Source organism: Haliotis rufescens, unplaced genomic scaffold (genome assembly GCF_023055435.1).
Source record: "Haliotis rufescens isolate VD_foot unplaced genomic scaffold, xgHalRufe1.0.p SCAF_10, whole genome shotgun sequence".
NCBI lineage: Eukaryota > Metazoa > Mollusca > Gastropoda > Lepetellida > Haliotidae > Haliotis > Haliotis rufescens.
Genome location: NW_025963780.1, coordinates 34572583 through 34716761, shown reverse-complemented (window position 1 = coordinate 34716761; position 144179 = coordinate 34572583). Strand labels below are relative to the sequence as shown.

At 40.8% G+C, this 144179-nt stretch overlaps 7 protein-coding genes across 8 annotated transcripts in view; 1 reads left to right on the top strand and 6 right to left on the bottom strand.

Annotated features, from left to right (window-relative positions):
* LOC124131127 (circumsporozoite protein-like) overlaps positions 1–601 on the top strand; it is a 4545-nt gene extending 3944 nt beyond the window's left edge. The window contains exon 3 of the mRNA XM_046494219.2: positions 1–601. This exon is cut by the window's left edge and continues 9 nt beyond it. Coding sequence (XP_046350175.2) covers positions 1–425 — 425 coding nt within the window. The 3' untranslated portion in view covers positions 426–601.
* A 4109-nt stretch (positions 602–4710) lies between these two features.
* Positions 4711–25549, bottom strand: LOC124131013 (histone-lysine N-methyltransferase 2D-like). Its single transcript, XM_046494076.2, has 8 exons — positions 25477–25549; positions 24123–24196; positions 21959–22066; positions 20561–20671; positions 19488–19595; positions 7637–7747; positions 6437–6568; positions 4711–5971 (listed from the first exon to the last, which is right to left on the bottom strand). The coding sequence occupies exons 2-8, from the start codon at positions 24175–24177 to the stop codon at positions 5052–5054; spliced, it is 1545 nt and encodes a 514-aa protein (XP_046350032.2). The 5' UTR covers positions 24178–24196; positions 25477–25549; the 3' UTR covers positions 4711–5051.
* An 11827-nt stretch (positions 25550–37376) lies between these two features.
* LOC124131126 (sushi, nidogen and EGF-like domain-containing protein 1) lies at positions 37377–58039 on the bottom strand. Of its 2 annotated transcripts, XM_046494217.2 has the most exons (5): positions 57987–58039; positions 44141–44195; positions 40718–40834; positions 39222–39338; positions 37377–37996 (listed from the first exon to the last, which is right to left on the bottom strand). In XM_046494217.2, the coding sequence occupies exons 1-5, from the start codon at positions 57993–57995 to the stop codon at positions 37425–37427; spliced, it is 870 nt and encodes a 289-aa protein (XP_046350173.2). In that variant the 5' UTR covers positions 57996–58039; the 3' UTR covers positions 37377–37424. The 2 variants fall into 2 exon arrangements, with proteins under 2 accessions (XP_046350173.2, XP_046350174.2); XM_046494218.2 differs by lacking the exon at positions 40718–40834.
* Positions 58040–78462: 20423 nt separating this feature from the next.
* LOC124131124 (von Willebrand factor A domain-containing protein 2-like) lies at positions 78463–95073 on the bottom strand. The gene is made up of 6 exons (XM_046494216.2): positions 94979–95073; positions 90788–90842; positions 89545–89742; positions 84469–84612; positions 83235–83351; positions 78463–79088 (listed from the first exon to the last, which is right to left on the bottom strand). The coding sequence occupies exons 1-6, from the start codon at positions 94985–94987 to the stop codon at positions 78508–78510; spliced, it is 1104 nt and encodes a 367-aa protein (XP_046350172.2). The 5' UTR covers positions 94988–95073; the 3' UTR covers positions 78463–78507.
* A 299-nt stretch (positions 95074–95372) lies between these two features.
* Positions 95373–96647, bottom strand: LOC125374676 (glutamic acid-rich protein-like). Its single transcript, XM_048385889.1, has 4 exons — positions 96404–96647; positions 96251–96361; positions 95930–96017; positions 95373–95601 (listed from the first exon to the last, which is right to left on the bottom strand). Exons 1-4 carry the CDS (start codon positions 96645–96647, stop codon positions 95373–95375), a joined length of 672 nt encoding a protein of 223 aa, XP_048241846.1.
* Positions 96648–113449: 16802 nt separating this feature from the next.
* On the bottom strand, positions 113450–121079 carry LOC124131011. The gene is made up of 3 exons (XM_046494075.2): positions 120722–121079; positions 119006–119182; positions 113450–115060 (listed from the first exon to the last, which is right to left on the bottom strand). Exons 1-3 carry the CDS (start codon positions 120852–120854, stop codon positions 114924–114926), a joined length of 447 nt encoding a protein of 148 aa, XP_046350031.2. The 5' UTR covers positions 120855–121079; the 3' UTR covers positions 113450–114923.
* A 6524-nt stretch (positions 121080–127603) lies between these two features.
* LOC124131009 (fibrillin-3-like) lies at positions 127604–141658 on the bottom strand. Its single transcript, XM_046494072.2, has 8 exons — positions 141321–141658; positions 136905–137036; positions 134573–134689; positions 133406–133534; positions 132382–132522; positions 131607–131765; positions 129331–129456; positions 127604–128027 (listed from the first exon to the last, which is right to left on the bottom strand). Exons 1-8 carry the CDS (start codon positions 141370–141372, stop codon positions 127951–127953), a joined length of 933 nt encoding a protein of 310 aa, XP_046350028.2. The 5' UTR covers positions 141373–141658; the 3' UTR covers positions 127604–127950.
* Between the last annotated feature and the right edge of the window lie 2521 nt (positions 141659–144179).

The following is a 144179-nucleotide window of genomic DNA, read 5'->3' as shown; positions in this document are numbered from 1 at the left end:
AGGTTCCTTCAGAAGCAAATCAAGCTGTTCCACCAATCTACGCAAGCGTACCAACACAAAACAATCCAAGCGTAACAACACAAAACAATCCAAGCGTACTACCACAAACCAATCCAAGCGTACTACCACAAACCAATCCAAGCATCCTACCACAAACTTATCCAAGCATCCTACCACAAACCAATCCAAATCTACCACCACCAGCTTCGAGCAGGATAAGAACAGTCCCTCTTCAAGTCAATCCATATTTCATTCCGTACCTCCAAGGTTCTGCAAACAGGATTAGTTTGCCTCCCCAAGCTTCTAGGTTCTGGAACTTTGGCAGACCTACACCACATTTGAACTACAGGAACCAAAACAGGAGGCTGTTTTCAAATCCAGCTTTGAGTTTCTTCGCCATGAACGAATTGTTTGATTTCTTGTAATATATTGAAGAATATGCTTAATTTGTAAACTTATTTTAGTGACGACAACATGTTTAATCTTATCGAATATACCTCATAATCTCATGTATGGTTACCTAAAATATTTCGATCAATACAACCTATGCATGTAGAATAATGTCTATATTGGTTGAAATAAAATGTAATTGAAAAACGTCTAATAGCGTTGTGTAACTTTTTGTTTATGTTGTCGTTGGCAACAGTCAATGAAGTCGTCATTCAGAAACGCCAACAAAAGATGAAGTTTTTATTTCTTCGAACACGATCGGGTTCGAATCCTTGATTTGCCTTGATATTATGTCTAAGTTTGTCATCGGTGTTGGAATAGTTTAATCTGTGAGGTGAGATGGACTTAACGTCAGGTTGCACTTATATAGTGACGTGCATGCTCGTGTGTGTGGCTCCATGTACTTGTCCGGACTAATGCCGAGTTTAAAGGTCAAGCCTACTGAGATACCATGCCACAGTTTAACATAAACACCCCACTCAGACACGGTATACCGACTTCGAGCCGACCTGTCCTTGTTTTAGACCCTTAATGCCGAGCGCCAGGCAGTTTAACAACAAGTACCATCTTTTAATGTCTTTTGTTATGACGTGGCCGGGGAATTATAACATGCATCAACCATTCTAATTTAACGATGACCTTGACCTTTGAAAGGCCTATAACTGAGATTTGACTTACAGTTGTATACCTTCAGATTTCCTTAGAATCTGACATGATATAAAACGGGTTTGCAAAAAACCTAAAGGGTGACTTTTGCTTCAGGTAAGAAACACATTTTATTTCTGCAATTTGTTTTTCTTTTGTGTCCGGTGGAGTCTGTTTCGGACTGTTTGTTCTCTGACGTTGGCATTTTCTATATGTTTGACCTGCTCAGAACAGGGACAGATCAAAGTAGTTGAGTGAATGTTGTGTTACGCGGCGGTCAGCAATGTCTGCCATATTTCATCTTCATCATGGCGGCCTACACATAATCAAGCCTTATGTTTGTTTGTTTTTTTATTAACGCCGCACTCAGCAATATTCCAGCTACATATAACGACAGTCTGTAAATAATCGAGTCTTGACCAGACAATCCAGTGACTGACAACATGAGCATCGATCCACGCAATTGGGATACGATGACATGCATCAACCAAGTTAGCGAGCCTGACCACCCGATCCCGTTAGTCGCCTCTTACGACAAGCATAATCGTCATTTACAGCAAGAATGGGATTCTGAAGACCTATTCCAACCCGGATCTTCGCGGATACTGATAAAATGGTAAATTCATTTGAAAATGTCTGTCGACACCCACTTGACACATGTTTTGCAAATCCTGCAGTCGACAAAAATCTACGTTGTTTTCGAACCGGATGCCTAGTTCTCGATTTTGATTGGACTATGCTTAGACTCCTAAGTCAAGCCAAAATGTAACTCTGGAATTCCAGCCAAGGTCGGCAAGGGTGAGAACTGGACTTTAAGAGTCAGTTAACGCCCTTGACTCGGTAAGATGTTATTACCTGACACCGCACAGCAGTACGTTATATGTTTCATATGACTATAGTTAATCTGTCATGGCCATGCCAGATTCACAAAGGTCATCTGAGAAAATGGGTGTTCTTCAACTTCTTTTGAGTAGTTTATATACAAGGAAATTGTCCGAGTGCGTGACCTGGCTATCAACAGTTATGTCATGGAAGAAATGTACACTTTTGCTCAATTGTAAATTCTTACTTGGCTAAACAATTGTTGTAATAGCGACGTTGAAAATGCAAAAGCAATTGTTGTATGACATTTACACGCATTCACATACATTTACATACACTTATGTCTAAAGATCACACATTTACATAAATCTGCGCATAAACTGACAATCCTGCAAATCATTTTTTTTTTTCAGTGTAAATGGAGAGAAAGCACAAGTAACCCACGTCACAGACATTTCCCAGTTTGGTTAAATATATATTATTATGTACTGTGCTAAGTGGAGCGATTCTGGATTCGAACCCACTCAGATAATCCTGGCACGTGTAAGGGACATAACTCCTCACATCATGATGAGGCACTTAGACCACAAGGTCAAACGTGCCTGGAGGTTGCCAGCCATTATTTCCTTTGTGTAGGTCATATTACGTAAATATTGAGTGAGTGAGCGAGGTTTTACGCCACTTTCAGCAATATTCCATCAATATCACGATGGAGAACACCAGAAATTAGCTTTACACATTGTACCCATGTGGGCCATAGAACCCAGGTCTTTGGCGTCGCGAGTGAACGTTGGCTTCCCCACCGCCTATATTTCCATGGACCGTTTTCAGTTGTCCCAGAGGTTTTGAGCAATATCTCTTTCACATTTAATGTAGATCAAGATGTTATACATATTTATCATATAATGGGTAGGTTTCTCGGCAGGATAAAGCCAACGGATAAAAACGATATCCGTTGGGGTCATATGCGGATAGAGATGCAAATATCAAAGGTCAAGTAGGACTACTTTCACTGTTTATAAACAAACATAGCCAAGCGGGATCAGTAGCCATATCTGTGCTTGTAGACCTCTGCGGCTTAAAACCTTCTCCACATATTAAAATAGTTGGATTGGGCCGAAATAATTATGTTTGAATTGTTACCTTGTTTCGTTTTGTCGCTGTGTGTACATCTGACTACACTACTTAAGGTAATGACAGGACAGACCGACTGTCAACAACGTCTGACCGTGGCCGTGACGTCTCATAGACTAGGGTTAGAGTAGCCGAGTAGCTTCCCTTTGACAAAGGGCAGTTACTCTAGCGGACAGACCGATGGATTGCTGCGAAAGGCAATTAAAAACAACTGTTGTTTTGCGTATATGTTGCTTCGCCACTGTATAAGAAACAGATTTCAGTTAGAACTATATTGGCTACTGTCACTGTCCGACTGACACATCACTTACCCTGTGACGGAATAAATATTAATGCGCGCATTCCAGGAAAACTCGCAATGTTTCGGTAATGTTTGTGAGAGAGGGAAAGCGATTTTGAAGCACAGAATTAAAGAATGACATTATATGATAAAGAGGTTATCACGCTTGTGTGTTTGGGGATGGTAAATATCCTGTATTAAGAATAAACACTATGTATTTAGCTCGCCAAGGCTCGCTAAATACAATGTTTATTCCTAATGCAGGATATCTACCATCCCCAAACACACTCGCGTGATAACCTCTATGTATTATACACATAGCCGTTCTTGTCAGTGATAAACGTACGTGTCGACTTACAAATCCTTGAAATGTGGAGATCACAGAAGCCGCATACCGATGTGACACCTGTCTTGTCTCCGCAACCCAGGACAACAACAACAAAGAGAACGCCCTGGCCTCGGGCTCTGCTGACAGTGATGGAGAACAATGTACACCCAGGCTGCAGTGTTGCCTAACGCAGTGTCGCATTAATTCCCCGTGCTTGTAGGTAACAATATTACTGCATGATCAAACAAGTCATGAATGTGGAGAGATACCTACTTTGTTTTTTTTCTTTTAATGATAATATTAAATAATAATTAAATATGAATAATAATGATGCTCAGAGCGCTTACATTATTACCCCGGTCAGTGGATCAGTGTGCACTCGATTTTCATTCTCGGCTCCCTGGGGAGTATACAACCCATGCTAAATTTAATTACCTTTATTCCTAACACTTTTTAATAGTCGATTTCGACTGGTTAATCATACAATGAGGACAACAACGTCGGTCATGGCAGGTGAACGTTTATAATGTGTATCGTCTTCTCTTGTATTTATCTCCATGACGCCGAATACTCTTACCCCAGCTAAATTACTTTCTTTCTTTGTCAAATTTAATTTCTATTTAATTTCACCTATCATGTAATTGATATTGTATGTATGTAAGGGAGAAGCCTTTCCGTTAGTCTGCCATCTCGAACCAATCTGATCAAACAAACAAAAAGGTAAATTCACCTGCGAAAATCTCGCAGTCGGAAACATTTTCAAAATTCCCTATGATGGCATTCCCCAAGCATAAATATATAACGTGACTACATTTGGGGGTTGAGGGCAAATTTCAGGATTTTTGTAATGGCCATTTCCACACTGATGGCAGCAATTTTACAGAGAGTGTGACGAAGGTGTCACGCGCTGGGAAGGATCGTGGCACTCCAAGGGACACAACTCTGCATAGCGGGGAGAGGCGTTGGTATTCCGACATTATGTTCCACCAAGTTTAAGCTGTATACATATACATGTAGACATCCGCTATAGTGTATGGTTCGTTCAGATAAATTCAGTAAAACAAGAAACTTTATTCAGAATGTCCAGGTTACATATCGTTCCAGGCCAGAGTATACCAGTCGAAGTTTGTAAACATCACACAAAGAACTATTCCATCTGCATTAAAGTTACCTGTAAATAATCTAGTCTTGGCCAAACAAACCCCAAACAATCCACGCCATCAGGCATAATGAACCGCAAACAGTGAAAGTCAATGAGCCTGACCGGTCATCCTTATGCCTTATGACACCGACATGATATCATGGGTACCAATGTTTCCCTACAATCCACACATTGCCATTGGAAATGGTAAAAATGTTCAAACTGTCGAATCTTTTTCAAGAACTGTTCTGTTACGCCATTGCCTCCATAAACTGGTTCATTGATAACATCCCCATCAGCATTGACGTTGATCTGGAATCCAAAGGAATGGGCCTGAATGGTAATAGCGCCTCCATGTTAATCCCCCTGCTGGCGGGGTTAGCACCTACGTTTCCACTTAAAGCCCGAAGGAAATCTAGCAGTCTCCTGGTAGATGCAGGGAACGGATATTGTAGTCCGTTCAGGGATAAAGCTCCATTGATATTTTCAGGTGGTGCCAATGAAAGTCGGGGAAACATAGACTGTATCGGGTTTGGAGATAAGGGTATTCGTGGTCCGTTCACATTTTCAGGTGGTGCCAATGAAAGTTGAGAAAACGGAGACTGTATCGGGTTGGGAGATAAGGGTATTCGTGGTGCTTTCACATTCGAAGGTGGTGCCAATGAAAGTTGAGAAAACGGAGATTGTATCGGGTTGGGAGATAAGGGTATTCGTGGTCCGTTCACATTTGCTGGTGGTGCCAATGAAAGTTGAGAAAACGGAGATTGTATCGGGTTGGGAGATAAGGGTATTCGTGGTCCGTTCACATTTGCTGGTGGTGCCAATGAAAGTTGAGAAAACGGAGATCGTATCGGGTTGGGAGATAAGGGTATTTGTCGTCTGAAGGGTCTTTCAGATGGTGTCACGGAAAGCGAGTGTTGCCTGTTGAGGACAAGATGAAATGGTGGCTTATTGGAGACTTCAGACGGTGTTTTATGTGGTGCCGAATCCTGGCGACTAGGTTCAGGCGACATAAGCATTGGTGGAAGTGGCTTTGTCTGGAAGGTTTCTTGCTGAGCCGTGTGCATGTATTGTGGGTATGGCGAGGTGTTCTGTCTGTCGCCGTCGCTGTTCAGTGGGGGTCTTGCGGATGTTGATGCAGATGGAGACGTCGGGCGAGGAGTTTTATGTCCTGCAAAGTATTTTGAAGAGAGATGACGGTGGAAATTTAATTGTCACAATTGGGGTGAGGTGTGGTGAGGATGGCACAATATCGCAGTTTAACATGGATAGGCCACTCAGACACAGTACACTGACTCCTAGCAGACCAGTCCTTGTTTTAGCCCCTTTACGCCGAGCGCCAGGCAGCGTAACAACAAGTGCCATCTTTTAACGTCTTTTGGTATGACGCGGCCGGGGATCCAACCCTGAACCTTCCGCTCTCCTGGCGGAAGCTTCACATGTACAATTGAAGAATATAAAGCTCGGACTTCAGACTGCCGGCAATCCTTATATAAAGTTGCATGCTGATCTTTTTGTTTCAATGCATATGAAAACATTTATTCATTCATCTTGGATTTTATATATGAGGAAGGAAATGGATAGAAAAGCTTAGATATCAATGTTAAGAAAATAATTTACAAAACGTCATACTTACCTTGGCCTGCAACTGAAACACAGTTAGTGGTGTTCTCGGGATGGTTCGTGTACCCAACGTGACAGTAGCACACTTCTTGTTGACTACGCAGTTTTGCACACTGTCCATTCTCGCAAGTCAGCGTGCACTCGGCTACGGTTAACAAAACCCAAAGCATTAACCATACACAATCTGCGTGAAGCTACATACTCGTAATACGAGGACCTTGTAACAAACAGTTCAGATCAGGTCTTTGGGGGACCGACCATTTGATATTCTGGGGTTGGGGCATGGGATTTTGTATCAAGATAAGATATGTTTTAGCTACAGCTACAAAACGAGAAAGGTTTTCTAATTGAAACTTTGAGTTATTGTTTTAAAGAAAAACACCTTGCAACAATGTATTTTTGTGGCTGTCAATTTCTTCTCTTTTTAACAGCCATAAGCATCATTATATATTTCAAGAATTTTCAGGGACAAAATCGAAAATCCCAGCTCTTTCTTTCCCGTTATATGAGAACATTAGGCCCCTTACCTTACAACCACAGCCTTGTAGGGTTCATTTCATGGTCAGACTAAGATGACCAGACCCTGATTTGCCTGAACTGATTAGTTTGTTGTTTAGGCTATCAATCATCAATCAGTTGTCATGAAAAACTGTTGTAAGAGAGAGAGAGGGTGAGGAAGAGAGGCGGGGGGAGAGGAGGTTGAGCCCTGTCGAACCACCACCAGCATCACAAAAGAACACGTTGATGCCCTCCGCGACCTTGAACTGAACAATGGGAGCATTCCAGAGGAGACCACAGGATTCTCATGTGGGTCGATAAAAACAATCCTTCATGGACTCTACATACGTCAAGAGTGTGTCCCCGATGGTTTCCTAGAATGCTACCGGGTGAATGGTAGGCCATGCCGGTCTCCACTTCAAATGCCCTGTCAACCAGGTATAATCGCAACAAGATTTTCACATGAGGCTAGATCAATTTATCATAAATGGGTCCATTCGACAGTACGAGAGGGGAATAGCTGGAGTTACCCAGAGACTACTACGACTATAGTGAGGATGATTGGGTATTTCAACTCACGAACTAATGATACGGCAGCTGAGTGACACATATGTACAGAGTTGTGTGCCCTTGATACAGGGTCCGCAGCGCCGTGGTATTTATGTTGTAGTTGGGTAACAGGCAACGCTACTAAAGCACTAATTGTCGTACTTACTTGAGGCAGCACATCTACCGTTCACGTTCTTCTCGAAGCCAGGTTTACACTCGCACGCCTGGGTGATCGGGTCACACTGACCATTTCCACACGTATCCGGGTCACAGGGAGCTGCGCGCACAGAACAGTCACGGTCAAGATAAAAGTGAGTGGGCGAGTGAGTTGGGTTTGACGCCGCTCTGAACAGTATTCCACTTATATTACGGCGTGTTAGCTTAATATGGGAAGAAAGCCCGAAGTGATGCAGGTCTCAGACGTATACCACTTTGGTGACACCCACGAGCACGGGTATGGTGCTGACAAACCTAGAAACATAATCGGGGCGAACCGGGACTCGAACCCACAATCATAGGTTTCTGGCGTGCTCAATGAACTTAACTCTGCACAGCGAATAGCGGTGCCGTAGACGTCTGGGCCACCCGTGCCCCACATACAAGATTGAAACTACAATATATCAATTATATTAGCAACGCCTATTGCATTGCCAACAGAAAACTGGTTAACTTTGTGAAATTAAACCTAATGTTTTGCTGAATGTTTTACTCTCCACACCCAGATGATACATATTATTTCAGTGATGGGGGGATGGAGTTCAAGCTGATTTTAATAGTATTCAAGTTATATCGCGGCGTGTCAGCTTGATGTGGGAGGAAAGCCCGAAGTGATACAGGTCTCTGATGTTTGCCACGAACACAGTAATGGTGGTTACAAACCTAGAAACAGAATCAGACCAAACCGAAATTTTAACCATCTATCTTAGGTTATTCAATTCTTTATTTCAGTATAAAGGCCATAGGCCCACGTACAAATACTCATTGAAAAATACAGTATGAGGCAGATGACAGAGGGTATTAAGTGACAGTATTTCGGATTGCAAGTGCTTCCAGTATATACTTAACACAATTAGTTACAATACTAGTGCGGTTACAAGATAATAGAGTATTATATTTAAATAAGGTAGGATTGGAAGAGTAATAAATAGGTAAATACTTATTTCTTAAATATCTGTAACATGGGCAGACAAGCATAAAATGAAACTCATCTTCAATTTCCTGTAAATTACAATATCTGCACTGCCTATTACAGTACTCTATACCGCATCTTCTACCTAAATTTACCATCAATGGCAACTCGCCAATTCTTAACAAACAAAACATACGTCTATAATGACGGCTTGTGATTTCACAGAGATACTTTTCAACTGTTAGCAATGACTTATATTCCTTATACATTGATAATTTACGTATTTCACAAACTTTACAATACCAGTCCTGTTGGTTACAGTCTTTTAACCTTTAAATAAATGCATTAATAAAGAGGTTCTCATTACCAACTTCCTGCGAAATCCACACGTGGCCAAATCCATAACTGAATAATAGTCTTTTGACTCAAGTTACCCATGTAGTGCGATTAACTTCATCTAAAGATTTCAGCATTAAATAACATTGCTTAGGGTATCTATAACTGGGTAAAGATAACAGTTTCAACCAATATTTAATACATCTCTTGTGATAATCAATAAATAAGCCATATCTACCACATTCGCCAAGGGCAGCAACATTTGTAACATGACTTCCAATTCCAATAGTAAATTTACAGAATTTAATCTGAAATTTTTCAATATCTGCAATTTTTGAATAGCCCCATATTTCTGAAGTGTATAATAATACAGGCTTAATTTGAATGTCAAATATTTTAAAAAGTATATGTACGGGTATGTTCTTCAAACAATGCTGTAATTTCTTAACGACGAACAGAGCCTTATTTGCCTTCTGAACAAGAGAGTTGATACCAGTCGTCCAACACAGCCGATTTGAAAATAACAAACCTAGATAATTATAATAGGTAGATACTTTAACATTAACATCTCCAAACCTCCATTTCTCAGTACTCCTAAGTTTTCCACCATTTCTGAAAACTAAAATTTCAGTCTTACTATGGTTAACTTCTAAACCCCATTTAGTACAGAAAGATTTAAGGATATTAAGTTTTCGTTGGAGACCAACTACAGTATCATCAATTATGCACAAATCATCGGCATATAGTAACAACAAAATGTCTAGAGATTCTTGACTCACAAATATTCCCCTCTCGCCGGAGGAGTGCAACATTGATTCTAATTCAACAATAAGCAAAGAGAACAATATAGGGCTAAGGGTGCAGCCTTGGCGTACACCACTTAGCGTTTCAAAGTAGCAAGTTGCTGTGCTATTTGATAACTTTACAGCCGATTTCACTTTTAAATACATATCTTTAATGACATAAAATAACTTTCCATGTATACCCTTATTTAACATGACATACCACAACAATTTTCTATTTACACAATCAAAGGCTTTTCTAAAATCAACAAATAAACAGTAAAATCTGCCATTAGCTTTAGATAAGTATTTCTGTATTAGACTTTGCAACACAAATATATTATCAACGGTGCTGTATCCAGCCCTAAAACCTGCCTGAGACTCTGGTATCTTATCGTAAATGTCACAAAACATAGTAAGCCGTTTATTAAGAATAAAAGTAAATATTTTACCCAATACATCACTAAGTGTAATACCCCTATAATTGTTAACATCAAATTTGCTGCCTTTCTTATGAAGGGGAGTAAGTAAACCTCGAGCCCAATCCTCAGGAAAATTACCACTATGCAAAATAGCGTTATATAATATAACTAGATAAGGAAGAAGATCACCCTTGCAACACTTTATCATTTCTGGTAGAACTCCATCGGGACCAGCCGCCTTACCATCTTTCAAATGATTAATAGCATGTAAAATTTCTGGTTCAGTGATTTCACAATTCAAAATATCATTTAATTCTTCATCATTACAGACAAAACAGTTAGATTCCTCGTGTTCATAAACAAAACTCTCAGCGGAAGCAAGATTATCATGATCAACATCATAATCAGTTATATTCAAAATATTTTTAAAGTAGGTTACTGGTACGTCTAAGGGATGCATCTCTGCACATCGAATTGCCCTGCCGTAGACGAGAGGACAACATGTTTCCCCCAGAAAATACTGGTCATTTTGATGACGCATATAGTGACTGTAATAATATATCGGGTTTTTTTAATTCCCTAGCACAAATACATACAGAAGCGTTCTTTCTGATCATTGAGGCCCTTTAATCGTTTTAGTATACATTGTGAAACATCAGAGAGTTTGACTGCATGGTCGTTCGCTAATATCCACGCTACGACCCATCTTAGTGAACAAAACGAAGAAATGCACATCCAGACTATCGCAGTATCGACTCAATCCGTGTATAGGCTGACAGTGACAGTCTACTGCAATCTATGAATTTACCTTTGTGTCTATTTTACACATCTTTCATCACCTTTCAATAATCGGTCAATTGGTCAATGATGACTAAAACATGTACACTACTGCCTAGAAGTTCATTCCCCTTACACGCATGGGCAACGCGTTACGCAACCAGTGCGCATCGGGTTGGTCACGCGTGTGAGACCCGTGTGCAACGCGTTGCACACGGGTGTGCACCCCGTCCGCCACTCGTGTGCAACGCGTGACACACTCATTAGAGGGGGAACAAACTTTTGACCAAAGGAGGACCCGTCTTAAGCTGAACCTGGAGGTGGTAACAAGGAGAGAAAATTTTGTTATCCTGACGAAAAATGATAATACACATGTATTTCCTCATGTCTCCTTTCTTTATGTGATTTTGTGGGAATAACATGAATACTGTTGCGATTAAATAGATCTGTTTTGTTTTATACGACCATTGCTTCTAAATCCGATGGTGTTAAGAGAATACATGGTCCTGGAACATGTTATTGCAATTGAAATGCTTTTATTGTGATTTGACATTAACCGTCTGTAGTACGACTTTCAGTGATAATATGTATGAGGTTTGGCGGCGCATTGTTTTTATTGGACCCTAATTACTTTATGATGACTTGGACTCTTTATCACAGCTCCATAGCCATGAGGCTGGAAAAGAGCAGCATGTAATTAATGAGGGTGGGTTATATCATTGAGGATACACTTGAGGGAGAGAATACTAATTACCGTACTACAGGAAGAGACCTGTAGACGTAAGCGCGGGGTTGTGTTTTAGCTGGCCGTTTGATAATGGCCGCCAGGAGAAGTGAGCTTTGCCTGCATCATCTAAAATAAATAATAAGATACAGCAGTGTTATTTTCACGGTCTGTTGAATAAACTCCCAGCGCAACGGTCAATGTATCTTCTACTTGATCCTTGATACATCATTTTGTCTTTCACAATATATAGTATTTCAACGTACAAAGGACACTGATCTAAAGCAATTCCGCGGGAGTAGTTGTTACCTGTGCATTACTGTATTTTCCCAGTGAGTACCCGGATGATATAGCAGAAATCTAGACTTGTTCGCGACCTGTGCTCGCCATTCGTAAGCGCATTTTAATTGAAAGTAGAAGGACGTATGGTCACACTGATCAACAAAAATGAAATACAGTTTTTGAAATGTAGGTATATTTGTGGGGAGCATCGGTAATGGTGATGCAGTTTTGATAAGTCACTTGCTTGGTAATTGTGCGATCTTCGTGTACACTATTTTGACTTGCAACACAGAGTAAATATTTCACTGAACATTGCTTATTTTACCGTGTGTATATGTTTACATTCAAAATGTAAACAGATTTCACTAAGGAAATGTATTAAAACGCCTAAATATTCAGTTTATTTTACAAATTAACTGAAAAATATGTCCATCTTTATTAATATGATAATGAATTCCAAATATTTGTTTATGTTTAATACCATCACCAAGTACAGTTCTGTATTGTTTGGCTTCTTTTCTTAGCATAATTAATATATTGTGATGTGTTTAAGCTCTCTTGGTCGTCTTTATCATTTTTAGTCAGTCGGTTAAATAAATAAATGGATTATTCAGTCAATTTGTAAAATGAGTGAAATATTTAGATATTTAATAAATTGCCTGAGTGAATCATATTTTACACATTGACTGTAACATATACACGCTTACAAAAGAAAATACTTGTGAAAACACCGTCTATCGCGCATCGAAAAACTTCCCAACCAAACGGAAGGGAACAAGAATGATTCTGTTCAAAGCTGCAGCTAATGAATGAAAACAAAATGCAAATATCATTATAACAACCTACCAAAGTTATAATGTATCCGGGAATATCAACATACAGGAACAATATCCATTGCGTCTGCAGCTGTACAAAAATACTTATTCGATGTAAAATGTCTATGTGAGAATCAAATACTTTAATAATAATTATTTGGAAACAATATTTGGAATATATATGAAATATATTAAAACATTTAAATATATCGTTTTTAAACGTTATTTAAATGTATCGAATAGTATAACCCGTGTTTGTTTCTTAACTGATCACTTATTTTGTTTCAGTTGTTTCACATAGGTGCCAAGTTAGCTGAGAAAGCCCACGTGACAACTATTTTTATAATGTCCACGGTTCTTAAAAACATACATTGAGTTAGATAACAATGAACAACCAGTCAGTGTGTTATCGGTTACCCTTTGAACAAAGTACATTCGATGGTCCTTCAGCATCAACATTGTCGAGGTGTAATTTCATTTGTTTCTTATAATAAAGCTTGAAATTCTTTATGATCCTGGCATCTAGTGTTAATTGTTAAAGTTAATCTCTGCAGCCGGTGCGTGTCAAGACACGGGGTTGTGTACTCGGAGTACGCTGACCACTGTGTCGGATTAACGAGACTGATTAATGAGTGATTTCACTAATTCGTTGCAAATTAGGTGTGTCGGAGTCGGAGTGCGAGAATGTCGGATTAACGGGACTAAATAGCGCTGAATCAATCGGTTCCCATCATTTGTGTCGGATAAAGCCGAGTGTCGGATTAACGAGTGTCGGATTAACGAGTGTCGGATTAACGAGACTTGACTGTATGTTGTTTTTACATCTGTACTTCACGCCATGATATGAGTATTCCCTAGGTTTAGTAACCCTACCTTCACATGTAAACACTTACTTTTGACATATCCACTGTGCAAGATAACAGTAATTAATCAATCAACGTATTTCCTGTTGATCCTTTGATGTCTGGGAATGATCAGTTGATTTACAAAAAAAGTAAAGCAACTGATCATACATCACTTGCTGGGCTGCGACGTGCATAACTCACATTCCACCTCACTTCAAACCTGGATTTAGATTAAATAATTACCCCAGGTACAAGAAAGACCAAATTTGAACCTTTATCGGGTAATCTGAGTGGTGCTACAACTAAGTATACATGTTATAAATTCATTAACTGAGCAGCAAGTGAATTACGACAAATACAGAAGTGTAGGGTTATACCAGAAAATGTGGATGACAACAAGGGAGTAGTAATTGTATCATCCACGCAATCCGAAATCCGCAAATGCTTTCACTCAGGGATACTTTTTTATTATCAAACTGTAACAATCAGGGGTATTTCCAAATGACGACATCCGATGAGCTTTCGCCGTTATTTGTCTGTTTGTTTAGGCTGAAGAAATTAATTACCATGCGCCCTTTGTTGAAATCTTCATAGATCACGGGTAACCAATCAGTTTTCAAAAATGCGTAAGTTTATTTAGCTGTCCTTGCAGACTGGTAGCCCAGTCTCTTGTCACGCTCGGTTGCGTTAACGAGCAAATTGACTCACGGCAGCTAGTAAGCCCAAGCGGAAATCCAAAGGTCGTGTTACCTGAAGAATCAACCTTAATTTGCGAAATATCTACTGCTCTCAAAATCAATATTTCTCCCAATACTAAAAGTCAGAACTTTCTAACCAAGGAGTACCAGTTGAAACTGGTCGATGGCTGAACATTCCCAGGGAAGACAACCAGTGTCCACTCTGTGATTCTATCGCCGTGGGAGATGAATTGCATTATATTCCGATGTGAAGCTTTTCACCAACGGCGAACTATGAACTCTTAAATGAGCAATATCTTAAGTTTCCAAACATTTAAGAAAATTATGACCACTAACAGTGTAAGAAATCTTAAAGGCCTATCTAAATTCCTTAACAATGTATACAATACAATTGGTAAATTGTATTAGTATCCACGTATCCTATTTTTATTAAATTGTACATAATAAAAATTGTAGATAATTGTATGTCATGTTATTCTAAGAATAAATGAGTTTGAGTCCGACACCCGAGAAGAAGCCAGAGATTAGTGCCCCTTTTTGAATAGTTTACAATCATGTGTTTTACGGTTAGCTGTGTTGGCTTAAACGTATTTTTATTTCAAAAGAAATCTGGATCGGTAAACAAGCAAAACATGCTTATGTAATACCTCTCCAGGTAACAACTTAACAACAGCTGGATATATATAAGAGAGTGATGAACAAAATGCACAAATGAAAGCAAGCAAGTGGTGTCTTTGAAATAAGGTAATGCAGTTTTCCTTTACTACATGCATAAAATTAAGCTACTCAAACCTTTTGCTTTTGACAATGATGTCATGAACTGATTTAAGAAGAGTCATGTTTGTAGAACTGCTTAACTACTGCCATGTAATATAATTTTAGACCATACCCATGTGTGTAGAAATACACAGTGTTTCTGATATTATCGTATTTTTTAACAGTTATAGAAAAAGTGAATTGCATCTTCAAGGTGATATCCACAAGTGCAGTCTGGTATGTCTGATACATGTCGTCTAAACTTATCAGCGTTTAAGTCACTGCAGCCGAGCCTAAGGCGACAGTGGACAATTTGGCATGATCTATGAAAATATTTGAAGTCAAAATTATTAATAATTGCATCAGAACGATTAATTAAGGATTTGATTTCTTTTAATGAGCGAGCATTAGTTACTTCATCGGATAGAGGGTTCCGCAGGTTGATCATATCCAGAAGAAATGATAATAAGCATAGGACTGTGTTCTACATTTGATTGTTTGTATGTTGAATCTTTTTCTAAGGTTATATTTCCTGTTATCAGAGAATTGAATATACACTTTTCAAATAATTTGGCTAAGCAACGTGTGAGTGCTACAAGTCTATAATTTGAGCATTCATGTTCATCGCTGACACTGACACCGCATCAGCCCGGCAGTGGACTTGACACAATTATTTGCGCACCGATTATATAACTCCTACAGACAGGTGGGGTGGTTGTTCAAAGCAAAACGGACGACCCCTTCTGTTATCTAATAAATGCTGTGCGGCGCCTTTGATCTTGCCTCCAACCATACACCTTATAGTAGTAAACGACGATCAGGATGGCCTGGAAATAAACACAATTCTGTCTGCCCAATGCATCCACAATTAACTAGAATGCTTCATATCTACAAATATATATAGAAAATAGATATTTGCCCACAGCAAATATTCATTTGCTTAATTGCATCAGTGTGGTTAATCAGAACATGTACAATGCTTTCTTACGCTTGGTGAGGCAGACTGAAATTGAACATTAGGATAACGTCAGCAGGGATAAAAGAGGTCATACCAAAGAACTTTATTTACTAGTGGAAAAATCAGACATTCCGATCAACCACTACAGGCCCCGGCCGGATCTCAAGGTTGACCAGATCAACACCCCAAAGGAATATCTCTACGCCAAACAAGGAGTCCCTTTCGTCATGGTGCACAAGAAGGGTGGACAGGACATCGAGTACGACATCACAAACTACACAGACTTGTACCACTTCTTCCATAATAGTGGCGTACCGACCTCAAACCACTTCGTCGCCAATACCGCCGCCCTCCTTGCCATGAGTCTCTACCAGAATCCCGACCCCCAGGATGAGAAGACTACTACAAGGACTAGACTTTTTTTTTCTTTTTTTTTTTGGGTGGGGGTGGGGTGGTGGGGATGGTGGTGGGGGTGGGGGGGTGGGGGTGGGGGGTGGGGGGGTTTGCACTTCTTTATTTAATCATTACCCTTTTTACCCTAATAGTACAAGTGCTTCCCCGTGTGCGAGATAGGCTTAAGTCGGCCATACATAAATATATGTAAGTTACGTACATGGGGAGGCTAGATTATTTACAGCTTACAGCAATATAGTGCAAATATTATGTTCAATAAAAGAAAACGTTGATAGATCTATAACACACTTTTTGTACTATTAAACCAACTGTGGACTTTTAAGACATTTTCATTATTGTAATAACATCTAGCTAACCAATCATGTCTATCTCTGAAATCCACAAGCATAGTTGCTGTCAAACCTAAAAAACATATTCAGGGAGGTCAGTTTTGACTTGCCAAGCACCTTAAGGTGAGTTTATTTTTAAACTGTCAAAAGCGATTGTCCCTTCAATACTAGTATATGTCTGGAAGCTGTCTCTCGGACTGTTATGAGTTATGATGTATTTTATGATATAACTGGGGAATGTTCAAATTAGTTACTGTCGTTTAATCCAACGTTCTAACTGTCAACTGTCTCAACAGGATCATAGGTTTGGTTATATATCTCCTCCCTGTCTCTATGTCTTAAGTTGTTAATCGGTAACTGCGGTCCAAATGTATCAACTTATTCATCTATTGTTGCAAACTTGACTGATTTAAACATATCTTATTGATCATGAACTACACAGTCAGTCAAGCACCTGTATCAGAAATGTAAAACCAGCCATGTTTCATGTAGTCCCAATATCACTGAAAAATGCCGATGTAACGTGACAAATAAATTTACTCACAGACAATATATTTTTCGTGAGAGTGAAGCACAATTTTATTAAAGTTTTATTAACAATTTCATAAACTATAACAATATTAATATTAAAATTCATCATCACTTGCCAAGTTTATGAAAATGTCCCCATTTGGGAGATGTCACATATAAACAAGGATTCGAACTAAGTTTGATCGTCTTTGACACTGAGGTTTATCCCCACTTTGCCAGCAAACTGCAGAAGATTAACAGTGAGTGAGTGAGCATCGTTTCTATGTTTATACAAGAAAAGATGTCATGCCAAAACGCTCACAGTAGTTAGTAAGTAAACTCACGACCTGTCATGACCTGGTTGAGTGACTTCCTCAAATGAACGTGAAAGGATTACCCACAGAGAAAGAAAGGATTAAAGTCACCCATAAATCTTATCCTAACGTAGTACTCCAACTTCTAAATGCCTCTCAAAGAAGGATTAAAATCCTAAAGATATCCTATCTACGTGGTATAGGTACTCACAACCTCTAATAATAAACTGTTACGTTTGGTATCCCCAGCAATACTCACTATGGTAATTGGGCAAATGTAAAAATCACAAACCCTAACGAGATTCTGTCTACATGGTCACACCCGGTGATTGTGAAGATCTCAAATTTTATCAACTGTCAGACAGCATGGCTGTTCATATTCATTTACAACATCCTCTTATAATTAGTATAAAAGTGTCCCATACAAAACCTTCTTTTATTTATTTTTCAAAATACAACACAGAAAGTTGGGTGTGGGGAAATGGGACATATTCCTACGTGAAATAATGAGACATTAGTAGTGGTGACGGCTATGTCATAATTGAACTGTCTAAAGCATAAATTTGGCGAACGAAAAACGTTATATTTGCAATCAAATGGAATGACTCGTGTGGGCAAATGAATATGTTCGCAATCCACAAACAATTATTTTATTAATGGCGAACATTTACCAACCCGCGACAATCGTGTCAACACGGGGGTTTCTTAGCAATAAACTCGCATCTAAATTCACTACTGTTCTACTGTCGGCTAGCCACAATGGCTAGACTGGACCCTAGTGGAATGGTTCATGCCATAAAAGTCTAGCAACCGAACACTAATTAAGATGGGCCGACCTTGTATTTACGGTCTGGTGAACACAGCTCAATGGCCGCTCATTAACTCAAATTTCACATCTCACTGTTTTGTTTTATTTCACTATTCATTTGATAAATTTGTCAACTTCAACTGGAACCCGGTCCCGTGTTACACGGGTGTGGACACGGGTGTGAATCGCGTGTGCAACCCGTTGAGCACCCGTGTCACATGCGTGTTACACGCGTTCTCAACGCGTGTTAGGGGAATGAACTTTTAGGCAGTAGTGTAACCACAGGTTCATTTACAACCGAAATCTCTCCCGTCACGTTTATCGTATCGGCCATTTTAACGTCTTGCACTTGCTTTAAATGTATTACGATGCGCTGTCATTGTGACTAACTTACTGAGGTAGTTCGTTAAAAGACCTTTCACATTTAATGGTGATGTTATTTGAATACATGTGTTGTGTCAAATGTTTCTGAAGAGCAAGTTGTGTATACATTCGTTCTTTCAGGAACACCTCTCTCTTTGAGGAACTATTTTGTTCCCCGATACAGCTGGATGTTGTGTGGCTGTCAGTGTAAACGTGAAATCACACGTACTTAAAATATAATTGTGTCTAGGCCTGCTTCCTTGAGGTAAGAAATTGTTTTAAAAATATAAGAATTGACGTTCACTTTGTGTGAGTTCATTGGAGTTTGAACTCACAAAGGAATAAAGTCAACTCCTAAATGCCTTCGAAGCACTGATCGTGTTCATAAGAGATTTATCTGGAGAAAGAAAGAATTCGTCATTTGGGTTATTTATATTGCAAATATTTCCATCATATCATGGTCAATATTGGTAGTTCCACACGTTTCAAAGAGATCATGTATTCAAACTATCATATACAGTAAACTACGGTTATAACGAACTCAAAGGGACCACTAATTTTGGTTCGTTATAACCGTAGTTCGTTATAAGCATATATACAGCATAAATACAACAAATGGCCGGGACTAAAAAATAAGTTCGTTATATCGGTCAGTTCGCTATAAGCGTGTTCGTTATAGCCGTAGTTTACTGTAGATATCTGCGAAGGAATTTAATAATTACGACACTTAAGGGAAAAGTTATATGAGATCTCACCAACTGCCAGACAGACGCCGTTCGGTCCTTTGAAGTACCCAGACTTGCAGAAACACTGCCCTGAACTGGAACAGAATCCATTCGGACAAGAATCCACTGCACACCGTTCTGTGGAGGAACGCTTTACCATGCTTAAAACTAAACCATGTACCGTATCTCTTACTATAGACGACTCGGAGTTTACCCTTGGACATTACTCATACTGACCCATGGTTTATTGAATATCAGACACCTATGTCCTTCACCGGAAGTGAGGGACCATTCGTTGTTTAATTTCTAGATTGGGGCCATTAATTTAGGGGTTTTACTTGACTGGGTTTGTATTAGAGAACCGTCTTCGATTCATCTAGGTTAGATGCGAGGTCAAATAGAGAAACAGGTTCTATTGGATACCACCTTCTAGTAGCGGAAATACGGTATTCATCATCTAAAACACCCATCTTTATTAATACCTTTGAAACATTAGGAAATACAAAATTATAATTATCTACACAAACCATCTTGAATTTTTTTTATTAATATTTTATTATTAATCATCACCATCTCAGAAAATGTTTGCAGAGACTAAATGTGCCGTCATGCACACTCTGAAGTGTTGCACTAAGTGTTTTATATTACATAAACATGATCGTGAAAGCAACAAAACCATATCAATATTGATAAGATATCACTGCTTAATGAATGAATGAATGAATGAATGAATATTGTTTTACGCCGCATCAGCAATTTTCAAGCTATTCACGGACACTGCTTAACGCAGAGTCGATTATGCAATTCCGACTACAGTAGGAGCATGTGTTCACGAATCATTATCAAATAGTGACGATAACAGGTGAACGTATCCTGCCCACCGGTGGCATCCATCACAAACACACGCAAAGGCAAGTTAATTGCATACCTGAAGAAAACACGAAAAAATTGCATCAGACATCATTGTAATCATTGATGTGTCAAGTTTGGAAATGTCCTCGACATATATACCTAAATTCTCTTTTGAAAGCTTTGCTGAGTCATGAATGCTGTAAATCTTCGTTGTAAATAGCGTGGGACTCAACAAGGAAAGATACACGTACCGATGGGCACACAGTTGCCATTGGGGTCCTTGGTATAGCCGCCTTGACAGGTGCAAACAAACGTTATGTGGGAGCAAACACCATATCGACATTGGTCTTGAGTACAGCGGTCTGGTGGATGAGAACAAAGTAAACCATTCAAGAGTTATCGGCCATGGTTAAAGATCTAGAATCAAGCAACTCATTTTATATACGAAAACCCTGTTCAATGGGACGATTAACAAGTCCACGAATGATTTCCATCACTATGTGTTTTGTTTTTAGGTGAAATATTTCTCCGAACTTCTTTTTTTCCAGACTACAGTCCGTTTGCTGCAAAATCGTACAGATGAAATGCAAATGGATATAAATCCGAAAGCAACAATTCGTCTTAAAATGACATGAATGTTATCTATTTGTCCATACCACCTCGTCACAATCATTTCAGTCACTGTTATGAAGTGCAGAAAAGGTTTGAGATTCTCATTGTATATCCCTTTAATAACTTCTACAGAAAGATACGCTTCTGATTTAGACTTTTCATTTGACAGTATTATATAAGTTACAGAAAAAACACGTGCGAATATAGGGCTGTTCATTGTACAGTGCAGATCCCCTTGTAACAACAGGCATAAATAAACACCAACAATGACGTGATAGTTTGTTAAACCACTTTTTATACCCGTCACGACAATGTCTGAAATTATGGTCACGAGTTGTGGACAAATGAATAACTTTCATGTCATTTAAGACGAATTGTTGCTTTTGTGTATATATTTGTTTTTCTTTCATCTATACAATTTTGCAGCAAATGGACAATAAAGGGGGTTCCCCTACACACTGTGTGGAGAAAATCGCAGTATCAACCATATGCATTTTAACCAAATGATTTGTGTTTACACATTGTCAATACACCGTGTTTTGCCATTTCTTATACAATGTGTGTATATATAGTTAATCCTATGCAGATTAGGAAGCATAACATATTGTTAGTACAATGTATAGTAGGTGGAGGTTTTCTGTTAATACCGTGTATTAGATGAAGTTCTATATTGTTTATACAATATAAATTGCGTTATATATCATACAGTGTGTTATATATACTCTACCTAATGCATATTGTATTAACTATATATATATATTAGATAAGTGGAGTAAGATTGAACACGGTTTTGATTGGCTAGCGCTTTCAACTCGTACCACGTACGAGTCTCATCAGGCCATAACTGAATAACGGACATATCGTACGTGGTACGAGTTGAAAGTGCTAGCAAATTAAAATCTTACTCCAATTTTTTAATTATTGCTATATTATACCTGAGAGTTAGAACTTTGCTGTGCTTTATATATATAAATATAATTTATTATATTAGATAGAGGTGTATATTATTATTGCAATGTGTATTGAGCAACGTTTACCAAATGGAACGCAGACGCCGTTAGGATCCATCGTGAATCCGTGATAGCACCTGCATCCAGTGTTGTCGTTGCAGTAGCCGTTAACACATGACTGGTCCGTGCAGGAGGCTGCAGACAGAGAGCGGCGCTGTATCAAGGCTTGGTGAGAGAAACTGTTCTGTCATTGTGGTTGGTTTCATCATCATCTAAGCTGCTTATTGGACATACATACATACATACATACATACATACATACATACGCACGCACGCACGCACGCACGCACGCACGCACGCACGCACACACACACACACACATACACAACCATGAGGTGGTACCTAAGGTCATCAACAAACTCTTCCCGCTATGACTCGCTATCTCGAATATCTATATATTTCTCAAAGTTACTAAGCTACATTATGTGTCAACACTGACCTCTCATCACTAATTCGCCGTTTACGCCAAATGACATCACTTTCGGCATATCATCGAGACTGGTTATTGACATGTCTGGGGTTGACATTTTATATTTACATAAATAATTTACATGTGGGCCGATTCAGTGTATAGCAAATTGTGGAGAAGAAAATGTTTACAAATAGTAATTGTCAATGCAAGAGAATAACCAAACTAGATTATAATTATCCACCGAAACAGATTCCATTTGGCGTAATAGTGGTGAAAATTATATGAATGGGTCACTGAAAATCAGTGATGACACCAGGTGTTCGCGAAAAGAGTTAGCATGTGCTGCCCGACCGGTAGCACCCAGCATTCACACAATTTGCATTCAAAAAAGTAAATTTAGTATTTATTGCCTGACGCCGCACAGGAGTGCTCCTGCATCGTATAAAACATTCCTTATAACCCCCCGGTGACGTCATCCTATTGTTCTCCAGTCGGGTTAAATCTCATAAACAGTGACGTTATAATGTCCCTGGGATTTTATAGGACATTCAAGTCATATTTGCTATATAATGTGTTATAATGTCCGAGGGATTTTATATAATGCCTGGGTATTTCATTAATATAACTTCAGTTCAGATTGTGACATGTAATGAAATGTAATGTCAAATGACAAACGTTTTCTTTATATTCCCGAGGATAGAACTCTCAACCTTCATATCTGTAGCCGAGTGAGTGTACAACAAGGCTACAGAGGTGTTGATAAGCCGCACTGCTTTTTAGAATGTCTTTTTTCAAGATCCGTACGCCAGCAACAGATATTTTACGCCCGTTTCCTAAGGTTCATGGACAGTATATTCGAAACATAAAAAAGTTGATAAATGTTGTTTTAAGGTTCAAAATCGGTTTATAAGGAAGATAAAACACTTCCCCTCGGGTTGTTATGATATTTAAAACCCTTTCTCCCGGAAAATCCCGAGGGGCGGGCATTAAATATCATAACAACCCTCGGACGTGTTTCATCCTATACATAAACATCGTCGTGTTTTGTCCTGTAGATATTTTAACATAAGAAGTTAGCCTGCTAACCGATCCAGTTTACTGCAAATTCTGAAATACAATGTTTAAAACCAAAACTTTACACAGCACACAACATAAAGAGATTAATGGTGTTTCTAAACAATACGTGTCAGTGAGTTTCGCTGTCGGGGTCCAGTTTACTGCAAATTCTGAAATATAATGTTTAAAAGCAAAACTTAATTACACAGCACACAACATAAAGAGATTAATGGTGTTTCTAAACAATACGTGTCAGTGAGTTTCGCTGTCGAGGTCTCCTTTACTACAAATTCTGAAATCTGATTTGTTTAAAACCAAAAATTTACACATTTAGTACAGTAATATATTGCAGCTATATGACTGCGTCTGTAATTAATCAAGTCTGGACCAGACAATCCGGTGATTCGGAGTCCTGCATCGGAGTCCGATCCGCGCTAGCAACCAAATCAACGAGCCTGACCATCCGATCCATTTGGTCGCCTCTCATGATCACAACCGTCATCGGTTGCTGGGGACCTATTCTAACCAGACATTCCCACGGAGCAGGCGAGTGATATATGATCATGTTAGTTCACGGGCGTTTTCATGACAGATTTTAATTTGCTCAAAAGAGCAGTATCCACGCATCAAATTAAGTTGTAAGAGACGACATGTGGTAAGGAGATATGTCATAATTGTTGAAAGAATTACACCAGTAACAGAGTAGGAAATCAAAACACATACCATTTGCAGCCACAACCATGGACAGTGTCAATCCCAGCAACATTTTCCATCCCATTCTTTAGTCCCTCTGAGGCCTGAAATATCACATATGAACATTATTTACATATCCAAAACACAACCCGTCACGTTTTAACACTTCCGCACCAGACACACCAGTTGTTCATATCTGTATAATAATTGTGAATTCAGAACACTGTGCATAAAATAATATGTCTTCGAGGGGGGTGTTGAGGACATTGTTTTTTTAAATCGCTTGTTGTCACATTTTTTAGAATCTAAAATACTAAAGGAGGAAAATAAGGGAACATGTTACAATGTTGCAGATATGTTTCACTTATAAATGTTTTATTTGATGAAGATAAGATTCAGAGTTAAAGGGAACGTATTACAATGTGGAAGATTTGTTTTACTTATAAATGTTTTATTTGATGGAGACATTATTCAGAGTGAAAGGGAACGTATTAAAATGTAGCAGGTCTGTGGTGGTCTAGTGGTAGAGCGCCCGCCCGGAGAGCGGAAGGCCCGGGGTTCGATCCCCGGCCGCGTCATACCAAAAAACGTTAAACGATGGTGCTTGTTGTCCATGTCTGGCGCTCGGCATTAAAGGGCTAAAACAAGGACTGGTCGGCTCGGAGTCAGTATACTGTGTCTGAGTGGGGTATTCATGTTAAACTGCGGTATGGTATCTCAGCGGGCTAGTACTATAAATCGGCATCAGTCCGGACTAGTACAAGCAGCCACACACACACACACGTGCATGCACGTCGCCATATAAGGGCAATAATCTTGGACGCGACGTTGAACCCAATTTCACCTCACCTGCTATCTTCACAGCCATCAAAAGCGTATGAAACGTCAATACGTGTTACTTTAATTCCTTCACGCCTTGCACGGGGACATTGGCAGCCTTGTAGTCTAAGGCATCGCAAGGTTTCTAGGTTTGTCAGCACCATATCCGTGCTAGTTGGTTTCACCGAAGCGGTAAACGTCTGAGACCTGCATCACTTCGGGCTCACCCACTCACCCACTCACGCCTTGCACGGGGACATAGGCAGCCTTGTAGTCAAAGGGATCGCAATTCGCTGCGCCTGCTTGCAAAAATCCTTTGGGTTTGAATCCCGACTTGGACTGATGTTTTAAGGTTCGTCAACACCACACCCGGCTCGTGGTGCCATCAGAGTGGTCAACGTGAAAGACCTGCGTCAATGAGGAGTTTTCCCTACATACACCTGGCTCGCCAGAAAGTAACGGAAATACTCTTCACAAACGGCGTTAAATCAAAGCCACTCCCTAACTGTAATAACACTAAACTAATCCAGTCAAGAGATTTTGATACAAGGAGGTAAATACTCACCTCCAAAGGCTAAGAATATCAAATTATCAGTGTGTGTTTCAGATCAGATCTTTTATGGTTATGCTTCATGGCCTTCCTAAGATTAAGCCTTTGTTAAAAAAAGATGCATATCATAAAACAGCAAAACGTCAACACAACTTAAAAACAACACCTAAACATGAGACGTTTCCGTCTCCGAACTTCGAAACCCCGTCGTAGGTCAGGGAAACTTTAGCCTCGTTTTCAATTAAGGAACTATGTTGCCATGGAAACAGAAGAGGTGGGTAGTAAGCGTGTCAAATGAAACACGTGTTTATACCTGTAATGTACATTAACAGTTCGTGCTCTGCCTGCGGAATGTGTCACCGTCGTGAATTTCTCACAAAATAAGTAAATTAAATGCTTTAATGTTTCATTCTTTGCCTGTGTCATACAGGGTTAGATTAGCTTCTGCATGCGTTGACATAGGTTATGAATGTAGGTTATGCTAAGTAACATATACAGTGGATACTGAATATAATAAATTATTTATTTTATTGCTAACAATTTTTAGTCAACAACAATTATAAAATATATATTGACATAGACACCTTGGGACCTTTGTCAATGCTACGATAAATTGCAACCAATTATCAAATATTGGATGATCAGTCAGGTAACGCAAAACATACACATTGCGTACGTGCATACGTGCGTACGTGCGTGTGTGAGTATGGTTTTACGCTGTTTTTAGCAATATTCCAGCAATATCACGACGGAGAGCACCAGAACTGGGTTTCACGCATTGTACCCATGTGGGAAATCGAACTTGGGCTTTCAGGGTAACGAGCAAACGCCTAACCACAAAGCTACCCCAGAGCCCTAAATATCTAATGAAGGCATTACCAACTAAAATTATCACAAGGACACATATATTTAAATTAAACACCCCTTCTTCTGAAAGGAAGTGTATGTTCAAAGTTTGAAGGTTCTAATGTCCCGAGCACATCCTAACAGAATGTTGTGGAAGCTGCCATCTTGTTTCCTACCAAACCTTGAACCTATGAAAATTGGGAATGGACAGAATGTTGTGGAAGCTGCCATCTTGTTTCCTACCAAACCTTGAACCTATGAAAATTGGGAATGGAATGCGGAAAGTGAAAACTAAAAGCGGAATAAAATTAATCTTGAGGACATAACACCTTCAAATTCGTATCTTTGTCACGGCAAAGGAAATTCAAAACGACAATGTATGAGCAAAACATGACTGCCATATGCGGTAACGCGTTTGAAATGTCCATAGTGCAGTATTGTTTACATAAAATTCAAAACGCCAGAGAATATAAAGTTTCTGATATTTGCCGAAACAAAACCCACAGGGTGTAAACGGAAAAATAGCTATGAAGAGTATATGCATGGATCACTGAAAACAAGTGATGACACCAGGTGTTCGCGAAAAGGAACAGCACGTCCTGCCCTATCTGTAGCTCCCGCCAATCACACAATCTGCATAAAATATTCATGCCAAGCGACGTAATCACGATAAGGAAGGGATCTACATTGCCTCGTAAGTGTGTCACTTGTGCCTAATCCATTTGGTTTTCCGCAATAAAATATGTCTAAATCAAATCTGACTTGGATCAAGACTTTGACTGTTGGCATATTCAATTTATTCGCTTATGACACAAGACAAGAAAGGTAGCGTCCAGATAGACTTACATCGCTAAACCACTGGAACGAGACATTGCTAAATAAGTTCACTGCTTCCTCTACACAGTTTATTTTAGGCACAAACACCGTCGCCCAAACAACTGAGCGTAACCCTCTCTCAAGACACTAAATGGTCCATACACGGTTACACTACCACCTCAAAACGTTCTTAAAGTGTATCTAGAATGAGAAATGTATCTAGAATGACAAAATAATCTCCGAGAATATTCATAACGTTTATTGGACTAATATTAGAAAATGCCTCTGACGATTGGGATAATTGTAAGGAATATGAAGTAAACAGGCTAATGCCACTGTGCTTGAAGTGTAAGATTAGTAACCATACTACAATATATATAGAATACTAAACTCGTTCCCGTGTAATACCAATTTTATGAAACGAGTGAACAGTTCTGGTACTTGAAGAGCGAAAGCGAGTCAGATAGCAGAACTATTCACGAGTTTTCAAATACAACTTCAATCCTTATCTTGACAGATACATAAATCATAACAAAACAATACATAAAACATTAAAATTTAATTATTTAAAGCGAACTATATCAACGCGCAGGGTCGTGACGTCGTGACGTCATCCGTCCCAAGCATTCCATTTGGAGTGACATCCCTTGGTTTTACAAACGGCAGAAAATGGCGGCTACCGCAATGTCATTCGCTTGAAATACAAGTTGCACCCAGTAAAGTTAGCGTTGGAATTGGAAAGAAATCCAGACCCGGCTCATGCTGAAAATGGATACATATTAACCTTCTGTGAACTTTTGGGGTGTGTTTGAGTCATACTACGGCTGCTGATGACGGGTTTACCGCTCGAGGCGGTGCGGTTGGTTTTACTGAGGCACGACAGTGGGGAGCTCGGTGATTTCTTTTAGTAAGTCGAGCATTCTCTGTTATAACTTCGAATGGACGCTTTATTTCGGTGACCCGACACATACATGATCTGCCTGACTTCAAAGCCTGTATCATTCATAGCCTAAATCGATGTCGCTCTCAGTTTTCCCGAATGATTTTTATGTTATTTTTTAGATTTTGAGGAATTCTCCTAAAGTAGTTCTGTATGTCTCCGCGCGATTGACAACGTAATCACGTGACATACTGACGTTTATCGGGCGGTGTTCCCTTCACGGGAAGTAATAAAAGTCCTCCATTTACTGTCGGAATTGCTACCAGCAAATACATCTATCTATTCTAGTCCGTATGAAATCACATATCACTGTTCCGTTTGCTAGATCTGACACCTTTCAGAAAAAAATAAATACACATATCCTAATATTTAGAACAAGATAGAACTAACTTCAATGACGCAGACAGCCAACCAATGTTCAAAGCAAATATCAATACCCTATTATATCCGCATAGTGATATAACTATATGAGTGAGTGAGTGAGTGAGTGAGTGAGTGAGTCTCAAAGGCCAGATGTTTTCAAATCAATATTTTCTGCTACTCTAGGGACAATGTCTGCACCAGGTGTTTTGTCTACAGGAGAAAGTCTAGCTGGACATGGAGCAGGATCACACACGACACAGACTTCCGTATCAATCACAGACACAACCCAGCCTCAGACGCTCGGAACAGACACGACACAGACTAGCGTATCTGTAACAGATACAACCAGCCTCAGACGCTCGGAACAGACACGACACAGACTAGCGTATAGGTAACAGATACAACCAGCCTCAGACGCCAGGAACAGACACGACACAGACTACCGTATCGGAAACAGATACAACCCAGCCTCAGTCGCTCGAAACAGACACGACACAGACTACCGTATTGATAACAGATACAACCCAGCCTCAGACGCCCGGAACAAACACGATACAGACTAGCGTATCATTAACAGACACAACCCAGCCTCAGACGCTCGGAACAGATACGACAAAGATTGGCGTATCAGTGACAGATATAACCAGCCTCAGACGCTCGGAACAGACACGACACAGACTAGCGTATCAATCACAGACACAACCCAGCCTCAGACGCTCGGAACAGACACGACACAGACTACCGTATCGGCAACAGATACAACCCAGCCTCAGACGCTCAGAACAGACACGACACAGACTAGCGTATCAGTAACAGATACAACCAGTCTCAGATGCTCGGAACGGACACGACACAGACTAGCGTATCAATCGAAAAAACAACCCAGCCTGAGACGCCCGGAACAGACACGACACAGACTAGCGTATCAGTAACAGATACAACCCAGCCTCAGACACCGGAACAGACTCGACACAGACTACCGTATCTGTAACAGATACAACCCAGCCTCAGACGCTCGGAACAGACGCGACACAGACTAGCGTATCAATCACAGACACATCCAGCCTCAGACGCTCAGAACAGACGCGACACAGACTAGCGTATCAATCACAGACACAACCCAGCCTCAGACGCCCGGAACAGACACGACACAGACTAGCGTATCAGTAACAGATACCACCAGCCTCAGACGCTCGCAACAGACACGACACAGACTACCGTATCGGTAACAGATACAACCCAGCCTCAGATGCTCGGAACAGGCACGACACAGACTAGCGTATCAGTAACAGATACAACCCAGCCTCAGACACCGGAACAGACTCGACACAGACTACCGTATCTGTAACAGATACAACCCAGCCTCAGACGCTCGGAACAGACACGACACAGACTAGCGTATCAATCACAGACACATCCAGCCTCAGACGCTCAGAACAGACACGGCACAGACTAGCGTATCTGTAACAGATACAACCCAGACTCAGACGCTCGGAACAGACGCGACACAGACTAGCGTATCAATCACAGACACATCCAGCCTCAGACGCTCAGAACAGACACGACACAGACTAGCGTATCAGTAACAGATATAACCAGCCTCAGACGCTCGGAACAGACACGACACAGACTAGCGTATCAGTAACAGACACAACCCAGCCTCAGACGCCCGGAACAGACACGACACAGACTAGCGTATCAGTAACAGATACAACCCAGCCTCAGACACCGGAACAGACTCGACACAGACTACCGTATCGGCAACAGATACAACCCAGCCTCAGACGCTCGGAACAGACGCGACACAGACTAGCGTATCAATCACAGACACAACCCAGCCTCAGACGCTCGCAGCAGACACGACACAGACTACCGTATCGGTAACAGATACAACCCAGCCTCAGATGCTCGGAACAGGCACGACACAGACTAGCGTATCAGTAAGAGATACAACCAGTCTCAGATGCTCGGAACGGACACGACACAGACTAGCGTATCAGTAACAGACACAACCCAGCCTCAGACGCCCGGAACAGACACGACACAGACTAGCGTATCAGTAACAGATACAACCCAGCCTCAGACACCGGAACAGACTCGACACAGACTACCGTATCTGTAACAGATACAACCCAGCCTCAGACGCTCGGAACAGACGCGACACAGACTAGCGTATCAATCACAGACACATCCAGCCTCAGACGCTCAGAACAGACGCGACACAGACTAGCGTATCAATCACAGACACAACCCAGCCTCAGACGCCCGGAACAGACACGACACAGACTAGCGTATCAGTAACAGATACCACCAGCCTCAGACGCTCGCAACAGACACGACACAGACTACCGTATCGGTAACAGATACAACCCAGCCTCAGATGCTCGGAACAGGCACGACACAGACTAGCGTATCAGTAACAGATACAACCCAGCCTCAGACACCGGAACAGACTCGACACAGACTACCGTATCTGTAACAGATACAACCCAGCCTCAGACGCTCGGAACAGACACGACACAGACTAGCGTATCAATCACAGACACATCCAGCCTCAGACGCTCAGAACAGACACGGCACAGACTAGCGTATCTGTAACAGATACAACCCAGACTCAGACGCTCGGAACAGACGCGACACAGACTAGCGTATCAATCACAGACACATCCAGCCTCAGACGCTCAGAACAGACACGACACAGACTAGCGTATCAGTAACAGATATAACCAGCCTCAGACGCTCGGAACAGACACGACACAGACTACCGTATCAGTAACAGACACAACCCAGCCTCAGACGCCCGGAACAGACACGACACAGACTAGCGTATCAGTAACAGATACAACCCAGCCTCAGACACCGGAACAGACTCGACACAGACTACCGTATCGGCAACAGATACAACCCAGCCTCAGACGCTCGGAACAGACGCGACACAGACTAGCGTATCAATCACAGACACAACCCAGCCTCAGACGCTCGCAGCAGACACGACACAGACTACCGTATCGGTAACAGATACAACCCAGCCTCAGATGCTCGGAACAGGCACGACACAGACTAGCGTATCAGTAAGAGATACAACCAGTCTCAGATGCTCGGAACGGACACGACACAGACTAGCGTATCAGTAACAGACACAACCCAGCCTCAGACGCCCGGAACAGACACGACACAGACTAGCGTATCAGTAACAGATACAACCCAGCCTCAGACACCGGAACAGACTCGACACAGACTACCGTATCTGTAACAGATACAACCCAGCCTCAGACGCTCGGAACAGACGCGACACAGACTAGCGTATTAATCACAGACACATCCAGCCTCAGACGCTCAGAACAGACGCGACACAGACTAGCGTATCAATCACAGACACAACCCAGCCTCAGACGCCCGGAACAGACACGACACAGACTAGCGTATCAGTAACAGATACAACCAGCCTCAGACGCCCGGAACGGACACGACACAGACTAGCGTATCAATCACAGACACATCCAGCCTCAGACGCTCAGAACAGACGCGACACAGACTAGCGTATCAGTAACAGACACAACCCAGCCTCAGATGCCCGGAACAGACACGACACAGACTAGCGTATCAGTAACAGATACAACCCAGCCTCAGACACCGGAACAGACTCGACACAGACTAGCGTATCTGTAACAGATACAACCCAGCCTCAGACGCTCGGAACAGACGCGACACAGACTAGCGTATCAATCACAGACACATCCAGCCTCAGACGCTCAGAACAGACACGACACAGGCTAGCGTATCTGTAACAGATACAACCCAGCCTCAGACGCTCGGAACAGACGCGACACAGACTAGCGTATCAATCACAGACACATCCAGCCTCAGACGCTCAGAACAGACACGACACAGACTAGCGTATCAGTAACAGATATAACCAGCCTCAGACGCTCGGAACAGACACGACACAGACTAGCGTATCAGTAACAGACACAACCCAGCCTCAGACGCCCGGAACAGACACGACACAGACTACCGTATCGGTAACAGATACAACCCAGCCTCAGACGCTCGGAACAGACACAACACAGACTACCGTATCTGTAACAGATACAACCCAGCCTCAGACGCTCGGAACAGACGCGACACAGACTAGCGTATCAATCACAGACACAACCAGCCTCAGACGCTCGGAACAGACGCGACTTAGACTAGCGTATCAATCACAGACACATCCAGCCTCAGACGCTCAGAACACCACGACACAGACTAGCGTTTCAGTAACAGATACAACCAGTCTCAGACGCTCGGATCGGACACGACACAGACTAGCGTATCAATCACAGACACAACCCAGCCTCAGACACCTGAACAGACACGACACAGACTAGCGTATCAATCACAGACACATCCAGCCTCAGACGCTCAGAACAGACGCGACACAGACTAGCGTATCAGTAACAGATACATCCAGCCTCAGACGCTCAGAACAGACACGACACAGACTAGCGTATCTGTAACAGATACAACCCAGCCTCAGACGCTCGGAACAGACGCGACACAGACTAGCTTATCAATCACAGACACATACAGCCTCAGACGCTCAGAACAGACACGACACAGACTAGCGTTTCAGTAACAGATATAACCAGCCTCAGACGCTCGGAACAGACACGACACAGACTAGCGTATCAGTAACAGACACAACCCAGCCTCAGACGCCCGGAACAGACACGACACAGACTAGCGTATCAATCACAGACACATCCAGCCTCAGACGCTCAGAACAGACGCGACACAGACTAGCGTATCAGTAACAGCTACAACCAGTCTCAGACGCTCGGAACGGACACGACACAGACTAGCGTATCAATCACAGACACAACCCAGCCTCAGACACCGGAACAGACACGACACAGACTAGCGTATCAATCACAGACACAACCCAGCCTCAGACGCCCGGAACAGACACGACACAGACTAGCGTATCAATCACAGACACATCCAGCCTCAGACGCTCAGAACAGACGCGACACAGACTAGCGTATCAGTAACAGATACAACCAGCCTCAGACGCTCAGAACAGACACGACACAGACTAGCGTATCAGTAACAGATACAACCAGTCTCAGACGCTCGGAACGGACACGACACAGACTAGCGTATCAATCGAAAACACAACCCAGCCTCAGACGCTCGGAACAGACACGACACAGACTACCGTATCAATCACAGACACAACCCAGCCTCAGACGCCCGGAACAGACACGACACAGACTAGCGTATCAGTAACAGATACAACCAGCCTCAGACGCTCGGAACAGACACGACACAGACTACCGTATCGGTAACAGATACAACCCAGCCTGAGACGCTCGGAACAGACACGACACAGACTAGCGTATCAGTAACAGATACAACCAGTCTCAGATGCTCGGAACGGACACGACACAGACTAGCGTATCAATCGAAAACACAACCCAGCCTCAGACGCTCTGAACAGACACGACACAGACTAGCGTATCAGTAACAGTTACAACCAGCCTCAGACGCCCGGAACAGACACGACACAGACTACCGTATCAGTAACAGATACAACCAGCCTCAGACGCTCGGAACAGACACGACACAGACTAGCGTATCAATCGAAAACACAACCCAGCCTCAGACGCTCGGAACAGACACGACACAGACTAGCGTATCAGTAACAGTTACAACCAGCCTCAGACGCTCGGAACAGACACGACACAGACTACCGTATCGGTAACAGATACAACCAGCCTCAGACGCCCGGAACAGACACGACACAGACTACCGTATCAGTAACAGACACAACCCAGCCTCAGACGCCCGAAACAGACACGCCACAGACTACCGTATCGGTAACAGATACAACCAGCCTCAGACGCTCGGAACAGACACAACACAGACTACCGTATCTGTAACAGATACAACCCAGCCTCAGACGCTCGGAACAGACACAACACAGACTACCGTATCTGTAACAGATACAACCCAGCCTCAGACGCTCGGAACAGACACGACACAGACTACCGTATCAGTAACAGACACAACCCAGCCTCAGACGCCCGGAAGACACGACACATACTAGCGTATCAGTAACAGATACAACTAGCCTCAGACGCTCGGAACACACACGACGCAGCCTACCGTATCGGTAGCAGATACAACCAGCCTCAGACACTCGGAACAGACACGACGCAGACTAGCGTATCAGTCACAGACATGACACAGCTACCCGGTTCAATAACGGACACAACACAGATACTGACGTCCCTGACAGAGACCCAAACACAAACACGTGGAGCCCCGGGATCTGCTGGGGTTTTGAGCCACTGCTCTGCTGCCAGGAATCCGGTTAGAAGAGGTGATGTGAAATAGGGTTTAACGTCGCGTCCAAGATTATTGCACTTTTATAGCGGCGTGCATGCACGTGTGTGTGTGGCTGCTTGTACTAGTTCGGACTGATGCCGATTTATAGTGCTAGCACACTGAGATACCATGGCGCAGTTTAACATGAATATCCCACTCAGACACAGTATACTGACTCCGAGCCGACCAGTCCTTGTTTTAGCCCGTTAATGCCGAACGCCAGACAGGGTAACAACAAGTACCATCTTTCAACGTCTTTTGGTATGACGCGGCTGGGGATCGAACCCCGGACCTTCCGCTCTCCGGGCGGACGCTCTACCATTAGACCACGGAGGCGGTCTCCCGATTAGAAGAATAACCCTACCGACATTGGTCCGGAGACAGGGCCATTAGTAGCCAGAGCATCGCGACCCGGTCTGGTTCTCCGCCAAGAGTCCGATTATAAGAATTATTCCAACGACGTTTGTGAAACCGCATCTAACAGCAGGGGTTCAACGTCCAATAACATATCATATCAGACATTACAATCCTTTTCAAAACCATTTCCTTAATTATTATTTCATGTGGGCCATTGCTGACGTTTTCTAAATTATCAACTACATCAACATCCTATTCACATGATGAGATTCAATTAAGGTAAAAGTGACTGAACCGTTCGACATTGGATCACTGGCAACAGTTTCTATGTATATAGAATTTCTGGTTAGCCTTGGGGAACAGTATTAGAGATAATGCAAGTCAGCCATTTATGTATTACTCTCTGGGGCGGTGGGGTAGACTGGCAGTTAAAGCGTTCGCTTGTCACGCCGACGGCCTGGTTCGATTATGGGTACAATGTGTGGCCCATTTTTGGTGTCCCCCGCCGTGATGTTGCTGGAATATTGCTAAAAGCTGCGTAAAGACAACCTCACTCCCTCACTGTCATATTTTCTTGTACATACATGCATACCATCTGAATTCATGGACAGATTTGTGTCTGGCTGTGTTATATTTTGTGTTATGAGAATAAGTATAATTGGGAAATACTCGTAACGTTTCCTCAGTGTAGGGCTAGTTTACCTGCAGCTTTGAACCAACGGGATGCCGTCATCTGACCAAGTCAACACCAATAATTTCGACCCGTGAAGGTCCGGGGTAGAATAGGTCTTCTGCAATCCATGCTTGACGTAAAAGGCGACTATGCTTGTCGTAAGAGGCGACTTTCGGGATCGGGTGGTCGGGCTCGCTGACTTGGTTGATGCATGTCATCGTTTCCCAATTGCGTGGATCGATGCTCATGATATCAATCAGTGGACTGTCTGGTCCAGACTCGATTATTAACAGACCGCCATCATACAGCTGGAATATTGCAGAGTGTGGCGTTAAACAACAAACAAACAATCATTTAAACACGATGTGCTCGATAAAAGTACTGGTACCTGTACCTACACGTATAATTGAATGAATAAAGATGTTGAAAGCCATGTCAGCTCCGTCTTCGTTGATACGACAGCTTCTGACATACTGCTTTAAGATAGTCAGCAATGCCACTGCTGGTTGTGCTTCACTGGCCGGTCAGTAATGAAATGTGCGGTGTATTCTTCAGTAGTGAGTGAGTTGGGTTTTACGCCGTTTTTAACAGTATTCCAGTTATATCACGGCGTGTCAGCTTAATGTGGGAGGAAAGCCCGAAGTGATGCAGGTCCTAGACGTTTACCACTTCGGTGAAACCCACGAGCACGGGTATGGTGCTGACAAACCTAGAAACATAATCGGGGTGAACCGGGATTCGAACCCACAATCATAGGTTTCTGGCGTGTCCAAGGGACGCAACTCTGCACAGCGAATCGCGGCGCCTTAGACGACTGGGCCACCCGTGCCCCCGTATTCTTCAGTAGAATTTGTCCATGAGACTTCATTCATAAGACTCCGTTCTACCCCGACACACAAACACACACACACACACACACACACACACACACACACACACACACACACACACACACACACCCTGCCCCCCTTCATCCAGACATATGAACACGTCTTGCTAATAGTGTGACATGTCACGTACACTGGTTGGTAAGCAATTTCCCCTGTCGAGCTACCCGTCAGTATGGAATAAAGGAAGGGACATTATCGCGATCTCGCATCCTCAGGCTCGCTGATGTGGTTGATGCATGCCATCGTATCCAAAATGCGTGGTTTGATCTCAATTGAATTAATGAATTTTCAGATTCGATAGTTTATAAAAACAAACTTTAAAAAAAAAATATAAAAAAATACTAAACAAACACAAAAACTCTTATTTCCCCCACCTATAGCACGGCATCCTTCAAAATTCCAAATTTCCCCAAAATTATAGAAGCAACCCTAAAGTCCCGCAGGTTGCCCTTCCTTTTCGGACATACCCTCCTGGCAAAACCACTAATTGGCCTGTCTCTCTCTCTCTCTCTCTCTCTCTCTCTCTCTCTCTCTCTCTCTCTCTCTCTCTCTCTCACACACACACACACACACACACACACACACACACACACTTTACATACAGATTATCGAACGGTCGATTCCTAATGTCCGACCCTGAATACAACAAATTCGTATCATATGCAGACCATTTATTGGACACGAAATAACATTTAGTCCAGCTATCTTAGGATAGGAGACAAAACCTCATCCTCTTTTGGATAGCACTGGCTGCATTAGGGTCGTCAATATGAAAGACGTTGGAAGGTTTCGACGCAATCACGTTGACTGTGGAATTGGCATCCACTGCCGAGATAGCAACAACAAATACCTCAGCTTTGGCTTTCAGATCACCAATACTGGCAGCAATGGCCTCCCGGTCCTCGCTTGTGGTGTACCCATCGGTAAACATGACGACCATATTTTCAACGTACATACGGTCGCCATTAACAGGGATGAAAACTTGTCTCGAAGCCAGCTTGATGGCATCGCTGATGTTCGTAATGGGACCCTCTTCGTATGTCTGCTGCTTGAGAGCTTCCAGAACATCCGACTTGCTGTTGCTATATTTATTGAGTTTGAATACTACACTTGCGTTTGAAGAAAACACCATCAATGCAACGTTATCACCGCTAGTGCTTATGGTGGTAGAGTTTAGCATACTCTCTTGAAATCGTTTCATTTCGTCAAAGCGGGGTTTGCCGATGGAGAACGACACATCTTCAATGAACAGGATGTCTAGCATCTTGGTACTGCAGACTGGAAAATATGATGTGCAATATTTAAAGATTGTTCCTGGTGGGTAGATGAAGGGACTTACCGATACGTTGTTTGTAACAGTGTCATACATATATAGATAAACTTGGTTACAGTGTAAAACATACATAGATAACTTTTGTTACAGTGTTACACATATATAGATAACTTTTGTTACAGTGTTACACATATATACAGATAAACTTTGCTACAATGTAACACAGATATAGATAAACTTTGTTACAGTGTTACACATGTAGATAAATTGTGTTACAGTGTTACACAGATACAGATAAACTTTGTTGCAGTGTTACATATACAGATAACCTTCGTCACATACAGGTAACCTCTGTTACAGTTTTACGCATTGATTTAGATAACCTTTGTTACAGTGTAAAATATATATATTTCCTTTGTCACAGTGTTACGCATATTTAGATAACATTTGTTACAGTGTTAAATATATATAACCTTTGTTTCAGTTTTATAAATATTTAGATACCCTTTGTCACAGTGTTACACATATTCAAATAACCTTTGTTGCAGTGTAACACATGTAGGTAACCTCTGTTACAGTGTTACACATATTTAGATAACCTTTGTTCCAAAGAAATTTATATGTATCATTTTCCATGACGCCCTCTACATATTCTAGGTCATACCATGGATGGACCTCTGCGTCAAAAGCACAAGTATTAAGAAGACGGTAATACAATAATAGAGCCACTCCATCATGTTGGCGCCTCAAATCCTAGTGTAGAGTTGTGTCCCTTTAGCATGTTTTTTTTGTTGGTTGTTTAACGCCGTACTCCCGCAATATCCCAGCTATTTGACGGCGGTCTGTATATAATCGAATCTGGACCAGACAATCCAGTGATTTAAATCATGTGCATCGATCTACGTTTGGAATACGATGGCATGTCGGCGAGCTTGACCAACCTGTCAGCATGGGTTGCTGAAGACCTATTCTCTACCCTGTACTCCTTAAGGTCCTTAAGCATGTCAGAATCCTTAATCTTGACTTCTAATCCAAGATATTGATTCTTGTTTTGCCAACACCATATCCGTGCTAGTTGGTGTCACCAAATAGGTAACGTCTAAGACCTACAGAATGTACATTATTTCTGGTATCCCCTTACGTCAATCTGGCACGCAGTTATATAACTAAAACACTGTTAAAAGATGTGTTAAAGTGAACTCATTCCATCATTGCCATTCTGAAACCTACCTGTACAGTTCACATCCGAGAAACCAGGCTGACAGGTGCAGCTGTACCCGGTGCCTTGCGGTGTGCATGTGCCTCTATTCTGACACGGACTCAAACGGCAGGGATCATCGTTGACTACTAAATGATATATGAAGCTTAATTACGAGTAGCTTCCAAACAGTGTTCGAAATAAGAAAAAAGAGCAAACGACAAACATATTCGCAAATACATATGAGTTTTTAAAGGGTGATAATCAGTGTCGGAAGGGTTATAACGAGGGTGTGGTCGCCATGACAGTTTTTGAAAGGTGATTATCAGGGCGTTGTTTCCATGACAGTTTTTAAACGGTGATAACCTGTGTTTGAACGCCATGATAGTTTTTTGAAAGGCCGGTAAACAGGGCGTGATCTCATGACAAATTCTAAAGGGTTATAATCAAGGCGTGGTCTTCATGACAGTTTTTAAAGTGTGATAAGCATTGTGTGTGGACGCCGTGAAGGTTTGTGAAGGGTGATAATCAGGTAGTGGTCGCCTCGACAGTTTCGAAGAAGTGAAAATCAGGTTGGGTCACAATGACAGTTTTAAAGTGGTGTAAATCAGTTTGGGTGACCATTACAGTTCCAAATGAGGGAAAATCAAGGTATGGTCGCCATGAATGTTTCGAGTGGATGCAAATCAGGATATGGTCGTTATGAATGTTTCGAATGGGTGCGAATCAGGATATGGTTTTTGACGGAGTGCAATTCAGGGTGTGGTCGCTGTGAAAGTTTCAAATAGGTGGAAATCAAGATATGGACGTATAATAATTTGAGGAGGTGAAGATCAGGGTGTGCACAACATGATATTTTGGAGGGGATGAAAATCAGGTTATTGTCGCTGTGACAGTTTCGAAAATTAAGGTACTGTCTCTTTTACACTTCTGAGGGGGGTGAAACTCAGGTGTGGTTGCCGTAACTTTTTCGAAGTTTTTTGCAGTGTGTGGAAATCAGGATGTGGTCGTAATGACAATTTCAAAGGTGGGAAAATCCGAAAGTGGTTACCCTGACAGTTTTGAAGGGGACAGAATCAGGGTATTGTCTCTATGATAGTTTCGAGTGGGTGCGAGTCAGGACACGGTCGGTGTAACAGTTTTCAATGCATGCAAATCATGGCATGGTCGCCATTTCAGTTTTGACGGGGGGTGAAAGTCATGGCGTGGTCGCTATGAAAGTTTAAAATGGGTAGAAATCAATTTGTGGACTCCAAAATAGTTTTGAGGGGGTGAAATTAAAGGTGTTGTTGACATGACAGTTTCAAGGGTGTGAACATCAGGTTGTTGTTTTGATATTGATTCTTGTTTTGCCAACACCATATCCGTGCTAGTTGGTGTCACCAAATAGGTAACGTCTAAGACCTACAGAATGTACATTATTTCTGGTATCCCCTTACGTCAATCTGGCACGCAATTATATAACTAAAACACTGTTAAAAGATGTGTTAAAGCTAACTCATTCCATCATTGCCATTCTGAAACCTACCTGCACAGTTCACACCCGAGTAACCAGGCCAACAGATGCACCTGTACCCGGTGCCTTGCGGTGTGCATACGCCTCTATTCTGACACGGACTCCAACTGCAGGGATCATTGTTGACTACTAAATGATATATGAAGCTTAATTACGAGTAGCTTCCAAACAGTGTTCGAAATAAGAAAAAAGAGCAAACGACAAACATATTCGCAAATACATATGAGTTTTTAAAGGGTGATAATCAATGTCGGAAGGGTTATAACGAGGGTGTGGTCGCCATGACAGTTTTTTAAAGGTGATTATCAGGGCGTTGTTTCCATGACAGTTTTTAAACGGTGATAACCAGTGTGTGAACGCCATGATAGTTTTTTGAAAGGCCGGTAAACAGGGCGTGATCTCATGACAAATTCTAAAGGGTTATAATCAAGGCGTGGTCTTCATGACAGTTTTTAAAGTGTGATAAGCATTGTGTGTGGACGCCGTGAAGGTTTGTGAAGGGTGATAATCAGGTAGTGGTCGCCTCGACAGTTTCGAAGAAGTGAAAATCAGGTTGGGTCACAATGACAGTTTCAAAGTGGTGTAAATCAGTTTGGGTGACCATTACAGTTCCAAATGAGGGAAAATCAAGGTATGGTCGCCATGAATGTTTCGAGTGGATGCAAATCAGGATATGGTCGTTATGAATGTTTCGAATGGGTGCGAATCAGGATATGTTTTTTGACGGGGTGCAATTCAGGGTGTGGTCGCTGTGAAAGTTTCAAATAGGTGGAAATCAAGATATGGACGTATAATAATTTGAGGAGGTGAAGATCAGGGTGTGCACAACATGATATTTTGGAGGGGATGAAAATCAGGTTATTGTCGCTGTGACAGTTTCGAAAATTAAGGTACTGTCTCTTTTACACTTCTGAGGGGGGTGAAACTCAGGTGTGGTTGTCGTAACTTTTTCGAAGTTTTTCGCAGTGTGTGGAAATCAGGATGTGGTCGTAATGACAATTTCAAAGGTGGGAAAATCCGAATGTCGTTACCGTGACAGTTTTGAAGGGGACAGAATCAGGGTATTGTCTCTATGATAGTTTCGAGTGGGTGCGAGTCAGGACACGGTCGGTGTAACAGTTTTCAATGCATGCAAATCATGGCAAGGTCGCCATTTCAGTTTTGACGGGGGGGTGAAAGTCATGGCGTGGTCGCTATGAAAGTTTAAAATGGGTAGAAATCAATTTGTGGACTTCAAAATAGTTTTGAGGGGGTGAAATTAAAGGTGTTGTTGACATGACAGTTTCAAGGGTGTGAACATCAGGTTGTCGTTACCATGACAATTTTGAAGGGGTGGGAATCAGGATATGGTCGCTGTGACAGTTACGAATGAGTGATAATCATGGTACGGTCGTCAAAACGGTTTTGAGGGAGTGAACATAAGGGTGTGGTCGCCATGGAAGTTTCGAAAATGTTAAAATCATCAGGATGTGTACAACATGACAGTTGAAGGGTTGAAAATCAGTGTGTGGTGGCAATGACAGTTCCGCGGGGATGAAGATAAGGGTGTGGTTGCCATCACAATTTCGAAGGGGCTAAAATCATGGTGTGTTTGCCATGACAGTTTCAAAGGCGTGAAAATCAGTGTGTGGTTGACACGACATTTTCAAAGGGTGACAATCATATAGTGGTCGTTATGACAGTTTCAATTTGGTGAGAAACCATCATATGGACACCATTATGTGCCGGTTTTGTAGGGGATTAAAATCAGGGTGTAGCTGCCATGACAGTTTCGAATCTTTAAAGAGTTTTGTGTAAGAAGAATTCAGTGTGTGGTCGCTGTGACAGTTTGGTCATGTGAAAATCAGGATGTGGTCAGCTGTGACAGCGTAGATTGGGTGAGAATCAGGGCGTGGTTACGATGACAGTTTCAAGAGTGTGATAACTAGGGTGTGGTATCCTGTCGAAAACCAGGGTGTTATCGCTATGACAATTTAGAGGGGATAACAATCAGGGTGTGGTGACTATGTCAGTTTGGAGGGGGCGAGAATCATGGTGTTGGCACTATGACTGTTTCTAGAGTGTAAAAAGAGGGTTAAATGTGCCTGGCGGAACAGCTACGACACTAAAACAGTACAATTGTCGAACCGATCTTGTAAACTTCAGGTGCTGGTTGGCTTCATGGACTCAGTGGACCCAGTGGGTCTTTGCTGCTATAAAGGGTTTCAAGTGTATTCAAGGCATGAACAATGTCATTTCTATATGCAGCCAGCCATCTTTGATATTTCTTTTAATAAAACATCTTCTCAAAACATTATATGACCATTGGTCTGAAACGTGGTGGGTGAGATAGTCACCTTATGAAGTATCAAGTTAGTTCAAGATAATCGGAAATAAAATATGTTTGCCAGTCGCCATACTTGAAAATACAAAACATCATCCATCTCATTAAAATCAGATCTCAGTTCTCGCTATCGCTAAACAAAGATCTGAGGACATCTCATTGCGGCTCACGTCAGAACGACCTTTCGGTCGACCAATCAAAGCATCGCTTACTAGATCATGAAAGTGACAGTTGGAATGTATTTTCTAATAATGCAACCTCGAAAACGTTAACAGGGGGTATTCCGAACGACAGTTACGGCCCGTCAAAATTATCGTCTGTCTCTCGGTTCCGTGGGATAAACATTTGAACGGAGGGGCGTTGCACAGTAGGCAGGAATCACTGCCAAACACTCTCAACCATACATTATATAATTAGACATTCCGGAATGTTCGTTTGTTCAGTTTTCAAAATTTTAATCGATAACTGTGTCAATATATTTTTCAAGCGTAGACAGAAATGGGAGTCACCAGGTTGAAACAAGTGCCGTAAAGCTAGAGAAAGCTGCTTTCTAATTGGCTGATGTCGACTTCTTGTTAGTCATTTCAGTCGTCGGTCAATGTTCAAAGCTGCTTTCTAATTGGCTGATGTCGACTTCTTGTTAGTCATTTCAGTCGTCGGTCAATGTTCGCTAACGGTCGTCCTGACGTGACCCTTAATGGGATGTTCTCAGATAATTGTATAGCAGCAGCGAGAACTTAGATCTGATTTTAATGAGATTGCCATCGTAATCTTTTTTCTCCTCAGAAACCACGTGATCAATGAAGCTGAAACTTCACATTTTTCTTCCCACAATGATGACACCTGAATTTGTTCAAGAGGTTTGAATCCGATTTTTTGTCAATATGGGGATATTACAGTAGGTTTATAATACCATTCATTTATCATAATAATGCGGATCTTTGATCACTTCTGATTCAACATCTGGACGCTAATATTTCGTACATAACTTACTTTGAAGAGTTACTGATTCAGTTCAAACTTATTGTTGTTGGTTATACCATAGAATAAAACGTAAAGTGTCCATAGGGCAAGAGATATGCGATTCGTGTGAGCGACCGAAACCAACTTACCCACGCTGTAGCACGAGTGACAAATCAGCAGGAAAAGCAGCAGTGTTATCGGATTCTGGAAGAATCAACATTTGAATCAACTGAAAGTCTGCTTCAAAATGAAAGGAAATAAATTTTATTTTATAAATCTAGTCAGGCAAACCAGTGGTTGAAATCCGGGTGAGGTTTGTTTTCTATCAATTCTCAGTAGCAGTATCACATGAAAATAAAAAAACAAAAAGATATATAATACATAAACTGAGGGGCAAAAGGAAATTTGTATTTTATCAAATTGAAATGTTGTCTAATTTGATTATGTCTATTTAACCAACAGTTTGTAAAAAGTAATCAGTGGTTGAGTAATTGTGTGTAAAAAAATTGATGACTGGGGTAAGAAATCAATTTGCAACACAAGTAAGTATTTATAAGAACACGTAGGTATATATGCCAACAAGTAGGTTTATATACCAACAAGTCGGTATATATTCGAACAGGCAGATAATTGTTCCAACAACCAGGTACATATTCCAACAAGCAGGTATATATTCCAACAGGCAGATGCATGTTCCAACAAGCATTTATATATATATATATATCCCAACAAGTAGGTATATATTCCAAAAAGAAGGTACATATACCAACAATAAGGTATGTATTAAATCAAGCAGGTATATTATCCAAGAAGTAGGTACATATGCATGCAAGTAGATATATATACCAACGAGTAGGTATATATGCCAACAAGTGGATATATATTCCAAAACGTAGGTACATATTCCAACAATGAGGTATGTAGTCAAGGCCATTGTCGACGGTGATGTATAAACATTAATTCCGAATTTGAGAGCGATAATGCATTGTTCCATAATTTCAATCCAGAATCCAGAGTAAAAGAAGTCCGCATCAGACAGATTTCAGTTTCAGATCAATGAAGGTAAACTACCCGGCACAAGAAGGTAAACACTTAAAATTGGATTTGCCAAAAGTATTACAAACGTTATCAATACGTTACGTGACTGTAAAAAAGTTGTCGAAACACTGAAAACTTACCCATTTCTTGTTGTATATATAGTCTTTATTCATTAAGTATTGTAGGCCACAGGCCCATTATACATTACAGAGTATACAGTGGGAGAGAAACATTATGATACAAAGGTAAAGTTTAGCTGATTTACACAAGACGTAGTTTTAATGCTTTGTAAATGGATACGGATAGATTTTGAATGATTAATACATTATTTGATGCCATTAAAATATTAAACGAATATATGGATGGGTAGAGTAAACTGTTTGGGTATATAACTTCGTCTTAAATGTACATGTCGATCACAAATTATTATAACATGAAATTCATCTTCAATTTGATATTGATTGCAAGCCAGACACAACCTTTTAGATTTTAACTCTTTTTATACCTTCCAGTCTCAATTCGGAGCTGGTGGGAACAACATCTTAATTGCGCAAGGGCACGTTTATATTTAAATATTGATAATTCTTTAAAATATGTTTCTAAGCCGAAATTTGTTTTGAATAAACTATTAAGAGTTGATTTTGAGCTTGATGAAAGAGCTGAGTGCCAATTTTGTTCATAAGAGAATTTTAGACGGAGTATAAATTCCGACAGAAAGCGGGAGATATTACTTATAAATTGTTGTTCCCATATGAAACCAAAACCAGTAGAGAAAAGGGTATGTTTTACTTTTGATGCCCAGTTAGTTTTACCATTACTACAGTCTAACAATAATAAGTTTTAACATTTCTTTACCAAACGTGATTCAGGTATATTAATTATTTTCCACCAATACTTAACAACACGTTTAAATGCAAATATGAACATGTACATTGGGGATCTTCCGCATTCTCCTCTAGCAACGTGATTTGCGGATGACTGCTTAACACATAAAAATCTCTTACAGGCAACATTCGTACAACTTCTGTTTCTTCGTAATTATGAACACCCCAAACTTCAGAGCCATACAATAGAATTGGGCTGATTTTGGAATCAAAGATTTTTTTTAAAAAGATCATGAGGTAATAGATTTAACATATATAATGATTTAATAATTCCACACAGAACCTTTTTTGGTTCATGTAGCGATTTGCTGTCAAATTTCCCTGAACCACAACCAAGTCAGATCTCGTGGTGTAGGTGGTGTACCATGACACTACCACCACCGCTCATTTCGTCGACGATAAACACGTTGTCTTTCATCTCGTCGGTGAAGAAGAAATCGTGATTTATTGCTAAACCACAGTTGTCTCCAGTTTCTCAAATTCCAAGGCTGTAAGGTATGGCACCAACGCAAGCGTCGCTGTCGATATATCTGTTGCAAAACAGGGACTGATCTTCGGGGTCGGATTCCAGCTTCGTGAAGATGGTTCCTGATAGTCTGGTCCAATATCCTCCTCAAAACTGCAGTCTCCATAGCTGTGGCATTCCGATGATGTAGGTAGGACAGTCGAATGTAGTGATCCTGTGCAGGGGTGGTAACTCTTGGTCGGCCGTTTATCGGACGGTCTGCAGTTGAACTGAACTGTGTGTATCGATCTCAAAGACGGCAAATGGTGCTGTGGTGGACGTTGAAGTGGCGTGCAACAGAAGACTGCTATTCCCCTCTTTAGATACGTCCTATGGCAATGTTCCGATCAGCAGCGCTGAGTTTCAGCATTTTGGAACTTGAAAAATGTTGACAATTGAATAACAAATTATTGGCTTATGCTTGCCTTTTTATAGCCACTACCACGAGTTACGAATGACATAACTTTCACGTTATCAATGTACATGTACCTCGAGTACAAGCAAGTAATATTCATGTATGTGGTGCTGGTACAATTTTGTGCCGCCATTGTGTAGCGTAGCATTATTATGAATATGAAATCACAATAACACATTTTCTTTTTAAAACAGACGAATTGTGCGTTGGTAATTCTTTAATCTCTACATTAACAATCCCGGAAGAAAACTAACCCCTTTATTGCACCACTGTGCCCAAGCTTGTTCTTTTATGCCAACAGTCCAATCTCGAGACCTAGCAACATATCCGATTACACTGGCCCAGGCTGACCCTAGCCGGATTTGGTCAGTTCTCCATGCGATACTCACACCTAGTCTGTCCCTTGGTCCTGCGCCATGACTGTGGAATTTATATTTTTTAGGTATTCTGTTTAACTAAAATCCTAGGCATGTCTAGATGTTACTAACAAGTCTTGTTGAGTTGATTCCAAAACATCAGAAGGAGAAAGGTTCTTTCGAATAAAAAAAATATATTTTGAAGAAATGTTTTCATTGACTACGTGTTACTCTATCTATCCCCAGATCCTAGAGAATATTTTTGAAACGGACTCCAAGTAAAGAATGATTTGACAAGTCTAGATTGCCTAAGTTCTGGTCCTGAAATCAAGCATCGTTCTTGCATCCATTTGTATTCTATTGAGTAGATTTATAATTTTAACTATGACAATTGTATTTCTGGGATGTTGGTTGATTTTAGATGTGGGTATTTAAAGATAACAAAATAATATGAAATATACATTATTTATGATGTAGCTAAGGTATGTGCACGTGCATGTGTAAAAACTGTAGTTTGTAGTCAACCAAAGAAGATCTTCAACACTTTAGATAGTATATTGTTTTGAAATGTCTCGCCTCATGAACATGTTCCACGTTTCAATATTGTATTCAATTCAACCAATGACTGTACACAACATTTATATATTTTACATGTATATTACGGCTCCATGGGCAAGTATAACGGTAAACACAAACGTGTGTTTGTTTAACATTTTTGTGTGTTGAAACACATGTTATATTAAAGGGAAAATATAAACATTTAGTCTGTTCGGTAACTAATTCCAGCTATTGTTTCCTGAATTAAATATTATTTACTTCAGGCATACACATATTATTTCGTGTCATGTGACACCAGATGTTGTTATCAACCAATATTCATGTCGTAAACAACCATAGAAATGTGAAACATCAATGCTAGAGAATAACCACTTTTGATTTTCCAACGAAACAAATTCCTTTTGGCGTAAACGTTGACAATAGCGGTAAAAATATATTAATGGATCAATGAAAATCATTGATGACGCAATTGTTTGCAAAAATATGTTGTTGCCTCAGATGAATAGATGAAGTTATGCCGAAACAGTAAGCTCTTAGAACTCTTGTTTGCCAGCTGGGACCATGTCAATATATCAGTTATGAAATGTATTTACATGTTGAAAGCATTGACAGAGAGTATTGTTATCTTGGACGGTTTCTGCAAACGAAGTAGACATTTTGGATTCCATTTATGCACACGAAGATGTTTTATTTATCAAAATATGCCTGTGTTTGTTTGAAGGGAACATTTTCTTCACCGACTTTGCTACAGGCTTCAATGCAGGGTTGGAGTACACAAAGACTATTCAGAGACAATTAATTAATCAGTGCTGCTACCAGTGCAAATAAAGAATGTATTTTTAACATGTTAATGTCATTGTGTGTATATACAACACATAAATAAAGTACAAGTTTACTTTCTACAGTTTTATATACATAAAGTACAATTACTTTTCTACTTTTCTTGGATCACTCCATTCTAATACTGCCGCCATGACCTATGTTGTTTTAAGTTGTGTGTGACAAATGGGACACGAAACTAATGGGAGGATACCGACTACACTGGCCCTGTCTGACCCCAGCGGGATTCTCTCTACTGGTCAGTTCTCCATGCGATACTCACAGCGTTGTGTGTCTCCCAAGAGAATACATATGAAAAGGTCTCCAACTAAAGTCAAGAATGATTTGGCAAGTCAAGATTGCCTCAGTTTGGGCCCTGAAATCAAGATTACAGAAAGAAGTAAACATTTCTCCAAGTTTGGAGCATGTTTAATGATCCACCGCCCAAACTGATTTCTGTAGGTGATATAGAAACGGACAATGTACGCCCATCACTTTTTAGGCATTTACCCTATACACCATTCAATATTTCTTCATCAAACTTTATATACATTAGACATGCACTGGACTGGCACCTTTGGCTATTAAGGGAGTTTTCAGGGAGTGATTTTTTTTCATATTGCGTTTCCAGGCATATGAGGGTAGGGACAATCGTTTCTGGAGCATACCTCATAAACTGTTTACCAAAGGCAAATTCAATGTTGAGTAATGTCTAGAATCACTCATGTCTTTGATTGGCATTTGGAAGTTGGAAACACATGAATGATGGAGGTTGGAAAGACAAGACGTAGTCTCGCTATCAAAGTACTTTTTAAAAGTTTTGTTTTCATTGAAACACGTAATTGCCTTTACTTATAAGACGTTAATCCCCATTGTTATTCCTCATCACCAGTGTAGTGTACTTTACTGTCAGTCAGCCTTGTGTCGGCCCGGGAGCAACAAATTTATATTTAGGAGGAAAACTCCCCGTGGCTCAGACACGGTTCACTGACACGGGTTATAGGAGTACCGCTCATCAATCGTGTTTAAATCCCAAACGGATTACAAATTTGATGTCTAAACACGTTTAATGTCTAAACACACGAAATAAAGTGCATACCATCAGGGTATAATCTTGGCAGACGGCTACACAAAATTCAAGTCAATTCTAAAATCCCAATAGATAGTATGTGTACCAAATTCACACACATGAGTTCCAAAGAAGGACAGATCAACCGGAATTGCTGAGGCAGAAGGCGACCTCCCATACACATAAAACAACAACACGAAGTGAGGTGGTCTCTGTCTTAGACAAGATTGGGTTAGGCCAGGTTCACACAGTGCCGATTATGGCTCCCGTTTGAGATCATGAAAAGTGAAACCGTCGGATTACTATCCTCAGTGATCTGGAATGTCCTTTCATTGTCTGAACGGAGTCGTATACGTTCGTAACAGAGTCCTGCGGATCGGGAAAGGTCCAGAGAGGTCGGCCAAGCACTCCCGACAGTATGGTGCGTCCCGTACCATTCGGGAAACTCCGCCGATTTTGACTAGTCGGATTACAATCGCGACTATGTCGTGACAGATTCTGCTGTATCGGATCAAAATCGTAACAATGTGTCTGTGTTGCCTGGACGGTGTCCTGTGGATCGGGACGCTGTCGTGATGAACAGGCATGAATTCTTCATAATCGAGTCTGGACCAGACAATCCAGTGATTGATATCATGAGCATCGATCCACGCAATTGGAATGGATGACATGCATCAACCAAGTCAGCGAGCCTGACCACCCGACCCCGTAGTCGCCTCTTACGACAAGCATAGGCACCTTTCACGGCAAGCATGGGTTGATGAAGGCCTATTCTACCCATGATCCGCATGTCGTGTCATGAGTGTCAGGTCGAGGCCTTGCTTATTTGTGTTACCTGTGAGGGTGGTGGGGTCGATGGATGGGGTCTGCGCTCTTGCTAAGCTATGTTTCGTTTTCAGCTCAGTCACACGTGTTGTCTTAAGAAGTGTGGCTGATACAATACAATAATAATTCATTTGGATCTTGACTAGAGTGTATGAAATTCCAGATATCTATTTCAAAGTCTATGTATTTCTTATTCTTTGACCTTTTCTAAGTCTGAACGTTTTCTAATGATTTTAGCTAAAGTTAATGCAAATGTGGTACCCCAGTATCTTATATGTAAGGGAAATATTCAATAATTGAATTTGACATTACGCCTTTTTCCTGACTGAAAATTTCCTTTGAAACAAAACTTTGCGGGATAATATGTAGTATTCTGTTACAGTGCCATCTGACTATTCTATTTATCATACAATTAGCCTCCCTGCCTCTATAATTGCAAGGAATATCAGAGACTAATTATCGGTATATGGTCTCTGGCAATATCTACCAACGGCCTGCACCTACAAAGATAAGTCGTGAGAGCCAGCAAGTTATTCGGTTGCAGTATACAGATTTTTGTTTACGTATTCGTTGGTTATATTGGACCACGAAACGGGAAGTACGTGTGGCTGTTTCTTCAACATTCTCTTTTCTAATAATTTTGACAGGATGCGACAGTTGCGTTGTCGTGGATCGATTACGTACTGGAAACAATCCGCGAAGTCACGTGAGCGTGGAGTGGCAAATTTGAGCAAGTTGAAAACAATCTGTGTAGGACTCTACTGGTAGAATTCATTGCTTCGACTAGGAGCCACATGCACAGTGCCAAACTCTAACACGCGAGAGTTGGCCAATGAAAGCTCGACAAATAGAAATTCAAGAGCACGCTGTTAGCTCGATTGACAATGTCAATCAAGCAAAGGGAGGAGCTTCATGAAATCATTCGCTCGCAGTAATTTTCGATGCCAAATAACGACAGATTCTAGACAGTAAAACGATGATTAGAAAGCGTAAAAAACGTCGTTTTTCGTCCATTGTGATATTCGGGAGAAAACGACGTTTTTGTGTTTGCATTGACTAGCACCGGTCTTCACAAGCGGCTGGAACAAGCTACTGCACTCATTTACTGTGGAAAGACATTGTTTATCAAATTCAGTATGCAGGGTAATCCCATAGTGGTCAAAAACTTGGTGTAATATGTAAAACGGAATGTCCTGAAACAAATATTGTTCATATTGTTTTAAACATGCCTGTGTTGATTAAACATTTTGGGAATATATTATATTGTAAATTAAATTTGACGAACATAAACTTTGCAGCCGTATTGATGCATCGCATCGAAGGTTTCTTGTTTTCATATACATGTACTGTACGCGTATGGGGCCTGGTTTTGTGTCTTCCGCAGTCATAGTGCAGATTCCCTGTCATGCCGAAGTCCCGGGTTCGATTCCCCATATGGGTACAATGTGTGAAGCCCATTTCTGGTGTCCCCCGCCGTGCAATATTGTTAAAACGGTGTGAAACTATACTCACTCTCATTGCAGAAGTATTCCTATTAGCGGCGTAATACCATACACATGCACTCACTGAGTGATATTTTCAACATTTTCACAACCTCTGATATAACATTGATGTGTAACTTCAACACACACAAATGGTATGAAATCACGTGGTTATTTTCACATATCATATAGAATTTGAGGTTCTGGTATTATAGTTTAAGCAGCATACTGAGTTCATCCACACAGTTTTCATTAAATATAACACGTTCATCATTTAATATCGCGTTATTGGGGGTCTCGGGATATTCGTGATGCTCAATTTACGGGTAACGACTGTACAGCATTGACATATTCGATACTTTTTAATCTTATCAGAAAATGAGCTCACAAGTGTGCAACTTGCATTGACACTACATCTAAAATTCTTCCCGTATATTTTAACGAGACGTCGAAATAGAGACGGAGTCAAGCTGAACACAGCCGGGTGTGACGTCAATAAACGAGATGAGCTTTGGATATGGAGGCCTGTACGTACCGACTCCCAGCTTGACGACGCGCATAGAGTGTTCCAGTCACATGTGGTTATTGTGATTTGACCAATCTGAATCGATTAATTTCGACATTCATGATAGAATGAACATTATACGGCCATTTGTGGTAGATTCGTACACGTGGTACCTTACATGGCAAAAAAATAATATTATTTTATGTCATACCGAGAGAGTTATATACATTGTACATGTATGTATTGTTTTGACTGGCAATTCATTCAATTTCTTTATTACCTATATAAACTATATTTTCAAGATGGATCCAGGTAGATTACTCGATTGAAATCATGTGGCAGTGCAGTGAGCATTTCCCTCAATGTGGGCAAACGTTTTCTGCATTTTAAACTACCATCGTACATTGTCCTAAAAATAACAAGTTCAATTTATTATTATTACTGTTGTTGTTATTGTTATTTTTATTATTCCGACGATTGTTGCGACAAAAACAACTTATTAATGAGTGTACCGATGCTGTTCAAATGTATGTAGACAGTTGAGCACCAGAAACCACACACACACCAAGGTCATAAGCCCAATGACAAAGGGCAGATCATTCAGTAACCATTCACTTTTAAAGACATGTTTTGCCCTGTTGTTCCGCAACTTCTTGTCATGTCTGTTGTTTCCGGTGATGGAATTTCATGTTGTTTGATTCAAGATTTTACTTAGATTGAGGTACATGTCTTCCAAATCTTACCCCCCTGAACCTGCAAAATCAAATGTTTCCAAACTGTCTGAGAATTGTCTCCATACATAACATATGACCCAAAAGACGTTAAAGAACACCCGCTTTTTTCATGCGAGTATACATATAGTTAATCTGGCATGGCTAGGTAATTTAAGATCGCGAAAACCTCGCGAATGGATCCAGGGATTTCTATCGGTTTTACCGGAATGCCAGCCCTGGAGATATAGAGGATGGGGCATGGGGATTAACTATATTCATGTGAACAATTCGTTTTTTAAAACTTCTTTTGGGTAGTCAGTTATTATTTGTTATTTTTACTATTTATGTATTATTCATATCCGGTGTGCAAGTAACAATACATATGTTTGCCCATTTTTTACACGATTCGACATTTTCATAATTAATTGCGGGAGAATGTTTATTAAAATATCACAAATCCTACGCGAATTCGGATTGGCTAGCGCTTTTCCACTCAAACCGTCATATGTAACCATTGAAAAAAACGCGAGAACGCGAGATTGCAGCACTTGACCAATGTCGTGATCTCGCGTTCTTATGCCTTTGTGTTAATTGCCTATACAGTCATATGTAACTATTTTCAAAAACGCGAGAACGCGAGATTGCGACACCTAACCGTGCTGTTGTGCTAATTGCCTACAGTCATCTAGTGGCTCAGTCGTCTGAGGCGTCGCAATTCGCTGTGTATACGTAGCGTTGCGTTCCTTGGGTGTGCCAGAAACCTATGATGATGGGTTTCGTCCCATTTCAAGCTGACAAGCCAGGGTATAACTGAAATATAAATACTGTTCAAAGCGGTGTTAAGCCAAACTCACTCACTTATTCAGAGCCATGCCGGTCCCTCAGGCTGGATATTGGGGGTACTTTACCAGTATAAGCATGCCCATCATGTGGATGTCAAGGCAACAATGAATTATTAGTTCGGGTTTGGTTGAATTTTAAAATACATGGGAGACGGAACACATTTTATTTTTAACATTTTATTGTTTTCTTATCGAACTATTTAGGGCATCTGTGTACAACTGCTGTCGAAGGGTGCGATTCACGTGTATCATGCGTGTTCAGATGGGCTATGTGTACGGAGTAGGAACATATATATTAGCGATATTTCTATTTCTAGGACCTTTGAGGCAATAGAATAATGTAAGGCGGGATGTTTTGTAGTTAGGTGGGAGAGGATGAAAATCTATTACCGTATTCGACGTAATAAGCGCCCACGGCGATATTTACAAATATATTGGCAAGTGAACAATCCCAATTAGCCCCCCTACCGATTTATCAATGTACACAAGACTTATTTAATCGTGTATAATACACACTCGTGTGTTACATGCACCCTTAATTATGGGCAATTAAATCCTGGAAAAATGTATCTGTCGTATATAAACAGTTCAGACTGTCAGCATAAACCACGAAATTTATCTTTCAACTCTGTTTTTTTAACCAAAGTGATATTCTAATAAGAGCCCCCTATTTGTAATTTTGAGAGCACCCTGGGCGTTTATTACGTCGAATACGGTAATTAATTTTGTATGGCCAAAAGTAGCGACTGTGGTGTCGTGTAAAAACATGGGACAATCTCATTTTAGCCGAATGCTACAAATTGGTCTTTGGGAAAATGTTTTTGATGAATATGCTAGCCGTGTATAATATTGCCTCATGGAGAAACCACTGGCGTGTGATTATTTCTATGACTCATGGTGTCGCCGCGAACAGCTGCAATACTGCTGATGTGGCTTTAAGCAATATTTACTCCCTCACTGACAGTGTTATTTTGTTTCCAGTTTCCTCACACTTTAATGTTTTCACTATCACTGGACATTCACGTACACAATTTCTTTTGTTAAATTATATTGAGCATGTTGAGGATTTTAATTAAAAGTACATAGGAAACAAAGGGAGAGGAGTGAGTGAGTGAGTGAGTGAGTGAGTGAGTGAGTATGGTTTTACGCCGCTTTTAGCAATATTCCAGCAATATCACGGCGGGGGACACCAGAAATGGGCTTCACACATTGTACCCATGTCGGGAATCGAACCCGGGTCTTCTGCGTGACGAGCGAACGCTTTAACCACTGGGCTACCCGATCGCCCCCAAACGGAGAGGACTCTACTCTAGGCTACATAGGACTTTGTGTATATAAATTACATGATAGCATTTTCAAGCTCAAATCATAAGTTTGCTAAATGCTGCCTGGAGAATGAAGAGCATGAAAGAAGCATGACCACCGGACTACTAACGTGCGCATGCGCCTTGACCTTATGATATTACGCATGCGCACGGACAGCGTCTAAAAAACGAGAACACGAGAACGCGAGAAAATGAAATGTCGAATTCTCGCATTCTCGCGATTTCGTGTTTTTGTGGCCTAATTTGACAAGTTGAGATTGAGAGATTGAGAGATTTTGCATCATGTTCAATACCTCTATAATAATTAGGATCAGATTTATCACCTGACCTATACAAAAGGATTATGAAACATGTACTCCATGATTCAGGGAAATAAGATAATTCAAAAATGACATTAAACAATAATTCCATGTACGGCAACAATAGATCGGAGGAGGATATGAAAAATTCTGAGATAAGGTTATCTTCCCTGGAGATTTAGATTTTTTTTAGTTTATTAGATTGTTTCTTGTATCTCTTCTTGAGTGATCGGAGAATTCAGTATACAGGGGACCGTATCATCAGCATTGTATTCAGTATCAGAATGTTCAGTCTGTTCTGGCAAATTAGCGTCACATTCTTCAAATAAGTTCTTAGAAATACGAAAAACATTCTGATATATTTACATTATCCTTTTTTGACGACTTAGTTGTATATTTCTTTAGCACAATCCAAAACTCTTTTGAATTATTTATATTAGCTAGTAAAATGTCTCTGACAGATGCATTATATAGTGACTGTCTCTTTTTGTTCCTTATTAGGTCATTATATTTATTGCGTTGAGTAATATATAAATGTAGTGATTCACTGTTCTTTGATTTTCTAAAACATTTCTGTAGCCCCAGCGTTTCTGATCGATTGAAATCACATTCTGAGTCAAACCATGGTTGATCTGATTTTACAGGATAAGTTTTCTTCATTTTCTTCATGAAGTCCTCAGCCTGGTGAATAGCATCAGTAAAAACTTTAACAGCTTGGTCGATATCGGTCAAGGCAAGAGTGCAACAGTCATTAATCATAGATGATATATCGGATGATAAGATATTCTCTCTAAATCTTTCAGAAAAATTATTATCCCATAAAAATTTGAAACCTTCCCCGTCTAGGTGGGTATCAGCTGACGAACTGGTGTGCATTTCTTGTTTGTTTCATTTAAGTCACACACACATGGATGTATACTTTCTTTTCCCAGCAGTTTAGTAAATTCGGGGCAGTTAATTTAGTGGGATCTGGATTAATTGAAGTCCGGTTTAGACAGATTCCGCTGAACTAATTTCAGCAGATAGACATCTTGGTAAAAAATCAAAACTCCATTTTTTAAAAAATAAGAGACTCTTAACGAGTTGAGTGGGAAAGGAGATTCGATATTGAAGCCAAATTATATATTTTAAGCATGTGGGTAACGGTATTCCATGCAAAAGTTGACTTTTATGCAAGCACCATGCATTTCACTACCCAAGAATGGGTATTAAAACATGTGCGTTAACGGGATTCCATATGTATTGTTTAGCATCGTGCTGACAACAACCACTCAGAAAAACAACAAAATTACGCAATTATTCAACATTGCAAAATGCCACGCCTGTCCGAAAATGAGCGTCTGCGAGCCATTGGTATGCTTGAAGCAGGATCGAGTCAACGTGACGTTGCAAGACAATTTAACGTCCACAGAAACACCATTCGGTGTTTATGGCAAAGTTGGCAACAGACGAATGCAGTCAGAGACCATCCTCGGAGTGGCAGGCCACGCGTAACCAATAAACGACAAGACAACTGGATTCGAACAACACACCTACGAAATCGATTCCAGCCAGCAATAGTGACTGGAAGAAGCATCCAGTGGGGACAAGTTCTATTCACTGACGAGTATCGTTTTCACCTCAGCCACAGCGATGGACGGATTCGAGTGTATCGATGTCGAGGTGAACGTTACGTCAATCATTGTGTCATGGAAGAAGATCGGTACCAGCGTTATGGTGTGGGGTGGGATTACAGCAAGACAGAGGACCCGTTTGATACTGGTAGAGGGAAATCTCAATTTACGGCGCTACCGCGGCGAGATCATCGGCCCTCTTTGCGTCGTCATGGCCCAGGCATTACCTTTCAACATGACAACGCCGGCCCCATACTGCTCGACTTGTTCAGGATTCATTTCAACAAAACAACGTGAATGTCATCCCCTGGTCACCAATCGAGCACATGTGGGATGAGATGGATCGGCGCCTTCAACGTCAACCACGTGTTCCACAGAGACTCCAGGAACTTCGAAACTTGCTCCAGCAGATATGGACAGATATCCCACAGGACTTTCTGCGACGCCTGGTCCATTCCATGAGACGAAGATGTGTTGCTTGCATCGCAACCAGAGGTGGACACACACGCTATTGATTTGTAAATTGACATTTTGGCATGTTCGTGGGTTTTTTTATGAAATCACGCATTTTCTGAAGTCAGTATGGCAAATTTAACCATTTGAGCACTTACAAAGTCTTTTATCTGTTGCAAACCGAAATTGTTTCAGATTTGGTAAAAAAATAACTTTGCATTAAATCTTGTTCAAAGTCACAGGAACTTTTGTTGGTGAGTATATATAACTTTATAGCATAGAGAAAACAACCTACCTTCTCCATTGTCACGAGTTGTACCCAGTTAGGTGCTGCTGCAAGTGACGGGATGGTTTTATATGCTAGAATTGATGTGTAACATGTGTAGCCTCTGAGATAGCTTGGCTGGCCAAATCGTTATTTTCCGTATATGGTCATTTGGAAAAATATCGACGTTTTTTTTATGCTTTCTCAACATCGGTTTTCCGTCCAAACAATGCCGTTATTTGACAGCGGAATTGACTGCGAATGAACGATTTTATTACTATTTTAATAACCATCCGCCCATCCCTTATAGAAATGATTTAGTCCTCGTTGAAGCAAGTCTGAATCTCCCATTTCACTCGGGCTCATTTCCAATTTAAATGCAGTTGTTGGTTTCCATCAAAAATGTTTTTGAGTTACAAAGTGTTAATCTAGCTCACAACCTGAGTAATACGCGAATATTGATCTGACTGTGGCCTTTTAAACAGTGCATAGATAAAAGTCCCGAGTTCTGTCAGAAGCTGTTCTAAGACTGATGGCATATGTACTATATTTTCAATAGTCAGGAACACGCTGCTCTACAGCCTCAATTGATTTTGTGGATATGTTAAAACCCAACACATCTGCAAACTGTAACTGTTTGTACCTGTTTTAATCAGCAACTTAAGTATGATTCTGGTACATTTTGATTTCAAATCATCACAAGATAGCTATAGCTTACACAAAGCTGTAGTTATTATGTCACCGTACCCCAAAAAATATATTTGTTCTTCAAAGACAATTAAGATTAAAGATTCAATTCACCATACAAGTAAGCGTTTTCAGACAAAGACAAACGCTGTCCAGTTTGATGACATTTTAGACCCCTGTGAATATTCCTGTCGACGAAAAGCCCCAATGTTCCTGGGAATCTCGTTGATACATTAATCCCTGGCATTTGGGACCGCCTCCGTGGTCTAGTGGTAGAGCGTCCGCCCGGAGAGCGGAAGGTCCGGGGTTCGATCCCCGGCCGCGTCATACCAAAAGACGTTAAAAGATGGTACTTGTTGTTACCCTGTCTGGCGCTCGGCATTAAGGGGCTAAAACAAGGACTGGTCGGCTCGGAGTCAGTATACTGTGTCTGAGTGGGGTATTCATGTTAAACTGCGGCATGGTATCTCAGTGAGCTAGCACTATACATCGGCATCAGTCCAGACTAATACAAGCAGCCACACACACACACACACACACACACACACACACACACACACACACACACACACTTGCATGCACGTCGCTATATAAGTGCAATAATCTTGGACGCGACGTTAAACCCAATTTCACCTCACCTCACCTGGCATTTGGCTACCCGAAGAGAATCATATCACGGACCTAAATAAGCTGGAAAAGAGACGCTTCTGGTAGCCTCTGGTCAACTCCGCCGCGTTATCGCAGAATGTTTATCCAACTCGGCAGAGACATCCGCAGTGCTACGCCGCAGCATTGTCCTCGCCTTACATGCAAGATGGCAGACAAGTGAAATCGTGTGTTATTTGACAATTTTAGATCGCTATCTCTATTAGTTAGCCAATAAAGGCCTTTGTGAGAAGGTTGAGAAGACATTTTGCTAACTTGACAACACTTGTGTGAGAAAACATCATTGATATTCGTATTCACGTATTTAACGAATTATAGGTCTCTGAATATTAATGTTTGTATGTAACCTAATTTGGGACTTTTTCATCACAACCCCAAATAAGGCCTCTAAAAACCCATAGATATTTTATTTTCTAAAAATGTGAGAATTCTAAGACGTTTAATACCAATATGCACGCGCATGCATTTATTTATTAAGCAAATTTAGTTAAATAATGTGTTATTGATACTCCAAAGATATTTCTAACAATGAGCAAGGAGAAGGGTCCCTCCGATCTATCCAGTTACACTGTCACTGGGAATTAGTAGCCTTGCTATGGCTCTAAACCTGGCCCATGGGCGAGAATATTTTCCTTTCCTCAAAACTCATGTTTTTCTTTGGCAAACACATAAAGGTGTGTCTACAAGCATCATGACATATGATTCAACTCATGTTAACTTTATTCAACTAATTTGTGGCGTTATCAAAATATTTCGACCATTTGCAAGAATATTTTCCTTTCTTTTACAAATACATAAAGGTGTATCTACAAGCATCATGACACATAATTCAACTCATTTTAACTTAATTCAACTATTTTGTGGTATTTGGCCCATGTGCCCGTGTATCCACAATAATTTATATACAGGCTTGGTATTTGCCAACAGCAACACCTACATAACTGTTGATTTACGCGTGGTGTGGCAGATTGTAATTGAACGAGAGCAGGTATTGTCGACTCACCTGTAAATAAGGCCGACACTGTAATTATATACAACGTACTACTGAGAATATGGAAATAATCATAAGAAGGCTGGGTTTTTTTCTGAACTGTTCCTATTTTCATTCCAAAAGGGGCAATGCATTTAAAAGCTGCTTTCGTGTCACAATAGTAACTCAAGTTTTCCTCAATCGGCTCCAAACATAATTCCCATTGGTCACTTCAACACCTCATATAATAAAATAATTATATCGAGATTTCGTTAGAATGTGAGATATTCAGCCAGAAGTTTTGCAATGAAAGACGAATCGGGTATTTTTCCATTACAATACGCGCACGTGTACCTGTATATCGCACACCTAGTGTCCCTTAATTGCCCCGTGTCATTAATGGAACGTATGTGGAACACAAAACCCACGTAAAAGCGTAGGCTGTTACCATTTTACTACAATACACAAGACCAAAGATGTGACGGGACGGTTTCTTCCGCTCTGTAGCCTCGTCTTTGTAAGTCATCATAAACAATGTAACGAATAGAAACGTAACAAGACATAAAATGGGAAATGAGAAAGAAACCAACTAAACTTTAATGTTGTGGAAAATAATGCCAATGAATTGGAGTACACTCGCATGAATTCGTATGATAGACTGAGGTGTGACCGGGTTCATTAAAGATCGATACAATATGTACAAAAGGTGAAATTTGTAAAACTTATATAAAGGTAACATCCAACCAAAGGCCCAATTTAGGGGAATAAGGTGAGGTGAAATGGAGTTAAACGTCGCGTCCAAGAATATTGCACTTATATTGCGACGTGCATGTACTTGTGTGTGTTTGTGTGGCTGCTTGTACTAGTCCGGACTGATTTATAGTGCTAGCTCACTAAGATACCATGCCGCAGTTTAACATGAATACCCCACTCAGACACAATGTTGAGCGCCAGACAGGGTAACGACAAGTACCATTTTTAACGTCTTTTGGTATGACGCGGTCGGGGATCGAACCCCGAACCTTCCGCTCTCCGGGCGGACGCTCTACCACTAGACCACGGAGGCGGTCTGAGGGGAATGAACTTCTTGGCAGAAGTGTACATATGTTGGGGTGTAAGCGCTTTCCTGGTGTTTAGATGTCTAGCCCTAACCACATCGTGCATGGAGAGTGTGGCCGATATCCATTATCGATTTATGCTTACAAAAGATGTATTAGTTACTGAATGAAGCTTATCTCTATGCCTGACTCCCTTTATCCAATAAAGTGTTTTGAGACGATGTTACAGGCATCCAATAAAGGCAAACAGAACACTGGGTTTCGAAATGTAAATATATCCTGTTTAGCTTTGGTTTCGAATTTATATGGAAACAGCAGTGTATTCACCATCCATAATCTTTCTTGTCTGAATTCATGTTACCCATGGAATATACATATGAACATGATTGGCAAAGCATGTTCCAAAACGGTACTAAAACATCATCATATTTATTGTTTTGGAAAAGAGCTGTACCCCGTTTGTATACTGTCAAGAAATTCAAAGTTGCCCAAGTTCAGTTTCGATGCTTTTCACATCAACTGCATATTGAAACTGCTAGATATTTTAATAAACCGCAAAGTGTTCAATTATGTAAATGTTGCAATTATTGATATATTGAGAATGAATATCACTTCCTATTAGTTTGCTCAGCGTTCAAACATCTACGTACAAAATATGCAGGAAACGTATAACCTTTACCCTGATAAGAATAAATTTTATCTTCTAATGGCCACAAGAAGCGGTACGTGTCTTCAAAACTAGCCATGTACCTTTGTCATGCGATGCTCCCATGTAAAATAAGTCTGAGGATATAGTGTCATAAATCTTCTATCATGTAAACTATTTTATATGAATATGTTATATACTCTACACGTCATGTAATCGAATGTAAACATGGGCCGTTGGCCTACATTTAGCAAAATAAAGTAGATATAGCTATTAGTTTGTAATGAATATGTTAAGTACAGCATTTGTCCAGAGTGCATCCAGATAGTTTCCAGGGCTGGACATACCCTTTGTATTGTATGTTTTGACACGTGTGCCAACAAGCAGTTTTATAACTAATGACTTAGCTATCTGTATCATTTCCAGGGTCAAAGAGGACAGTAAGTAAAGCGTGCCATCCTGAAAGTTGGGACACGTGGTGGCACTATCTATGCTTAAGATGAAACCTTGTGAAGATTTGCCCTGAACATTCCATATTGATATCGAAGTTGGAAGGTTAAATCGTGTTTTTCGTTTGATATTTAACAGCTCATACCAGTACTGCTTTCGTGAATGTGTGGGGTGGTATTATTTAGCATTTAGTATATATATGTCGGGAATCTAACCCGGGTATTTGGCGTGACGAGCAAACGCTTTAACCATTAGGCTAACCGACCGCCCCCTTTCAATTTGAAGGTCGAGAGTTGTCGAAGTATCATCAAGTGTTTCACACCCGAACAGCGCTCTTGGAAGGACGCTACTCTTATAGAGTTTGAGGCCAGTCAATGGATGGAGGCCGCCATCATGAATACCTGCGTGTATTAACTGAAAGGATAATCCTTTCTACAAATGTCTTGAAAAAATGTTCGCTGCTTTTTTTGGTGCTGGTTATTTAAAGAAGAACATGATCTGCAACCTCTGAGACCAGAACATCACCGGGCATCCATGAGCGGGAGATCTGTTTAAGACAATTATTTTAACTTCTTTAATAGGCATTTAGAAGTTGGAGTACTAAGTAAGGATAAGAATATATGGATGAACAACTTCTTTATTACAATTAAAAGCGACGTTTCGGTGTAGGTTCTAACACCGTTATCAAGCAAGTGATTTACAGAGTGTGGTGGTCAAGTATATATAAAAGTAGGAGGCAGTGTTTATACAGTAGAGTAGATATTGTTATACTGGAGTGGAGAAGCCTGTTATGTGCACACAAGGGTAGTGATGACAATCATCGATGAAGTCAGTGACATTAACAAAAAGGATGAAGCCGGCCATAGAAACAACGGGATTATGGCTGATTGGAGTCTTTGATGAGTCTTTCAAAGACTTCAAGATCAGGAAAGACACCCGGGTGAGATTCTCTATATATACCTACCCACTCACAATAGCATAAAATATATAAAACTGAATAATTTAAACTGAAGAGTATAAAGTTCAGAAGGTTCAGTGCAGTATTGCGATTGGTATTTACAAATATGACTGTACATGTGCAATGTATAGTGATTGAAATATAAGCGACAAAACCCTTTCCAATTATAAGAAATATCTACCAATATTGGAGTCGATTGTCCGATTCCGACTACATCATGAACATTTGCTTGATTGGATCCTGAGTATGAAAGGTGACATATTCACTCTAGTCCTATAAGTTTATTGTTTTATATCATGCTAACCCATGTATGTCATTGTTGGCTACTATTGTCTTCACCTTGAACGGAACATTTAGATGTCGTACGAGGTGACTATCGGGATTGGGTGGTCAGGCTTGCTGACTTGGTTGATGCATGTCATCATATCCCAATGGCGTGGATCGATGCTCATAATGTCAATCATTGGATCGTCTGGTTCAGACTCGATTCTGTACAAACTGCCGTCATACAGCTGGAATATTGCTGAGTGCGGTGTTAAACAACGAAGAAACAATCAAAACATTATTTTTGAAATAAGGGTTAATACGCAACTCATTATTGGAAAATAATAACATTAAGGGTGGTAACAAAGCAGGAGGAATGGAGTATTCCATATATGTCAAGAGCAGTGGGGTATTCCATATATGTCCAAGAGCAATGGGGTATTCCATATATGTCCAAGAGCAGTGGGGTATTCCATATATGTCCAAGAGCAATGGGGTATTCTATATATGTCCAAGAGCAATGGTGCATTCCATATATGTCAAGAGCAGTGGGGTATTCCATATATGTCCAAGAGCAGTGGGGTATTGCATACATGTCCAAGAGCAATGGGGTATTCTATATATGTCCAAGAGCAATGGTGCATTCCATATATGTCAAGGGCAGTGTGGTATTCCATATATGTCCAAGAGCAATGGGGTATTCCATATATGTCCAAGAGCAATGGGGTATTCCATATATATCCAAGAGCAATGGGGTATTCCATATATGTCCAAGAGCAATGGGGTGTTCCATATATGTCCAAGAGCCCAAACTCTTAGTCATTCGTGTCAATGCCAGAGAATAACGAGTTTCAATTATCCGACGAAAGAAATCCCATTTGGTGTTAAAGGGTCATGTGAAATCTTGGTAAAAAAATATGTGAATAGATCACTAAAAATAAGTAATGGCACCAGTTGTTCGCAAAAGGGACAAGCATGCCTTCACGTTTTAAGAAACCTTAATCTCCTGTATTCAGTGCTGGTATAAACCCCTTTCGGCACAGAACAAACCAAACTAAAGAAATTCATTAATTTGGCAGGCAAAATCTCAGGATGGCAGTTTAAATCTATAGGTGAGCTGTATACTAACCAAATTTCTAGCTGGTAAACCTTTACATGATCTTTCTTTCTGTGTTATCATTGTTGTCCGCTTTTACCATCAGGACGTGTATACGTGTTCCTATATTTAAATCCAAACGATGTAAAATGTCTTGTATTCCTGTTAGCATTTCCCCCTTAACTCATCATTAAGGAAACTGGTTTCCGTTGTATATCATCAGTTTTAAAAATTCCCCCTTTTGTATTTTTTGGTATTATTCTTTGTATTATTTGTTTTATCTGTCACATTATATTAATAACATGTAATTGTTCCTATTCACAATTTATTAGTTCGTGTTTTGCATTACTTTGGCGTAAAGAAAATTCCTTGCGGGTCATAAAGCAAAGTGTTTTGTTATTTTGTCTTATCTAAATACATTTTGTGAGATACAATGAAATCGAGTGTTATTCCAAACTAACGTAACTTTACATTTAAAAGATAAGGTAAAGCTACTATAATAGTTTTGAATGTAGTGTATCATTTATCTTTTCTAGAATTGGACAAGGACCCATGACATTTTGGATGTACACATCTTTTAAAGTGCAAGTATCATGAAAAATAGTAATAGATTTGTTTTTCACAATTTTGTAGCCAGTATCTTGTACAATACGATGGCAGAGAAAATACAGTGAAAATGGAAACATGGAGCTGTTGCGTTTAATTAAAAGTACGTATTTTGAGGTCATGTTTGTCACAAACCAAACGAATCTTAAAGTGGTAATGAGGGAGCGTGGCTTAATTAGCAAGGTCGATGTGGTTTAACCTCACTGTGCCCTCTCCCTGGGTGTATGGGGGATTTAGAGCTACATTCCACTGCATTTTCAGATATAGTCTGTCTGACTAAAGTGGAAATGTGCAGGTGCAGATGTCAAGGGCATTGTCATTCAAGAATTATTCCCTGACCTGAAATGTTCGGAGTGAGAGAAAGCCTATTCTAGCCATACCAACATCTACAAGTACTTAGACATCAGGAACGAACAGATCAATTGTGAGACCTTCAAAAGAGAACAAAATACCACAACCTTGACAAGTATTCTCAGGGTGATGGTTAAAATTTTGACCAGCAGTAAAACTCTAATTGAGTATGCCGATGCTGTATCCCCCTTTTTGGGTGTGTAAACGCGTTTGAAGATGGTTCTACATGTAAATCATGAAATATGTCAACCATACCTTACAAATCATTTCATATAATTTATTTCCAGTATGTGACCATTAAAAGAAAATGGTTTTAATTGAATAAGTAGCTTCATATGTTTCTTGCAATGTATCTTATAGTGTATTTTACCAGAATTTTTGTAATGTGCATTTAATTTGTAGAAATAAATAACGTATACCTGTTACCTGTAGAAACTGGCTATAGTTAATCTCCTGTTGTCTCCCTGTTTACCATGACTGACTGCACTTTTACCCAGAACAAGGGGTGGGGGCACAGTGAGGGGTACCCGCCGATGTAGCAGGCTCAGATCAATCCCTTACAAATTCTCTCTAGAGTGATTTCAGCATAGGTTCAATACACTCCTTTCTACTAGGCCCGTAACTCTCACTCCGCGCTCAGATAACTCCGTGTATTAGTGTTAAATTCAGATGTGACATCAATCGCCCGTTACAATTATGAAAAGATGTTTTACACTAAAAAGTGTCAGATCTCTCAAATAGTTTGGTTAAAACTCCCTTTGATTCCATCTTAATTTTTTGTCTAATCATAATTATCATACGAGCGTTATGTAAAAATTCGACACATGAAAATAATAAGTAGCGTCGATACAACTGGTTATACCCATACATAAAATATATGTTAGAGAGAGAGGGATAGATTCTATATTTCCTCCAGAGGTCATTCCGAAGATTACAATGAAAGTATATTCAGCTACACGTGGCTAACATAATAAAATAAAAAAGGCATAACATATTTACAATTCCACACAGCTTATCAAATTCAAATACCAATACTGAGACAGATATCCACTAACAGATATATATCAAAAGATGCTTTAGTTGTACATGTACGAGACGAATTATAGTATGATAGTTTCCCAGCTGTGTTGATCCAGATTGTGAGTAACTTTTGTTTCAGTCACACGTACAAATGATATACAATGTATCTGTTTAGTCTTGCGTTTCGAAATCAACATATTTTTGAATGTAAAGTAAGTCAATAAGAGAAGAGAAAAACGCATTTCTTTCTGATATAAGCGTTTAACAATGTTCAATAATGTGGTTGGCATAGTCGAACGTATGCTTATTTCAGTGCTTGCATTCTTTCGAAAGTTTACAGCGTTATGAGACTTGTTATGTTAAGCAGGTCGATCTTCCATGTACAGAAAAACTAATTGCCAAATTACAGGATATGTTAATTTCGTATGACTTATCTTTTAACGGGACATGCCATATTTATTTGATACATTTGTGATCCATAGTCGTTCTTCGTATATGCATATACATGTAGTTTCATTAAAAAGATTTCTCCATGTTTTGTTGTTGTTGTTTTTTTTTTTGGGGGGAGTACCGTATTGAACTTATGTACAAGGTAGCTACCCAAATTGTAATTATCAAGTTTGGGTTTAAGTTCTTTACAGAGTGTTTATGATCTGGCAATGGACGCACAAAAAATATTTGTTGAAAGTTAATACGGTTCAGATTTTGCATAAACGATCAAGAAAGTTTGCATTTATCAATATATGCAGTAATTGTCCAAAGTCTAAGATTCGCAATAATGGATTCTGAAGCAGATATTTTATCAAAAGCACGTACAGTGCGTGCAAAATATCTTTGTGTGCCTTCAAACAGATGGCATGTTGACCCTTGAGGTAATTCACATCCATAAATGCTGGTTTTGAGTATTATTCTGAGCCAAATTTCAGGCTTGAAATTGGATGAAGATCATAACTATTTCACCCTAAAGATATTTGGGAGTTAATATTTTTCCTAGCTTCATGACTGTCCTTTTCAATTCTTATTTTACAAGAAAGATTATATGTTAAGAGTATTCCACCATATACCGTAGAATCAGTCGTAGTAAAGTGTGCATCACCAAGTTTGCAGGGAAAATTACGCCCCTTGCGTTTTGCTTTGGTGAACACAGTTATTGCACTTTTTGATGGATTATATGCTGGGCGCCAACTTGGGGCATATGTATGTACAATATCAAGGGATGTATGTAAGCATTTCGGTGATGCGCTAACAAGTGTAGTATCGTCGGCAAGCAGACTTGGAATATCCTTACAATATGCACAAATGCCACATTGTGCTTGTCAAAGGGCTGTAATGAGATCATTTATTAAAACCAGAAAAACACATCCAGAGATTACCCTGCCTTAGCCAACACCTAGTCTGATTTTTCACCTTGGTAGGAAACAAAAGCATAGTTATTTCCTAACACTTATTTAGTTATTTCCATGTATTACCTCTAATGCCATTTTCATGTAGGTTGAGGGGGCACGGGTGGCCCGGTCGTCTAAGGCGCCGCGATTCGTTGTGCAGAGTTGCGTCCCTTGGGCACGCCAGAAACCTATGATTGTGGGTTCGAACCCCGGTTCGCCCCGATTATGTTTCTAGGTTTGCGAGCACCATACCCGTGCTCGTTGGTTTCACCGAAGTGGTAAACGTCTGAGACCTGCATCACTTCGGGCTTTCCTCCCACATTAAGCTGACACGCCGCGATATAAAAAATATATATTAAAAGCGGCGTAAAACCCAACTCACTCACTCACTCATGTAGGTTGAAATACTACTTAACGCCATATTCTATCAAATGCTTTTTCATTTAATTTATTTAAAAAAGCAGCTTAAACTGCAGGACCCCTTTGTATGTAGTACTGAATGCCTTCAATCAAAGTAAATACCGACTTACTAGTTCCATGTTCTATATAAACCAAACTGTAACATATCAGGAAAGTCTTGGTTAAACCCCTTTACGTTTGAACAGTAATTTTCTTACAGAGACATGATGTTAGAGTAATACCTCTATAATTTCGGGGATCAGATTTCTCATTCTTCACCTTATATATTGCTATAACCATGCCAAGTCTATAGTCATAAGGTACATATTGTAGTTTTATCAGATGCTTAAACATATACATAACTCACATATAAGATGTTCTCCCGAATAAATAATGTGTTCATTTGTAATCTTATCCAGACCTGGAGATTTATTCCTGCTAAGGGATTTGACGGCCTCTCGTATCTCTTGAGATGTTCCTTGTGTAGTGATAAGTATGGTTATTCGTGTCCGTTGATTTATTTTCGAAATGGGTATTTAAAGATCACATATTAATAAATATATATAATAACTGATGTAGCTGAAGGTATGTGCACGTGTAAAAACTGTATTTTGTAGTCAACTAAAGGAGATCTTCAACACCTTTTATTGCATATTGTTTTGAAATATCTCACCTAATGAACACGTTCATTTCAATTCCACGCAGTATTGCATTTGTTATGTATTTTTGTGTGTTAAAACGAGTGTTTGTTTAAAAAGGAAATATAAATATTTAGTTGTCTATTCAGGAAACTAATTTTAACTATTGTTTTCTGGATAAACTATTATTGAAAAAACATTACCGTGACTTTTGCTGAAATGCGTGGTCCTGACAATGTCAAATTGCCATGTCAAAGTAACCCAGACAGTACAGGCTTACAAATATTATCAACTAATCAACAAAAACTCATGTCGTTAACAACCATTGTGGTAGGAATATGAAACGTCAATGCTAGGGAATAACTGTTTTGACTTTCCAACGATTCCAACAGATTCGATTTTGCGTAAAAGGTAACCAAATTATATAAATGCATTACTAACAAATAAATGCTGATGCCAGGTGTTCGCACAAAGGACAGTCATTGTCTCAGATGAAGTTATGACGCAACCGTAAGCTCTTAGAATTCATGATTGCAAGCTGGGACCTTGTCAATATATCATGTGTAAATTGTATGTACTGTAGAAGGCATTTACAAAGAATATTGAACGGTTTCTGCACACGAAGTTATTTTGATTGGGGACTTTAATGCCCAGACAAATAATCTATGCGAGTATCAAGTTCCATACGAATATAGAATTGAAGAATTTAATTTGGATATTGATGAGATGAGATCAGAACTTAACAGTGGTATATGATTGTAAAATTTTAAATGAAGATGTAACGAATGACGAAATTATAAAAGCTGCAAAGAAGTTTTTTTTAAATAAGGCTTCCGGGCTAGATTGTGTCGAGAATAATCATATTATAGATAGCATTGGCGTACTTGCCCAACTATATTCGGAATTTTTCAATCTTGTCCTCTCATGTGGTGTAATCCCTGAAACGTGGCTGTCGGGAATTATAAAACATATCTTCAAAAATATAGGCGATCCATTTGATCCAAACTCGTATAGACTTATATATTGTGATATTAAGCTGTTTCGGAAAACCTTTCACCAGTATCCTAAACGAACGATTGAAAAACTTTAGATGCTAATAATAGAACTCCAGTACAGTCGGGATTTAGGAAAAAAAATTCAAACTGCGGATAATATATTCGTTATTCGTTATCCCTTCATTAATGCATATTTTGAAACTATTAACAACAAAAACTTTATTGTGCGGGCATAGATTTTACAAAGGCATTTGATACTGTCCGGAGAGTAGGACTGTGGTCTAAAATGCAAAACACTGGAATTGAGGACCGATTTCTAACTTTAGTTAAAAATATGTACAGTAATATTGAACCAATGGTACAATCAAATAACGCAGAATCAGAGTATTTCCCTTGTCAGTCAGGTGTCAGACAGGGCGAAAATCTATCACCACTACTGTTTTCAATATTCTTAAACGATCTTGAATCGTATTTAACACAACACTGATGCCAAGGGATTTTATTTGATTCAATATCAGGAAATGACATCACAGTATGGTTATACATTTTAGTATTACTCTATGCAGACGATACAGTTTTATTAAGCGATACCCAATTTAAATTATAAAAATCATCAGATTCCTTTAATCAATAATGCCTAAAATGGAACCTAAATGTAAATATCTCAGAGAAAAAATAATAATCAATCAACCAAACCAATATTTTATTTGGGGGGGGGGATACTGGAAATTGTTGATAATATTCTTAAACCCACTTAACATCCTTCAAAACTTCAAGGCATTAGGCACTTTCCTAATTAAAACAGGCCTTTTTTTTAAATATATAAATTTTTAAAATCCAAAATAACACACAACCTCCCTTAGCTCCCCCACCTATAGCACGGCATTCTTCAAAATTCCAAATTTCATCAAAAGTAAAGAAGCAACCGCATCCACGTAAAAACAACACAACTTTAACGTTTATCCAATCGTTTTGGGGGTGTGTTGTTGATGAGTCACAACTGTATATTTTTTTTGGTTTCCCTAACATGAATCACAGATTTTTATTCCTACCTGATTACAGGTGAATTGGTGGTCGAATATAGTTTTGTGTGGAACCAAGTGTCAGTATTAAGACCAAATTATTAGTTATTTCAAGTGCTATTGCACATACACAGGATCAATGAATATATAGTTTTATTATTATTGCCAAGGACACATTTGCTATCTGCACAATGGACATAACGTATATCTCATTATTATTCAATTTATAATTTAAAAGAAGTTAAACATTATTTATTTTTGATTGAATAACCATTGTTGATTCAATAAGGTGTATATGAATAGATTCCAGTCTCTATGCACAAGCAAAATTTTGAATATTGCGATTGCTACAGGTTGGGATTGATAGATCGTAATTAACTCTTTCAGGGTGTCTAAAGTGTCTAAAACATCATTTTCAATTTTATCCATATACAAGACATCTATCCTCAAATCTCACAAACTATCATCTATAGTACATGCCTTTTCAACCAAAATCTTGTGAAAAAGAAATATATTTTGTGAAAATAAGAACATGTTGTTGCATCCTTAGGTAACAAGGTTATCAAAAACCTTGACAAGAATCATTCATTACAACTCGCCCCTTTCCGTAACCTGCAAATTGACTGTCCCCCTATCGATCAATCACACCAATCAGAATGTGGGTAAGGAATGAGCTACTTTGATAGAAATAATCATTCGTTTGTAAACTCGTGAAATACTAGTATATATATATCGTCATTACAAGCACATCGATAAAGAATTGCGTTGCATGAATCGTAATTGTTAATAGAAAAAGGATCATGCACTATGAGAGATTCAAATCCACATTTTTGTGTTTTGTGTGTTCAATGAGGCAATATGTGACCGTTTATAAAATCGTGAAATATATGTATCGTCATTACAAAGCACATCCATAAAGAATTGCGTTGCATGAATCGTAATTGTTAATAGAAACAGGACCATGCACTATGAGAGATTCAAATCCACATTTGTGTGTTTTGTTTTGATAAAGGCTCACATTTTGCTATTGCGATTTATCTCTGACGATTTATTTGTCTTTTCAATTTTAATACAGTTTTATATCTATTTTAATATGTACTTAGAGGTGATGAATATTATTAGGTAAACGTGAACTTGCCACAAGTTTCAAAACAATATTATTCATACACAATTTGTTAACTTTAATATTATATATTGTGCTTACATGCTTTAAAAGCATAATAATAAAAGTATTATTAAAGACAGTGAATAAGCATAGTCTGATCTCAGGGCATACTATCATTCAGCGTTTTCATATTATACTTTCACAAGGGGTTTGTCAACTCGTACATGAAAGTTTAGAATTTCTTCTATTTACGATGTTTTTAAAAGTCTATGAAAGCCTTGTCACTAACATTGATTTCATATTTAGAATACAACTTATCTTGACGTGCCTATTTAGAAGTTTTATGATAACCAGAATATTAAATGGAAAACATTCAACAGTCATTGTTAGGGTTAATTTGTACCCATAGTTATCTAAACTAGATACATATATAAATAGATATGATTTGTCACTCCTGAGTTGAATCTGGTACTGATTAATGTAACACATTCTATTTTACAATTTTTTATTTATCGAAGCGGCATGTACAATAAATGAAAGACAAGTTTAATATTCACCAATGTTATTTCGAATTCTGTAGTGAAATCTTGAGACAAATCAAGCATTATACCTTTTCACAAGGAGTGCTATAAATTAGATGATTAATTGATGCTTTATTAAGTTTTGGGATAACCATTAAGATTTTAAGACATAGACATCTTTAGGTTTCCCCTGCACATCCTTAATGTTTGCCTGCACTGTTTTTGCTTCTCTCTATTAGATGTTTTTATTATATTAATGACAGATTGCCATCCAAACGCCTTGTTTTCATTGGTAATTCATATTTATATAAAATGTACATTATAATTTATTGGTGCTTATATCATGGTATAAAATATAGCTGACATTGGTTAATGGAAAATGAATGTCCAGCCAACTGGATATTCTTTACATTATTATTTTAATTGCCCATTCCAGCATAAAAATCACACTTGCAATTCTTATGTCATTTGATTAAACTTCAAAATCATATAATAGGTTAAATATATACACTTAGAAATAAAAGTTGGAACAAATACGTCAGCTTGGAATAATATATCAAAGTTTTATTCTTTTAAATACAGCAACATGCGATTGCTTCTGTAACATTTCCCACTGTAACAGAAAAGAATTATCATTCTTGTTTGAAATCGTTCTGATGTTCCTACAAAAATATGAAATCCTTTCAGAGGGACACGGAGCTGTCTTTCGCCTTGCCCGGAATGACACGAGTTGGGTCATGGATGTCACAAGAACATCTGCCTTTTTAGCCTGCGCAGTATGTTGTGCTGTTGTATATGTGGAGTAAGAATTTATTTCATTCTTGTAATCATGTTTATTATCCTATCCTGGTGAATGACTGTTGAGATATGTTTTCTTTGATTAAAGTGTCTATTTGCAGAATAGTGCTTTTCTTAATTAGCGTCAGTTAGAATTTCAATCTGAAAGTTGTTCAGGCATTTATCTTTATGCCATCAAGTCTTATTATCTGGGGCACCTTTTGTGGTCCATGTTAAAATTGATAAGTAGGAAAAGGATAATGGGAATTCATTTAAAAAATCATAATCACCCACTTTCAAATAAATACTGTAGGAAGCGGGGAAGTGGTTGATGCAATCATGTAATCTATAGGATCTATGGCTACGTATATTTGGTTGGTTGGTTGGTTGGTTGTTTAACGCCGCACTCAGCAATATTCCAGCTATATGACCCGCGGTCTGTAAATAATCGAGTCTGGATCAGACAATCCAGTGATTGATATCATGAGCATCGATCCACGCAATTGGGATACGATGACATGCATCAACCAAGTCAGCGAGCCTGACCACCCGATCCTGTTAGTCGCCTTTTACGACAAGCATAGTCGCCTTTTACGGCAAGCATTCATTTGGTTGCTGAAGACCTATTCTACCCCGGAATCTTCAAACCGCTTGAAGAAATCGGGGTGTCAAGTATTTAAAGTTTCACTGTCCAGTGGTCTCTGAGAAGATGGCTTTTATTTAGCATTTTGAGAGAGTTTAACAGCATGGTGGCAAGTTCAAATTAAAGTCATGTAATGGTCAAAATAATAAATAATAAACTATAATTTATTTTCATCTAAGAAAATTTCAGGTTCTGGAAATATCAAGAATATTGCACAAAGTTATTTAATTAAATGTTACATCCAGTTTCAAAATCAATTTGTCCTTGTGTCTGTGCAACCCCTTTATACCTCGTGCTACTTCCTTACATTGGTCATTTAGACTTTGGGTTCACAGCCTTGCATATGCGATTCGTGAAGATCCGGGTTAGAATAGGTCTTCAGCAACCCAAACTTGTCGTAAAAGGTGACTATGATCGTCGTTTTCATGTACGGGGCGACTCACGAGATCGAGTGGTCAGACTCGCTGACGTGGTTGATGCATGCCATGTTACATTAAGGGTTACGTTTTTACATTGAGAGTAACAACCCGCAACCCTTAATGTAAAAAGTTTTGGGTTTTTTTACATTAAGGGTTAATATCGTACACATCGCCCCTTAATGTAAAATATTCTTATAAACAAAGTTTGATTTAAAATATAGGATACGTTTTGCTATGCTCACGTGTTTTATTGTTTTTGCTCGGTTTCTTGCAATTATTAGTAATAAGCGTAATTCGTAAAAGGTCCAAGTTCGGGAGTTATTCTGGAGGAATACCTTTGATAAAATATTCACTGGTAAGACGTGTTATTGATTTTCGCTACAGATAACATGCTATTACTATTCTGTTGGATAAAAGTATGTTTGGTTTCAGTAGCGCTACATTATGTGTGTTTACATATATCCAGCCGGAGAGATCGACCTGGTAATAATGACAAAGATAGACAAAATGGGGTAGAGATTTTGTTGTATTTTTTATTGAGTACACTGGAAGAAGACCCGGCTGTTTCTATCATTGTACTTGGGTTTGTTTGTTTGTTTATTTGCCTGTTGTTTAACGCCGCACTCAGCAATATTCCAGCTACATGACGATTGTCTGTAAATAATCGAGTCTTGACCAGACAGTCCAGTGGTCGACATCATGAGCATCCATCCACGCATTTGGGATATGAGGACATGCATCAACCAGGTCAGCGAGTCTGACCACCCGATCCCGTTAGTCGCCTCTTATGGCAAGAATGGGTTGCTGAAGATCTATTCTGCCCCAGATCTTCACAGGTCCATTGTACATGAGTGAGTGAGTGAGTTTGGTTTAACGCCGCTTTTAACAGTATTCCAGTTATATCACAGCGTGTCAGCTTAATGTTGGAGGAAAGCCCTAAGTGATGCAGGTCTCAGACGTTTACCACTTCTGTGAAACCCACGAGCACGGGTATGGTGCTGACAAACCTAGAAACATAATCGGAGCGAACCGGGATTCGAACCCACAATCATAGGTTTCTGGCGTGCCCAAGGGACGCAATTCTGCACAGCGAAACGCGGCGCCTTAGACGACTGGGCCACCCGTGCCTCCTATTAGGCATTTAGGGTGTAGTGTGATAGATTATGGTTTGGCATCGAGTGACATGTTCCCCGATGATGATGAATGTCTCTGTAAAAAACATGAACGGTGCCATTATGTAAATGCGTTCAGAAATAACTAAAGATAACTCATACCTTTTAAGTAAAACAAAGTTTGCAATGAATACAGATAACTGTGTGGAATCAAGAAGGACCAGTTTGCACAATGTAAAAGGAGTGACCTAGAAAATGCAGCAGTGGGAGACTCTAAATGTTTCTGGGACATTATAAAACGTGTGTCTGGACGACCGCAACGACCCAACCCTATTGATATACAAGGCTGGGGGACTATTTCTCGTCGCTGAATTCTGAACCAATGGGTATTCAGGATAATCTTGGTGAGATGGAGTACATAGTGACAGGTCATGGTTATGTGCAGGAACTGACAATTGACATATTAGAATCCACAATCACCAGATCCGAACTTTGTGAAAGCATCAGTGCCTGGAAACATAATAAATCAGCTGGCTTGACGACATCTATGGAAGCCATTGTACAAACATGGTTTGAGTGCTAAAATGGGTAAAATGTTACAATCCTTGTACAGTAATGTAAAGGCCTGTGTTCGTTCAAACAACAGAGTATCTGGTATATGTGTTGCTTAGTGGGTGTGGGTCAAGGGTGTATGCTTTGTCCCTTTTTGTTTCAGTTTTTTTCATAAACGAATTGGTTACAAAATGGAACAAAACTGTCGTTTTGGTGTTAAGTTACATCCGGAATTTATTTATATTTTTCTACTTCTATTAGCGGAAGACCTAACTGTGTAAAGAAAAATAGTTGTTTTTCAAAAATATGGGAGGTTTATCACGTTATGAAAAAATGGTATTATGATGGGAATGCGTATAAAGTAGTTACTGGATACAATTATCTTGGTCGTATTTTAGCAATAGATTACTGAGATCGAATGCTTAAATAATATTCCAGTTGAGGAAAGAAAGGTGGCCATGGTCCTGTTAATTAGTATACATTCCTTGAAACCATCCTCCCCTCACTTTTACTTAAAATGTTTTGATACAAAGATAACACCAATACTTTTATACGGGGCTGGAATTTGGGGGTTCAGTGACATAGAACCGAGTCTGGCAGATTTTCTATTCAGTCGCTCGCTATTTTGAAATGTGTCAAATATTGGCTGTCTCTTTATAATATGCATGAATCTCGTATACCCCAAAAATGTTACAATATGCTGCAGTTGTACGATGAACAAGGCCACGTAAATTGGGTAACGAAACTTAAATCTGTTACTTTCAGATTAGGATTTGGTGATGTCTGGTACATTTAAACATGTGGTAATAAAACCGCGTTTTTAAATATGTTACGTCAGCGGTTAAAACCTTTTTTTCAGGTTTGGCATGGTAATTTATGCGAAAAAACCCAAATGGTTTATCATGCACAGTTGTAAATTTCCATTTCATGTGAGAACTATTTGAGTAGTATAACTGTAAATAAAATCAGGACTCGTTTGGGGTTCAGTTCAATATTCCTCGTGAATTTAGAAAATGTAATGTTTGTAACCTAAACCATATCGAAAATGAATATCACCTTTTCTTAATTTTTCTATGTCATAGCCATCTGAAGCAAAGTGTTTACATCTTTCCAAATATTCTGAAGTTTAATACACTACTGTCATCGCAAGACCCTATTATCAATATGAATACAGAAAAGTACGTGTTTTTACGCCAATGCTGTAAGAACACAAATACACAAATAAACTTTGATAATATGCAATTATGTTAAAACTGTTTTTTTTAAATAAAAAGTTTGTACATAAAGTCCCATGGCCTACAAGTACTGAATAAATTGAAGACTAATTATTCGTAATAGCTTCCTTCAACCTGGGTGCGTTTATTCAGGAACAACAGAAAGTAGAGCCATTGAACTTGTGTAAGTGCAGTACACCTTTCATACTCCAACAACCTCTCAACAAGGACAACCTGGTCGTTATTAACAGGTTTTCTTTATGGGTCATAACTGACGATTTTTTAAATCTTGTGACAAAGGTGTATCTAGGGACAGTATACAATATGACGTTATTTACGTTACTTCCTTGCTTCTTTGGTAACGGAAAGGGCATCTGCAGAGCTGATTAATCGATATTCAGAGATTTACCATCATGGCAATATAACCGAGGCATCTGATTGGTCCAAATTAAGTTCGATAAGTATTATTTCATAGTGATAACCCTTAATGTAAAAAAAATATTATCTATCACTTCAACCCTTAATGACATTTTTTTTACATTAAGCGTTGTAACAAGGGTGAACCCGCAACTCTTAATGTAAAATATTTTTACATTAAGAGTATTTTTTACATTAAGGGTTGTAACAAGAGTTAACCCGCAACCCTTAATGTATTTTTTTTACATTAAGAGTAATTTTTACATTAAGGGTTGTAACAATGCCATCGTATCCAAAATGCGTAGCTCGATTTCAATTAAATTACATGTATATGCTTGGGATATGGCCATGAGTCACGATGTGTCACATACAAAATGTATTTTTGTGGCAGACAATTCTGATTTGACCACAGGTCTGACGCATACAGATTTCAGGCAATGTTTGGGACACTTGTATTTATTTCGATGATATCCCGACATACAGATTATCAAACGGTCGATTCCTTATGTCCGGCCCTGAATACAACAAATTCGTATCATATGCAGACCATTTATTGGACACGAAATAACATTTAGTCCAGCTATTTGAACATTGTGAGACAAGCCTTCATCCTCTGTTGGATAGCACTGACTGCATTAGGGGAGTCAATCTGGAAGACGTTGGAAGGTTTCGACGCAATCACGTTGACTGTGGAATTGGCATCCACTGTCGAGATAGCAACAACAAATACCTCAGCTTTGGATTTCAGATCACCAATACTGGCAGCAATGGCCTCCCGGTCCTCGCTTGTGGTGTACCCATCGGTAAACATGACGACCTTGTTGGCAGCCATAAAGCGGTCGCCATAAGAATAGCTGAAAACTTGCCTCGAAGCCGCCAGCTTGATGGCATCGCTGAAGCTCGAAGAGGGACCGTCTTCGTATGTCTGCTGCTTGATAGCTTCCAGAACATCCGACTTGCTGTTGCTATATTTATTGAGTTTGAATACTACTCTAGCCTTTGAAGAAAACACCATCAATGCAACTTGATCACCTCTAGGGCTTATGGTGGTAGAGTTTAGCATACTCTCTTGAAATCGTTTCATTTCGTCAAAGCGGGTTTTGCCGATGGAGAGCGACACATCTTCAATAAACAGGATGTCTAGCATCCTGTTATTGCAGACTGGAAAAAAGGATGTGCAATATTGAAAGATTGTTCCTGGTGGGTAGGTGAAGGGACTTACCGATACGTTGTTTGTAACAGTGTCACACATATACAGATAACCTTTGTTTCAGTGTAAAACATACATAGTTAACCTCTGTTACAGTGTTACACATGTATAGATAACCTTTGTTACAGTGATACACATACATAGTTAACCTCTGTTACAGTGTTACACATATATAGATAACCTTTGTTACAGTGTTACACATATATAGTTAACCATTGTAACAGTGTTACACATGTATAGATAACCTTTGTAACAGTGTTACATATATATAGATAACCTTTGTTACAGTGTTACACATACATGTATATAGATACACTTTGTTACAGTGTTACACATATATAGATAACCTTTGTTACAGTGTTACACATACATGTATATAGATAAACTTTGTTACAGTGATACACATGTATAAATAACCTTTGTTACAGTGTTACACATATATAGATAACCTTTGTTACAGTGTTACACATACATGTATATAGATAAATTTGTTACAGTGATACACATGTATAGATAACCTTTGTTACAGCGTGACACATATATAGATAACCATTGTAACAGTGATACACATATATAGATAACCTTTGTCACAGTGATACACATGTATAGATAACCTTTGTAACAGTGATACATATGTATAGATAACCTTTGTTACAGTGTTACACATGTATAGATAACCATTGTAACAGTGATACACATGTATAGATAACCTTTGTAACAGTGTTACATATGTATAGATAACCTTTGTTACAGTGTTACACATGTATAGATAACCATTGTAACAGTGATACACATATATAGATAACCTTTGTCACAGTGATACACATGTATAGATAACCATTGTAACAGTGATACACATGTATAGATCACCATTGTAACAGTGATACACATATATAGATAACCATTGTAACAGTGATACACATATATAGATAACCTTTGTCACAGTGATACACATGTATAGATAACCATTGTAACAGTGATACACATGTATAGATCACCATTGTAACAGTGATACACATATATAGATAACCTTTGTTACAGCGTGACACATATATAGATAACCATTGTAACAGTGATACACATATATAGATAACCTTTGTCACAGTGATACACATGTATAGATAACCTTTGTAACAGTGATACATATGTATAGATAACCTTTGTTACAGTGTTACACATGTATAGATAACCATTGTAACAGTGATACACATGTATAGATAACCTTTGTAACAGTGTTACATATGTATAGATAACCTTTGTTACAGTGTTACACATGTATAGATAACCATTGTAACAGTGATACACATATATAGATAACCTTTGTCACAGTGATACACATGTATAGATAACCATTGTAACAGTGATACACATGTATAGATAACCTTTGTTACAGTGATACATATATATAGATACACTTTGTAACAGTGATACACATGTATAGATCACCATTGTAACAGTGATACACATATATAGATAACCATTGTAACAGTGATACACATGTATAGATAACCTTTGTAACAGTGATACACATGTATAGATCACCATTGTAACAGTGATACACATATATAGATAACCTTAAGTTTGTAACAGTGTTACACATATATAGATACACTTTGTTACAGTGTTACACATGTATAGATAACCATTGTAACAGTGTTACACATATATAGATAACCTTTGTTACAGTGTTACACATATATAGATAACCTTTGTTACAGTGATACACATGTATAGATCACCATTGTAACAGTGATACACATATATAGATAACCTTTGTTACAGTGTTACACATATATAGATAACCATTGTAACAGTGATACACATGTATAGATCACCATTGTAACAGTGTTACACATATATAGATAACCTTTGTTACAGTGATACACATGTATAGATCACCATTGTAACAGTGATACACATGTATAGATAACCATTGTAACAGTGATACACATGTATAGATAACCATTGTAACAGTGATACACATATATAGATAACGATTGTAACAGTGATACACATGTATAGATAACCTTTGTTACAGTGATACACATGTATAGATCACCATTGTAACAGTGATACACATATATAGATAACCATTGTAACAGTGATACACATATATAGATAACCATTGTAACAGTGATACACATGTATAGATAACCTTTGTTACAGTGATACACATGTATAGATAACCTTTGTAACAGTGATACATATGTATAGATAACCTTTGTTACAGTGATACACATGTATAGATAACCTTTGTAACAGTGATACACATGTATAGATAACCTTTGTAACAGTGATACACATGTATAGATAACCTTTGTAACAGTGATACACATGTATAGATAACCATTGTAACAGTGTTACACATATATAGATAACCATTGTAACAGTGTGACACATATATAGATAACCTTAAGTTTGTAACAGTGTTACACATATATAGATACACTTTGTTACAGTGTTACACATGTATAGATAACCATTGTAACAGTGTTACACATATATAGATAACCATTGTAACAGTGATACACATACATAGTTAACCTCTGTTACAGTGATACACATACATAGTTAACCTCTGTTACAGTGTTACACATATATAGATAACCTTTGTAACAGTGTTACACATATATAGATAACCTTTGTTACAGTGTTACACATATATAGATAACCATTGTAACAGTGATACACATATATAGATAACCATTGTAACAGTGTTACACATATATAGATAACCATTGTAACAGTGTTACACATGTATAGATAACCATTGTAACAGTGTTACACATATATAGATAACCATTGTAACAGTGTTACACATATATAGATAACCATTGTAACAGTGATACACATATATAGATAACCATTGTAACAGTGTTACACATATATAGATAACCATTGTAACAGTGTTACACATATATAGATAACCTTTGTTACAGTGATACACATACATAGTTAACCTCTGTTACAGTGTTACACATATATAGATAACCTTTGTAACAGTGTTACACATATATAGATAACCATTATAACAGTGTTACACATATATAGATAACAATGAAAGAGCCACTCCATTATGTCGCTTAAGATACTGTGTCTCAATACACTGCACATAAACTCGATGCAGTGGTTGTTCAGATAGCCTCTAATTGAAAAACTGAGTCTAGGCCGATTTGATATGCCACTTCGCTTGGTTGACACCCACAACAGCAGTAGAGAACCATCAACAAAATCAACATTGACATTGAGATTATGTCCCACACCCTTTGTTTTTTTAAGTAAACTGTGGAATGCCTTGTCTTGACATGCACACGAGGATCGTCAGACAAATAAATGTGTGCAAAAGTGCACAAAACAATTCTATCCTGAAGAGCCCCAACGTTAATCAAACCACGCCCTCCCATAATGATTGGTAAATATACGCGATTGAGGGAAGAGCGAGGATAGTGGGATCTATTGTCTGACATTATTCTTCGTGTGAGGGTGTCAGTACCTTGAATTTCTTGTTTCGTCCAATGAACAACACTTCTACTTCCACAAGAGGTTTCTCAATTCTATGCCGTGAAATAATAGTGACAAGCTCGCTCACTGTACATGAGTGGCACGGGTGGCCCAGTCGACATGGGCGTCTCAAATCGTAGTGTAGAGTTGTGTCCCTTTAGCATGTTTTTTGTTGGTTGGATAACACAAAGCAATATCCCAGCTATTTGACGGCGGTCTATAAATAATCGAGTCAATCCAGTGATTTAAACCGTGTGCATCGACCTACTTTTGGGATACGATAGCATGAATCAACCAAGACAGCTAGCCTGACCAACGAGTCAGCATTGGTTGCTGAAGACCTATTCTCTACCCGGATCTTCATAGGTCCTTAAGCATGTCAGAATTCTTAATCTCGGCTTCTAATCCAAGATATTGATTCTTGTTTTGTCAACACCATATCCGTGCTAGTGGGTGTCACCAAATTGGAAACGTCTAAGACCTACATCAATTCGGGTATCCCCTTACGTCAATGTTATACACCGTTATATAACTAAAACAATGTTACAAGCTGCGTTAAAGTGAACCCATTCCATCATTGCCATTCTGAAACCTACCTGTACAGTTCACACCCGAGAAATTAGGCCGACAGGCGCAGCTGTATCCGGTTCCTCTCTGTGTGCATGTGCCTCCATTAGCACACGGTCTCAGAATACCGCAGGGATCATTGTTGACTGCAAAAGGATATATGAAGCTTAATTATCTTCCAAACAGTGTTTCGAAATAAGAAAGAAAGATTAAACGACAGCATATTCGCAAATACATATTTTAAGGGTGATAATCAGTGTCTGAAGGGTTATAACGAGGGTGTGGTCGCCATGCCATTTTTTAAAGGTGATTATCAGGGCGTTGTCTCCATGACAGTTTTTAAAGGGTGATAATCAGTGTGTGAACGCCATGACAGTTTTTTAAAAGCCGATAATCAGGGCGTCGTCTCATGACAAATGTTAAAGGGTTATAATCAAGGCGTGGTCTTCATGGCAGTTTTTTAAGTGTGGTAATCATTCCGTGTGAACACCGTGAAGGGTGATACTCGGACTGTGGTCGCTTTGACAGTTTCAAAGGAGTGAAAATCAGTGTTTGGTTTAACAGTTAAGAATGAGGGGGGGGAAGGGTATCGTCGCCATGACAGTTTCAAAAGGCTGGAAATCAGGGTATGATCACTATGATAGTTCCCAATGGGTGAAAATCGGGGTGTGAATGCTATGACAGTTTCGAAGTGGTGATAATCAGTGTGTGAACGCCATGCCATTTTTTAAACGATGATAATCAGGATATGAACGCTATGACAGTCTTCAAAGAGTGATAATCAGGGTGTGAACGCCATGACAATTTTTCAAAGAGTGATAAATCAGGGCGTGAACGGCATGACATTTTTTAAACGGTAATATTAAGCGCGTGACTGCCATGGCAGGTTTTAAACGGCGATAATCAGGGTGTGAACGCTATGACAGTTTTTAAACGGTGATAATCAGGGTGTAAACGCTATGATAGTTTTTCAACGGTGATAATCAGGGTGTGAACGCTATGACAGTTTCGAAGGGGTGAAAACAAGGATGCGGTTGCCATGACAGTTTTGAAGTAGCGAAAATCAGTGTTTGGTCACCATGACAGTTTCGAGGGGGTGAGAATCAGGGAGGTGTTAATCAAAAGGATAGGACGAATTAGAAACGGCGGTTCGGTTTCTGTTGTCTTGTCAAATTCTTCATTGACTACTTCGCTGACATTATTCCTGCACCATCCAACAAGTATATAAAACATTTCAGTGTAAAGTAGTACTCCAAGACTTACAAAAGCAAAATCCTGCTCTTCTGTGGGGCGTGGAGAGATAGTATATCTCTTTACCGTTACACATCCTCGTCTCGATTGTATGTGGCCTGTAACACGCCCTCACCCTAACTCTATTACACACCATAGACGTGCCATTGTTTTCACCTTGAAACAAACAGAATTAGTGTTAGTTAATATAGGTTAGAACTACATTAAATGATATTGCCTTTAATGTCCGCAGAACTATTATAATCCTTTTTCAAAATATTTGCAACATAAAATACTTAGTTATGACTTTTTGTTTATAAGAAGTTGATTAACTATATTAATTATATAGATGGAATGCAGAAAGTCATTTAATGTTTGCCTGATAATGTTACTACCACAGTGAAGGCAGATGACACACGCCACCACACAGTATCACACATCAGCATACGCACACTTGTCAATACATCACCGCAAAATGCGAACGTTAACACGAACCTTCACACTTCACAACAAATCACCGCGCATCACGCATCATCACAAATCACCGTGCATCACACATCACCGCGCATCACCGTACATCACACATCAACACACATCAACACACACCAACACATCTCCACACATCAACACACACCAACACACATCAACACACACCAACGCATGTCAGCACACACCAACAGACATCAAAACAACCAACACAAATATACTCACATCAACACACACCAACAAAAATCTACACATATCAACACACCCCAACACCCATTAGCATACACCAACACACATCAGCAAACATAACCCCCATCTACACACACCAACACACATCAGTTCACATCAACACACGCCAGCACACGTTAATGCACATCTACACACACAAACATACATCTACTCAGATCACAACAACCACCACAATCCAACACATATCAACACACACCAACACACATCAGTTCACATCAACACATACCAACACACGAACAACAAATCTACACACACCAAAATACATCTACACACATCAACACATACCAACACACATCAGCACATACAACATACGCCAACACAACTGACACACATCGACACACATCAGCACACACCAAAACACATCTACACACATCAACACACACCAACGCACATCAGCACACACCAACACACGCCAGCACACGTTAATGCACATCTACACACACCAACATACATCTACAAACATCAACACACACCATCACACAAACAAACAGGCACGAACATACACCAATACACACCAACACACATCAACACACATATCTACACATCAACGCATACATTAATACACATCTACAACAACAGCATACATCTACACACACCAACACAAATCAACACATACCAACACAAATCTCCACGCATCAACACGCACTAACACACATCAGCACACATATCACACATCTACACACACCAACACAAATCAACTCAGATCACCACAACAACCACACACCAGCACATATCAACACAAATCAGCACATACCAACACACATCAACACACACCAACACACATCTACACACACCAACACACATCAGTACACATCAACACGCACCAACACACATCAACACACACCAACACATACTCGCACACATCAACACACGTCAGTACACATCAACACACGCCAACACAAGAACCACAAATCTACACATACCAACACACATCAGCACACACAAACAGAATCCACACACCAACAAAACCCTCACACACCAACACACACTCACATATATAAACACACATTAGCACACGACAACACACATCAACACAACCAACACACATCAACACGCATCAAACACACCACTATGTTGTAACACACCACCACACCATGTAATCACACCACTATGTTGTCACACACCATCACACCATATAACCACACCACTATGTTGTCACACACCATCACACCATGTAATCACACCACTATGTTGTCACACACCATCACACCATATAACCACACCACTATGTTGTCACACACCATCACACCATATAACCACACCACTATGTTGTCACACACCATCACACCATGTAATCACACCACTATGTTGTCACACACCATCACACCATGTAATCACACCACTATGTTGTCACACACCATCACACCATGTAACCACACCACTATGTTGTCACACACCATCACACCATGTAATCACACCACTATGTTGTCACACACGATCACACCATGTAATCACACCACTATGTTGTCACACACCATCACACCATATAACCACACCACTATGTTGTCACACACCATCACACCATATAACCACACCACTATGTTGTCACACACCATCACACCATGTAACCACACCACTATGTTGTCACACACCATCACACCATATAACCACACCACTATGTTGTCACACACCATCACACCATATAACCACACCACTATGTTGTCACACACCATCACACTATGTAATCACACCACTATGTTGTCACACACCATCACACCATGTAATCACACCACTATGTTGTCACACACGATCACACCATGTAATCACAACACTCTGTTGTCACACACCATCACACCATGTAACCACACCACTATGTTGTAACACACCACCACACCATGTAATCACACCACTATGTTGTCACACACCATCACACCATATAACCACACCACTATGTTGTCACACACCATCACACCATGTAATCACACCACTATGTTGTCACACACCATCACACCATATAACCACACCACTATGTTGTCACACACCATCACACCATATAACCACACCACTATGTTGTCACACACCATCACACCATGTAATCACACCACTATGTTGTCACACACCATCACACCATGTAATCACACCACTATGTTGTCACACACCATCACACCATGTAACCACACCACTATGTTGTCACACACCATCACACCATGTAATCACACCACTATGTTGTCACACACGATCACACCATGTAATCACGCCACTATGTTGTCACACACCATCACACCATATAACCACACCACTATGTTGTCACACACCATCACACCATATAACCACACCACTATGTTGTCACACACCATCACACCATGTAACCACACCACTATGTTGTCACACACCATCACACCATATAACCACACCACTATGTTGTCACACACCATCACACCATATAACCACACCACTATGTTGTCACACACCATCACACTATGTAATCACACCACTATGTTGTCACACACCATCACACCATGTAATCACACCACTATGTTGTCACACACGATCACACCATGTAATCACAACACTCTGTTGTCACACACCATCACACCATGTAACCACACCACTATGTTGTAACACACCATCACACCATGTAACCACACCACTATGTTGTCACACACTATCACACTATGTTATCACACCACTATGATGCCACCACCATCACACCCTGTAACCACACCACTATGTTGTCACACACCATCACACTATGTTATCACACCACTATGATGCCACCACCATCACACCATGTAATCACACCACTATGTTGTCACACACCATCACACTATGTTATCACACCACTATGATGCCACCACCATCACACCATGTAACCACACCACTATGTTGTCACACACCACCACACTATGTTATCACACCACTATGATGCCACCACCATCACACCCTGTAACCACACCACTATGTTGTCACACACCATCACACCATGTAATCACACCACTATGTTGTCACACACCATCACACTATGATGCCACCACAATCACACCCTGTAACCACACCACTATGTTGTCACACACCATCACACCATGTAACCACACCACTATGTTGTCACACACCATCACACTATGTTATCACACCACTATGATGCCACCACCATCACACCCTGTAACCACACCACTATGTTGTCACACACCATCACACCCTGTAACCACACCACTATGTTGTCACACACCATCACACCCTGTAACCACACCACTATGTTGTCACACACCATCACACCATGTAATCACACCACTATGTTGTCACACACCATCACACTATGATGCCACCACAATCACACCCTGTAACCACACCACTATGTTGTCACACACCACCACACTATGTTATCACACCACTATGATGCCACCACCATCACACCCTGTAACCACACCACTATGATGCCACCACCATCACACCATATAATCACACCACTATGTTGTCACACACCATCACACCCTGTAACCACACCACTATGTTGTCACACACCATCACACTATGTAATCACACCACTATGTTGTCACACACCATCACACTATGTAATCACACCACTCTGTTGTCACACACCATCACACCATATAACCACACCACTATGTTGTAACACACCACCACACCATGTAACCACACCATTATGATGCCACCACCATCACACCCTGTAACCACACCACTATGTTGTCACACACCATCACACTATGTAATCACACCACTATGATGCCACCACCATCACACCATGTAACCACACCATTTAACCACATCACTATGATGCCGCCACCATCACACCATGTAACCACACCATATAACCACACCACTATGTTGTCACACACCATCACACTATGTAATCACACCACCACACCATATAACCCCACCACTATGATGTCACACACCATCACACCATATAACCACACCACTATGCTGACACAAACCGCCACACCATGAAACCACACCACTATGTTGTCACAGACTGCCACTCCATTTAACCACACCACTATGATGCCACCACCCTCACACCATGTAACCACACCATGTAACCACACCACTATGATGCCACCACCATCACACCATGTAACCACACCACTATGATGAAACCACCATCACACCATGTGACCACACCATGTAACCACGCCACTATGTTGTCACACACCGCCCCACCATGTAACCACACCACTATGTTGCCATCGCCATCACACCATGTAACCACGCCACTATGTTGCCATCACCATCACACCATGTAACCACACCACTATGATGTGACAAACCATCTCACCAGGTAACCACACCACTATGTTGTCGCGCACCACCACACCATGTAACCACACCACTATGTTGTCACGCACCACCACACCATGTAACCACACCACTATGTTGTCACGCACCACCACACCATGTAACCACATGTCTTACTCTGTCTGTAAATCGGGATTTGGGTTCCACACATATTGGAGTTTCCAGGGTCCTGGCTGAGCAGCTCCCACTTCCCTGGGGCCCCATACCAGCCCGGGGTCAGCTTGCTGTCATCGATGAGGAGAGGATATCCTGGCGTGCTGGGGCTTCGAGACTCGATGTTGTCAAGTTCTTTGAAGTCCTTACATGGATCTGCCACTGTTAAAAGGACACAGCTCAAGTCAGCATCAGTCAGTTCTATTTACTGCTTTAAAGGCGTGATAATCCAGTTTGTTTATTTGTTATTTAGTTTGTTTGTTTGTTTGTTTGTTTTGTTTTGTTCAACGCCGCACACAGCAATAGTCCAGTCATAAGACCGTAAATAATCAACTCTGTGCCAGTAATTGACAACATAAGCACTGGTTTACGCAATTGGGGTATGATGACATGCATCAACCAAGTCAGCGAACCTGACCACCCGATCCCGTTAGGCGCCTCTTATGACAAGCATGGGCTGTTGAAGACGTCCCAAAAGTGTAAACAACGCATTCCACTGTCTCTACACACTCGCGAGCGAAGGATGCTGTGGGTAAATCAATATCTCCGCAGGCGGGTCGGGCGTTGTCGACATGTCCTTTTCACAGGTGAATCCAGATACTGTCTGGACGTCACCCTGGCCGGGACCCTGGCAGGACATGTGCCTTGGGAGGAACAGCTACGATACACAAACTGTACAATTGTGGTGCTGGGTTGTTTCATGGACTCAGTGGATTCAAGGCATGAGAATTGCAGCAACTCATCTTTGATTTGTTTTAAAATAAACAAATCTTCACAAAAACTAAAATGACAATTGGTCTCAAACGTGGGGAAGGAGATGCCTACCTTACGAAGTACCAGTTAGTTCAAGACAAATAATTTGGAAATGAAATATGGCTGCTGGTCGCCATATTGGAAAATACAAAACATCATGAGACATCCATCGTAATCTTCTCCTCCTCATAAACCACGTGATCAATGAAGCTGAAACTTGTTTCTTACCGCCAATGGTGACACTTGAATTTGTTTGCATTCATTTATCATAATAATCTGATTTTCAAATCACTTCTGATTGAATATGTCGACGCCAATATTTCGTACTCAACATACTTTGAAGAGCTGGTGATCTAATTAAAACTTATTGCTATTGGTTATTTCATAAAACAAAACGTTAAGTTTCAATAGGTCAAAGATATGCGATACGTGTGAGCGACAGTAACCAACTTACCCTGGCTGTAGCACGAGTGACAAATCAGCAAAAGAAGCAGCAGGGTTATCGGATCCTGGAAGAATCAACATTTGAGACAAAACTGAAAGTCTGCTTCAAAATTAAAGCAATTAAATTTGTGAAAAAACAGGGACATTTGTTTTCCATCAATTCTCAGCAGCAGCAATCATAAAAAATACGAACCAAATATATATGTTATTGGAAAATAATGTTGGTGGCCTGTTATTCGACAAACGGTGCGTCAAAACGCAGCCATTGTCGATTTGCAATGTTTCAAACGGCAATGTTTTCACACTTGTTCAAAAATGTCACGGAGGAAAACACTAAAGCAAAATGCACGTGCAAGCTATGGCATCCGTAACTCGTGGTAGTGGCTATAAAAAGGCAAGCATAAGCCAATAATCTGTTATTCAATTGTCAACATCAAGTTAAAAAATGCCGAGGCTCAGCGCCACCGATCGGAACATCGCCACAGGACCCATCCAAAGAGGGAAATCGCAGTCTTCTGTTGCGCGCCATTTAAACGTCCACCACAGCACCTTTGGGACCGATACACACAGTTCACTGCAGACCGTCCGAGTACCGCCCGACCAAGAGTTACCACCCCTGCACAGGATCGCTACATTCGAGTGTTCCACCTACGTCATCGCAATGCCACAGCTACTGAGACTGCAGGACGTACCCCTTGTTTGAGGAGGATATCGGACCAGACATTCAGGAACCATCTTCGCGAGGCTGAAATCCGACCAAGAAGACCAGTTATCGTCCCTGTTTTGCAACAGATTCGACAGCGACGCTTGGTGCCATACCTTACAGCCTTGGAATTTGAGAAACTGGAGACGAGTGTGGTTTAGCGAGGAATCACGATTTCTTCTACACCGGCGAGATGGAAGACAACTTGTTTACCGTCGTCGAAATGAGCGTTTTGCCCCACATAGTGTACATGAATTGCCATGGCCGTCGAGATCTCCAGATCTCAACCCAATCGAACACGTCTGGGATGAACTCGATCGACGTGTACGTCAACGTCAGAACACACCGCAAACACTCCCACAACTGGCCAACGCGTTACAAGCAGAACGGCGCAGAATTCAGCATGGCAGAATTTGTACACTTATCCAGTCAGTGCCGAGGAGATGCAGAGCTGTGATTGCTGTCCGCTCACACGAGATACTGAGTTCAGCGCACCCTTGTGGCCTTATGTGACATGACAGTGAACAGTTTTCAATGCCTTTGTACAACGACAACATGTGACTATCGATCATGTCTATTTAACCATCACTCATTCCTGCAACCGTTTGTAAAAGATAATGAGTGGCTGGGTAATTTTTTGTAAAAATGAATTGATTCAATGAAGGACTGAAGTGAGAAATCATTTCCAACCACATGCCCTCTACCATGTTTGAAATGTTGTAAATTTGTGCTGAAAAATCTTAATTTATTGATTTTCAAAGGTAAGATGTCTAAGATTCCCCCTTGCAGTGCTATATTGTGAAAATTGGTTTGTTTAAGTTTTCAAAGTTTTAAATCAAATTATATTTTGAAACATAAAACCATGTTTATGTTTTTACGCAGCTTTTAGCAATATTCCAGCAATATTACGGCGGGGGACACCAGAAATGGCCTTCACACATTGTACCCATGTCAAGAATCGAACCCGGGTCTTCGGCGTGCCGAGCGAACGCTTTGACCACTAGGCTACCCGACTGCCCCTTAAACCAATGTAGAAGTATTCTTTGAGCTTTGACCAAGAGCCAGTACAATTCCTTTTTTTCATATAATATCGTTTAACATATTTTCAATTAAAAATCAAACATATGATGAAATCAGCTAAGATACATAGTTCCTCTTGCTCTTCAGTTTATTTTGAGAATCAGTTTGTGCCTCATGGAAAGATAAAACAAATCCCTCACAAATGTTGAGTAGTATATCATGAAGAGGCAAAAGTTACTGGAGACCTTAAGAATGATTAAGGGGAGACAACCATGGGATTCTATCAACATATTCTGCCCAGGATTCCACACAGTGAGGATCCTGGGAGCTTTTTCTGCCCCGGAACACGGGGAGAGAGACAAGTGTTACTTGGGTATGATGTACATAAACAATTGGAAAGTTGATTATCAATAAAAATAGATTCACCTGTATACCTACAAGCAGATATATATCATAATATGCACATATATATTCCAAAAGGCAGATATATATTCCAACAAGTAGGCATATATTCCTACAAGTCGATATATATTCCAAAAAGCAGGTATATATTCCAACAAGTAGGTATATATTCCAACAAGCAGGTATATGTTCCTAAAAGCCGATATATATTCCAAAAAGCAGGTATATATTCCAACAAGTAGGTATATATTCCTACAAGCCGATATATATTCCAACGCGAAGGTATATATCCCAATAAGCACGTATATACTAGTATTCCTACAAGCAGGTAGAGTATATATTCAAACAAGTAGGTATATATTCCAACTCGCAGTTATTTGTTCAAACAAGTAGGTTTATATTCCAACATGTAAGTATATATTCCAACCAGAAGACGTATATTTCATCAAGCAAGTATATATTCCAACACGCAGGTATATATTTCAACAAGTAGGTATATATTCCTACAATTAGGTATATATTCCAACAAGCAGGTATATATTCCTAAAAGCCGATATATATTCCAACATATTAGGTACTAGTATATATTCCTACAAGACGATCTATATTCCATCAGGCCGGTATATATTCTAATAAGTACGTATATATTCCTACAAGCAGGCACAGTTTATATTTAAACAAGTAGGTATATATTCCAACACGCAGTTATTTGCTCCAACAAGTAGGTTTATATTCCAATAAGCAGGTATATATTCCAACAAGAAGAGAAATATTCCAACTAGTAAGTAAATATTCCAACAACTAGGTACACGTTCTAACAAGTAAGTATATATTCCAACAAGAATGTAGAAATAAAACAAACAAACTGTAGTATTTGCGATTTGTCAAATTAACCGTGATACAGTGTATCTAAGGTGGGGTGAGGTGAAATGGGGTTTAACGTCGCGTCCAAGATTATTTCACTTATATAGCGACGTGCATGTACGTGTGTGTGTTTGTGTGGCTGCTTGAACTAGTCCGGACTGATGCCGATTTATAGTGCGAGCTCACTGAGATACCATGCCGCAGTTTAACATGAATACCCCACTCAGACACAGTATACTGACTCTGAGCCGACCAGTCCTTGTTTTAGCCCCTTAATGCCGAGCGCCAGACAGGGTAACAACAAGTACCATCTTTTAACGTCTTTTGGTACGACGCGGTCGGGGATCGAACTCCGGACCTTCCGCTCTCCGGGCGGACGCTCTACCACTAGACCACGGAGGCGGTCCGTTGAGCTAAGGCCATTGTTGAATGTTGCAGAACAGCCTACCGGATGCGCGACGGAGATGTGGGAACATTAATTCCGAATTAGAGTGCGACAATTACATAATACATTGTTCCATAATTTCAATCCGGAATCATGAGACCGGAAGTCCGCATCAGATTTTAGTATACACTTAGTATAAGAAAGTATACACTTGAAAATTGAATTTAACGAACATATTACAAACGTTATGAATATGTTACTGGGCGGAAAAAAGTTGCCGAAATACTGCAAACTTAAGGCCCAAAACACAAGTTGCCACATGCAACATAGGTGTGTTAGGTGGCCCGGCAGTTGTAGCCTCAATCACACAGACAATTCGACCGCCATGCAACCTTCTGGCGACCAAACTATTTGACAATCGCAGTGAGGTTTCAAGGATCTCTGAAAGGTTTCATTGAGGTCGCGAGAAGGTTTCAGAGCGGTCGCAAGACCCATTCGGTCGCAACCTGTCTTTTGAACATGCACAAAACACTGCCTGCGACCGATTTGGTCGCTCGAGGTTTCATTAGTCTCCTAGAGGTCTCCTAGAGGCCTCCTAGAGGTCTCCTAGTGGTCCCCATGTGGTGTTATTCTAATAGCAGATTGGTTTCCACTGTGCGGTGATCGTTTTCGTCTGCACAAGGGTGTTGACTCTTTGCAACCTTGTGGCGACCTATCGGTGATTTATCAGTGATGAGGTGGTGATCCACCGGCAGTGTCGGTTCCCTTGTAGAATGCAATTTAATTAGCCTTATACAGAAGTTTATAGCATACAGAAAACAACTTACCTTCTCCATTGTCAGCAGTTATACCCAGTGTGATGCTACTGCAATGGGTTTATATGCTAGAGTTGACGTGTAACACGTGCTGCTTCTGAAATAGCTTGGCTGTTATATTCAGTTATTAAACCAAGGTTGTCCATTTAGAATCGTCCAACATTAATCACAGTTTGACATTTATGACACTCAAAAATGACACTTACAGCAAGCCAATAATACTCAGGCCTCACTGACATATCAGTATCGGTAGAACTGTGAAGTCAAGGTAACGAGCGGCTCGCTGCTGGTGACCACGCACCGAATGGTTAACTCCTCCAACTCCTTTCCAACTCCAACTCCACTTTCTCCTCCTTCTTCTCCTTATCTTCTCTTCCTCCCTTCCTCCTCATATTTCTCCTTTTTCTCACCTTCCGTTCTTCATCTTTCTTATTCTCCCCATTCTTCCTTCCTCCTCATTCTCCCGTCCTCCTTCTTCCTTCTTATCGTCATTATATCCTTCATCATCATCCTTATCCTCGCCCCCCCCCCCCCCCCCTTCCTCCTCCTTCTCCCCATCCTCATCCCACCCTTCCTCATTTTCCTCACCCCTCCCTTCCCCCTTAACCTCATCATCTTCCCCCTCCACTTCCCTTCTTATTCATATTTTTCTTTCTCCTCATTATCTTCCTTCTCATCCTGGGGGCACGGGTGGCCCAGTCGTCTAAGGCGCCGCGATTCGCTGTCCAGAGTTGCGTCCCTTCGACACGCCAGAAACCTATGATTGTGGGTTCGAATCCCGGTTCAACCCGATTATGTTTCTAGGTTTGTCAGCACCATACCCGTGCTCGTGGGTTTCACCGAAGTGGTAAACGTCTAAGACCTGCATCACTTCGGGCTTTCCTCCCACATTAAGCTGACACGCCGTGATATAACTAATACTGTTAAATAGCGGCGTTAAACCCAACTCACTCACTCACTCACTCCTTCTCATCCTCTTTCTTCTTCTCATCCTCATCATCCTCATCCTCATCCTCATCATCCTCCTCGTCATCTTCTCCTTCTCTCCACCCTCATCAACATCTTCTCCTCATCCTCATCCTCACCATTGTCATCATCATCTTCTTCCCTCTTCTAATTCTCCTCCACATTCTCCTCCTCTTCATCCTCCTTCTCCTCACCATCGTCATCATCATCATCTTCTTCCCTCTCCTAATTCTCCTCCACATTCTCCTCCTCTTCATCCTCCTTCTCCTCACCATCGTCATCATCATCATCTTCTTCCCTCTCCTAATCCTCCTCCACATTCTTCATCCTTCCTTTCCTCATCCTTCTCCTCCTCATCATCATCATCATCATCCTTTTCCACGTCCTCATTTTCCTCATCCTCATCCTCCGTCTCCTCATCCACCTTCTCTACTCCTCATCCTCCTTCTCCTTCTCCTCATCTTTTTCTACCATCCTCATCATCCTTCTCCTCATCCTTCGTCTCCTCGTCATCCTTTTTCCTCATCCTATTTCTCCTCATCCTCCTCGTCATCTTCTCCTTTTCCTCATCCTCATTCTCCACCTTCTCATCATCCTTCTCCTCATCATCTTCATCCTTCTCCTCATCCTCTTCATCCTTCTCCTCATCCTCATCATCCTTCGTCTCCTCGTCATCCTTTTTCCTCATCCTATTTCTCCTCATCCTCCTCGTCATCTTCTCCTTTTCCTCATCCTCATTCTCAACCTTCTCCTCATCCTCCTCTCATCATCCTTCTTTTCATTCTCATCCTCCTTCTCCTCATCTTCCGTCTCCTCATCCTCCATCTCCTTATCCTCCTCATCATCCTTCTCCTCTTCCTAATCCTCATCCTCCGTCTCTTCATCCTCATCATCATCTTCTCCTTCTTCTCCTCATCCTCCTTCTCCTCCTTCTCCTCATCAACCTTCTCCTCATCCTCAACCTCAACCTTATCCTCATCCTTATCCTCATCCCCATCCTCATGCCCATCATCATTTTCTTTCTTATGACCCTTGCCTTCATCCTCCTCCCTCTCCTCATCCCCTTCCTTCTCATCCTTCTCCTACACCTCTCTCTCTCTCTGACACTCTTCCTCCTCTACCGGGGGCACGGATGGCACAGTCGTCTGAGGCGCCACGATTCGCTGTACAGAGTTGCGTCCCTTGGCTACGCCAGAAACTTCTGATTGTGGGTTCGAATCCCGGTTCGCCCCGATTATGTTTCTAGGTTTGTCAGCACCATACCCGTGCTCGTGGGTTTCACCGAAGTGATAAACGTCTTAGACCTGCATCACTTCGGGCTTTCCTCCAACATTAAGCTGACACGCCGTGATATAACTGGAATACTGTTAAAAGCGGCGTTAAACCCAACTCACTCACTCACTCCTCCTCTACCCCTCCTCCTCCTGTTCCTAGAATGATGTGTGTAACAGCACATGTAATTATTAATTTAATATAATCATGATATGGTACTATATTGTAACTCAGGATCAAAAGCAATATTAGACTGCCTTCTAAAAAAACATACAGATTGTTCTGGTAATGCCACAAATAATGTTCTGTATCATTTCAAGTGATGTATATTCCATCAGTTCAAATGTCATGTACATTTATCAAATGAAGTTATTCCATCATTAAATCTTCAAATATACATGTTTCGATGACAAAAAAAAGGAAAACAAACACGCATGCACGCATGCACGCAATCACGCACGCATACGCGCGCGCACACGCATACATAGAATATCAAGGTATTCATTAAATGCGAACAATATACTTTAGCTGCTATGCCTACTTACCCAATGAGTGAGTGAGTTGTGTTTAACGCCGCTTTTAACAGTATTACAGTAATATCACGGCGTGTTAGCTTAATGTGGGAGGAAAGCCCGAAGTCATGCAGGTTTTCGACGTTTACCACTTCGGTGAAACCCACGAGCACGGGTATGGTGCTGACAAACCTAGAAACATAATCGGGTCAAACCCACAGTCATAGGTTTCTGGCGTGCCCAAGGGACGCAACTCTGCACAGAGTATCGCGGCGCTTTAGACGGCTGGGCCACCCGTGCCCCCTCTTACCCATTTGAGAACAATGGACACACATCATCCTCAATTATCCAGGGTATCTTTTTTGTTAAGGTAATTACCCTGGACCCATTCGTATCAAAGCTTTGTTTTGAGTCTAATTCTAATTAAAGTATGCCGCAAATAACGCACACACACGCACACGCACACGCACGCACGCACGCACGCACACACACACATGCACACGCACGCACGCACACACGCACACATACACGCACACACACACATACGCACATACCACCACCAAATAGATTACATGAGCGAGAGAAGGTACATGTTACAAATAACGAACGAAGCCGTGATTACGCACACACGCACGCACGCACGCACGCACGCACGCACGCACACACCAACACTTATCAGATTACATAAGCGAGAGAAGGTACATGTTACAAATAACGAACGAAGCTGTGACTACGCACGCACGCACGCACGCACGCACGCACGCACGCACGCACGCACGCACGCACGCACGCACCAACGCTAATCAGATTACATGAGCGAGAGAAGGTACATGTTACAAATAACGAATGAAGCCGTGGTGGCGAATATGTCTCGAACATATTCCATTGTGGTGGAGGATATATGACACAGTGATACCCCGGGTGCCATGGAGTATACAAATATATATGACATGACCGCGACTTATCAACAGACGCCGGTGTAAAAGTATTCATAGCCCCGCAGTAACAAATTATCCTTGGACAATGGTTCTCAGCTTATAATGTCATGGACATTATTTTTACAGGAACACAAAAACATCCTCTTTCACAAGTCCCATCTTAAAGATGAAGTACGTGTTCAAGTTTGGTTGTTGGTTGATACAAAAAATAATATTTTTTGTGGGGTGTATTATTATTATAAACATATTCGTTCGGATGAATTTATCCGTTTAGGGTCACGGTTGGCCAAGTCGTGTAAGGTGCCGCGATTCGCTGTGCAGTGTTGCGTTCCTTGGGTACGCCAGAAACCTATGATCGTAGAGTACGAATCCCGGTTCGTCAGCACCATACCCGTGCTCGTGGGTTTCACCAAAGTGGTAAACGTCTGAGATCTGCATCACTTTGGGCTTTCCTCACGCATGAAGGCGACATGGCGTGGTACAACTAGATTACTCTTCCCAATGGCGTTAAACCCAACTAAATCACTCCTGTCGTGACAGTTTAACTAAAGTGGTATATAAAGAATTGGGTGTTCTTGAACTTTTCTTAGTAGTATATATGTGCCATATGTGTCCCTGACGTTAAGACCCCTGACGATCGGGGGTAGAATAGGTCTTCACCAACCCATGCTTGCCGTAAAAGGGGCCTGTGCTTGTCGTAAAAGGCGACTAACGGGATCGGTAGGTCAGGCTCGCTGACTTGGTTGATGCATGTCATCGTATCCCAATTTCGTGGATCGATGCTCATGATATTAATCACTAGATTGCCAGGTCCAGACCCGATTATTCACAGACCACCGTCATACAGCTGGAATATTGCTAAGTGCGGCGTCAAACAACAAACCAACCGCAACCCTGATGTTAATGGCGGTGGAGGACCGATGGGATTGCCTAGTGAGTAAAGCGTTTGATCGCCACAACATGTTCCTGGGTTCGATTTCCCAGTAAGCGAACCAACTATAAAGCCCCCCCCCCCCCCCCCCCCCCCCCCGACACCCCCCCCCCCCCCCCCCCCCCGACACACACACACACACACACGAACACGAACACGAACACGAACACACACACACACACACACATGAACACGAACACACACACACACACACACACACACACACACACACACACACACACACACACACACACGAACACGAACACGAACACACACACACACACACACACATGAACACGAACACACACACACACACACACACACACACACACACACACACACACACACGAACACGAACACACACACACACACGCACACATGAACACGAACACACACACATACACACACACACACACACACACGCCGTGATATTGCTTGAATATTGTTAACATTTGTTGCCAATTATACTCAATACCCTCACTAAAGGCGAAGACGTGTCGCACGTGGTACCTATTGGTATGCAGGCAGCTAGTATTCATTGTTTACGTCAATACTAAATGTTATAGTGATGAGATGCATTTCAAGTATAACATGCACGAAGGACGTTCCACAATTTTAACTGCCTAATTATTTGTAAAATAATATCAAATATATAGATTATCTCGCTTGGCCCCTCGCTATCTGTGTTAACGAAGAATAGCGCTATATCATGTTTATGAATTTGACAGCTGTTCCCTGGCATACTTGTATATCATGTGTGTGTGTGTGTGTGCGTGTGCGTGTGTGTGTGTGTGTGTGTGTGTGTGTGTGTGTGTGTGTGTACGTGCGTGCGTGCGTGCGTGCGTGCGTGCGTGCGTGCGCGCGCGCGCGCGTGTGTGTGTGTGTGTGTATGTATGTAAGATTGCAAGTTCTAAATCTATTGTCAGAGGCTGAAACCATGTGTGAGAGTTCTTATTTTACCAAGAGAATTTCAAACCATATGTGAAACTTATAAACCAATAGGCCAATAAGGCCTCAGTGAGTTCTTATTCCCTGTTTCTAAACATACAAACAACTCCGAGCTCAAGTCAATTACAACATTTAAAACATATTGCGCCAAAACTATTTTCTTTCCATATCTATCTTTAAGAGATGTTACCAAACTCTTTATCTACGCATGTTAGTGTGTTATTAATTTAACGCATCAGTGACTTGTGAGCGAGTATGGTTTTACGCCGCATTTAGCAATATTCCAGCAATATCACGGCGGGGGACACCAGAAATGGGCTTCATACATTGTACCTATGTCGGGAATCGAACCCGGGTCTTCGGCGTGACGAGCGAACGCTTTAACCACTGGGCTACCCGACCGCCTCTCATCAGTGACTAGAATGATGTCCGTTGCAATTTCCTGTTTTGACCATATGTTCCCGCGTGGAGCTGACACGCTAACCTTTTGGCTAACACCTCTAAGCATCACAATTTTGTCGTGATTCACAGACACATGCTCGTAATGTCGGAATCGTACAATGGACTCCGCTTTAAGAGGGATTTCTTATCGTTACGGAACGGGTTTTGTCGTAAATATTTTGTTCATATTCGCTGTATTTAAGCAAGCCTATATATGTATATAGGTGGATTTATTCTAGATCAGATATAGGGATTACTACACGAGTGTCTGTCAGATACCATTGATCTTACAACGAGTTGTTTCAAAACGTATCTAACGAGCGAAAGTGAGTGAGTGAGTTGGGTTTAACGCCGCTTTTAAAAGTATTCCAGTTATATCACGGCGTGTCAGCTTAATGTTGGAGGAAAGCCCAAAGTGATGCAGGTCTCAGACGTTTACCTCTTCGGTGAAACCCACGAGCACGGGTATGGTGCTGACAAACCTAGAAACATAATCGGGGCGAACCGGGATTCGAACCCACAATCATAAGTTTATGGCGTGCCCAATGGACGCAACTCTGGACAGCGAATCGCGACTGGGCCATCCGTCTTACGCTTTGTTACAACGAGTTGTAAGATCAGTGGTATCTGACAGGCACGAGTGCAGTAATCTGTTTCTTACACACGTGTTAAACACATATGTTTGATACCAGTTATCTCAAATGGGTTTCTCACCCTTAGGTGTGTAAGACAGTTTTATAGGCGTCATCTCACGAGTACGAATAACTCCCATTGGGGGTTACATATTCTGTGTGGGTGAGTTGGTTTAAACGTCACTTTGAACAGAATTTCAGGTATATCACGGCATGTCAGATTAATTTGTGAGGAAAGCCCGAAGTGAGCCCGTCTCGGACGTTTACCACTTTGGTGAAACTGATGAGTAAGATTATTGTGAGGACAAATCTAGAAACATAATCGGAGCGACTCTGGATTCGAACCCACGATCACAGGCTTGCCCAAAGAACGCCACTCTGCACATTGAATGGCTAGGCCTTATCCCTAGGTCCCCACCTTATCCTTAGAGGAAGCCGACTTGTGTAGCCATTGATAAAACCTACAGGCACAGGAATGGTGCTGAGAAATCAAGAACCATTATCTGGGACTTTCCTTTATAAAATGACCGCCTCCGTGGTCCAGTGGTAGAGCGTCCGCCCGGAGAGCGGAAGGTCCGGGGTTCGATCCCCGACCGCGTCATACCAAAAGGTTGTTACCCTGTCTGGCGCTCGGCATTAAGGGGCTGTTTAAAACAAGGACTGGTCAGCTCGGTCAGTAGCTGTGTTTGAGTGGGGTATTCATGTTAAACTGCAGCATGGTATCTCAGTGAGATAGCACTATAAATCGGCATCAGCCCGGACTAGTACAAGCAGCCACACAAACACACACACATACATGCACGTCGCTATATAAGTTCAATAATCTTTGACGCGACGTTAAACCCCATTTCACCTCACCCTACCTTTATAAAAGGGGTTGATCCAAAATATCAAAATTCTCTCAGTCAATTTTTCTTCATTCAACACTGCAATGAGTGGTCGTCCTATCTTACTTATGTTGAAATTAATGAATTATGCATTTCTTGATTGTTACTCGGCTGGATCAATATAACGTCAATTGAGACGTCACAAACAAACGTCATGATCGACGTGACGTCACAATTAGACTGATTAAAAACGCTCCTAGTCGAATAAAATCTTAATACAAGAAAGTTCAGGTGATGCCCATCCCCTCCAACTGCATCACAAATGCAGGATAAATAACGATTTGCGGAAATTTTCCAAATGTTGTAAAGACAACAATCTGTTACAAAGATCAATATATACAGTTTAAATACTGTCTATATGGTGCAAATCATCGTGTAAGGTGTCAAGATATGTTTGACGCATACTGGTGCCTGTGAATTTCCATCCTCGATTACTTAGCGTATTACGTCTCCATTCCAGTGTGATACATATCCTGGACCTAATCGTCACCTCAACTGTTGATTTTTAATTTAACACGTCCCATTTTAATTCTGGAAACCCAAAATTCCAGAAACTCTACGCTCTTTGCCCAGTCTCGGTTAAAGGTATTTACAAAATTAAACATGCCGTTTTCATGGGAACATACCAAGGAAGAAAAAATTTAAAAAAAAATTGTTTAAAACCTCAATATTTAGACTATGTCGCCCATGGGCCTGCCCATGGGCGAAGTCTGGCCCATGGGTAGGCCCATGGGCAGGCCCATGGGCGAGAATATGTTCCTTTACTTAAAACTCATGTTTTTGATTCGCAAATACATTTAATGTATTCATTCAAGTATCATGACACAATATTTAACTCATTTTAACTTAATTCAACGATTTTATAGCGATATTGAAATATTTCGCCCATGGGCGAGAAAAAGGTTTGGCCAATGGGCGAGAATATGTTCCTGTACTTAAAACTCATGATTTTGTTTCGCAAATACATTAAATGTATTTATTGAAGTATCATGACACAAAATTTAACTCATTTTAACTTAATTCAACGATTTTATAGCGATATTGAAATATTTCGCCCATGGGCGAGAATATGTTCCTGTACTTAAAACTCATGATTTTGTTTCGCAAATACAATAAATGTATTTATTGAAGTATCATGACACAAAATTTAACTCATTTTAACTTAATTCAACTATTTTATAGCGATATTGAAATATTTCGCCCATGGGCGAGAAAAAGGTTTGGCCCATGGGCGAGTATATGTTCCTGTACTTAAAACTCATGATTTTGTTTCGCAAATACATTAAATGTATTTATTGAAGTATCATGACACAAAATTTAACTCATTTTAACTTAATTCAACGATTTATAGCGATATTGAAATATTTCGCCCATGGGCGAGAAAAAGGTTTGGCCCATGGGCAGGCCCATGGGCGAGAATATGTTCCTTTACTTAAAACTCATGTTTTTGTTTCGCGAATACATTAAATGTATTTATTTAAGTATCATGACACAAAATTTAACTCATTTTAACTTATATCAACGATTTTATAACGATATTGAAATATTTCGCCCATGGGCGAGAAAAGGGTTTGGCCCATGGGCGAGAATATTTTCCTTTACTTAAAACTTATGTTTTTGTTTCGTAAATACATGCAGGAGTTCTAACTATTTTCATGGCACATAATGTAACACAATTTTACTCAATTCAGCTATTTTACAGATTTATTGAAATATTTCGCCCATGGGCGAGAAAAGGTTTTGCCTTCGAAATCCTTGATTATTATATCATGCCAGAGTTCTGAAATTCAGTGACAATGCTGTTGAACAGTAGAATCTGATTGACGTATTTTGCAGAACCTGTTTGACACTATGGGTTCCAGGACCACTAACACTCTGAGCTGAAAAGGTTTGGTCCTAACCGCACCCAACATCTTTAATGAACCCGGCCTTATCTCTCAAAACGTTTTGGCAGTTTATCATACGAATTCATGTGCGTGTACAACATTAAATTTTAGTTAGTTTCTATTTTATTTCCCATTTTATGACCCGTTGATACATCACACTGGGCAATTACGTGACAGGTACGCGTGCGCGTATTTTAATGGAAAGAAACTATTCGTCTTTTATTGCATAACGTTTGGCTGAATATCTTACATTCTAACGAAATCTCGAAATAATTATTTAATTACAAGCAGTGTCGAACTGACCAGTAGGAATTATGTTTCAATGCGATTGAGGAAAACGTGAGTGAATATTGTGACACTAAAGCAACTTTTAACTGCATTGTCACTTTTGGTATGAAAATGGTAATAGTTAAGAAAAACGTAACAGCCTTCTTATGATAATTCTCATATTCTCATTAGTACGTTGTGTCTAATTACAGTGTCGGCCTTATTTACAGGTGATTCTACAATACTTGTTGTCGGTCAATTACAATCTGCCACACCACGCGTGAATAAACAGTTATGCAGGTGTTGCTGTGGGCAAATACCTAGCCTGTACATGTATATTTTTGAGGATACATGTATTACATATTTTCGTTGATATGTGGATATATTAAACACCAAGACACAAAAAGTTTATGAAAGATGAATTTGTGCCTTGATATATATATTCAACGCGAACGAAGCTTGTATTTTCTCCGCGATCCTGATGTGTATCATCGTTTAATTGGTCATTCATTAAAAGTATGTTGTGAGGCGATATCAAAGGAGCCGCTCAATATACGCAGTGTCGTCCGTTTCGCGTGAACTACCACCCTACCCTGTCAGTAAGAGTTATGTAATCGGTACACAAATATATTTGGTGCGATGTCAGTGTGGAAGGAGTTTGAATTACGTCCGCCAGTGGCCACAGAAAGTATAGTACCAATCAACAAGGCCAATGCCGTACTAATAACCTAGTGACTCGCGTAACAACGGCTGTCAATATGTCTGCTACATCTACCATACCATCATCCCTGTCACAACTGGCGTATTAACGGCTTATTCAAAATATTAATTGTAGAAATGTCGTTACCAGACTAACGTACGTCGTATTCAGTCCTCAACTGGATGTTACATTCCTGATATCAGTTAACAGCCCTGTTTGTGAAAATATTTACTAGACATAAGATTTAAAGACTAATAAAATCAATTGTAAGACCGCATAGACCATAAAACCGAATAAAATATGTCTTGGTATCATCTCTTGTGTATTAGATGATGGCAATGACCGGAAATATTATAACGTTAGATTAAGAAGGAGAAACATTAAAGTGTTTTACAATACTTGGAAACATGAGCAATAAGATGTAGCAACATAAACATGCATGGAATAGGGAAAAGGGATGAAAACAAATTGAAAAGGATTTTAATATAAAATTATCGAACTAAATAACTTGCCTGAACAGAAAGGGTACCCAAACTTGTTTGACAGTTATTCGTGTGTTGTAGACTGTCGAATGGGACACATGTGTGTACGTAGGGTAGGCATATCTATTGCAAGTTTTAGTACTCATACACTTTCTCTTTTTGTGTTTTGTTTGTTTGTTAGTTGTATAACGCCACACTTAGCAATATTTCAGCTGTATGACGGCGGTCTGTAAATAATCGAGTCTGGACCAGACAATCCAGTGATTGACATCATGTGCATCGATCCACGCAATTGGGATACGATGACATGCATCAACCAAGTCAGCGAGCCTGACCACCCGATCCCGGTAGTCGCTTCTTACGACAAGCGCTGTCGCACTTTTACGCCAAGAATGGTTTGTTGAAGATCTTCACGGGTCTATTGAATGCAGGGATTTGTGTAAAGTCATTCAGACAGCATACAATGCAAACTAAAAATTTATACTCAGTGTCTCCGCAAAGTAATATAGTACGGTACTTAGAGTACATGTGAGATTATACTCAGATTAGGGAGATGTTTTATCCGTATAACGTGTTATTATTCTACCTAACAATGTATTTAATGAAATGAATGCAAAACAAACTCAACGGCTAAAAGGTTTCATTGAAAAAACTACCCGTAGTCTTGACTAATAAAACAACTGCAACCCGACACAGATTAAACGCACTTACAAACACAATCATAATCTGGTTAGTCTGTATCACTCAACGAGGACGCTTACTTTGCCCACAGTATGAAAGTATTGGGCAGTTCAGTAATTAGGAGCCAAAACCAGGCAGGTACGCTGGTCACACTTGACTGGTCTGATTGATGATTAGGTCCTCTGACAATTGTGAGTGAACCACAGCAACCATTTGCTCCTTTTATGGGACCGATTAGTTTTATGACCATGGGCCTCGGCACAAGCGTGGTGTTGGAAGACAAGTTATACATGTACATCCGATATGGTGACTGTTTTTCGCTATTCATATTCTAAATACATTCATAATACCACAACATTTTAGTACTCCTTGAAACTTTACAATCACTTCAATATGTACAATAGATTGAACGAGAACACTTGATATATTGCAGATTATTAAATCATTGTCTCTATTATCAGCCGCTACGTTTGTATCGTTTGCATTGTACAAAGAAATATTTTATCTGTCCTTTTGCAGATTTAGCCTCAGAATGTGCTCATTCGAATTAGGAACGAAAATAATTGCTTATCATGAGTATATATGATACAGTTAAAAGTTACTTGTACACTGTAGACGTATTCACTTTAAAGTCGCATACGACCTTCGCGAGCGAGTTGAATGATCCAGGTTAATTGGAACGAAGTCTAGAGAGGGTTATACAGTTTTGTATTTGGTAATGTGTAGGTTTGTTAAATATAAATTTTTCATTCCTTTTATTTCAATATGTAAAAACATAACTATGCGCTTAAAAACAGAGCTGACTTGATGGGAGATAGCCACCTCAGATTGTCTGTTGGACACGGTTTAACCTTACTGTGTCCTCACCCTGGTTGTTGTTACCGTTGTTATAAGGGATTAAGAGCTACGGCTCATTGCATTTTTGGTTACAGTCTGTATCACTAAAGTGGACATGTGCAGGTGAACTCTGTTCAATTAGTATATGAAATGCCCCAAAATGTGAACTCCAGACAATAATAACCTGAGGGTAAATCCACGTGCGTCTGCCTTTCCCCTCGTTCACCTTCGAAATCCTTGATTATTATATCATGCCAGAGTTCTGAAATTCAGTGACAATGCTGTTGAACAGTAGAATCTGATTGACGTATTGTGCGGAACCTGTTTGACACTATGGGTTCCAGGACCACTAACACTCTGAGCTGAAAATGTTTGGTCCTAACCGCACCCAACATCTACAAGTAATTAACAGTCCCATGCTGAGACCTTTCTCAAAATTCAGACCGGTGGCAGGTTGCCAACAAAGAGAAGAAAATATCGCAACCCCGACACGAGTGTGCTCAGTCAAACAATGAACTTACGACCGGCAGAAAACAACTCCAGTTGAGTATGCCGATGCTGTATCTCAGCCGTGTTGGCCTGAAAATTTAAACATGCTAATTAAATCCAAAATCGTATAATTATTTTTAATAGAAACCGTATCTTAATTTGTTCTTGCACTGCATCATATCGTGTATTTCATCTGTATATGTGTAATGTGTATATGTATCAATGACTACACTTATACCGCATATTCTGCAACAGACTATAATTAATCACCTTATTATTGTCTCTCCATTTACCATGGCTGACTGCACTAATACCCTTTTAACAGTGGACACCGATATCAGTATACATGTAGGCTTTTTGTTCAAAAAGGAATATGCAGGAAATTATATGTAACAATTAACTGTGTACTTATTACATGTTTGAATGTTATCAGTTTTACAGTGATGTAAGCATCTTCTAAAATCTTCTAAAAATATGATAAAATACAAAACTCTCTGCCGTAATTTTTTGTGGAAATCATTCGATCAAGTCAAAAATGACTGCGTGACAAGACGAATCAACTATTTATACCCGATAAAAGAAACTGCCGTATTTTAGGAACAGTGCTATAACAAGACATTTGAAATTTCTAACAAGCAGATACATTAGAGACAGTGACTAGACTACAGGTACGTAATCCGTATCAATCAAAGGTGTAAAAAAACTGAAAATCATATCTGTCGGAGACCTACCAAATTACCAAGTTTTATCATTACTATATTTATTACAATGCAAATACTTTAGTGATACATTTTTTAGAGGAGAGGGCATACACACAAGTATATTGCTTCCGTGTGTGAATGCAGGTTGTACTTGGTATCTCAGTTCTCAGTTTCATACCGGTTGTATAACTGAATTTGTATATGGAACCATGCGTACAGCATGACAATTACTTGCTATTCGTCAGTTTACAACACACATAACACGGTCAAAAATTTTAGGCACCGCTTTTGCGAGTTATGTAGTACAGTAATGTTTTATTAAAATCTATTTCAATTTGTTTTCACCATTTTCCCTATTGACAGTCGTTGTTACGTGCGTCACTAGGTAATTAGTACGGATTGACCTTGTTTATTGTTTCTATACTTTGAGGATTTCTGTGACAACTGACGGACGTAATTCAAACTCCTTCCGCACTGACACCGCATCAAATATATTTGTGTACCGATTACATAACTCTAATGGACAGGGTGGGGTGGTAGTTCACCGGACGACACTGTGTATATTGGGCGGCTCCTTTGATATCTCCTCCAAACATACGTTTATTGAATGATCCCCTTAAACGATAATACACATCTCGATGAATATATCAAGGCACAAATTCATCTTTCATAAACATTTTTTTGTCTTTGTGCTTAATATATCCACATATCAACGAACATTTGTAAAACATGTATCCTAAAAAAAATAAACATTTTCAGGCTAGGTATTTGCCCACAGCAACACCTGCATAACTGTTTATTCACGCGTGGTGTGGTAGATCGTAATTGACCGAGAGCAGGTATTGTAGAATCACCTGTAAATAAGGCCGACACTGTAATTAGATACAACGTACTAATGAGAATTATCATAAGGAGGCTGTTGTTTTTTCTGAACTATTACCATTTTCATACCAAAAGTGACAATGCAGTTAAAAGTTGCTTTAGTGTCACAATATTCACTCACGTTTTCCTCAATCGCATTGAAACATAATTCCCACTGGTCAGTTCGAAACCGCATGTAATTAAATAATTATTTCGAGATTTCGTTAGAATGTAAGATATTCAGCCAAACGTTATGCAATAAAAGACGAATAGTTTTTTTCATTAAAATACGCGCACGCGTACCTGTATATTGCATACCTGGTGTCACGTAATTGCCCAGTGTGATGTATCAACGGGACATTAAATGGGAAATGAAATCGAAACTAACTAAAATTTAATGTTGTGGAAAATAACTCCAATGAATTGGAGTACACGCACATGAATTCGTATGATAAACTGTCAAAACGTTTTGAGAGGTAAGGCCGGGTTCATTAAAGATCGCTACAATATGTAAAACAGGTGAAATTTGTAGAACTAAAGGAAACATCCAACCAAATGCCCTTTTTAAATAGTAATGTAATGCTATAATATAAAGTATATTTCACATGATACAATATACTTTGCAAACAGTTAGTTGATGCTTGAAAGGGACTGACGTAAACATGGACGAAATATTTTAATAACGCCGTAAAATAGTTGAATTAAGTAAAAATGAGTTAAATTTTGTGTCATGATACTTGAATAAATACATTTAATGTATTTGCGAAAAAAAAACATGAGTTTTGAGTAAAGGAACATATACTCGCCCATGGGCCAAACCCTTTTTCTCGCCCATGGGCGAAATATTTCAATATCGCTATAAAATCGTTGAATTAAGTTAAAATGAGTTAAATTTTGTGTCATGATACTTGAATGAATACATTAAATGTATTTGCGAAACAAAAACATGAGTTTTAAGTAAAGGAACATATTCTCGCCCATGGGCCTGCCCATGGGCCTACCCATGGGCCAAACCTTTTTCTCGCCCATGGGCGAAATATTTCAATATCGCTATAAAATAGTTGAAATAAGTTAAAATGAGTTAAATTTTGTGTCATGATACTTCAATAAATACATTTAATGTATTTGCGAAACAAAATCATGAGTTTTAAGTAAAGGAACATATTCTCGCCCATGGGCCAAACCTTTTTCTCGCCCATGGGCGAAATATTTCAATATCGTTATAAAATCGTTGAATTAAGTTAAAATGAATTACATTTTGTGTCATGATACTTGAATGAATACATGAAATGTATTTGCGAAACAAAAACATGAGTTTTAAGTAAAGGAACATATTCTCGCCCATGGGCCTGCCCATGGGCCTACCCATGGGCCAGACTTCGCCCATGGGCAGGCCCATGGGCGACATAGTCTAAATATTGAGTTTTTAAACAATTTTTTTTTCATTTTTTCTTCCTTGGTATGTTCCCATGAAAACGGCATGTTTAATTTTGTAAATACCTTTAACCGAGACTGGGCAAAGACCGTAGAGTTTCTGGACTTTTGGGTTTCCAGAATTAAAATGGGACGTGTTATTTGTAGATATGTGCCGAATTCGCACACACTCCGGTGCAACGGGACTTAGCAAGACACCACTACCACAGGCTAATTTGCATATCACGTGACTTGACTTTTCTCTTGTTTGTAACCATACGAACTTTTTCTGAAACCAGAACAGACTGGTCTAATGCAAGCATTAGGTGCGCTTTACATATTCTTTTGCATGATTATATAGATGTGCTACTTCAACTGCGACAGTGAGGTGCATGACATATATATATCTTATACATGAAAGTGGTCGTATCGCCAGCTCTCCGTGGGGCTTCGATGACTGCACGTGGAGCTGTACATGGCAGGACCTAGATGTTGTGATTCCTGAAAAATGTTGTCGTCAGTCTTGCCGTGTCTTTTTGTAAACTGACATTCGCTTGCTTAATAGGGAGGACGTGAGGCCGAGGAATCTCATCCGTGTTACGTTGTGGCATTAAATATCCCAGCACTTGCACCAAGTCTGTTCTACCAGTGTAGGAGATGGCTGCCCACATCATCACACAGTTTAATGCATAACGTCCCCCGCGACGCCTGTGAACACAACGTCTACCATCAGCAGGGCGAGGCATAAAAGGTGACTCGTCACTAAAGGAAATTTGTCTCCATCGCAGTGGTGTGTATTTTCACGTAAGTGACGTGGCCGAATGAATCTGTCCTGTGCTCAAGAAGTGGTCCTTGGTCGACCGGAGCTTGGAAGGTCCCGTGTTGTCCCATGTGTCTGATAACGGTTCCAGTCTTGTAAAGGTGCTTAGTGTTACGTGGAAAAACCTGGCTACAGATGAAGATGATTCTCCCGTTCGCAGTCGGCCGGTGGCGTTGTTGTGTTGGACCTCCGTCAGTCGTGTCGTCTTTTCTTTGTGCACTTGCTGTAAGATTGTGATGGCATGCAAATGAAAATCTAACATTTTATAGCCCAACAAATGGTGTTGCACGTGCATGTCATGTGGATGTGTCTCGGCTCTCACGTGGTTGTGTTTTTTGCGATATTTCTATCTTTTAACCAAATTTCCACACAAGTAAATCCCAATTCAATAACCAATTCATTTTTGGTATTAAGTTTGTATGGCAACACTCTGTCAGATATTTACGATTTGAATACTTTGGCGTTTCTTTTCTTGCAGAGTACGTATATTTCGTTTTTCATAAATATCGTCCGCTTGGCGAGGATTCCCGATGTCTGGGGTGGAGTAAGCGGGGCTCAACTGAACTTATTTCGAAATACAGAAAGCGAAATCAATCATCTGATTACATATGTTTTCAAGTATTTCATGACAATAGTTATTGGACTTAACTTGTCGTTGCTTCCACTGCGTCATCACATCATAAGAGTGAGTGAGTATGGTTTAACGCTGCTTTTAGCAATATTCCAGCGATAAAGCGGCGGGGGACACCTTAAATGGGCTTCACGCATTGTACCCATGTCGGGAATCGAACCCGGGTCTTCGGCGTGAAGAGCGAACGCTTTAACCACTAGGCTATCCGACCGCCCCTGTGACCATCTGGAGGAACATGTCTTCTTGTGCCAACGCTTCATTACATTTCAAGATTTTCAAGATTCAAGATTCTTTATTTCAGTATTGGAGGCCTCGTGGCCCCGAGTACAATACATTTACATCTAATTTATTTGTGGATCTCACACAGTTGACTTACAATGTTTCCATGATATGTGACGTAATACATAATACATAATTATGTTTGTTTGTTTCTTGTGTTTTTCAAATTTCTCTTTAGGTACAAAGCAAGACCTTTGATTGTTGAATGTGTTGTAGAGGACATTAGTTCAATTAATTTTTGACGAGAAGGCTGTTTGTGGTAATATTGTGGAATAAATGTATTTCTACTTTGCTTATAGTATGAACAGACTAGTACAAAATGGTACTCGTCCTCAACAACTTATTCATCACAATGGTCACAGTATAGCATCAGCTGATCAACATTTTTTTTGCATTATTTTTACTATAACGCAGTTTTTGTATTTTCAAACTATGCGAAAGAGTGCGGAACTTAGCTAATACACAGATCAAGTCTTTATCTAAAACACCCGATGTGATATACATCTCTGGCGCTAGTAATGACTTGTTTGAATAATAATGTGACAGGAAATGTGAGCTGGTAATCTTTTGAAACCATTTCTGTATCTCCATATCTCCACATCTCTGTTTAAACATAGTTATGAAACCCTTCGTGTTTCCACAGTCCTGAGCAATCCAGACATAAGCAACACCTAATTACATTTCAGTGCTATATGAAAATGTTTGCAATATATACATGAAAGATGTTTGCAATATGACACATACGTTATCGATAGTTATAGCGTAATTATCCCACCGTGCCCTGACTGTATGGGGTATGGCTCATGATATCAATCACTGGTTTGTCTCTGGTTTCACTCGAATACTTTCAGGCCGCCGTAATACAGCTGAAAGTTTTTCTATCATAAATAACAACTAAAATATTACACATCAGTATAGGGATTGTTTATTTTTTTGTGTTTTGTTATGGAAATATTGGTTAAAGTTTCGAAAATATTATGATATGGAAGATAATTAAATATGTAAAATGACTATTGGTTGCATAACTAATTACTTGGTTGAGAGTTATAGGCTAATGCATAGCCTCTGAAAATATATAATTTTGATAGAAACTCAATTTTAATTGAAAAGGAGCCCCAGTGAGATAGGAGATTCAGAGCCCGTGGAAAACCCCTTGGCTTGCTGACGTTAGGGTTATATCATTACAGTTAGGGCTGGGTGGAAAGGAAAATAATATGGCTCATGGACTGAGAGACAGACCTGTGGAAAATCTGGACTTGCTTCATTTGGGGCTATAGCATTACAGTTAGGGCTGGGCGGAATGGAAAATAATATGGCTCATGGACTGAGAGATAGACCTGTGGAAAATCTGGACTTGCTTCATTTGGGGCTATAGCATTACAGTAACGGCTGGGCGGAATGGAAAATAATATGGCTCATGGACTGAGAGATAGACCTGTGGTAAATCTGGACTTGCTTCATTTGGGGCTATAGCATTACAGTAAGGGCTGGGTGGAATGGTAAATAATATGGCTCATGGACTGAGAGATAGACCTGTGGAAAATCTGGACTTGCTTCATTTGGGGCTATAGCATTACAGTTAGGGCTGAGTGGAATGGAAGAATATGGTTTAGGGACTTTGAGACAGGCTAGGAAGGTACAGACAACAATGTATTCAACAGATTGTAAAATTTCGCATAAAACACAATTGTTGATGGGTATCTTAGACATCTTATCTTTGAAATTCAATATATATTTGTTTTGGCACACATTTCAAACATGATAGGGGTTATTTGATTGTAAATTCATTTATTGATCCAATCTTCATTTAACCAAGTTATATTTACACAAAATGTGTAGAGCCACAGATTACAGAATCAAATTTAACAACAGTCCTTTCAATTGTGATTCTTTTGACCTTGTCATCTTGTTTTAAAAAATCAAAATACAGTAAACTACGGTTATAACGACCTCAAAGGGACCACCCATTTTCGTTTGTAATAATCGTAGTTTGTTATAAGCATATATACAGCATATATGCAACACATGGCCGGGTCTAACAAGTAAGTTCGTTATAAGCGTGTTCGTTATGACCGTAGTTTACTGTATAGCATTTTTCTCTCTAGTAATTGTCCGAATATCCATATGTCCAGTGAATGATGTGTTTTGACAAAAACAATTCCAGCAATTTTGTGAACAGAATATCTTTGTCATAAATATTGAGAGTCAGTGAATGTAACGCTGACGGGAACATTTAACAGATATGCGTTTAACACCCCAGATGAGCAGTTTAGATTCAGTCTGTAATATCAGAATCTATGTGGTTTAAGATGTGATCCCACTTAGCAGCGCACGCTGCTTCCTGGTCACTGAACACGGCTGCTTGTTCATCATGGAAGGCGGCCTAAGCATCAAACAAGGCCTCGTTCTGGGGTTGACCCTGTGTCGGTGACGGTTGTCGCATTGACTGCATGGACCGTAACCATTGTAACAGCGACAGGATCCTGAACAGCGATTGACGCCTTCCAAACGTGGATGCATCTGAAATTAAATCAATTAATATGTTAGAATTATTGTACGACATTCAATGTTTTAAGTGTTTAAATCGTTTAGTGTTGGACCACCTCCGTGGCCTTGTGGTAGAGCGTCCGCCCGGAGAGCGGAAGGTCCGGGGTTCGATCCCCGGCCGCGTCATACCAAAAGACGTTAAAAAATGGTACTTGTTGTAACCCTGTCTGGCGCTCGGCATTAAGGGGCTAAAATAAGTACTCGGAGTCAGTATACTGCGTCTGAGTGGGGTATTCATGTTAAACTGTGGCATAGTATCTCAGTGCGCTAGCACTTTAAATCGGCATCAGGTCCGGGCTAGTACAAGCACACACACACACACACACACACACACACACGTGCAATAATCTTGTACGCGACGGTGATCCCAATTTCACCTCACCTCTTAGTGTTGTCCATCCTGATATCTATTATGCTATATGCTATAAACCGAACAGTTTTGCTTGTACAAACTGGAATATTTTACACTACGTGATAGAGATGTAATATTTCTCACTCACTCACTCACTCACCCACCCACCAACCTACCCACTCACTCACTCACTCACTCACTCACTCACTCACTCACCAACCCACCCACCCACTCACTCACTCACTCACTCACTCACTCATCCACCAACCCACCCACCCATTCAGTCACTCACTCACTCACCAACCCACCCATCCACCCACCCACTCACTCACTCACTCACTCACTCACTCACTCACTCACTTACTCATCCACCAACCCACCCACCCACCCACCCACCCACCCACTCACTCACTCACTCACTCACTCACTCACTTACTCATCCATCAACCCACCCACCCACCCACCCACTCACTCACTCACTCACTCACTTACTCATCCACCAACCCACCCACCCACCCACCCACTCACTCACTCACTCACTCACTCACTTACTCATCCACCAACCCACCCACCCACCCACTCACTCACTCACTCACTCACTTACTCATCCACCAACCCACCCACCCACCCACCCACTCACTCACTCACTCACTCACTTACTCATCCACCAACCCACCCACCCACCCACCCACTCACTCACTCACTCACTCACTCACTCACTCACTCACTCACTCACTCACTCACTTACTCATCCACCCACCCACCCACCCACCCACCCACTCACTCACTCACTCACTCACTCACTCACTCACTCACTCACTTACTCATCCACCAACCAACCCACCCACCCACCCACTCACTCACTCACTCACTTACTCATCCACCAACCCACCCACCCACCCACCCACTCACTCACTCACTCACTCACTTACTCATCCACCAACCCACCCTACCACCCACCCACTCACTCACTCACTCACTCACTCACTTACTCATCCACCAACCCACCCACCCACCCACTCACTCACTCACTCACTCACTCACTTACTCATCCACCAACCCACCCACCCACCCACCCACTCACTCACTCACTCACTCACTCATCCACCAACCCACCCACCCACTCACTCACTCACTCACTCACTCACTCACTCACTCATCCACCAACCCACCCACCCACTCACTCACTCACTCACTCACTCACTCACTCATCCACCAACCCACCCACCCACTCACTCACTCACTCACTCACTCACTCACTCATCCACCAACCCACTCACTCACTCACTCACTCACTCACTCACTCACTCACTCATCCACCAACCCACCCACCCACTCACTCACTCACTCACTCACTCACTCACTCACTCACTCACTCACTCACTCACTCACTCACTCATCCACCAACCCACCCACTCACTCACTCACTCACTCACTCACTCATCCACCAACCCACCCACCCACTCACTCACTCACTCACTCACTCACTCACTCACTCATCCACCAACCCACCCACTCACTCACTCACTCACTCACTCACTCATCCACCAACCCACCCACTCACTCACTCACTCACTCACTCACTCACTCATCCACCAACCCACCCACTCACTCACTCACTCACTCACTCACTCACTCACTCATCCACCAACCCACCCACTCACTCACTCACTCACTCACTCACTCTTTGTGTACCGGGTAGTCATCCTCGGTGATTGTTCGCCATCGTACCCCGGCGTGGATCGTTGCTCATAATATCTAGCACTTGATTGTACACCCTCTTAAATTACCTGCCCTTGATTGGTTATTGAGAAAATACATTTATATGCATGGATGTAAAATCTAGCACAGAAAACGCAAGGGTAAATGTTGAACGCGGATATCAATAGTTATTTAAAGGTTAATAAATACTGGGTCAAGCTATTAAATATGCCATCTTCAAGAAAATGACCCTAGAAAATGTTACAATATGATGCTTCTCTACGACAGCTATAGGAAACAAAATTGGGCATCAAAAGTTAAAAAATGTAATACGAATGTGGATAGTGCTATATTTGGTTACAGCAACATGTAGATATGCCACAGCATTTCTTCTCCAGTTTGACACAGACCTTAAAAGATACGTACATCCAAACATGGCATGGTTCTTTGTCCAGTTCTAGATAAGCAAATTACTACCCTACATTTAAGACTACTATTATACTAGAACCTTATCTATAAGTGTAAATTTACATAAGTTTAGAGCAGCTCTTTCGTTGTGGCTCACATGATCTACTTATTGAAAAAGGCAGATACGCAGGTATTACAAGAGAACATAGACTTTGTAGGATTTGTAAAACTGATTGTATTGTAGATGAATATCACTTTTTATGTGTATGTCCAGTGTATAATGATTAAAGAGCAAAATATCTAAATAACTATTTCTACCGCAACGGTAACTAATTTTGTAAATTAATGACTTGTGATTGTACAGAAACTATGAGAAATTTATCAATGTTCATTTATCATGCTATGAAACTAAGAAAATGTAGGAATTTGTAACACGCCTCAGACAATGTACTATGGGCCTTTGGCCTCATCAGTACCATGAATAAAGATTGATTGATTGATTTCCTTAAGCCAATTTGATTGGCTACGCTACTAGGTCTAACGTACCAATTAGAATGCGAGTTACAAACCAGGCATGAACAAGATAGGGCCAGCCCCACTGATTACGATAGAGTTTGCGAGAAATTCAACGTTGAAAAAACTGACAGACACGCAAAATAAAACTTTCAAAACTCTCATTGATGGAAAGGGTGTGTTTATGTCCATATAAACTGTCGATGGCTTTGGCGAGTTACCTCCCTTACAGTTTTTCTTCATCTCGACGTTTGATTGGTCGGTAAAACGTTAAGGTGAGGTGAGGTGAAATTGGGTTTAACGTCGCGTCCAAGATTATTGCACTTATATAGCGACGTGCATGTACGTGTTTGTGTTTGTGTAGCTGCTTGTACTAGTCCGGACTGATGCCGATTTATAGTGCTAGCTCACTGAGATATCATGCCGCAGTTTAACATGAATACCCCACTCAGACACAGTATACTGACTCCGAGCCGACCAGTCCTTGTTTTAGCCCCTTAATGCCGAGCGCCAGACAGGGTAACAACAAGTACCATCTTTTAACGTCTTTTGGTATGACGCGGCCGGGGATCGAACCCCGGACCTTCGGCTCTCCGGGCGGACGCTCTACAACTAGACCACGGAGGCGGTCCTGTAAAATGTTAAAGAAAATCAAGGACAGGCTTTTAAGACCGCGAAAACCTCGTGGACGGGTCAAGGGGTCAGTGTAGGTTTTCCGAGAGTGGGGAAATGAAGTTATGCAAGCCTTTAATACCATTTTGCACGTGTTTGCAAAAAACATAATTACATCGAACGGGATTCGAACCCACGACCAAATATTTCTGGCACGTTTAATGTGCGTCGATTCGATGTGTAGAATTGCCTCCCATATGCGTGCTTGCCCGATCTATGATCTTGATTCCAATATTGATGACACACGTGTTGGGGTCATCTATTAGACCTACCGGTGGGAACACACATCAGCTTGTCGGTGGGGTGAAGGGAATGGCCCGGGGGACACTGACACACGTAGTTGCCGGTGAAGCCGTAGACGGGAATGCATTTGCCGTTGATACAGCCGCGAAACAAACAGTTGGACTTCTGGCCGAATACATTACTTCCGAGGCCTTGACCGACCGAGGCTGAAATTAGAGTCGTTGATTAAATATAAGTGTCAGTCTGATGTATAGACTAATACTAGTCTCAGAAATAAAAAGATAAACACTTTTTGTTAAATTGTCTTTTAATAAATTCGAGTGTGTGAGTTGGGTTGTTTAACGCCGCTTTCAATACCATTCCAGTTATATCATGGTGTGCGTGGCAGCTTAAAGTTGCAGAAAATAATGCAGGTCATGTGTTAGTATCTAATGTAAGCAGTGGTGTGGACGTTACTATATTTAGATGCCTTGGGAGTCAAGCGTAATCTGAAATATTCTCGAACAGCTAGACAAATCCAGCATGCATGGTTGGTTGGTTGGTTAGTTGTTTAACGCGACACTCAGCAATATTACAGCTATATGACGGCGGTCTGTATAATAATCTGGACCAGACAATCCAGTGATTGACATCATGAGCATCGATCCACTCCATTGGGTTCGATGACATGCGCCGACCCCGTTAGTCGCCTTTTACGACAAAGTATTGGTTGCTGAAGACCTATTCTACCCCGGAATCTTCACGGGTCTCCAGCACGGTACAGAACCTCCTAGTAGGGATTTAGGTGAGGTGAGGTGAAATTGGGTTTAACGTCGCGTCCAAGATTATTGCACTTATATAGCCACGGGCATGTACGTGTGTGTGTTTGTGTGGCTGCATGTACTAGTCCGGACTGATGCCGATATATAGTGCTTACCCACTGAGATACCATGCCGTAGTTTAACATGAATACCCCACTCAGACACAGTATACTGACTCCGAGCCGACTAGTCCTTGTTTTAGCCCCTTAATGCCGAGCGCCAGACAGGGTTACAACAAGTACCATCTTTTAACGTCTTTTGGTATGACGCGGCCGGGGATCGAACCCCGGACCTTCCGCTCTCCGGGCGGACGCTCTACCACTAGACCACGGAGGCGGTAGTAGGGATTCAGACAATATAAGGGGGCAACTATATAAGTATCAACTATGTCAGGTCACTTAATGCGATAAATATGTTATTTTGTAAGAATAGTAAATATAGGCAAAACGATGAAATATCACCTTTACAGATATTCATTCACACATTCACTCGTGTCAAAACATTTGTTTCAAAATAATAATCAGGTATTTACTCGTATCTACCCTTCATTCTGTAATTCACATTTTGTAAGGCACTTATTTCAAAGTAAGCATTTTATGACAAAAGCTTCATTAATTTCCACCATGTTTAATTTTTCTGTTCTGTTGCCCACAAGTTTGGTTTTCCTCGCCTAAACTTGGTAGCTAGAACTCACCCGACGGCACAGAACTCACCAGACAAGCTAGAACTCACCCGACGGTATAGAACTCACCAGACTAGCTAAAACTCAATCTAATGTATAAAACTCACCCGACTAGCTAAAACTCGTCCTACTGTAAAAAAAAACCTCACACGACTAGCCAGAACTCACTCGACTGTATAGAACTCACCCGACTATCTAGAACTCACTCGACTGTATAGAACGTACCCGAGTGTATAGAACTCACCCGACTATATAGAACTCACCCGGCTGCCCGAACGGTGCCTGTGGTCCCAGCAGCTTCATCAGATCCAATGCAGTCGGCTGAGGCACGATGAACGCAATACACGGTGTCATCAATACACACAGTCCAACCACAGCATTCACCTTGTAGGACATCACGGAGCCTGGTCCCAGCAGATTATGCAACGCGACCCTTTTCCTCTTCCTCAGTTTCTTTCTTTCTTTCCAAATAGGAATTCAAATAATTGGCAACGTGTCTTATCAGTTCAGTGGATTCAGTCATGCGACGAAATGTTAAAGTTTACAAGTATACAACAGGTGAGATATTGCCCAGGTATGAATCCTGCATATTTCTAATATATCATCTGACAATACAAAACACACTGGTTGGACATAGGTTTGTGTAAACGAAAACTTTACTTAACATAAACTTCAAAATATGACTTATTATGACAGAGGTTGCAATTTATAACTCTGTTTATGTCAACATGCACATGCATATCATACCAAGAGCGGCACGTTGACGTCAGACGCCATCGGCTGTTTATCTGTGTGGGGCAAGAAGGATTCCGTGTTCTCCGTCATCACGCCCACCGACAAATGTTGAACACGAAGATGGCCGATATAATACACGAAACATTATCTGAATCACTTTATCGTCACGTCTAATCACGTTGTAAATATATTGACATGCCACTTGAGTAAAAGTCGATTATATAACAACATGCGTGAAAATTAACAACATTTGTTAGTTGGATTAAATGGTTGTACACCAGGTTGGTTGGTTGGTTTGTTGTTTAACGCCGCACCCAGCAATATTCCAGCTATATGACGGCGGTCTGTACATAATCGAGTCTGGACCAGACAATCCAGTGATTAATATCATGAACATCGATCCACGCAAATGGGATCGATGACATGTATCAACCAAGTCAGCGAGCCTGATCAACCGATCCCGTTAGTCGAATTTTACGACAAGTATGGGTTGCTGAAAACCTATTCTACCCCGGAATCTTCACGGGTCTGTATACCAGGTATCCGGAGAAATGTTACAATATATGCTCTTCCAAAAGAGAAACGCATAGATGGTATGGAAAGAGTCAATTTCAGTTATGCATGAAAGGCATTTAGAAGTGATATACATGAGGAAGATAATTTATGGATGTCAACTTCTTTATTATGAGGAACACAACGTTTCAGAGTATATGCTTACTCCTTCATCAGGTGAAATGAAGGATTAAGCATGTACCTTCACCTGATGAAGGTGAGGTGAGGTGAGGTGAGGTGAGGTGAAATTGGGTTTAACGTCGCGTCCAAGATTATTGCACTTATATAGCGACGTGCATGCACGTGTGTGGCTGCTTGTACTAGTCCGGACTGATGCCGATTTATAGTGCTAGCTCACTGAGATACCATGCCGCAGTTTAACATGAATACCCCACTCAGACGCAGTATACTGACTCCGAGCCGACCAGTCCTTGTTTTAGCCCTTTAATGCCGAGCGCCAGACAGGGTAACAACAAGTACCATCTTTTAACGTCTTTTGGTATGACGCGGCCGGGGATCGAACCCCGGACCTTCCGCTCTCCGGGCGGACGCTCTACCATCAGACCACGGAGGCGGCTACCCGATGAAGGAGTTATACTCCGAAACGTTGTGTTCCTCATAATAAAGACGTTGACATCCAAAATTATCTTCCCTTCAATGTTATGTAGTCAGAAATGGTGTTAGATTGTAACATTGCAACAAAATTCTTTTTGTTGTTCATGAAAATGTTTCCGTTGTCAAAATGCACCATTTTCAACAGCAATGCATTTATGGTGGTGTAAATTTGCATGAAAATGTTACGGAGATTGATCTGGGGCGGCACAACCTGGTCGGGGAGATCCAACCTTGTACACGTAAGATATGTCACGAGTGAGTGAGTGAGTGAATTAGTTTATTTAACGACGCTTTTAACAGTATTCCAGTTATATCACGGCGTGTCAGCTTAATGTGGGAGGAAACCCCGAAGTCATGCAGGTCTCAGACGTTTACCGCTTCGGTGAAACCCACGAGCACAGGTATGGTGCTGACAAACCTAGAAACATAATCGGGGCGAACGGGATTCGAACCCACAACCATAGGTTTCTGGCGTGCCTGAGGGACGCAACTCTGCACAGCGAATCGGGGCGCCTTAGACTACTGGGCCACCCGTGCCCCCGATATGTTACGATATTGCAAAGCTCCCATTATTGGCCGTTGGAGGGAAATAATGTAAGGGTAACGCTCTTTTTCAGGGCATTATCATTAATTTTGCAGAAGCCCGAGGTTTTCCATTAACCGAGGGCTTCTGCAAATGATAATGCCCTGAAAAAGAGCGTTACCGTTATTATAGCTAAAATGGATGGAATTTGTTATCAAATAAAAAGACACAACAACATCGGTTTAGAAACATTTACTGCAATCAACACGAATGTCACTGACCACATTTTACAAATATGGAAACGTCATAGAACAAACCAGATGACGTCACTATAATACGTGACGTCATTTTCTCTACCCTATGACGTCACCGAACAACGGGCTTGATAATGGCCCGTCGTCAAGCAATATGAGGGCATTATCAAGTTACAGTGGCCCGCTTATTTCTGATAACGTGCGGGCGGTTTAATGATGATTCTATCCATTTTAGCTATAATACAAGATAAATCCAGCAAGGACATGTCAGGCAGCAAACTGTACGTGCCACCTACCAGAAGTTGATGCTAACATTATAGTTCCCAGTCCCATGGCTTCCACATCTTTAGACCTTGACCCCATACAATGTGATGACCTCCATAGACAGCTACGTCAACCGCAACCCCAGACGCGTCATCAACTGTAAATTACCGGCATTGCAGGACGAGAGGGCTAGGATGCCACAAGCTCGGATCCAAACGCTTCTTCAATTCATGTCGAGAAGATGTAGAGCAGTTTTTGAGGCACATGGCGGTACTGAGAAGAACGCCCACTAGTTCAGCATAGGTCTCCAGCAACTCATGCTTGTCGTAAAACGCAACTTTGCTTGTCGTAAGAGCGACTGACGGGATCGGGTGGTCAGACTCGCTGACTTGGTTGATGCATGTCATCGTATTCCAATTGCGTTGATCAATGCTTATGATGTCAAAATCGGGGTTGTCAAGTCCAGACTCGATTATTTTACAGACTGCCGTCATATAGCTGTAATATTGCTGAGTTAAACAACAAACAAACAAACAAAATGTAGACTCGCGTCATCACTGATTGAACTTTTATGCCATATTATTGGTTACTGACTTTCTTATTGTGCAGTCCCTTGCACGTCGCAGTCGGCCCAGTCGTCTTAGGCGCCACGATTCGCTGTGCAGAGTTGCGAGAAACCTATGATTGTGGGTTCAAATCCCGGTTCGCCCCGATTATGTTTCTAGGTTTGTCAGCACCATACCCGTGCTCGTGGGTTTCACCGAAGAGGTAAACGTCTGAGACCTGCATCACTTCGGGACTTCCTCCCACATTAAGCTGACACGCCGTGATATGCCTGGAATACTGTTAAAAGCGGCGTTATACCAAACTCACTCACTCACACTTATTTTGTAATTTGGCTGCAAGTGATATTGTATTAATTAGGTTATCCTACTTTGAACACAGCAGATCAAATATGTGAAAATTACGTATACGTTTCTTTTTGGGTTGAGTGTATAGAGAATCTCACCCTCGTGTCTTTTGATATCAAAAATATCAACATTCGTTGATAAAAGTGGAAAAATTCTGCGGCTTGCCGAGGATTTTTGCCACTTTTATCAACGAGTGTTGATATATTGATATCAAAAGACACGAGGGTGAGATCGTATTTATCATCCAACATCATTCTTTCAACTGTTTCAATTTATAGACAGTAATTAGCAGTGTTTTCAGTGTAAAAAGCACTGCAAACAGCTTTAGTAGCAGAGCCATTAGTGACGTCATTTGATTGTGACGTCATGGTAACCAGTGACGTCACAATGGTCTGCAAAGCATTGTGATGTAATTTCATTGATCTCATCAAAGCGATATCTCCTGTGGGAGCCAGTTTTGGATGATAAATTATGTTCTGATAGGGGTAAAAGAAATTGGGTCACATTACAGATACTGATTTGTAAATTAGAACTGGTCATGTTTGGAGCACTCAATGTGTTGGTAACTAAATCTCTCTGGCGTTATGCTCATGTGACCGAGAGTGTCATAGTGCAATTTCTAGTGGTTCTAAAACATACGTACATGTAAGTAGTTGTTTCAAATGTGTATTGAGTTGTGAAATTTATATTAATGTCATCTCACTTGATAAATGTAAGATATCTTTGAGTGGATTCCTAAGCCAGTTCTACAAATACAATTAATAGTGCTAGTTGTCCTAGCCCAGGAGTGAAAGCGTTCTCACGTCACGTCACGTCACGTCTCCGTTTTCGATTGCCCATTTGGGTACAATGTGTGAAATCCATTTTAGTTATCCTCGTGGTATTGCAGGGATATTGCTAAAAGGGGCATTACTCACTCATTCACTCACTCACTCAGTCACTCACTCACAAACTCTATCGTAAAAAAAAAAAAATATTAATTATGATAATGGACCAGGGGCCTTCATAACCTTAAACATAAGTATATAATACACCACCTGTTGTCTAGCAATCTTAGCGCCAAGACTATCGTAACTTACTTCCTTACTTACTAGTTCAGGATAGCTCCGTAAAGACCCGGGTTAGAATTGGTCTTCAGCAACCCTTTCTTGTAGCAAGAGCAGACTAAGGGGTCAGGTGACCAGACTCGCTGACTCGGCTGAAGCGTGTCATCGTGTTTCAATTGTGAAGATCAATGCTTACGACGTCAATCACTGGGTTGTCTGGTCCAGACTCGATTATTTACAGACCGCCGCCATATTGCTGGGATATTGGTGGACAGACTTGCAATGGCTTTAGTTTGTGGAACGAGTTCCCTCTCATTCGTTCGAGTGGCGGGTGTTACCGGTAGGGCAGGACATGCTCAGCCTTGCAAACACCTGGTGTCATCACTGATTTTCAGTGATCCATTTACATAATTTTCACCGCAATTTGCATTTTACGCGGATAATCGAGACTGGTTATTCTCTTGCGTTGACGTTCTTTCTTTACTATCCTTGCTGGGTCGCACGGAATAGATCACGTGTAAGAAATGTTTTTACACTGACCTTCACAAAATAAACAAAAATATATGACACGGCAAATTAATTCATATATCGACTATGGATAGGTTTATTACTTGTAAGCAATTTGTGCTACTTTCAGTCATTGTAAAGGAAGGCTTTTGGACAGGGGTGTAATCTTCAGTATATTAGGGCGGTCGGGTAGCCTAGCGGTTAAAGCGTTCGCTCGTCACGCAGAAGACCCAGGTTCGATTCCCGACATGAGTACAATGTGTGAAGCCTATTTCTGGTGTCCCCCGCCGTGATATTGCTGGAATATTGCTAAAAACGGCGTAAAACCATACTCACTCACTCACTCAGTATATAACATCATAATGTAAAGCACCACTGGTACCGTTATCAATTATAAATTCCAAGCAAAATGGAAACGACAAACATATTTAAACGCCTGTTTCCTGTTAAGACGTGACACCAGGTGCTCGTCCTGGTGGGAACCCTGAATAGGCTCCCAGTACTATTACTGGTCGTAGGAGGCGACTACGTGGGTTGTTTGGTCGGGCTTGGTATTGTTGTGGATATCGTGTCATCCTTTCACGAGGGCGTCAGAAGTTGCCCATCATGTGCATCACTGTTTTGGCTGGTCCATGCACAGGTATTTACAAGCCGCTGTCTTATAATACAGTTTTATAGGTGGGGTCTTGTTAACCGTAGCCATCATACAAACATGGCGTCCACGAAATGGATGGGCGTGTCCGTTCCTTGTCAAAAATCTAACCGAACTCAATCTCATTAAAATCAGATCTTAGTTCTCGCTACCGCTAAGCAAAGATCTGAGGACATCCCATTACGGGTCACGTCAGAACGACCTTACATCCGACTAATCAGAGCGTCGCTTACCACATCATGAAAGTGACAGTCGGAATGCGATTTCTAATCTTGCAACCTCGAAACCTTTAACACGGGGTATTCCGAACGATAGTTACGGGCTTAACGACTGAATCCATACAATCTAGACCATCTATTAGCCATTCCAGAATGTTTTTTTGTTCAGGTTTCAAATGTTTTATCGAGAATTTATCAAAATATGTTTCGAAGCGTAGTTGCCAGTTTGAACCTAATGCCGTAAAGCACGAGAAAGCTGCCTTCTGATTGGCTAATGTGGACTTCTTGTCAGTCATTTCATTGGTCGGTCAAAGTTCGCGCAAGGTCGGTCTGACTAGACCCCTAATGGGATGTCCTCAGATCTTTGTTTAGCGGAAGCGAGAACTAAGATCTGATTTGAGATTGAACCGAACTGGAATATTTCTAAAGAATAAGAAACAAAATAGGGGATAATTTCGACCAGTTACGTAATCAATTCACATAAGCAATGTTACATAATAGATGCAGTGATATATACAGGTACACGTCTAAACATTCCCTGTCTGCTATGGACCGCTTCCGTGGTCTAGTGGAAGAGCGTCCGCCCGGAAAGCGGAAGGTCCAGGGTTCGATGCCCGGGCGCGTCATACCAAAAAACGTTTAAAGATGGTACTTGTTGTTACCCTGTCTGGCGCTCGGCATTAAAGAGCTAAAATAAGGACTGGTCGGCTCGGAGTCAGTATACTGTGTCTGAGTGGGGTATTCATGTTAAACTGCGGCATGGTATCTCAGTGAGCTAGCACTATACATCGACATCAGTCCGGACTAGTACAAGCAGCCACACACATACATACACGTGCATGCACGTCGCTATATAAGTGCAATAATCTTGGACGCGACGTTAAACCCCATTTCACCTCACCTCACCTCACCTCACCTGTCTGCTATGTATGGAACCCTAGAAGGGACATTGTCACGATATCGCTCTTTGTTTATTATTATTGTGCCTGTTTTTTTAAGGGAGACAATTCAACAATGTCCCTTCCAGAATTGCGTACAATTGTCATGATGAGGAAAACACGATGCAAACGTACACCATTCAATGGTGCAACATATTCATTATAATACACAAATGTTTTCATAGGTTGAACATACTTAACGCAACATACATATATAAATAAGACAGTTCGTGTTATTGACTTATATTATTAAGTTGAAACTGGGCAGTCCACGGATCTAGAAATCTCCCAGAAGTAGAAGTCCCATCGGTGAAGAAAAAATGTCAAAACTGTATCTCCAGGGGTTGTACATCTCTGCAAAAAAAAAATAACATTTACCAAATAACAGATACAGTAAAATACGTTTATAACGAACACGCTTATAACGAACTGACGGATATAACGAACTTAATTTTTGGTCCCGGCGATTTGCTGTATAGATGTTGTATATATGCTTGTAGCGAACTACGGTTATAACGAACTAAAATTAGTAGTCCATTTGAGTTCGTTATAACCGTAGTTTACTGTACACTCAATGTCATTGTTAAAACATAATGCCCTGTTTAGTCGAACATTATCATAATAACAAGAACTGTTTCAATAGACGTGTGTCTGCGCAGGGCGTGGGGTAGACTAGTGGTTAAAAGGTTGGCCCGTCATGCTGAAGGTCCGAGTTCGATTGTCTTTGGACAATTTATTAAGCACCTCAATGGAGGTCAATGCTGTGGTGTGGTTGCTCAAAAGTTTCGCCAAACCAAACAGCCACTCACTCACCCACTCACTGATCATCTCCCTCCGTCCCTCCCTCATCCCTCCCTACCCAACCACATACCTACCACCCACTCATCGATCCCCTCCCTCCTTCCCTCCTCCCTCCGTCCCTCCCTTCCCCCTTCCGCCTCTCACGCAACCACAGACCTACCACTAACTCACCGATCCCCTCCTTCCGTCCCTCGACCCTTCGTTCCTTCCTCACCCCCCTCTCCCCTTCCCTCCCCCACGCACCCACAGACCTACCACCAACTCACCGATCCCCTCCTTCCGTCCCTCGACCCTTCGTTCCTTCCTCACCCCCCTCTCCCCTTCCCTCCCCCACGCACCCACAGACCTACCACCAACTCACCGATCCCCTCCTTCCGTCCCTCGACCCTTCGTTCCTTCCTCACCCCCCTCTCCCCTTCCCTCCCCCACGCACCCACAGACCTACCACCAACTCACCGATCCCCTCCTTCCGTCCCTCGACCCTTCGTTCCTTCCTCACCCCCCTCTCCCCTTCCCTCCCCCACGCACCCACAGACCTACCACCAACTCACCGATCCCCTCCTTCCGTCCCTCGTCCCTTCTTTTCTCCCTCATCCCCCTCTCCCCATCCCTCGCCCACGCACCTACAGACCTACCACCAACTCACCGATCCCCTCCTTCTGTCCCTCGTCCCTCCGTTCCTCCTACATTCCACCCTTCCCCCCTCCTCCACGCACCCACAGACCTACCACCAACTCACCGATCCCCTCCTTCTGTCCCTCGTCCCTCCGTTCCTCCTACATTCCACCCTTCCCCCCTCCCCTACGCACCCACAGACCTACCACCCACTCACTGAGGCCGATAGCACTGCACTTACCGACACAGCGTGATGGGTAATGAGGATGCGGCCGGAATCCAGGATAGCAGATACACTTCCGGCGACCATTATACTCTCTAGCACAGTAGCCGTTCAGACATCCACTCACATCGCAACCCCATTGAACTGGCAAATAAAACCTGGCATATTATATACCAAACACATGTTTAATACATATACTCGTATTTCGTACTCATCGTTGTCGTCATGGCGACACGAGGAATTAATGCATAATGCCAATACCATACATGTAGTTAGGACTTTACTATCAAGTATTGTGGACGTTATGATGACACCATTGTGGATTTAACGTATAATGGCAGGACCCGAGTTTGGACGTTACTGACAATCATTGTTGACGTCATGATGACGCCATTGTGGATTTAACGTCTAATGACAGGACCCCAGTTAATAAACCAATAACAGTCATTGTTGATATTATGATGACGCCATTGTGGATTTAACGTCTTATGACAGGACCCCAGTTAGTAAATCAATAACAATCATTGTTGATATTATGATGACGCCATTGTAGATTTAACCTGTAAAGACAGGACTCTTGTTGATAAGTTTATGACAATCATTGTTGACGTCATGATAACTGCATTGTGGATTTAATGTGTAATGATAGGACCCTAGTTTGGACGTTACTAACAAGCATTGCTGACGTTACGATGATGCCATTGTGGATTTAACGTGTAATTCCAGGATTGTAGTTAGGACGTTATTGACAAGCATTGCTGGCGTTACGATGACGCCATTGTAGATTTAACGAGTAACGAGCTCTACCTTGTATGTTTTTGTCTATGTATATTTAACGTTAAACTCCCTCAGGACTAGTTAGTTGGTAACCAATAAACCACTTGGGCCTTTGTTGTATACGTTCCTTATTAGGAGTCAGGAGTCTAGGAACCCAGCGTGCCGAAACCTTTCCTCAGAATGTTCTCAACTCTCCCTCATGGGAGTTACCTACTGTATTGGCCATGTGACGTGTGGTGAGTCGGTGAGGTGAGGTGAAATGGGTTAAACGTCGCGTCCAAGATTATTGCACTTATATAGCGACGTGCATGTACGTGTGTGTGTGTGTGTGTGGCTGCTTGTACTAGTCCGGACTGATGCCGATTTATAGTGCTAGCTCACTGAGATACCATGCTGCAGTTTAACATGAATACCCCACTCAGACACAGTATACTGACTCCGAGCCGACCAGTCCTTGTTTTAGCCCCTTAATGCCGAGCGCCAGACAGGGTAACAACAAGTACCATCTTTTAACGTCTTTTAGTATGACGTGGCCGGGTATCGAACCCCGGACCTTCCGCTCTCCGGGCGGACGCTCTACCACTAGACCACGGAGGCGGCCGTGTGGTGAGTCGTCGATCATCTATATACATATCCCCGAAGGTCTTCCTGATCTGGGATCATCTTGGATACGCTCTGTCTCCTTTGACAGTGACAAGGTTTGGAGCAACATGCCGTAAAGTCACCATTTCCATATGGATGGCTGTTAGTGTCAGCCCTTTCGGTTGGAGATAGTTGATTACCATTTTGTCCCTTACCATCAACAGAGAATACCAAGTGACGTTGTTGCCTGAATAAATATGCTGCCTATAGTGTATTGGTTCAAATGCAGCCTGTTAGCATGGGCAGTAGTGTGCTGAATACACGCAAACAAGGACGTTCGATGCATCCTTCGTAGTTAGGATCATAACTTTTCAACCCCCATTCGTAAGTTTTGTTTGTTTGTTTGTTTGTTTGTTTGTTTGTTCGTTGTTTAACGCCGCACTCAGCAATATTCCAGCTATAAGACGATAAATAATCGAGTCTGGACCAGGCAATCCAGTGATTGACATCATGCGCATCGATCCACGCAATTGGGACACGATGACATGCATCAACCGGGACTTAGCAAGCCTGACCACCCGATCCCGTAAGTCGCCTCTTAAGACAAGCATAGTCGCCTTTTACGGCAAGCACGGCTTGCTGAAGACCTATTTTACCCCGGATCTTCACGGGTTACCAGGGCACTTTAACACTTTAGCATTAACGAAGGAAACGTGACTCATCAGTGAAGATGACCCGTCTCCACGTGTTGTCCACTGCAAACGCTGTCTGTATCACTGAAGACGACATGTGTCACCCGATGCGTTGCTGAAGACCTATTCCACCCCGGATCTTCACGGGTCACCTTTCGTACGTGATGTGCGGTCTTTCTGTGGTCCGCACTGTCAGATGTATGTTATATATGTGGATGAGGTGCTGAAGGCGTGGCTACTCACCTGGTTTGTATATCTTCACACACACGCTGCTGCTAGCTGGTGACAGTTGGTAGCCAGGGTCACAGATACAGCGTGGAGCCCCTGACACGTCAGTGCCACAGCGACCGTTGGTGCAGACCGTCCACTGGCATACATTGATTGCATTTGTGGAGGACTGTCCTGAAACGTTTCCTTTGGAGTTGAATATTTCATTTGCATTATTACGATAATTATTATTATCAAATCGCACTATGTGGCATGAAAGTATCTATACGCACTACATATGTAGTGACTACATAGCACTTTTCGTCACGCTAGTCACTACGCATCACAACAACGTCACATCAAACTGTAAGTCAGAACATGCATACAGTAAGATCCTGTGTTTCCGGACGCCGCCGTTCCCCTTTATCGGAATAAAACTATTCCCCGATGTTTTAGTTAGGGGTACGGGGTGTTCCCGTTCAGTCATGTATAAACATTCGTAATCGTCCAGTGCAGGGTTTCCGAATTAACGAGTTTCACTTAATGCCTAACCGACCCATGAAGATCCAGGTAGAGCATAGGTCTTCAGCAATCCATGCTTGTCGTAAGAGGCAACTAACGGGATCGGGTGGTCAGGCTTGCTGACTCGGTTGATGCATGTCATCGTATCCCAATTGCATAGATCGATGCTCATGATGTCAATCACTGGATTGTCTGGCCCAGACTCAATTATTTACAGACCGCCGTCATATAGCTGGAATATTGCTGAGTGCCGCGCTAAACAACAAAAAACAAACGACGTATGGCTAACCTTGTGTGACGGGGACACATACAGTGCGGTCCGTTGTTGACAGAGTGTATCCCATGAGACACTGGCAGCCGTACACGCCGTTCCTGTTGATACACACGCCGTACTGACAGTTCCGGGTCGTGCAGTCTACTGTCATGGAGGCTGGAATTGGAGAAAGAATATAATACAGAATTACAAAATTTAACTTAAGAGCGGTTGTTTTTTAAATAAGGAATGATCGAAATAAACGTCTGGCGTGACATTTACCTGACGACTGGGGTGACATATGTATCTCATTTAAGGGTGAACATTTACCTGAAGTCAGGGGTACCATTTACCTGACGTCTAGGGTAACATTTACTTAAAGTCATGGTTAACAATGACCTAAAGTCCTGTGTGACATTCACAAAAAGTCTGGGGCGCATCTACCTGGCGCCTGATGTAACATTTACCTGAAGTCAGGGTTAACATTTTCCTGGAGTTGGGTTAACATTTACCTGAAGTCAGGGGTAACATTGACCTGAAGTCAGGGGTAACATTTACCTGAAGTCAGGGGTAACATTTACCTGAAGTTGGGTTAACATTTACCTTAAGTCAGGGGTAACATTTACCTGAAGTCAAAGGTAACATTTACCTGAAGTTGGGTTAACATTTACCTGAAGTCAGGGTTAACATTTACCTGAAGTCAGGGGTAACATTTACCTGAAGTTGGGTTAACATTTACCTGAAATCAGGGGTACCATTTACCTTACGTCTAGGGTAACATTTACTTAAAGTCATGGTTAACAATGACCTAAAGTCCTGTGTGACATTCACAAAAAGTCTGGGGTAACATCTACCTGGCGCCTGAGGTAACATTTACCTGAAGTCAGGGTTAACATTTTCCTGGAGTTGGGTTAACATTAACCTGAAGTCAGGGGTAACATTTACCTGAAGTCAGTGGTAACATTTACCTGAAGCCAGGGTTAACATTTACCTGAAGTCAGGGGTAACATTTACCTGAAGTCAGGGGTAACATTTACCTGAAGTCAGGGGTAACATTTACCTGACGAGTTGCATTTGATGAGACCAGATGCTGAGGAGATGACAACGGTGCACACGCACACCTTGCTCCCGTCCGTGTTGGTCCGACAGTATCCTTTGGGGCACGGCGTGTCTGGGCAGTTCTCGGGCGCTTCATGGAAAACAGCAGAAATTATTTTCAACTGTCGTTTAAATTCATTTCATATTTATCCAAATAAATTCAGATCAGTATTCTACGTCTAATACTTCCAGTTATATCCCAGCTATCTCACGACGACCTGTGACTAATCGAGACTGGGCCAGGCAAACCAGTTACTGACAGCAGGATCTATTCCGTCAGTACATGGGGCGCACATTTTAACCCTCTCTTCATTCTACTCAACTGTATTGATATTCATAAGGTGGGATAGGACAGTATAAGTTTTAGCAGGATCACTCGAGGTACATGAGTTCTAGGTCTTTAGGTTTTATACCACTCACGTGGGAAGTATAAACTCCATGTAATCCGAGTCAGCCCGCTTCAACGAATTTATGTTACCGACATGTTTTAATGTGACATTGTAAAATAACACAAATTCAATATTAATAGAAAACAGCTGTTGGATTGAGCTGAGGTTAACTTGTGTTATGTCACGTGACTTCCATTGACTCGGAAAAAAGCGTGCGGCTTTTTGCTTTGAAGCGGGTATAAGGGATTTATTCTGCCTATCAGAAATCCACGTGCAGCCTGTAGTGCTCCTGGCGGGGTATAAGAGATTTATTGCCCCGCTGAGAATTGTATTACCCTCCAAGGCGGGTTACACTGTATATTATCAAGATCACGTGTACCAATCAGATCACATCATTCTGACATGAAGGTAAGATGAAGTATTTTATCAAGATCACGTTGACCCAGTAAGATCTCATCATTCTGACATGGGGGTAGATAAACTATTTATCAAGACCACGTGGACCAATCAGATCTCATTATTCTGACATGGAGATATGATACCGTATTTTATCAAGATCACATGGACCAATCAGATCTCATCATTCTGACATGGAGATCTGACTATCACGTTGACCAATCAGATCTCATCATTCTGACATGGAGGTAAGAAAAATATTGTATTTAGATCACGTGGACCAATCAGATCTCGATATTCTGACATGGAGGTATGGTACAGTTTATTATACAGTTATATATCACCTGGCACACACTTGTTGTCATCCTGAGACAGGACGAACCCAGCCTTGCACGTGCATCCATAAGATCCGTCACGCCCAGCCTCGCACGTGCCGTCCGTGCATCCAGTGAACCTACAATCTGTCAATCATCTTTTGTAAGATAAATATATGAAATGAGATAGGATTACATCTTATATAATCGTACGGTGTGCGATTAAATTCTTTTACCTATCACCGTGCAGTATCATCAGCCGTAGGCATACATATACACATGTTCAATAAACAACATCCGGAAAAAAATACACGCTCAAGCTCGCACTCAGAAAAGCAAGTATACTTTGATACCAAGTAAGTGGAGTTTCCTACGGATTTTTGTCGCCTCTGCTTGGGGGGATTGTTTCATCGGGGAGGCTATGTTAGGCGCGAGTATAGAGAGCCCTGAAACCTTGACCTTACCTTCAATGAAGAAGGTAAGAAAATGCCTACAGCATTCAACCAAGCGAGCTGATATTCTTATTTCCTCTAATTCCATGTCGTTTGCTGTAAATACATACAAGTACGCCGGCGAATATAGATCTTGTCATATTTCTTGTAAATTGAAAGTAGAAATATTTAATCTGAGATGCGAGTTGGAAAATATTCCGTTATGATCCTACAGCCACTGTTACATTCTGCACCACCTACAAACAAATTAATTCATACATTGTATTGTTTGTACGTTTTTTACGTTGTTTTAGACCCGTGAAGATCCGAGGTAAGAATAGGTCTACAGCAACCCATACAACAGGCGACTAACGGGATCGAGTAGTCAGGCGGATTCATACAGTTTGCACATCGGTTTTTCAATTCATACCTCAATGAACCGGGGAAAAAATATAGTCAATCCTTAAAACAGCATGGTCTGGGATGTTTTTCATAAATCAAAATGGAATATCAGGGCACGTGATAAGCAAGCCAGGCTCGAACACCTTTAAAGACCTTCACGTGGTTAAGCAGTAGTTCGGGCTCCGCGGTCTAGAGATCGAGTCGAAGCTCGGTCGTCTCCAGTTGTCCCATTCGTGACCAACTCGTATTATTCCGGGACAAGCCGAATAGCGACTCGGGCCCCTCTCGTGGCCATTTTTGCGACCGGGTCCGTCTTAGCGCAAACGGGCATACCTAAAACAATTGTCAACTCGTTGCGTAATGGTTCACACATTTTCCCCATATATTATATATATTTCCGATGCAATTTAAACACTTCGGGACGTGCGGAATTATACAGTATGATTGAACACATTTAACTGTGTCTTTGGTATATTTTTAGATGCAAGACATATGTAAAATCAAAAATTATTTCTGAGGGATTCTTTGACGAAGAACTTGAAATCATACGCGTATTCTGATTGGTTTGTCGTATTTTCGCACATAACATTCATCGATAGGGGGACGATTCTTCTTGCAGGTGACGGAAAGGGGCGAGTGGTGACGAATGCAGTTGACGGAAAGGGGCGAGTGGTGACGAATGCAGTTGTCCATTCTTTATCGAGTCTAGTTAGTTTTTTTATTCAGGGACGGGCTGAACTGCAGTAAAGTGTTTGTGAATATCAAACCTCGTGTTTCGTTAATTCTTGTATTGGGGTGAACCAGTACACGAATATCTATGCAGGTAATTAGGAGCCATGGTCCTCGGACACATCACTTCTAGACTTGCAGCATGGCCCACTTGCACAAAGCGATCTTAGCGCTAAGATGATCGTAACTCCCATACTTCAACATAGGCTTACAAATGTCAGTATCACAGTGGCGACGAAGCTAGCTTCTAAACGTCCTAAATTTGGAAACCACAAACTTAGTTACAATAGTATTTCGCGAACACCTGGTGTCATCACTGATTTTCAGTGATCCATTCATATATGTTTCACCGCTGCTCTGCCTTTAACGCCTGTCTCGGCGGATAGTGAGTGAGTGAGTTGGGTTTAACGCCGCTTTTAACAGTATCACAGCTATATCGCGGCGTGTCAGCTTAATGTGGGAGGAAAGCCCGAAGTGATGCAGGTCTCAGACGTTTACCACTTCGGAGAAACCCACGAGCACGGGTATGGTGCTGACAAACCTAGAAACATAATCGGGGCAAACCGGGATTCGAACCAAAAATCATAGGTTTCTGGCGTGCCCAGGGGACGCAACTCTGCACAGCGAATCGCGGCGCCCTAGACGACTGGGCCACCCGTGCCCCCGTCTCGGCGGATAATCGTGACTGGTTGTTCTCTGTCGTTGGTCAACATTTTATATTTGTAAAATATTACAGACATTAGAATATTTTTGAAATATGAGAATTATGTTATGTTATATTATTTTTTACTTATTCTCACCCGACTCTGCTACACACTGTGTCGCCGTCCCCTGGAAGCCGTCGGTGCAGGAACAGCGCACGTTGCCGCTCCCATAGTCTATACATATACCGGCATCGCCACACCCAGAAGACATGCAGCTCCCAGACGTCCCTGTGAACCACGACAGTCATTGCTGGTCAATTCAAATGTTTTTTGTATGAAAGACCACAGACCCAAATACATGAAATGCATACACTATAGTACAGGATCGTTTTACAAATAGATTCACATGTTTCATAAGAGTACATTTCTGTTCCTGAAGGTATATTTGAGATAAAACATGACAGATTTTAAACCTTTATCATTCGGGGTTGCCACCATCTTCCCGTTGCAAGGGCGTTAACTGACTATAACTAGTTTCCACCCTTGCCAAACTAAAGTACTCATGGAAATGAGAATAAACTGTTTTGCTGGATTTAATAATCGACACAAAGCATTACATAGATGTAAATACGAAATAACAAAACAACTGGAAAAGTACTAGTCTGGATTTGCTAGTTTTATCTCAGTGCTCAATACAAAATGTACTTTACAGGAGGTAATTTGTAGGCACTTTCAACATTCAAAATAAAACTAAGTCCAAATTGACATGGCAGAAACAGGCTATAGGCATTATGCAAATTAGCCTGGAAAAAGTTATCAAAACAACAATAAAAATAACAGCTATGTTTATGTACATAATAATAATGACATGTAAGTTGTTGTTTGAGAAGGGAATATGTTACTTTTACGTTCTGATATTTTGACGATGATTCACTATCCCACAATGTCACTCACAAATCACTAACCACTGACAAATCACATGCACGTGGGTTTCAAGCACATGTTTTCACCTGTCGTCAAGGTGTCATAGGTCATGGACATTCACCTTGATCTACTAACATCTGGTTATGCTCAGTTTCACAATAGTCTGTTTTGTTCATATTTTTACACACTTTTACGTGTAAAAAGACATAAAAACCTTTGATACGCTGTATTTGTGCCAAGGCCCAATTAGTACTAATTGAGTTGTTTGAATATTTATATATTTTGTATATTGACTGCATTTATTTAAAATTTGAGATCGAAAAAACAGTTTTTTTTCATTTCCGTGAGTACTTTTTAGGCTTGATATTCGTGGCTCGGTCGTAGCGCCATCTAGTGGCTATTACGAGTTATGTCCCTTCTATGTCCCTCCTATTGACCACTCAGATCCCATCTCTCATATCAATTGTATTTGCTTCAAACAAAACGGCGGCGCCCAATCAAGTCGATCTGATCGATAGTCAAGATCTCTGTTGTAACAAAACGGATCTTACCTCGCGAAGTACATCAAATGACTTGTGCACCTCGATAAAAACATGAAAAGATTTAGAAAATATATATGTTGACGCCCAGTTGACGGTTTGAGATTTGCAAATCCTGGGGTCGACGGAAATCTGGACGTTGAAATCCATGTTGTTTACGGGATGTATTGTTCGTTGCGCGATTTTGATTGGACCATGCATATAAGTTCAGCCAAATTGTAACTCCGGAATTCCAGCCTAGTTCGACAAGGGTTAAAACTGGACTTCTATAGGTGAGTAAATTGTTGGACTGAACGTCGGATACATATTTATATTTGGCATGTATTGCTTTCGAATGTCACCAAAGGATGGACATAATATGGCGAAGTTATACAGCTCTTTGATATTGTTTAGGTTCAAGATTTACATTTCAGATTAACATTTCAGATTTACATTTTAGATTTACATTTCAGATTTACATTTTAGATTTACATTACAGATTTACATTTCAGATTTACAATTCAGATTTACATTTTAGATTTACATTTTAGATTTACATTACAGATTTACATTTCAGATTTACAATTCAGATTTACATTTTAGATTTACATTTCAGATTTACATTTCAGATTAACATTTCAGATTTACATTTTAGATTTACAATTCAGATTTACATTTTAGATTTACATTTCAGATTTACATTTTATATTAACATTTCAGATTTACATTTCAGATTTACATTTCAGATTTACATTTTAGATTTACAATTCAGATTTTGTGTTACCCTTGTACATCGAACTCGAGCATGAGCAACTTCTGTTAGTTACCAGCGGGTTGTACGGGAATTTCCGAGTTGAATAATCTTGTAGTGAGTGAGTGAGTATTTTAAACAGTATGCCTGTTATATCTAGGCGTGCCAGCTTGATGTGGGAGGAAAGCCCGGAGTGATTCAGGTCTTAGGCGTATACCTCTTTTGTGAAGCCCACTAGCATTGTTATGATGCTGACAAACCTAGAAACATTATCGAGGTAAACCGAGATTCGAACCCGAATAGTCTTGTACACCATCCCATCGAAGCCTGTAAAACCCATTACACCATCTTCTGACTTCGTGCGGTTTATGGTTCGAGAGTATGATGTTAAGTTGATGTGAGTGAGTATGGTCTTACACCGCTTTTAGCAATATTCCAGCAATATGACGACGGGGGACACCAGAAATAGGCTACATTGTGCCTATGTGGGGAATCGAACTTGGGTCTTCAGCGTGACGAGCGAACCCTTTAACCACTAAGCTACCCCACCGCCCGAGTTGATGTGAAGTTTCAAAACGTGTATAAAGAAGATCAACACCAAGTTACAGTTGCTCATGATGTCAATCACTGGATTATCTGGTCCAGACTCGATTATTTACAGACCGCCGTCATATGGCTGGAATATTGCTGAGTGCGGCGTTCAACTACAAATAAATAAACAAACAAACAAACAAAAAATGTTGCCCTGGTATGCAAGATCCCTTCATCTGTCACACACTGAACATGACTGGGATGAAATGGACCGACGTTTGCGACGTCTTCCAAATCACACAGCAACGCTGCAGGAAGTTCCTGAGTTCCGTCTTATCCTTCCCAGAAATGAAATACCATTTTCTTCACCGTTTAGTGGCCTCAATTCGGCGTAGGTGCCAGGCCTGCATCAATGCACAGGGTGGACACACGCCCTGCTGACTGTGTGACAGGCCTGCATCAATGCACACGGTGGACACACGCCCTGCTGACTGTGTGACAGGCCTGCATCAATGCACACGGTGGACACACCCCCTGCTGACTGTGTGACAGGCCTGCATCAATGCACACGGTGGACACACGCCCTGCTGACTGTGTGACAGGCCTGCATCAATGCACACGGTGGACACACGCCCTGCTGACTGCGTGACAGGCCTGCATCAATACACACGATGGACACACGCCCCACTGACTGAATAATAATCAGTCTCGATTATCTGACGAAACGGACTCCGTTGAGACAACGGGCAAAATAGTGAGGTGAGGTGAATTGGGTTTAACGTCGCGTCCAAGATTATTGCACTTCTAGAGCGACATGCATGCACATGCGTGTGTGTGTGTGTGTGTGTGTGCGTGTGTGTGTGTGTGTGTGTGTGTGTGTGTGTGTGTGTGTGTGTGTGTGTGTGTGTGTTTGTGAGAGAGAGAGAGAGAGAGAGAGAGAGAGAGAGAGAGAGAGAGAGAGAGAGAGAGAGAGAGAGAGTCTGTGTGTCTGTGTGTGTGTGTGTGTGTGTGTGTGTGTGTGTGGCTGGTTGTACTAGTCCGGACTGATGCCGATTAATAGGGCTAGCTCACTGAGAAACCATGCCATAGTTTTACATGAATACCCCACTCAGACACAGTATACTGGCTCAGAGCCGACTAGTCCTTGTTTTAGCCCATTAATGCCGAGCGCCAGACAGGGTAACAACAAGTACCATCGTTTAACGTCTTTTGGTATGACGCGGCCGGGGATTGAACCCCGGACCCTCCGCTCTCCGGGCGGACGCTCTACCACTAGACCACGGATGCGGTCAGCAAATAAAACAATTACAGGAATGGATCTCTGAAAACCAGTGATAGCACCAGGTGTTGGTGGAAAGGCTGAGCATATCAACTTAATTCCATCCACGACAGTAAAACAAATTAACTTATTCTCTTTGGGGGTTTGTCTGTCACAATGCCGTTTGTATGTCAGCATACATAGCGAATCGGGGGAATGCACGCGATTAAGGTTGTTTTGAATCATTTATCAAAATAATAAATATTATAACTGAAATTTGCTCTTAAGGTAAAAATATTTACTTGGTCTTCTGGCATAAAGTGTCAGTGGTTGATTTTCTTCAAATGTTATTGAAATCCCCATCTATTTGAAAGGCTTAAGTTTATCAGTAAAATCCTTAACAAAGTGCGCATGTATACCAGCCAGGGACTAGAAACATTCATTGGATCTGAAAATAGATACATCCGTGCTAATCATTGCGAACCATTCAGGAAGCATCTGTTTTTATACTTTTTAGCAATAATGACCAATCAAAATCCATGTTATGTAAATTATAACCAATATAAAAATACTGATTGATGTCAATTTACCTTGCGCATTAACCGCCAGCCACGAAGTCAGGAAAAGTCCAATCTTCAACATAGTGCTGTCACAATTAACTATACAAAAAAACTCTCTGTATGTGTCAGTAATCTGGCCGGCATTGACCGCTAGTGGACATGTGTCTGTGGACGTGTCAACAACTCTCCGTCTGGGCGTGGTGGAAACATTTTATGATGGAATAATTTTCTCAGTCTAGTCAGAAGCAGGTCGGAGCGTGATTTCCGGAAAAGTCACATGAATGTGCAACCTCATACAAGAGACATGCTGGCCAACTTTTTCACATCTGACTACACATGTATACCACCGCCAAGGAAGAACGTTCCTCAGACATTACCTGTCCGTTAATCCGGCACGGTAATAAATATTTGATCAAGTTTAAAATGCCTTTTAAAGTTCATGATCTGTTGAATTTCCGCCCTTATTTAACTGACAGGCCGTGATGAAGCTGAAATATTCGTCAAACACAACTCAATCACCAACACTGATCCTGCACATTAGTAAGTGAGTATGGTTTTACGCCGTTTTTATCAATATTCCAGCAATATCACGGCGGAGGACACCGGAAATGGTGTTCACACATTGTACCCATGTCGGGTATCGAACCCGGGTCTTTGGCGTGACGAGCTAACGCTTTAACCACTAGGCTACCCGACCGCCCCTCCTGCACATTATTCATAATGGTTCGGTGATAGTAGGGGAGGGCGGGGAAGCCTAGTGGTTAAAGGGTTCGCTCGTCTTTCCGAAGACACGGGTTCAGTTCCCAACATGGGTACAGTGTGAAGACCATTTCTGATGTCCCCCGCCTTGATATTGCTCGAACATTGCTAAAAGCAGCGTAAAACCAAACTCACTCACTCACTCAATGATTAGAAGGCATGAGTGAATGTAACCACATCTTTAACACATAGGGCGTGGACGTATACTTTCAGTTAACATGCGCATGTTTGTTCACTGAAGCACGACTAGCTTTTAAAATGTAAAACAAAGAAAACTGAATGGCAGATGTTGTTTATAACAGTCACCGAGTTGCACATATGCATCTAGACGAGACAGCAGGTATTTACGCCATTGTGTAACACGCCCAGTAAGCGTCACGTTATTCGTTCATGTGTCAACCTTCCCGTTCTTTATTTAAAGGGGAATTAACACTAATGCAATGACGGGAATTGTGTATTAAATGGAATGTTAACCACGGGTAGCCGACCGTCGAAGGCACCTGAACTGGCTGGTAATATGTTAATTGTAAACCGTTAAAAGTAGTTTGATGCACACCAACGTAATAATCATTGTATTACCCATTATTAACAACCAGCTGTATATAAGCAGCAACGTGTTCTATGGAGAGAACAGTGTCGAAAAATATTCACATTACGTCATCTCCTGTATCTCATCTGTATTCCGTCAACAATTGCATCTGTATAACGTCAACAATTGCATCTGTATTACATCAACAATTGCATCTGTATTACGTCAACAATTCATCTGTATTACGTCAACAATTGCATCTGTATTACGTCAACAATCCATGTGTAATACGTCAATAATGTCATCTGCATTACATCAACAATTGTATATGTATTACATCAACAATTGTATCCGTATTACGTCAACAATTGCATCTGTATTACATCAACGATTGTATCTGTAATACAATCAACAATTGTATCTGTATTACATCAACAATTGTATCTGTATTACATCAACAATTGTATCTGTGTTACATCAACAATTGTATCTGTATTACATCAACAGTTGTATCTGCATTACATCAACAATTGCATCTGTATTACATCAACAATTGCATCTGTATTACGTCAACGATCAGTGAGTAATAGTCAACACTTGTATCTACATTACATCAACAATTGTATCTGTATTACGTCAACAATCAGTGAGTAATAGTCAACACTTGTATCTACATTACATCAACAATTGTATCTGTATTACGTCAACAATCAGTGAGTAATAGTCAACAATCGTATCTTCTTACGTCAATAATGTCATCTGTATTACGTCAATAATGTCATCTGCATTACATCAACAATTGTATCTGCATTACATCAACGATTGTATCTGTATTACATCAACAATTGTATCTGCATTACATCAACAATTGCATCTGTATTACATCAACACTTCTATCTGCATTACATCAACGATTGTATCTGTATTACATCAACAATTGCATCTGTATTTCGTCAACAAATGCATCTGCATTACATCAACAGTTGTATATGTATTACATCAACAATTGCATCTGTATTACATCAACAATTGCATCTGTATTACGTCAACAATCAGTGAGTAATAGCCAACAATCGTATCTTCTTACGTCAATAATGTCATCTGTATTACGTCAATAATGTCATCTGCATTACATCAACAATTGTATCTGCATTACATCAACGATTGTATCTGTATTACATCAACAATTGTATCTTCTTACGTCAATGATAGTATCGGTATTACGTCAACAACTGTTATCTGTATTACGTTAGTAATGGTATATGTATTAGGTCAACAATTGTATCTGTATTTCGTCAACAAATGCATCTGCATTACATCAACGATTGTATCTGTATTACATCAACAATTGCATCTGTATTACGTCAATAATTGTCTGTATTACGTCATCAATTGTATTTGCCTTGCGTCGTATCTTTATTACGTCAATAATGGTGTCTACATTACGTCAACAATGGTATGTGCATTATGATGATATCTGCGTTCGGTTACCAATGATATCTTCGCGAAATGAGCTTCGAATGTATTTGTACTTGTAACAATGTTATCACACAACCATCATTTTTGTAGATCCCTGTTGGGTTGCACGTGACAGGTCCACG

Coding starts and splice junctions, on each gene's coding strand:
- LOC124131013 (XM_046494076.2), bottom strand. CDS start 24,177: ATGGGATGGAAAATGTTGCTGGGATTGACACTGTCCATGGTTGTGGCT. Junction 20,672..21,958: donor CGGCGTCTGCGTTCCATTTG/GTAAACGTTGCT, acceptor CTCATCCACCAG/ACCGCTGTACTCAAGACCAA. Junction 19,596..20,560: donor TGGCAACTGTGTGCCCATCG/GTACGTGTATCT, acceptor GTTCCTCCACAG/AACGGTGTGCAGTGGATTCT.
- LOC124131126 (XM_046494217.2), bottom strand. Junction 40,835..44,140: donor TCACTCGTGCTACAGCGTGG/GTAAGTTGGTTT, acceptor TATATCATTTAG/TAGTCAACAATGATCCCTGC. Junction 39,339..40,717: donor CTCGGGTGTGAACTGTGCAG/GTAGGTTTCAGA, acceptor TATATCATTTAG/TAGTCAACGATGATCCCTGC.
- LOC124131124 (XM_046494216.2), bottom strand. Junction 83,352..84,468: donor AAGAGCAGGATTTTGCTTTT/GTAAGTCTTGGA, acceptor ATCCTTTTGCAG/TCAACAATGATCCCTGCGGT. Junction 79,089..83,234: donor CTCGGGTGTGAACTGTACAG/GTAGGTTTCAGA, acceptor CCTTTTTTCCAG/TCTGCAATAACAGGATGCTA.
- LOC125374676 (XM_048385889.1), bottom strand. CDS start 96,647: ATGACGAGGAGGATGAGGAGAAATAGGATGAGGAAAAAGGATGACGAG. Junction 96,362..96,403: donor GGAGAAGGATGATGAGGATG/GTAGAAAAAGAT, acceptor GATGAGGAGTAG/AGAAGGTGGATGAGGAGACG. Junction 96,018..96,250: donor GGAAAGGAAGGATGAAGAAT/GTGGAGGAGGAT, acceptor GATGTTGATGAG/GGTGGAGAGAAGGAGAAGAT.
- LOC124131011 (XM_046494075.2), bottom strand. CDS start 120,854: ATGTCCTACAAGGTGAATGCTGTGGTTGGACTGTGTGTATTGATGACA. Junction 119,183..120,721: donor GGCACCGTTCGGGCAGCCGG/GTGAGTTCTATA, acceptor CTCTAATTTCAG/CCTCGGTCGGTCAAGGCCTC. Junction 115,061..119,005: donor GCTGATGTGTGTTCCCACCG/GTAGGTCTAATA, acceptor ATTTAATTTCAG/ATGCATCCACGTTTGGAAGG.
- LOC124131009 (XM_046494072.2), bottom strand. CDS start 141,372: ATGTTGAAGATTGGACTTTTCCTGACTTCGTGGCTGGCGGTTAATGCG. Junction 137,037..141,320: donor GCTGGCGGTTAATGCGCAAG/GTAAATTGACAT, acceptor CGTGGTTCACAG/GGACGTCTGGGAGCTGCATG. Junction 134,690..136,904: donor ACAGTGTGTAGCAGAGTCGG/GTGAGAATAAGT, acceptor GATGATTGACAG/ATTGTAGGTTCACTGGATGC.